At 46.7% G+C, this 117,597-nt stretch overlaps 12 protein-coding genes, 1 long non-coding RNA gene and 3 pseudogenes across 14 annotated transcripts in view; 7 read left to right on the top strand and 9 right to left on the bottom strand.

The window, feature by feature from the left end:
- The window catches only part of LOC101764802 (cyclin-C1-1), a 5,079-nt gene extending 4,455 nt beyond the window's left edge, over nucleotides 1-624 (bottom strand). Inside the window, exons 1-2 of one of the 2 annotated variants that reach the window (XM_004957216.4) lie at nucleotides 472-624; nucleotides 251-360 (exon numbers count right to left, since the gene is read on the bottom strand). In XM_004957216.4, the coding sequence (XP_004957273.1) occupies nucleotides 251-360; nucleotides 472-503 (142 nt within the window). In that variant the 5' untranslated portion in view covers nucleotides 504-624. The remainder of the gene's footprint in view (nucleotides 1-250; nucleotides 361-471) is intronic. The other variant, XM_004957217.4, reaches the window with a different exon arrangement.
- Nucleotides 625-18,179: 17,555 nt separating this feature from the next.
- LOC101764402 (UDP-glucuronate 4-epimerase 6) lies at nucleotides 18,180-20,092 on the top strand. The gene has a single exon (XM_004957215.2). It carries the CDS (start codon nucleotides 18,295-18,297, stop codon nucleotides 19,759-19,761), a length of 1,467 nt encoding a protein of 488 aa, XP_004957272.1. The 5' UTR covers nucleotides 18,180-18,294; the 3' UTR covers nucleotides 19,762-20,092.
- A 14,984-nt stretch (nucleotides 20,093-35,076) lies between these two features.
- Nucleotides 35,077-37,915, bottom strand: LOC101763989 (chloroplast envelope quinone oxidoreductase homolog). Its single transcript, XM_004957214.2, has 4 exons — nucleotides 37,755-37,915; nucleotides 37,477-37,618; nucleotides 36,182-36,270; nucleotides 35,077-35,970 (listed from the first exon to the last, which is right to left on the bottom strand). The coding sequence occupies exons 1-4, from the start codon at nucleotides 37,824-37,826 to the stop codon at nucleotides 35,254-35,256; spliced, it is 1,020 nt and encodes a 339-aa protein (XP_004957271.1). The 5' UTR covers nucleotides 37,827-37,915; the 3' UTR covers nucleotides 35,077-35,253.
- A 9,744-nt stretch (nucleotides 37,916-47,659) lies between these two features.
- Nucleotides 47,660-48,924, top strand: LOC101783595 (annotated as a pseudogene).
- A 615-nt stretch (nucleotides 48,925-49,539) lies between these two features.
- LOC101763588 (quinone-oxidoreductase QR1, chloroplastic) lies at nucleotides 49,540-51,213 on the bottom strand. The gene is made up of 4 exons (XM_004957213.2): nucleotides 50,944-51,213; nucleotides 50,687-50,828; nucleotides 50,470-50,558; nucleotides 49,540-50,351 (listed from the first exon to the last, which is right to left on the bottom strand). The coding sequence occupies exons 1-4, from the start codon at nucleotides 51,013-51,015 to the stop codon at nucleotides 49,635-49,637; spliced, it is 1,020 nt and encodes a 339-aa protein (XP_004957270.1). The 5' UTR covers nucleotides 51,016-51,213; the 3' UTR covers nucleotides 49,540-49,634.
- A 1,940-nt stretch (nucleotides 51,214-53,153) lies between these two features.
- LOC101783188 lies at nucleotides 53,154-55,030 on the top strand (annotated as a pseudogene).
- Nucleotides 55,031-62,218: 7,188 nt separating this feature from the next.
- Nucleotides 62,219-66,306, top strand: LOC101761958 (probable glucan endo-1,3-beta-glucosidase A6). Its single transcript, XM_004957210.4, has 3 exons — nucleotides 62,219-62,395; nucleotides 62,522-63,856; nucleotides 66,033-66,306. The coding sequence occupies exons 1-3, from the start codon at nucleotides 62,320-62,322 to the stop codon at nucleotides 66,071-66,073; spliced, it is 1,452 nt and encodes a 483-aa protein (XP_004957267.1). The 5' UTR covers nucleotides 62,219-62,319; the 3' UTR covers nucleotides 66,074-66,306.
- Nucleotides 65,444-66,026, bottom strand: LOC106804182. Its single transcript, XR_001393130.2, has 2 exons — nucleotides 65,908-66,026; nucleotides 65,444-65,806 (listed from the first exon to the last, which is right to left on the bottom strand). It is a non-coding gene; the product is annotated as an uncharacterized LOC106804182 (long non-coding RNA).
- A 6-nt stretch (nucleotides 66,307-66,312) lies between the features above and the next one.
- On the bottom strand, nucleotides 66,313-70,931 carry LOC101762774. The gene is made up of 14 exons (XM_022824332.1): nucleotides 70,829-70,931; nucleotides 69,804-69,935; nucleotides 69,685-69,722; nucleotides 69,456-69,589; nucleotides 69,203-69,327; nucleotides 69,075-69,099; nucleotides 68,442-68,471; nucleotides 68,232-68,331; nucleotides 68,021-68,149; nucleotides 67,822-67,943; nucleotides 67,482-67,748; nucleotides 66,994-67,130; nucleotides 66,807-66,884; nucleotides 66,313-66,721 (listed from the first exon to the last, which is right to left on the bottom strand). The coding sequence occupies exons 3-14, from the start codon at nucleotides 69,707-69,709 to the stop codon at nucleotides 66,448-66,450; spliced, it is 1,446 nt and encodes a 481-aa protein (XP_022680067.1). The 5' UTR covers nucleotides 69,710-69,722; nucleotides 69,804-69,935; nucleotides 70,829-70,931; the 3' UTR covers nucleotides 66,313-66,447.
- Nucleotides 70,932-74,897: 3,966 nt separating this feature from the next.
- Nucleotides 74,898-81,060, top strand: LOC101763182. The gene is made up of 4 exons (XM_004957212.3): nucleotides 74,898-75,326; nucleotides 75,429-75,548; nucleotides 77,772-79,193; nucleotides 79,690-81,060. The coding sequence occupies exons 1-4, from the start codon at nucleotides 75,044-75,046 to the stop codon at nucleotides 80,739-80,741; spliced, it is 2,877 nt and encodes a 958-aa protein (XP_004957269.1). The 5' UTR covers nucleotides 74,898-75,043; the 3' UTR covers nucleotides 80,742-81,060.
- Nucleotides 81,061-85,219: 4,159 nt separating this feature from the next.
- On the top strand, nucleotides 85,220-88,053 carry LOC101761292 (peptidyl-prolyl cis-trans isomerase FKBP15-1). Its single transcript, XM_004957208.4, has 6 exons — nucleotides 85,220-85,434; nucleotides 85,530-85,579; nucleotides 86,460-86,522; nucleotides 87,180-87,270; nucleotides 87,366-87,470; nucleotides 87,716-88,053. Exons 1-6 carry the CDS (start codon nucleotides 85,374-85,376, stop codon nucleotides 87,796-87,798), a joined length of 453 nt encoding a protein of 150 aa, XP_004957265.1. The 5' UTR covers nucleotides 85,220-85,373; the 3' UTR covers nucleotides 87,799-88,053.
- A 5,025-nt stretch (nucleotides 88,054-93,078) lies between these two features.
- LOC101760887 (transcription factor BHLH089) lies at nucleotides 93,079-95,286 on the top strand. Its single transcript, XM_004957207.4, has 8 exons — nucleotides 93,079-93,497; nucleotides 93,606-93,836; nucleotides 93,948-94,013; nucleotides 94,108-94,176; nucleotides 94,266-94,340; nucleotides 94,425-94,619; nucleotides 94,714-94,807; nucleotides 94,899-95,286. Exons 1-8 carry the CDS (start codon nucleotides 93,207-93,209, stop codon nucleotides 94,934-94,936), a joined length of 1,059 nt encoding a protein of 352 aa, XP_004957264.1. The 5' UTR covers nucleotides 93,079-93,206; the 3' UTR covers nucleotides 94,937-95,286.
- A 4,144-nt stretch (nucleotides 95,287-99,430) lies between these two features.
- LOC101760069 (60S ribosomal protein L32-1) lies at nucleotides 99,431-101,405 on the bottom strand. The gene is made up of 4 exons (XM_004957205.3): nucleotides 101,252-101,405; nucleotides 101,031-101,120; nucleotides 100,138-100,319; nucleotides 99,431-99,786 (listed from the first exon to the last, which is right to left on the bottom strand). The coding sequence occupies exons 2-4, from the start codon at nucleotides 101,118-101,120 to the stop codon at nucleotides 99,657-99,659; spliced, it is 402 nt and encodes a 133-aa protein (XP_004957262.1). The 5' UTR covers nucleotides 101,252-101,405; the 3' UTR covers nucleotides 99,431-99,656.
- Nucleotides 101,406-101,798: 393 nt separating this feature from the next.
- On the bottom strand, nucleotides 101,799-103,715 carry LOC101760472 (60S ribosomal protein L32-1). The gene is made up of 4 exons (XM_004957206.4): nucleotides 103,558-103,715; nucleotides 103,337-103,426; nucleotides 102,261-102,442; nucleotides 101,799-102,138 (listed from the first exon to the last, which is right to left on the bottom strand). The coding sequence occupies exons 2-4, from the start codon at nucleotides 103,424-103,426 to the stop codon at nucleotides 102,009-102,011; spliced, it is 402 nt and encodes a 133-aa protein (XP_004957263.1). The 5' UTR covers nucleotides 103,558-103,715; the 3' UTR covers nucleotides 101,799-102,008.
- A 654-nt stretch (nucleotides 103,716-104,369) lies between these two features.
- On the bottom strand, nucleotides 104,370-105,470 carry LOC101759664 (auxin-induced in root cultures protein 12). The gene has a single exon (XM_004957204.2). The coding sequence runs from the start codon at nucleotides 105,400-105,402 to the stop codon at nucleotides 104,614-104,616; it is 789 nt and encodes a 262-aa protein (XP_004957261.1). The 5' UTR covers nucleotides 105,403-105,470; the 3' UTR covers nucleotides 104,370-104,613.
- Nucleotides 105,471-107,884: 2,414 nt separating this feature from the next.
- On the bottom strand, nucleotides 107,885-108,544 carry LOC101782780 (annotated as a pseudogene).
- Nucleotides 108,545-117,597: the final 9,053 nt, after the last annotated feature.

The raw sequence follows: 117,597 nt of genomic DNA, 5'->3' as shown, positions 1-117,597 counted from the left end.
AAAAAAAAAAAAAAAAAAACCCGTCACCACTGCTCCACTGCAACCTGTCTCTGGCTCTGCTCTTTCGTCTTCTATGCCCGCGAGCTACATCGAAACCATGGTGGTTGTAACATGGGAAAATTGATAAACCGGTCATCAGGTGCCACTCACATCATCAAACTGGGTGTCTATCGTTCGCATGCTTGTATATCTGCGTCACTTATTTTGCTTCTGGGATAAATTATATGGGTCGGCGGGAGGGGGAGCTCACGGAAGGACATGTGGATCTTGACGAGGCGGAACTCCTCCGGCGTGATGCCCCGCTCCCGGTCCGCCGCCGGCACCAGGTCCGCATCCTCCGGGTTGTCCAGCAGCTGCTTGCTGCACACCATGGCAAACAACACCCGCCCCAAATCAGCCGCCCAGGTCCGCCGCGGAGACCGAATCGAGAGGTGCGAACGGGGAAAGGGCTGGGGACGGGAGGCGGCTTACCAGTGCGACGACGCCCAGAAGTTGGCGGCCATCCTGGGGACAGCGATCCCGGCGAGCCTACGGACTCTCGCGTCTCGCCGGCCGAATGAGCTGCGGGAAAATGCGGGAGGGGGGGTGACTCGGCGTCTGTCTCAGCCGGATTGAGTGAGGAGGTTTGCGGAAGCAAAAATTAGTTGGGTCAGGCTGGCCCAGCATTATGGGCCGTCTCGAGGCTTCCGAGGCCCGGACTCCTCTATTCGGCCTGCTAAAGTAAACGTCAACTCCCCAACTTTTTCACAGGAATGTGTGTCCTCAGGTTTCGCAGGCAGGGAACTGGGAAGTAGACTTGGATAGTTGCACGGTCAGGACTTGACCGGTGTCACAGCTTATCAGTTAGTCGTATCATACGAGTAGTACATACCTGACAGCCGACACTATTGAGTATCGACCACCCTGCACTGATGCACATGCACACACGAGCCTGTACCCCAGGCAGGTACAAGGACGGCGTCGGTTTGTACGTCGTTCTTGGCTGCAAATAATTCAGCCCGACGACGACCCGGTATCGCGCGAGAGCGCGACCAGAATTTTAAGAGACGGGGATCGATCGATCACGCGACGCATTCACAGGATCACAGTCACAGCTGCGGCTTTGACGTCTCAACCACCGTGCCGTTCCATTCCATGCATGGCTCCACTCCGCGCAGCAGCGCCTCCGCATGCTAACGTGACCCCGCCCTGGACTGGAGGATCGCGCCTTATCCAGTGCGGTCCAGCGCTCCGAGATGATCTGAATCGACCGAGGTGACAGCGACCGGCGGCGTTCGAAAGATCCATCCAAGGAGGCCGGGCCGCCACTTGCGTCCGCGATCATTGTGGATCCGTCTCGCTCGTCAGATCGAAATTGTGGACGGCGCTGTGCGCTGTGAGCCTGTGGCTGCTGCATGGATCGGGCACCGTCCAGCGCTGCTAAATCCAAGATGCTGTTTCGATCGGTTTTCACTTTGGCTCGATTCAGCCGTGTGGATCACTCGGTTTTCACCCCTCTGCTGTCTTGGGAGTGCATGCCGATTTTACTGGATTTTTTGCAGGGTTTAAATACAGTGATATTTTCACACAAAAAGTTAAGGAATCCGGCAGGGCAGTGATTGGATTGGAAGAGACAGGTACGGTTTTGCCGCGCCTGGATTTGATTTGACTTGCGTTGACTGGGCCTTGCAGCCATAAAGCGACAAAGGAGCACCTGAACCTGAAGATTGCACCGAGAGCGATCACCAATTCAGCGCGTGACAAAAGTCTGAGAACTCCTCAGTTATGTTTGGAAACATGTCCGCGAGGGTTACAATTTTTTTACTTAAATATAGTCGGTAGGTGCACCCTAACAAAAATGTTCTGAGAATTCGAGTGCACGTACACTGTAAGCCGTCTCTTTGGCCCAAGCCAATACGGCGTACGTGTACGTATGGCACGCCATCGCGCCGTGTCGTACGCGCGCCTTTCTTTCTCGTGATACATGGCGCGCCAGTAGGGGGGCATAAATTCTGGGTGCGATAGACCAATCATGGCCGCGTTTTGAAAAGGATCTCCGCCGGATCGGATCATACATTGGTTGAGACGGGATATGGTATTCCTTGGACCACCAGCTGCTGCATTTAACGCTTGCGAAAATGGCGTCCAGCCGCTTACAAAAACGCCGCGTGTTTCGTTTAGCGATAAGCATGAGGTTTGGACCTACATTTGACTCTTTTGATGTACTGTCACTTCCATTTCTAGACAGTTCTTTTGATGTACTGTCACTCTTTTGATGTACTGTCACTTCCATTTAGCAAATATTAGTTATTTGCTAAATGGACAAAAGTTTTTTATTTGTTGGAAAATATTGGTTGGGCCTTTCTTTTGTTTCTCCCTTAGAGATTGTCCAAGTTAAACTAAAAGAATCCTCTGCAACTTAAAAAATAATTAAGAAAACAATGACATTCCGTCATTTGAGAAAATACCCTCGGAAATGTCGAATATGTCATAGCGTGTGGGGGTGAGATGTAAAACATAAACCCATACACGCCAGTGAGAAAATCAAATCCCGTGTCTTTCTGTACATACATCGATGCGCTAGGACACAATGCACGCACCATGTTTTGGCACTCCATGCCTGCTCTGTCTTAACTGAGGCACGCGCGGTGACTCTGGTCCGGGCATTTGAGACATGAGCGTCTATCCAACTACTACATGACAAGGTATGTATCCGTGTATGTGTTCGTATACGACTATACGTTATCTGTGACCGTGACACGTCCCAGCATCTTTTCGGTTGGGCGCATCATGATGATGTGTTTATATACGTTTGTTCTGATGAACAAGCAGCAGCAGCAGCTGAGTACGATACAGAGCACCGAAAACGATAGACAAACGCACGCATACGAATGGAACCGTCGTTCCGGGCAATGCTGTTTGTAGCTTTTGGGTCACGGGGCTAGGCTACTCTCGGTGTGCTACCAAATGGTCATGGTCTCCTGCTAGCTGAAGCTCCAGCAGCAAACGACCGGCCATATGCTCATCGCTTCTATTCTTTTGTCACGAAGTGTCATCATGGCGCGGGGCAATGAAACATGCAAATATGGGAGATATTAAGTTGGGGAATTTATCTTGATGTGATGGACGTGGCACAAGGATGAGACAGAAGGAAATGGCTCCTCCTACTGGGGCAGAAGCATATGGATTTAGGGCGTGCTTGTTCCCAGCCGTGGCTTGTGGCACCGATTTCCACCACCATAACCGCCACAGCTTGTGGTGTGATCGGGGATCAAACAGATTCTTACTCACGTGATATCACTGTATTACACCCTTCCCGCTACCGTCTTCGGTTTTCACTAGAACTCCTCTATCATGAAACATAAGTCATTTTAGAAATTTCAAAACCAATTAGCAGAGCTGTCAAAAGACGAACAATGAACCCCTAAGGCTAGTCTAAGTGGGGTTTCATCAAGAGTTTCATGACCATTAAATAACATACCACATCAGCAATTTTGATGACGTGGCAAGATCATTATGAGGAGAGAGGAGATGGAGTTTCATCATATGTGATAGGAGTTTCATCACCATAAAATCCAGCAGGCACAGTTACCAAGTTCTTAGCTATGATAACTGTACAATATAACTGGTCATCATATGTGATAGGAGTTTCATCACCATGAAATCCAGCAGGCACAGTTACCAAGTTCTTAGCTATGATAACTGTACAATGAAACTGGCCTGAGTTACAGCGTAGGGAGTTTTGTTTTGTTTGGATGTTTTGATGGCAGTTGCAAGTAATAGGGAATCTACTTTAATCAATCCACCAATCAGCCACTCTTATGCCGTTAACTTTGAGAATTAATGAAGTTATTATATTTGAGGATAAATTTTGAATGTATAATACCTTGTATTCTGGAAAGGAAGGAGTAGACATCTTGTTATTAGAAAAAAAAGTCTACATATCTAGGCATAAAGATCTCGACCCCATGAATTATAAAATTAGATATTGAACACCTAAGGTTTATCTGATTTTACAAATGTTGGGAATGTATCTAGTTCTGTAGTTTAGGAAAATCAGCTGTTAGCTGTAGTACTACATACAGTATTGCAACTGTACACGCGCACCTGTGCCGTACGGCCACCGTACGCGTCAAATGGACAGTCATTGGTGGAAAATCGAGCTTTAGTCTCGATTGGTAAGCCTTGTAACTCTCGAAAAAACAATTGGGACTAACTATGCAGGACTAAAGGTCCCCCTCTTTAACTATTCGGAACTAAAGGTCCTCCTCTTTAGTTCCAGGTCATTCTTTTAGTCCCGGTTGGTAATACCAATAGGAACTAAAGACTTTTTTCTTGTTACCCTGAATTTTTTTCCATATTAATGCTAATTGTTGCTTCACACACACATATATATACATACATATACGTATACATTTTTAACGTACACTAATAACATGCATACGCTCGTATTGTATACATATTGTATATATATTTCATGATAGTATATGCATAATATTAATTATAACTACTATATAACAATTCTTAGTATATTATACACATCAAACTAATATTTATACAATTACTATATATACAATAATTTATCCTCTTCATTTTTAGGATCTTCCCGTTGTGGTGTTGCTCCATTCGGCTACTGAATGTCTATCGTAATAAAATTCTCCTTTGGGATTTATCATCTCGTCCACCAGAAATCCTAGGAGAGCTTCTTGGATTGCCAAAAGCCTCTCCTTCTCTAAGAGTTCTTCTCTAACCTGCAACATCTGTAATTCGGAAATATATGAATGTTACACGAACAATTAAATATAAGGAGCTAGAAAATAATTAATTATTAATAGATTTATTTTACGTATAGTTATATTGTCCGATATCACCTGTCCTGCACAAAATGGTACATGTCTCACAGACGTAGTATCCACATAAATTATTGCCTTATTCCTGTTTCAAGCACTTTAGTGGGAAAAAATAAGTTATGAAGTATTCATGTTATAGAATGTACAAAATGCGCAAACTTCATACGTACAAGGAACGTTGTACTGAATGTAAGTTTTTCTTTGAATTCATCACGGTGAGTCTTACGGAATCGTTTCCATGCGCTACGAATTAAAATAATGAATGATACGGTGTTAGGTGAAAAATTAGGAAATAAACTTTTGCATAGAGATAAAGGTCCAGAATTATTACAAGTTTAGCAACTCGATCTTTGGTTTCCTCAATGAATCAAATACAATAACATTGCTTTTATCAATCATAATTACAAGGAGAATCTAGTGAAAACTGCGTACATAAATATTCATATTAAAACTAACTAATATTAATTAGGTAAGGAAAAGGAAAACAAAAATAGACGCTACCCACACCTACTTAAAGTTATATGGCAGTAGTATGTATTGCTTGTAATTTTGTTGCTCCAAGAATTTATATATTGCATCCAATGTAGACTTTGGTTGATCCCGTATCTGATCTTGGTTAACAAGCGATTGATCCATGAAGCCAATGTTGAAGTAGGATTCTCGGCGACACCTCTGAATTAGCATCCTACATAAAATGAAAGACAAAGTTAGTAGGGTGACACACACACACAAAATAATGATCTGAGCTAAAATTTACATCTAATAAACACACACTTACAGAACCCAGGCGGTGATGAGAGACATCAAGGGCATCTTGATGGTGCACTTCATATATATCCTTGAAGTCCAACCACAGGAGTTTCTCACCTTCATCGAAAAAATCAATCTGTTTAACACGAAAAGTGAACATAACCCTTTCCTTGGCCGACTGCTCCATGTACCACTGATGGAATTCATAAATCTTCGTTGAGAGATTCCGTACCAATTCAGGCCTGACTAGAGGCTTGCCTAACTCAAAGGGCTATTTAGATACAGTCTTTTCTGGAGGTGGCGGTTCAGCTTGCCCTGGAACTTCAGCGAGTGACAGACATGTGTCTTCCATAAACTTAATGACCTGGATTTGTTGTTCTAAAAGCAAAGTTGCTATAGCTAGAGCGTCTTTATCTGCTTGCTGATCTTACTGCCCGAACTGGGGGACAGTATTACTGGACGACGACTCTCCTTGTTTTTCTTCTGATAAGACTTAACTAATAAACAATCGTAGTTCGATAGTAACGTCTTCTTGACTTCTTTTTTAATGCCAATAAAAAACTTTAATTTCACTGGATCTACTGGCTTAGGCTCCATCTCCTTTGCTTTTCTTTCTATAGCTTTTTTTTTTCCAAACCACTCCCTTACATATGCTTGCGATGCCTCCCCCAACTTCTCAGGAGTCATATCACCTGCTAGCTTCTTAATTAGTTCAGACTTCTTTGTTTTGTTGCTCGATGGTCGTGACTTCTTGAGAGATGCTGCAGGTTCCTTGCTCGCACCAGACTTTAGTCTCGATACTGTAGACGGTGATCAGGGTGGGGTGTTTTGGTTGTCGTCGCTCGCACCACCAGGATTCGATGGTGCTAGAGATGGTGATCGAGCAGGATGCGACGATCCTGGTGGTGATGATGGTCCTGGAGATGGATGTGCTAGAGATAACGGTCTTGAGTTCTGAGGAGATGGTGGCTACGGGGGATCTATGGGAAGCAATGATGCCTCTTTGCCGGGGATGATGATGTATCGTTTGCGTCATAGAATGATACTGTGAAGTGCATGTCCTAGTGTCCTTTCCTATCACCTCCTGAGAGGTCAAGCTCTAGGCCATTATATTGACTATCACAAAGCTGCTCTAGGCCAACACTGGAGTAGTCAGGTGGAATCTCCATACCATGGCTTGTCTACCCTGCCAAGATTGGTAAAGCACTTTTGTACACCACTTGTACATATAGGAAAAATAAAAAAGTTATTAAACTCCCAAGGCGTGGATCAATTGAGATAATTGTATAAATTATATATATGTATACCTTAATAGTGAGGTTGCCAAATGGTCTGTACAGCTCATATGAGGTGCGTTGAGTGATGTCATCAATAGGGTACCGTTGGTTGTCCCACACAACCACGGGTAATCTTGGCATGTTCTCATTGGGGACCCCTGTGGAAGCACAGCTGCTTCGGCGTTGAGAAGGGCTGACGACGACGTTGGGATCCGGCAGTGTTCTAGATTGTGCCATCTCGGTAACTGCCAGGGCCACTCGCCGATTAATTTCTTCATGTATTCTTACGTCTTGTTCATGCATCTTAGCTTCTAACATGTGCCGCTAGCTCTCCTCTTGCTATTCCTTTCTTCTCTTCTGGCTTCTATACGTGTCGATGTCCCTACGGAAAGCAAACTTCCACGAAAGGACCCCGAAGCCTCGGCAACGTCCTGGGTGTTTGGGATTCCCGAGCACAAAAGTCAGCTCATCGTTCTCTCTATCAGGCTTGAACTTTCCCACTTTAGAATCTTCAATTTTTTTGATAAGCCTGAGGGCCTTCGACGTATTGTTTAGTTGAAAATAATTGTCCCAACCTCAGGGCTAAGGTTGCCTCCATGAGCGTAATACCAATTCTTCGATCGATCGGGCCAGTCAATAGTCGCTGGTACGATACCTCGATCGATTAGGTCTTATTCCATTTTTCTCCATTTGGGAATTGTACTCATGTAACCACCTTGCCCTAGGCGATAATGGTACTCCTTCTGGGCATTGCCTAAGTTGACACAAACCTTGTTCGCACTACCTTCACTCCTCTTGTATTCCAAAAATGAGTTCCAGTGATCTATTAACTTTGGCCAGTCATTAAAATCTGGATTTCAGCGCTTCTTGATATAGTTGGCATCCAGATTCTTCTTGAAAGTTTGAAATTGGGTTGCCATCTTCTTTAGCGTCCAGTCTTTCACAACTTTTTCATCGACGTTGTTAGGAAGTGTGAAGTGTTTCTTGACATCTTCCCACAACATATCTTTCTATGTCTGCGGGAGCACGTATGGATCATCTTTTTGACCCTTCCATTCTCGAATGCTGATGGGCACGTTGTCCCTTACAATAGCCCCACAGTGACTCACGAACTTTCTAGCAACTTTTTCGGTAGCAATTGGTTGCCCTCTTCTGCCACTTCGGTGATGTGAAGTCTCCCTCCATTATCTTTGTACGACCTCACGGCTTTTTTCGGTTCATCAATTCAAAGGGCTAAAAGTTCAAGATTCATTAATTAGTATATAGTAATAATGAATATGAAGTTATAGATGGGGTAAAACAATGAAAATGATATATACCTCGTCGGAACCTTCCATCACGGCAATATCTTGTTCTGCATTGGCATTTATGCCGTGCTCGGGCTCATCATTGCCATCACCGGACATGTTGAGGGACATGTCCGCCTGGCTACCCTCATCCTCGGTGTAGGTTATTGGAACGTTTGAGCCACTACCGCCAGCAATAATCTGCTCCATTATATACCTTGCGCCCCCTTCGTCTTCCATCTCAACTAATAATGATATTAGTTATACACACATGTAATCATAGATACATTAAATTAAAAATTGTATATACATGAAATCGTAGAACAACCATGAAATAAATGAAACTTATCCTAACTGCTTGCACATTAAAACAACTCTTGACTAGTAGGAAAAAAATGACAATCTATTAAATAAACATATGATTGAAAATATACACTTATACAATTTATTACATGAAACTTACATGAAATAATTTACATGAAAGAAATAGACATGAAACCATACATTATACTAATTTTCTATAACTTGCTATGCATTTAAACTAATTTCCTAAAGCATTTCCACTAATATACTAAATTGTACTAATTTCTACTAAATTATACTAATTTATACTACTTTCTACTAAATTATACTAATTTATACTACTTTCTAATAATTTCCTAAGCATTTATACTAATTTCTAGTGAGGAAATAATTTAATCTAATAATTTCCTAAGCATTTATACTAATTCCCTAATTTAATCTACTAATTTCCTAAGCATTTCTACTAATTTCCTAATTTAATCTACTAACTTCCTAAGCATTTATACTAATTTCTGCTAATTTTGTAATAAAAAAATCAGGCTTGCATCAACAAGCCGGGCGCTTGCGTCATCGCCCTCTGCGCCGCGCCGTACATACTAGACGGCGACGCAGAGGGCCAGGAACGAGGCAGACGGTGGGGCGAGGAGCTGAGTTTCGGTGGACAGCGGCGCAGGGGACCCGGAGTCGGGGAGGTGGTCAAGCGTCGATGGACGGCGGCGCAAGGGACCCGACGTCGAGGAGGGGGCCGGGCGACGATGGTGGACGGCGGCGGCCGGTAGGGGCCGCGGCGCTGCTGTAGTGGCACTGGCATCTGGGTGTTTGCCGCGCAGCGACGTGCGGCGGCGGAGAAGCCAGCGAGCCGGGGGAGGAAGAGAATGCCAGGCCAGGAGGACGCCGCACCGTGGAGCCGGGTGTGGAGGCGAAGGGGCGGCCGGTGGAGGAGGAGAACGGGTCGTTGAGGCGTCGATGGAGGTGCCACGAAGGAGCTGCCGGGAGGCAGCGTGACGGCCGGGGGGATGTCGACGACACTCGGTGAGGCGGCGGCGGGGCTAGCCAGGCGAGTGGGGGGCGCGATGCGGCCGGGGAGGAGAACGTGCGGCGCGGGGAATGACGGTGCTGAACATCGATGGGAAGGCACAACGACGGGGAGAGCGGCGGACGCGGCTACTGAGGCAGAGCACGAGAGGCAGCCGATCAGGGGAGTGAAGTGAGGAGAAAGAAGGGGGCGGAGAAGAGGTAGTTATACCCCCTAGTCCCGGGTGAACTTTGCAACTGGGACTAAAGGTTAGTCCCAGGTGGTATTACCACTAGGGATTAGGGGACTTTAGTCTCGGTTGGTAATAACAACCGGGACTAAAGGGTGCTTTAAGCGCGGGAGATGAAAAAGCACCCTTTAGTCCCGGTTGGTATTATCAACCGGGACTAAAGGCTCCTACTTTTCATTTCGCACTAGTCTTGTAGTTTTAATATGTTTTGAGTTGTTTCGTGCTGGTGTTGTTAAGTAAAAATAAAAAAATTACATATTTTGAACATGCAAAAATATGTATATTTAAAATAAGTTTGAATCAGTCAAGTTTCTAAAATAATTATTTAAATGCATCAATTGATCAGCAAACTCTTCAATTAAATAATTTCAACGCGCAAAAATGCAATTGTGTATGTGGTTAAGTTAACATTGTTTATATTGATTGAGAAAAGATTCACCGTAGAGCAATACAATATCATTAAAAGGTTCTGATGGCCATAGAGCATTACATAAAGGTGCACCATATTTAGTGCATTACAATGTAACGTTAAAAAACTTCTTCTTAACGAAAGTTCCTTGTTGTTGATCGCGGCGTAAGTATGGAACCTCTTCTTTGGCTAGCATGATGTTTGGGTCAACTTTGACAGCGAATGGAGTCATACCATCAAACTTATCATAATCATCTGACTGGTCTATTTTATCCTCAACTCCCACAATTTTTCTTTTACCTATAAGAACTATGTGGCGCTTTGGCTCCCATGGTTTTTCTTTAACTTCTGAATTTTTACTGGGCTTGCTAGACATGTCCTTCACATAGAAAACGTGATGCACATCATTGGCAAGGACGAATGGTTCATTATTATATCCAGTCTTGGTCAGGTCCACTATTGTCATTCCATACTGATCTTTCGTTACGCCACCTCCAATTAGCTTCACCCATTGGCAACAAAACAGGGGGATATTTAGCGGTCCGTATTCGAGTTCCTAGATCTCCTCTATGAAACCATAATAAGAGGTCTTGCTCCTGTTGCTGTCTATGGCATATATACGGACACCACTAATTTGGTTGGTGCTTTTTTGATCTTGGGCTCTCGTGTAAAATGTATAGCCATTTATCTCGTAACCTTGGAATTTCACGATTGTGGTAGAAGTTCCCCTGGCTAACCAAGCGAGTTGTTCGTGAATTGTGGAGTTACCCATAAGGTGTTGATGCAACCAAGAGAGAAAAGTATCCATGTGATGACGTATAATCCAAGCATCGAATTTCGTCGGGTCTTGGAAAAATAGAATCTGCTTATGTTCCTCGATATACGGAGCCACAAAGGATGATTATTGGAGAACCGTGAAGTGTGCTTTATGGAACAAAATCACTATCATTGTTCAAACTTGATTTCCTTCCAAGGGTGCCCATTCCCCGTAGCCTCCCCTCGTGCCGTGATATTGGAACCCCAATCGGATTAATTGAGTCAATATAATCAACACAAAACTCAATGACCTCCTCTGTTCCACATCCCTTGGCAATGTTTCTTTTTGGACGAGCACGATTAAGAACATCATTTTTTTGACTGACATGAACATCTCAAAAAGCCGCATATTGGTAGGAATACTAGACCGAGAATAGTAATCTCTTTGACTAGGTGAACCAGGAGGTGCGTCATAATATTGAAGAAAGATGGTGGAAATACCAACTCAAACCTGACAAGGCATTGTACCATATCGTTCTGTAGCTTTAGTAGCTTGGTTGGATCGATTGCCTTCTGCGAAATCGCATTGGGAAATGCGCATAGCTTTATGAGCGCCAATCATACATTCTCTGGTAGAATACCCCTCAGTGCATCCGAAAGCAATTGGATCATGAACATGTGGCAGTCATGGACCTTTAGATTTGTGAACTTTTTTCTTTCATATTTATTATTCCCTTTATATTCGAGGAGCACCCAGACGAAACCTTGATACTATTCATGCAATCAAACATGTTGTCCTTCTCTTTCTTGCTGAAAGTGTAACTGGCAGGACGTAAGTAGTGTTGTCCTTTATCTCTCTTTTCTGGATGTAGGTCACACTTTCCATTACGGTATGCAGGTTTTTTATGATGGTCTAGCACCCCTTTGAAATGCATCCCTTTCTTTATTAATGGGTGGTTAGCAGGAAGAAATCGACATTGGCACATATACATGACCTTCCTACAGTGTTTCAAATATATATTGTGTGTATCGTCTAAACAGTGGGTGCAGATCCGATATCCCTTGTTTGTCTGTCCTGAAAGGTTACTCAGCGAAGGCCAATCATTGATGGTTATGAACAACAATGCTCGTAGGTCAAAACTTTCTCGTTTATCCCCATCCCACACACGTACACCTTCTTCCTTCCAAAGAAGTAAAATTTCATCAACCAACGATCTTAGGTACACATCAATGTCGTTGCCGGGTTGTTTTGGGCCTTGGATAAGCACCGACATCATAATGAACTTTCGCTTCATGCACAACCAAGGAGGAAGGTTGAACATACATAGGGTCACAGACCAAGTACTATGACCACTACTCAACTCACCGAATGAATTGAATCCATCAGTACTAAAACCAAACCTTATATTCCCTGCATCACTTTCAAAGTCCGGTAATGCTCTATCAATTGATCTCCATTGGGCCCCATCTGCGGGATGTCTCAGCATCTGATCTTACTTACGTTCTTCTTTGTGCCTTCACATCAACTTAGCATTCGCCTTGTTTCTGAACAAACGTTTCAAACGTGGTATTATAGGGAAATACCACATCACCTTCACGGAAAGTCTCTTCTTGGGAGGTTGCCCCTCAACATCATCGGGATCATCTCGCCTGATCTTATACTGTAGCGCTCCGCACACAGGGCAAGCATCCAATTTCTCGTATTCATCACCACAATAGAGGATACAGTCATTAGGGGTATGCGTGTATCTTCTGAACCTCTAATCCCAGAAGGCAAACAATCTGTTTAGCTTCATATGTTGTGGACAACAATTCACTATTCTTGGGAACCATGGTCTTTACAATTTTCAATATCCCCTGAAATACCTTATCGGGCACACCATTTTTTTTCTTACATTGCAACATTTCCAATGTGGTACCCAGTTTTTTATGCCCCTACTTGCAATCTGGGTACAACAATTTTTTGTGATCATCTATCATGCACTGCAACTTTTCTGATTCCTTTTCAGTTTCACAGTCTTTCTATGCATCGCGTAGCACCTGACCAAGATCATCAATGGGGTCGGCTTCTGCAAACTCTTTTTCATCAGTCTTGTCCATTGTAGTGTCTGCAAAAGTTTGGCCTGCAGCCTAGTCTAGAATGTTGTTATCATCATCCTCTTCTTCACTGTCTTCCATTATAACCCATCTTTCGCTGTGTTTGGTCCAAACCAAATAGATAGGCATGAAACCGTATCTAACCAAGTGGCTGTGAAGAGTCCCCAAGAAGAGTAGTCCTTCTTGTTACTGCATTTGGAAGCATGGACAACATATGAATCTCTTCGCTGGCTTGTTGGCTTTGGCCACTTCGAGAAAATAATGCAAGCTATCAACAAACTCCTTGGTCCATCTATTTGCGTTATACATCCATTGCCGGTCCATCTGCACCATATTACATGACAAATGGATATAGATCTTCGTATTAGATAAAGAACTTGATCGATATTGATAATTTACACCAATCAACCTTCATAAAAATAAAAATAATTTACATAAAAATTACACCAATCAACATTTATATCATTCACTAGGTCGATAAAAAGAAAAATGCGAATTCTAGAACAAGACAATAAAGATTATAGACGCTCCATAGTGGACTTCACGTAGTCAATAATCCTAAAATAATGGAACAACATAGCAGAATGTTCACCTCCAAGCCATCTCTGCACATGACTCAATCTTCTACGAAGTCTATGGAGAGTCACCTCCGCTCCTCCAGTACCTGAAAATAATGGTACAATAGAAGATCTTCAAGTCCACATACTCGGGCTGAATATCATAAAAGAATGTTGAAATAATTGTCAAAACATCTTTTGGATCATGTGCAACATTTTCATAATAGAAGTATGGTGGCACACAATAACCTGTCGAGGCAAAAGATTTGTTCACTAAGCATGGCCCATTTTGGCAAGTCAAAACCAACCAAAAGCCAGTGGGTCAAGGTCAGTGAACAGATCTCTGTCTGAACAGGCTATCGGGCCACCATACTTCTATTATGAAAATGTGGCTCCAAAAAAGCATTTGGAAAATTATTTCAAGATCCTTTTATGATATTTAGCCCAAGTTTTTGGACTCGAAGTTCTTTTGTTCTACCATTATTTTTGGATTCTTGACTCTGTGAAGTCCACTATGGAGCATCTGTAGTCTTTAGTGTATCTTTGTGGTCTTATTCCACAATTGTAGCATTAAGTTGACCAGTGTAACTTTCATGTCACTCTAATTTAACATGCAAACTATCCAAAAAAATTATAGCAATGACCAAATTCTATTTCTTACACCTACAATTTATTTACCTTAATTTTATTGCAATGATTGAATATTAAAAACACATTTACTCTATTTTTCCCATACCTAATATTGATTAAGATATTTATCTAATACAAATCATATATAACAAGCAAGCTATATCCATCAAATTCTAGCCAAAAACATGTATAAATAAAAAAATCCTTTCCATTCTATCTCATTCTAAAAAGCTCATTTTTCTCCATCTCTAAAGCATAAAACAAAGCATAATAATAATAAATGAAAGGAGGATGAAGTAGCTAACATTTACAACACTTCGGATGAGTGAAATCCCCACGAACCCTAAGCTTGCTTGCTCGCCATGGAAAAGAAGTCCAAAGCTCTCGATCTGAGTGGCTCGGGCTCGGGAAGCTAGAAATTGACTTTTATAGGCGAGGTGTTTAGTCCTGGTTATTAACACCAATCAGGACTAAAGTGTCACTAATCAGGACGGGAGATTTAGTCCCGGTTGATAATTCCAACCAGAACTAAACGTCTCACTAAATTTCCTCGTTCCACTAACCATTACAACCGGTATTTAAGGGAGCTCTTTAATCCCGGTGGCTAATATAAAAACGATCCCTTTAGTCCAAGTCCGAAAATGACTAGAAACGCTGGAGTGAAGGTTTGTACCGGTGAGTGCAGCGTCGTCGATCCCAACCGACCGAGCGCAGGGGGCCAGCAGCCGCGGAATCGAAGCGCTGCTCCTCCCGCCCAACGCCAGGCGACTGAGAAGGGCGGCGTTGCTGTCAGGGGCTCAGGGCGACCTGTGCGCCACGCTGTCATGTTCCTGGAGCTGCCCGCTGGCCAATGGCATTGGCAAGCGGCGCCCTGCATGCATGTTCCGCGTCGGCTTGGCTGGGCGTCGCTCTCGGCCACCGACACCCCCGCGGGCCGCGCACACACACCCAGCCATGCGGCGATCGGGATGCAGTGCAGCCCGGCTGGCTTGTTCCTATGCGGAAAATGAGACGACGACCGTACAGTCCGTCTCAGTCTCGCTGTAAGCACCGCGGGGCCAGTCGACCAGAGGCCCGCTTGTCGCCGGCAGGTAGGGCCCATCATCAGCGGTCCTTCGGAGTAGTCCATGCTGGACTTGAATTGCTGATGATCGACCCATGTGTTGGGATTGGGACTACGCACACTCTTCTTTTGCATCATCCTTTTACATTTCCTCCTTGGAGCTTCTGATCGATATATCGATCGGTCTTCGTTCACGTGAGCTCTCCTTCTTCCATGTTGCAACCTGCAATGCAACGCAGTGGCACCGTCGGCGATGAGTTATGCCGTGCCCGTGCGTGTGCTCTGCGTGATGATGCGGGCAGCGAACCGCTCGCGCCATGCGGCCATGCCCATGCTAGCTAGCTAAGACAAGTTGCGAGCGCCTCACGTGGTGGCGCCGTGCGGTTTCGCGCGGTGCAATCACGTCTACGCCGGCCGCCCGGCGACGAGGGCACGGGGGCAGGCTCGCCCGCCCAGGGCCCGCGGTAGAGTTATTGGGTGATCCGGGGATTGGGTTGACTGCTGCTTCTGGCCTGCAGTGCAGGCCAGGGCCCGGATAAGTCGTGCGTGCTGCACAATTACAGCCCTCTGGGCTCTGCCCGCCGGCCGGCGGTACTCGGCTTCTGTATTGCAGCAGGAGCAGTGTACGTGCACGTGTTTCTTTCTCTCGAACTAACGTAGCGTGTACAAGCCGCCGTATACCTCTTTTGCAACAAAGAAAACAATGCCGTACATGTCCATGGTGGCCGTACAACGCCACCGCCGCCGCTACCGTCGGGGAGCAGAGCACGCTGTACGTACACGGCGGTCAGTCAAACGGGGAGAACCAACCGAAGCACAAGCGCCGGCTCCGTCCCGTCCGGCCCGGCCGCCCCCGCAAACGTGCCACCAGGCCGCACGTCCACGGTCTGACGACACGGGCCGCGCGCGGGACCAAGGAAGCAAAGGCACCGAGCCGGCCGCCTAGCCGTTTGCTGCGCCAGTGCCGACGAATCCCACAGCGCCCTGGTGCCCATCTCTTTTCACGGAGATCGTCGACCACGGCTTCCCCGGTTTCACTCAAAAAGAGATCCCGGGTCGGACACGTGAATACGTGATGAGTGCAGGCCGGCGAGAGAGGAAATCCATCCGACCTTCTTTCAGCTGTGATGACATCACCATTTTGTGTCTCCGTTTTCAGCCGGACCGTTGCGATTCCCCGGCGGTACAAAGAAAAAAAAAATGGAAGCAGATGTTGCGAGCGCGGCGCGGGGGAAACAAGCTACGCATCAATGCGCCTCCATGCGTGTGCCCATATAGCGTGCCGGCGACCGGGAGCACGTCACGTGCTTCATGACAACGATCTTCCATCCATGCACGCGCGTCTTGATCACTTCTATTCTAGATCAAGAGCGCCGGGAAGAGCGCGGGGTTAAGCATACTCCTACCATCGATCAGGTGACATTGACGCGAATGCCCGTTGAACATTATTACAGCGCCACTCGTTAATTCTGTTCTACAGTTTTGGGATGCACCCGATTCGGCTCAGTTGGAGCTATACAACAAGTCTCCCGGGTACAAATGGCACGTGCCAATGAACTAAGCTGTTTCTGCGAATTTTCTGTCCCCCAAACGAGTCCATCATTGTTGGTCTTTGTACTTCCTACTCGCTGTCCAACACACTGTCTGTGGGGCAACGTGGTTGACACTGCACCAGTCAATGGCAGTTCGCAGGCACTAATTTCACAAACATTTCGCACAGTGTAGCACTGGGCGCTGGCGCCTTATTAGTGTGGATGGAGGGACGAGATGGGACAGTCCCAGTTTTGCATGTGTTTGGTTGGAGAGACGGTGGGATAAGGACGACATCAAAATAGAATATTCTTCGAAAAAATGGGATGGATCCGTCCCTAGAAAATGGCCAAACCGACATGTCCCAATTCGACGGCGCAAATGCCGTGATGCGAGCGCTTCAGGCGCGAGCGCACGTCAGGGCGGTGGGGAGGGTGGAGCCTGGCGGCATAGGGAGGCACGAGCGCACGTCGGGGTGGCGGGAGCGGTAGAGCCCGACGGCGTAGGGAGGAGAGACGGGCAGGGCGAAGCCTGGCGACGCAAGGGATGCGGCGACGGCGGCAGGAGCATGGCCACGGTGGCGCGCAGCACAGGCAAGCGGGGGCGAGCGTGACGCAGGCGATGCTGGGCAAGGACAGGCGCGGCGTAGGCGGTGCAACAAGGCGTAAGGGCTTGGGCGCTCGCCGGCTGCGCAGAACACTAGGGTGGCGTGCACACCAAGGGAGGGGCTAGCAGCGGCCATGGCCGAGGTCAGCCCGGGGCGCGCGGGCCACAGCGGGATGAGGAAGGGGATGAGGCTCTAAGGCTGACAGTGGGTCCCGCGACTAACGGAATAGAAACACCGTTTATTTCATCTGTCCTCATCCTTCCAACCAAACAACGAAACTGGAACGCCCTCATCCCTCCAACCAAATACCGAATAGGATCATCTCATCCCTTACAAAATAGGATGATCCTATCCCACTCCACTTATCCCTCCATCCAAACACACCCGAAGTCCCCGAATCCATTGGCCAAGCCATTGCCATTGACTCGTCGACAGCAGGTCCGCGCACGCATTTCACTGCCACAGTGCGGCCTGGCCTGCCAAGTGAGAACCGCCATGGCCGAGCTCCAGGAGCCGGAGACTGGAGGGTAAGCTACCCATGCTCGAATAGCCGGATGCGATCCTACCAAAAACACTAGCGCTTTTCAGTTCAGCTCCCTCCTCGTTTACCAGATCGCAGCAGATTAGGCAGGGAGGTGAGAATCCCAAATCCAAAACCGCACCCACCCAATCGAGCCAGACCCGACTCGGGGTCACCCCGAGTGGCGCCCAACCGAAACCAAAAACCAACCGCCGCGTGGGGCCCCACCTCCCCCCCTTCTCCCCATTTCACTCCCCCCTTTTTATATCCCCCGCTTTGCTCTCACTCCCTCCTCAGCTAGCCCGCTTGCTCCGAGCCTAGCTGTCCGTCCATCCGTGTCTGTCTAGCTACCCGTCGAGCTCACTCCCTCGGGGACCCCGGACGCGAAGAGGAGGAGGAGCAGAGGACAGACGCAATGCCGTCGTCGGGGATCACCGCGGTGGACGCGGCGGCCAAGGGGATGAAGCTGGAGCGCTACGCGAGCGGCGGCGCGCTGATGCTTCGGCGGGCCACCAGCGCCAAGATCGTGTCGGCGTCCTCGCACCTGCTCTTCCGCGCCACCGTGCTCGCTACGCTCGCGCTCGTCTTCCTCTTCACGCTGCACTACCCGTCCCTCCTCTTCCGCTCCTTCCACCTCTCCGCCGGCGGCGGCGGCCCAGGTGGCGCCCACTCTGCCTCGCACCGCAGCCTCCTCATGTCGTCCTCTTCGACGTCGGCGTCGTACGGGGGCGCCGCGTGGGAGAAGGAGATGCGGCAGAGCGCCAGGCCGAGCCGCGACGGCGGGATCTCCGTGCTGGTCACCGGCGCCGCCGGGTTCGTGGGCACGCACTGCTCGCTCGCGCTCAAGGCCCGCGGCGACGGCGTCGTCGGCCTCGACAACTTCAACTCTTACTACGACCCGTCGCTGAAGCGCGCCCGGCAGGCGCTCCTGGCTAGCCGGGGCGTCGCGGTGGTCGACGCTGACATCAACGACGGCCTGCTGCTGGAGAAGCTCTTCGACGTGGCGGCGTTCACGCACGTGCTGCACCTGGCGGCGCAGGCCGGCGTGCGTTACGCCATGGAGGCGCCGCAGACCTACGTGGCGTCCAACGTGGCCGGGCTCGTCAGCGTCTTCGAGGTGGCGGCCAAGCACGCCGACCCGCAGCCGGCGATCGTCTGGGCCTCCTCGTCGTCGGTGTACGGGCTCAACACCGACGCGCCCTTCTCCGAGGACCACCGCACCGACCGCCCGGCGTCGCTGTACGCGGCCACCAAGAAGGCCGGCGAGGCCATCGCGCACACCTACAACCACATCTACGGCCTCTCCATCACCGGCCTCCGCTTCTTCACCGTCTACGGGCCGTGGGGCCGCCCCGACATGGCCTACTTCTTCTTCGCCCGCAGCATCGTCGCCGGCGAGCCCATCACGCTCTTCCGCGCCGCCGATGGCTCCGACGCGCGCCGCGACTTCACCTACATCGACGACGTCGTCAAGGGCTGCCTCGGCGCTCTCGACACCGCCGGCAAGAGCACCGGCTCCAAGTCCGGCAAGAAGAGCGGGCCCGCGCCGCTCCGCGTCTACAATCTCGGCAACACCTCCCCCGTGCCCGTCACCCGGATGGTCGCCATCCTCGAGAAGCTCCTGGGTAAGAAGGCCAACAAGCGCATCGTCACCATGCCCAGCAACGGCGACGTGCCCTTCACCCACGCCAACGTCAGCCACGCCGCCCACGACTTCGGCTACCGCCCCACCACCTCCCTCGAGGCCGGCCTCCGGCACTTCGTCGACTGGTTCGTGCAGTACTACAAGCTCGACATCAAGATCGCCAAGGGCGCACGCAGCGCCGCCGACAAGCCCGCCAAGAAGAAGAAGGCCGCGGCGGCCATGTCGGCGGCGTCGTGATCGATCATTCAATCAAGCACAGCACACAGAGACAGAGCACCACCACAACAACACCAAGTCACCAAGTGTGTATTCTCTAGCTAGTTCTTGGAGGCTTTTTGTCTGTAACCATGTATTGTTGAAGCCCTTGCTACTTGCTCTTCTTCTTCTAATCCTCCTTATGCTGATAGAGATTAGTAGGAATAATGATGCAAACAACTGTTGCATGCATATTCGTAGATAGAAGATTGGGAGGGGGTATAGATGATGATAAAATCAAACAGAGGAGCCAGGACAGATGAAAGATGAAGTCACTGGCTCCCTATCAATCAACTTGTTCTCTTGCACAATATCACTTGTTTTGTTCTCGCTCATCATCCCGTGATCCGAAAGCCAAAGGCAAAAACCACACCACACAGCCTCGACACTTTCAGCTCTACTTTGTACGCTGCATTTCTGGGTTCCGAATCCTTCCCATCCAAAGCCAATATCCAAACAAACTTGCACACATTCGGGCCCTGCCGCTACATTTCGGTCTGGTTCTCCAACAGGGGACCTTTGCTACTTGTGTGCAGCGTGCCGTGTGTTCTTGTGGTTGTGCTTCGTGGAGCACTTGCGCTGGGTCTGGGTGAAGTAATGAAGCTGGTTGGTGTAGGGTTCAGAGCATGGTCCAATCCGCTGCTCCTTTTAGCATCTTTAATGGGCGGCGAGAGCCCATTGGTACAAGCTGCTGTGCCGGCCGTTTCAGAAGGGGGAGAGCCTTCTGGCTGCTGCCAATTCAGGCTCAGGCCAGGGCCACCCATCCCCACTGTTGCGAGGTTTTGCGTTTGGACACTTTTATTTCAGCGGCGAGGTCGAAGTGTCTGCCAGTTGCGATGCTAGTATTTTAAGCGCCAATGGAATGTCGGCACGATGCCACGAGAGGCTACTGTCGCAGCGTTGCATGTTACCATACTTAAGATCTGCAGAGCACAAGATTCAGTTTCTCTTTATATCTTGCATCAGAGTTGCTGAAACACTGAAATGCCAATCATTTTCTTCCCTGTTTTTCCCTGATGGTGAGTGGAAATGGAAATCATGCATGATGGTGGAGGGTTGATGGGGACACTGCAAAAGTATGCAATTGTGCATTTCTGCAGTGGCGTTCTGCAAAAGAGATAGTGAAGTGATGAGAAGCGGAACCTTGGATCCCTTCTAAGCCCAATTTATTCCCCAGAAGGCAACGTATCTGTCTGTCCATCCTGGCACCCGTTCTGGTCCATCCATCATCATGCATCCAGGTCGGTTCTTGTCCACGCCCGCCTTCAGACCGCTGCATTTCTGCTCTTCCTTGCATAGGCCATCAGATTCCAGCAAATCGGTATTGTATTTACCCTTGTGCTACAAGTTCCCAAAGGAGAAACAAACACATCACCTTCGTATATGTACCCTGCGAAAATTGCTTCTACTGCAGGCAAAAATCTGGCCTTGTCGATATGCGTCTCCATGAATCCTGAATCCTGATTGAGCTGCAACTCAGCTATAACGTCATCCAAGACTGGTGTTTGTTCGCTAAATTGGGCGATCAATTCTGACTAGCATTTTCAGTGCACATTTTTTCTTTTGGAGAGAAAAAACGGGGGCATTTTCTGTGCACATCATCTAACAAAACAAAAATGGACCAATTTATACCATCGAAAAATAAATTCGTTGTCGGCATCTAGATGGTTCTTGCAATCTGATGCCAGGGCCCACTCTGGAGCCCCAAACAACACATTGAATCGAACGGGGGCTAGTAGGACCAGAGAGAATCTGATAAATTATGCAGAAGCCAACAGATATGCCTTAGGAACTAGAGAAGCCGCGTACTTGAAATGCCGTGTGGTGATGACCGAGGTCTGCCTGCACGGCAGCCTGAAGATCTTGTTCAGCATAACAAAATCTTTTCATGGGCAGAAAGGAACTTCGGATCTGAGGCTTGGGGTCTTGGAAATGGTGTGCTGCGTTGTGCAACGTACATGGGTCAAGATCCTGGCTCCCTTTCTTGCTGCATACTTCAGGTTCAGGTCACTACATTAGTTGGGGTTGCTAAAGACAGTTAAGCTCTGACATTTCACAACTACTAGTTTAATCATATGGTTAGGAAAGCATATTTACTTGAGATGTCGTATAATGCCTTGAAGCAAGTGCTGCAGGTATAGTATTAGTGCTAGAGAGAAGTTTGGTCCCCAGCAACCTCTGACAGTCTGACTTGGCCTTGGAATGGCATTAGACCAGAAACTTTGACTTAACCTTGACACGGTCTGCAACTGCAAGTGCTTCACCACTTGCCCAAAAGCGAGTTTAGCCCTCTCAATGCTGCATAATGCCTAGTAGTGTATACTGATCCAACTACATAGGCATTGGTCACTGTAAACATGCCTGTTCCTATCATTCTGGCTCGCCTCCATTACGCGTTACTCGGCCCGGCGTCGTGGGGGTCTCGGGGAAGCCGGCGTGTCTACACATCCAGCAGCAGGACTTCAGTTTGGATTACAAAGCGAGAAGGTTGCTGACTGCCAGACCCACTAACCAAGTCTGTTGGCAAATTAAGTGCCTTCCGCGTAAGTGTCAGCGATAACATGAGGGTACAACTCCACGCACTTGCTTATCCGTAGCGTTGCTAATTTGTCCCCAATCCACATATTGCAGGCCGCCTCCTTGCATAGGCAGAATTGAACTGCATGTGTAACTGGTTTTTTATCTGCAAAAATTGTCAAACTAAGGAGACCCACCATTTGGACCATGGCTTGAATGTCAATGCTTAGATTTATAATGGCATGGCAGTGGTTGGAAGGATTTGGTGCTTACTTTCTGGACATTGTCTAAACACCTGACCTGATATCCTTTTCCTTTTCTATTGGCCCTCATTGGTTTTGCGCCGATTATCCCTTGTGACTCAAGTTTTGCGTCACCAGGCAAATAGGTCAAACTCTCCCTTTCCATGGTTTCATAGAAGGGAATTCCCTTTTTTTTAATAAAAATAAACTGATACGATCAAAGGCATGATGATTGACCAAGTCAAAATTATGAATGATTTGAGATTTCCGGTTAAAATACAAGGTAAATTCCACAAATCTACCACGTTCTTGTCGTAATTGTCATAAAACCCGCAAATCTTCTTCTGCTCTTTTCTAGATCTATAAATAGTTTGTACCTTGTTTTACCAAATTTTGTCTCCAAGCAATTTTTATGAACCACCAGGATCCACGTGCCAGTGATGGAGGGACCAAGCAGAACCTTTGGTCCCTCTGTTAACATGTGGGCATAAGTGATAAGAAACCGTTGGAGAAAAAAAAGAGATAGTTTTGTGAGAATGGACTATGGAGCCCGAACTATTGGTAACTATGTGAAATGGGCAAAAAGAAGTGGGTTTGTGACAATTAGAACAAGAATACGGTGGTTTTTGAAATTTAGTTAAGAAAAATATTCCCAATATGTTTGTTGAATGGTGATGCTTCCGTACATCCTCGTCCTTTTGTTACAGAGGCAATTGGTTAAAGAACAATTTCCAGTTGGTATCTGAACCTGTCTGCTAGTCATGGAACAGAGGCATTGTATCCATGAGTCCATGACCATGGCCGGCTCCTCTCTGTTTTCTCCTCAGACACCTGCGTCCCTTCGTTTTGCCAAGCGCGAACTGAAAACTGATGCGGAGGCGTGCTTCTGAGCCGAGCTGGCATGCGAACTGCGGCCAGGCCGCTGAGGCGCCGAGCGACGGCCTCCGGCGCGCGCGCGCGGCTCGCCATCACCGTCATCCCGTCCGGGACTGTAGCGGTGGTGACTGCGGACTGCCGAGCGAGACCATACCGACGGCCGACTGCGGAGCAGGTGGGTGGCCGAGAGTCTTGTCCCGTGCTTCCCGGAGGCGCGACGCGGTTCACCGGCGATTCACCGCCGCCGCCGTCGCGCGGTCCGTGAGGGTGTTTTTTGCGACACAAAATAAAATCCACGAGGGTTTTTTTTTCCATACTCGAGTGTTTTGGAAGGACCCGTTTTTTTTGTCTGGGCAGTCGAGTGTTTTTTTTACCCAACACTTCATTTTTGGATCCTTTGATTTAAATTCATTGGCTATAATTAAAATCTGCATATTTCTAACAGAAATAATAAGAGTCTTGAACTAGCAAATTACCATCATTATTACGGATCAAAAGATAAGCAAAATGGAACAAACTGATCCTACATATCATAATCCAGCCAAAATAGAACCAAACTGTTCTTTGAGATCAAAAGGCAAGCAAAATGGAACCAAACAGATCCATCGAGATACTAGCAACTGTTAGTTGTTTGTTGTTAAATTTTTGAGGGCACAAACAGAGTTTGAAAAAAAACAAAAAGGGAAAATGCATGAAAGACTCATTGAAATTACATTTCAGTATTAGATGTAATTAGACTGCAATCATCATGTAACATAAAAAAAGATACTCTATTATCCTTTGATTTGGATCCATTGCCTTTAATGAAAAGCTACTATAATCTACATATGATTTTATATGCACAAAATCTTGCAGATTGACTATCAAAACAATACTAGCATAATTTCTAACAAGCATCAATACTAAAATAATTTTTAACAAAACATGAAAAGTTTAGAACTGTAACAAGCACGAAGAGTCTAAAACTATAACAACATCAGTTCTACAGATCATAAGCCAAGCAAAACGAAACAAACTGATCCTACAGATCAGAAAGCAAGGCAAGGTAGAAAGCAAGGCAAGGTAGACAAAAATGCTCTTACATAGCAGAATTCAAGCAAAATAGAACCAATAATACTAATTCTTAGGTTAATAGTCTTTCATATACCTCTAGAACACACAGATAATTAAGTTAGCATCAACACAGTAAAAAAGGGATGGTACCTCAAATCCACCTCAAAACCCTTGGATGCTGATTAACATCATCATAGAAAGATATCTTCCTCACACCGTTGACAACATTGAAGAAGATCTTCTCCTGACCAACAATGACATAATGAGCACGCAGATATTGAGCAGTCTTAGAGTCAAGGCACAAGATAAATCCATAGTTGCGCGCAAGGTCAACATCAATTCCAAACAATGGAACATAAGGCGATCCAACCATCTTCTCCAAAGAACGGACAGTAGTCATGAATCGATTGTTGTTCTCATCCTAAAATCCTAATTACCTTCTTCGATACCAAGATAGGTACAGTTGTCACGACTAATGAGAACATTGCCTTTAACAAAAGACTTTTCACCAAGTTTACGGCTCTAAGAATAAAAATAAAATAAATTATAAGAACATAACATAATGACACCTAGTGGTATTAGAATGAAACAAGAAAGATTCATATACTTCTAAGAAGGCAAACTATACATTGAACGAAGTAGTTAGATACTTTACAAAAGTGACCATATGCACAGATGAATTTATGGTAGTTAAATACAAATTCCACATGGACAGATAGAAACATATGAAACAAATTATTTAGATATTTTACTATAGTTCTCAGATAAACATATTAATTTTGGTGGCTAGTGGAAACCCCCAGATAACAAAAAGATGGAGAAAAATGATCCAGATATTAAACATAATAGAATCCATATTATACTCATATATTGTACTATAGTTCTCAGATAAACAGATTAATTTTGGTGGTCAGTGGAAACCCCCAGATAACAAAAAAAAGAAACAAATGATCCTGTAAATAAGAAAAATAGATTCCAGTTTTACGCAGATATTTTACTATAGTTCTCAGATAAACGGATAAATTTTCGTGGTCAGTGGAAACCCCCAGATACCAAAAAAATGAAACAAATGATTCATATTTTAAACAAAAAGTAGATTCCAGATTTACTCGGATGTTTTACTAAAGTTCTTATATGAATATATAATATAACAAATTAACCAGATGATTTAGATAATTTTCTATGGTTCCCAGATTTACGATTAAGTTTGGGCATGAGTGAAAACCCCCGGATAAACAAATAATATAAAAAATTAAACAAACTGTAACAAATACCAGGTTAAAGGTATTTTAATCAATAAATCATTTACTTTACATTCAACAAATCAATATAATAAAAATGTGATTACACTGTAATATTAAAACCAACAAATTTATAATACATTAGTCATATGATATGGAAAGCTAACGAAATGATAATACAATATACTCTTAGTTTAATCCAGTAATAAATAAAATACACAGTTGTTATACTTTGGAACTAAAAATATAGAAAAAGAACATGTCCAGATTATATGTAGAACAAAAGAAGAAAAGTTGGAATTGTAGAACATAATTTCAGAAAGGGAGGAAAAGGTCCTGAAAGGATTCCTTAATATAAACTGGCATAAAGAATTGAAAAGCAAGTTAAGAAAAAGGAATATATATTAGTTGACATGCGAATAGATTAAAGAAACACTATTTTACTGAATGACTTTTCAAAAGAAAAGTAAAAAAAACTACAAAAAAGAACTAGGAAGTGAAAGAAATATAACAGATAGAAATAAACTAGAAACCAGAATCACAAGGCTTCTGCTATGAGAAAAGCAACTTGAGTCCTTGATGCACAAAAAGAAACTTGGTTACTTAGAGGAGATCGATCAGGAAAAAGAAAGAAACAAAAGAGAACAAAGCAGAGAGGAGAACATCAGGGAAAAGAAAGAAACAGAAGAGGACAAAGCGGAAACTTGGTTTGTTCGTGAGAGCAGAATGAACTGGGTAGATGTGAGCATGGGTAGATGTGAGCAGTGAGGAGGGTGGGAATAAATAGACATTAAGAGTAGTGCGTTGCACGAAAGTGGAAGGTGGAGAGTGGTTGCAGTAATTAGATGGAAGTGTGCGCAAATCGAGGGGCCATGCAATTGTTCAAATGCCACATTAGATGTGTTGCATATAACAGAGAGGGAATAAAACCTGCAGTTTGTAAGGAAATAGGCTAAAAGGGAAAACTCCCAACAAAGCTTAAGAAAAAGTCAACGGATGAGTAGTAGTTGGATTGACGAAAATAACAGCTGATTGGGCTCATGAAATTAAAACATAAGAAGCCCATTAACTAACTAAAAAAGCCTCAGATTGCAAAGTCTAACAAATGATAGGGAAAGAAAGACCTTCTTCTTGAACAAGTCTTGAGCTGATCCAGCATAAAGACGTAGATAAAAAAGAATGGGAGCTCTGAGGGAGCACGACTCCTGCTCCAGAAAAGATCCACAAAAGAAGAATACCACGATGAAGATCCAAGGAGATACAGGGGCAGATGGGGGAAAATGTCTCTGTCGACAAAGACCTAAGGCAAATAACACCATCTCAGGTAAGAGTACCGCACCTTTTATTCCCATTGCTTTTGTTCCATCAAAACACCATAGATCTTGAAAGATAACAAATTTGGAATCAACCCACTGATCTGCTGTGTGCATAAATATTATTTTCTGTAAAACAAGAACTTATTAGAACAAGCTAAAATATCTGGAATAGCTGATCAAAGCCTGCTCAGCAAAATAACTATTTTGGATTAAATGAGGTCAGAATACTAGATCAATTTTAAATTGATTGACTAATTAATTTGGCAACACAACAGGCATGTGCCTCACTTAAATTAACAAAGATGCTAATTAAAACCAGATTCTTTGCAGTTTAGCATTCTGAAAAACAACACTGAAAATAACACTGCTACTACATATCTTGCAAAAAGCTTGAAAGCATACATAATGACATCTCAATTGCATTGCACATGACGTTGAATCATTCAAAAAGAAAAAGAAAATAGAAGCAGCACACACAAAGCTTAACAGAGCATCAGATCTTTGGATAGTTAAACAGTTTGCTAACAAAATTTGATAAGATGTTTTTTTTCAGGATAATTGTAACCAGAGTAGCAGGGTTGATGTTTCAATGATGAAGCAACCATAAGTCAGTCGGGGAGAATTTAACATGATAAACAGTCAAGACATGTTTTTGATAGGAGGATATACATGTTTGCTAGTGGAACAGGTATGGAATTCACAAGAAGAACAACAAAATATTTGTTACCAGGTAAAAATTGGCAAAATACATTTGAATTAGTTAAAATTTACATCAATTTTGTATGAAAAATACACTAGCAAATGTGATGTATTTATAGTACTATTGCTATGTATACTAAACCAAACAACATTCTGATCTTAATTTTGCAGAGTGCACCAGGACCATGCACATCATTAGTTCTAGGAGATTTTAGAACAAAGGTAAGGGAAAAATGTAAGGTATCATATGTCCTAATTGTGGTAATATTAATAGATTCTTGTTATCATTTCAGAATATGGACCTAGATATAACAAACTCAAGTTTTGACTGAGCACTTGAAACTGGATATGCTACTGGAGAACAAATGAATGACATTATACCAAATGTAAGTGAAACTCAAGTGCTGCTAATTCAAAAATGATTTTTAAAGAAAAGATGAGTTTATACTTACTATATTATCATCGATATCTCTAGATTAGTGAAACAACACCTGAAAACGTAGATGACATGATCATGAGAAATGAAGCTATAGAAGATGATGTTGAGGTAAAAATAACATTACACTAAACATGAAGCTATACTTGAGAACAAATATGAAATGTAAATTTTACTTATCTTATATGAACTTTCAGAAACCAGATAATGCAATGGTAATAAGGATTGATTCTAGAGAGGATGATTGTAACTGGAGGTTTGATTTATTCAGAAACATGGAACTACAAGAGGTTAGAAGAAATTGTTAAAATAGAACAATTCAAAACTGAGTTTAATAATCCACATATTAATAGAACCAAAATAAAAATAAGCTAATATAAGCTGAAATATTTAAAAGAAAACGTTATAAGCTTGAGTTAAAACAGACACAAGCAAAAAGTGAGAATTTACAAAGCTAAAAGCAGGAAACATCACTAACCTTGTGATTTTCAGTCAATGAGGGTGCACGTTTTAGCTTCTTTATAAGCTTGAACTGATTGGGAAGATTGAATTCAGTTAAACTAAATTAAAGGGAAGAATAAATTCAGTGATCATGAAAATGAAGGAAGTGTAAAACCATACGTCTTTCATCATGAGGTCAAAGAGTGCTTGGTTAATTCCTTCTGCGCTATCAGATCTAGATGAGGACTTTGTTTTCAACAAGGGATATATAGCATGCAAGCAAAAGAAAAGGAGAATAACACATTAGAAATCAAGAAAATTAAAAAAATATTTAGAAAGTCCTAAATAGATCAAGTTTGTGATGAAAATGAGAATTGAGACATACATTAGACTGAATGTCATCATCAGAAGCTGGGAAGCGAATGCCAGAATCAATATCAAAATTAGGGTCTTCAGATTCACCAATAGATATGTTGACTTGGTCAGAAAAGCGTTTCCAACCCATCTGAAAATAAATGAAGTCAATTTTTATTAAATAAAAAATTTTACTGTTAAGCACATCATATATATGAAATAGTTAAACTATACATATGGTTCCATCAACAAACAAGCAAAGCAATATATCATCAGAGAGCTTGATGCAGAGACTACCACCAGCATGTCTTTCCATCACATTTACCGCTATGCTAAAGATAAAAGTTGATTTTGTTAAAAGGAATGGAAGGTAATATATCAAACACCTAAAATTACATGTCAGGCTAGCGTGATTTATATTTCAGTGGCTAATGTAAATTAAAGTGATGTGACCATGTAGGCGATGCATAGGCATAATTAAACAAATATACTGTTTCATCTAGATATATACAGATAATTTCTAACATCCAGTCACCTCACAAAAATTATTACTACTACAAAAGCAATAGTACATCATAGCATCCACGCACCTCACTTGAGAAAAATACAGAGATCACTCTACCAAGCTGATTAACCCAACAACTCTGGAGTTCAGGATTCAGAAAACTACCAAGATAACACCGTATACCACTGTGTATCTTGCAAGTGAGTCTCAAGTACTCAACCGGCCAGATCGCCCAAACAGCAAACTAAAGCAGAACAAACAACTGACTAAATCAACATATCAATTAGATGATATAGATTTCTTTTCCTATACAATGCAAATCTACAAATTAACTTGGGGGTGAGTGGGAACCCCCAAATATAAATAGATCAATCAGATAATTTAGAATTTTTTCTAGGGAATACAGATCTACAGATTGCTCTAATCAATTCAAGAATTCCATGCCATAGCTCTAAGTATAAAGACCACATACTAAACAAGGTAAAATGTATACTACAAGTTAATGAAACTTTTGACAGAAGCATCCACTTGTTTGAACTACAAAATTCTATCCTAATAATGTTCAAAATATGAAAAATACTATGCTATATAGTTCCAGTCAATTCATAGGCATGGATTCTAATCATCCAAACAAATTATCATACCCAACCCACTTAAGCAATAATTTCAACCAAATACGCAACTAAACAAGGGTAGAAGCAGGAATAAAAAAGATAGGAGCCGCCTGTCGAATCAGAAACTAGAGGATGAAATTGAACATTAAGAACAAGGGACGAAAATTCCCTCAATTGGGGTTCAAATCGGCCGCGAAAAGGATAGATCAATTCGATTAGGCGCACAACCAGAAAATAGAATTCATGTGCTAGGGTGGAATCGCAATAAAAATGGATGAATCGAGCATACAAATTAGAAGCTAGAAGATGAAGTGACCAGTAAGAACATTTGGGGAGGGGAGGGGGAATCCTCGATGGGGTTCTAATCGTGCACGAAATGATGATTATAATCAACTAGCCAAACAATCAGCAAACGGGGGATCATCTACTAGGTGCGGGATCGCAAAAACAACAGGTGAATCGAGCATAAAAAATCGGAAGCTAGAAGATGAACAGAAAATTTAGAACATGGGGAGAAACTCATCGTTGGGGATCTAATCGTGTGCGAAAACCTGATTCAAATCAACTAGGCAACAAGAATAATACGGGGATCATATTGTTCATATGGTTGCATTAAATAAATAAATAAATTAAATCATCTGAAAATAAATAAAGTAAAATTCATTAAATGAAAAATTACTATTAAGCACATCATATATAATATAGATATGGTTGCATTAATAGAACAAGCAAAACAATACCAACTTAATGAATTGAAGAATTCCATGCCACAGCAAATATATCGAACACAACAATACTGTTACTAACTATAAAAAACCACATACTAAACAAGGTAAAATGTATAATGCAACTTAATGGAAGTTATGACAGAAGCATCCACCTATTTAAACTACTAAATTCTATCACTGATAAAGTTCAAAATATGAAAAATACTATGCTATATAGTTCCAGTCAATTCATAGGCTTGGATTCTAATCATCTAAAAATATTATCATATCCAACCCACTTAAACAATAATTTCAATCAAATACCCAACTAAACAAGGGCATAAGCAGGAATCATAAGATACGAGCTGCCTTATCAAATAAGAACCTAGATGATGAATTGAACATCATGAACAGAGGAAGAAATTCCATCAATGAGGGTTCCAATCAGCCGTGGAAAAGGATAGATCAATTCGATTAACCACACAGACAGCATACATGATTCAAATACTTGGGCGGGATAGAAAAAAACAAATGTCATGGCATGAATCGAGCATACGAATCACAAGCTAGACCATGAAGTGAACAGGAAGAACATGGGGGAATCCTCAATGGGGTTCTAATCGTGCTCGAAAACATGATTCAAATCAACTAGCCAAACAAACAACATGCGGGGGATCGAATACTAAGCGCGGGATCAAAAAATAACAAGTCAATCGAGCATAACGAATCGGAGGAAACTAGAAGATGAACTGCACAGTTACACCATGGGGGAAATCTCATCACTGGGGATCTAATCGTGCTAGAAAAACTGATTAAAATCAACTAGGGAACAAGCATCATACGGGGGGTCGTCTACTAGAGTCGAATCGCAAAAACAATGAATAAATCAATAAATCCAGACGAATCGCCAAACCCTAGAACGCAAGCGCACCTAGGAGAAGCCGAAGAGAACAGAGCACCCGCCGCTCAAAGAGAAATGGGCACAACAGAAAGCCAAAGCGGTAGCTGTCACACCCGGTTTTAAAGGCAAAACCAGATGCATGACTTACATGTGCGCCAGGATCAAGTTACACACATGCAACGACTTCAGTAAATACCATAGATAGTGCAATAACGTAAAGAGAATATTATATTTATTACATGACCGATAGTCTTTAATACGAAAAACAAAAAGAATCTTTATAGCAGCGAAACTCCAACGAAGATGATGACTCCACAGGCAGTTGACTGGGGGAACATGTACACCTAGAACTCCTCGAAGTCTTGAAGAACCTCCTCAAAGTTGACTTGTTCTAACTAGCAATTTTTGCAAGGGTGAGTACACTTATGGTTGGTACTCCGCAAGCATGAGGAATGTGTAGTGTAAGGCCATTTAAGGATAGACTATGGTTTAATAGCAATTTAACATTTTAATTGGTTGGATAAATTTTATTAGCAATTACTAAGTATAAGTTTATACCACCCACATTAAGCATGATCATAAATAAAGGTAACGGCAATAAATAACAACAATTTAATTTGACTTCCGATAAATTAATCATGTGAGGGTCCAGACCGCTCTTGACCGTGAGCACGATTGATCGATCAGTTTTACACTCTGCAGAGGTTGCACATCTTTACCCACAAGTTGCATAATAGTTCAAAAGAACTTTAGACCTAACCATACTGTGCGCGCCAGGCACAATACCACACTTCCTAGGTGTGATTGCATAGAGACGCTACGAGGCCTTTACAAAGATTCCCTAATAAGAAGTAGCCCGCTAAAGTTTCTGGATCAGTAGCAAAGTATAAACCTATCTCAAGACTGCGAAGCTACCATAGAGCAGATCAGTCCGAGGGCCGAGTTATACCGCATCTGCCGCCACCTCTCTTGCCCTTCGGTAAGACCACTTCAAACTAGAGTCTCTAATTAATTAGCCAAGACCAGAGCCATATAATTCTTATGCTTGTACTATTTTCCTGGGTGGTCGCTCCATGTTCCAATTAAGCATGGTGATCTTGTATTAACAAAAAGTATAGCATAAATAAAATAAGTTAAGCATTGGTTCATTAATACCACCATAACCAAGTTGAGCAACTAAGCAAGAACTACCCAACATTAAAATAACCCAGGTTGATCAAGGTATAGGGATAAAACTAGGCACACCTTAAATAGGACTCGTCATGTTTATGAATTTAACGTGCATAGCATATGTGTATTGAACATGAAAGTAAAGGTTGCATAGAATCAAATTGTGATCAAGGGCACGACTTGCCTTCCTGGACTTGCTCCAGCTGCTCGAAGTCTTCAAATCCTTGAGCTTCGAATTCCTTAAATTGTGGTTCTTCTATACGCATCACACGAGCACATACAAGCAAACAAAGGAATAAAATAATAAAACAGTACTCCAAACAGTAGCAACAGACCAAAAGAAGATCATAAAACTAATATATGCATCAACACGAACTCATAGACGCAAGAATCGCTTAAATCGGATCTAAAACGTGAAAGATATGAACTAAACGAGATGTAGAGGCCTATCTGAGAGAAAACTAAACTTCCAGGGGCTAAGCTGCGAGAAACCGAGGGCTAAAACATAAATACGCATATAAACCGAAGGTTTAATGCATAAAAGAGCAGGTCTGGGACGGTGGGCACTATTTTGTAAAAGCACAGGGGCTAAAACAGAAGAAAAAGGACCTAGATGCAATTACTTTTGAACTGCGTGGACCTAGGTGAAAAAACTATAAAACTTAGGGGCTCTTTAGCAAAACTCAGGGGCTCTCTAGTATTGACCTGGGTCAGATCTGATCCGGACCATCGGATCGAGATCGAGCGTTGCGGTCATCTGGAACAAAAAACTGGCGGCGTGCGGTGGCGACGTCGGCGGACTCGCCGGAACTCACTCGAAATCGAGCGTTCGTGTGCGAGTTGCGGCGCGTGACTTCGACCAGCTTGTTCGCGCGAAGGAAGACACAGGAGAGCATGGGAACTCCACGGACGGCCTCCTCACCTCCTCGCGGTGCTCCGGGCGGTGTTGTCGACGACGGGGAGGCGACGGCAGAGGGGGTCGACGGCGGCGGGCGGGCGCGGTGCTCGGGCTCGGGCGTCGGCAATGCTGGAGCTCAAGGCGGCGGCTAGGGTTTGGTAAGGCTGGGGGGGCTGTCGGCGGCCTTTTATAGCCTAGGGGCTAGCCTTAGCGTGCGGGCTGAAGGCCGAGGCGGGTGCGCGCGCGGGGGGTGGGGGGGTCACGAGCTCGGACTCGAGTCCGACTCGAGCGCGGCGCGGAGACGGCGAGAGGAAGGGGATGATGAGCAGGCCCGAGTGTTAGCGGAAGAAGTGGAAAAGTGGCGCGGGGCAGGCTGGCGCAGAGCGGTGGGCCGCGGAGAAGGCATGGGGATGGGCTGACCTGCTGGGCTGCTGCTGCTGGCGACTTGGTCGAAAGAAGAAGCAGGCCGAAAGGAAGAAAAGAAAAGGAGGGAAAAAGAAAGAGCTTTCCTATTGTTTGAAAAGATTCAATCAAATGAATTCAAACACAAATTTGAATTCAAACAACCAAAAACAATGCACCAGCACGAATGCAACGATGAACTCCTATAATTCATTAATTTATTTAAAAAAGGTTTAAATGCCCAAGAAAATTTAAATACAACCTTATAATCCTTTTAGACACATGCAATTAAATTCTAGCAAATTTTATTAATTGCAAAATTTGAAAATTAGGCCGCTATAAACGCGCGCGACTCCCAAAAATCAAAACACGGTCTATGACACAACGGGTCCACCTGTCATCTACAAAATAAACAAACAAATCAACACCGGCAGACAGGGTAGAGCGGAGAGCGCAGACAGCCGCAGATGGCAGATCGAACGGGCAAAAAAATCAAGCGCTGAGATGCGTCAAAACGCTCGAGCGCCGTATGGATTGTTCGTTTCCGAAATATTCCCTCCCCGTACTCTTCCCTATCGTTAATCCGGGCCGCCCACGTGCCAATGAACGGTCACGGAAGACCCAGGCCGGACGGTATTTCATTCACCGTCCTCTCTGGACGGTACTTCATTCACCGTCCTCCCCCTGATTTCGCACGGCGTCTGCCGCCGCCGCCGTCGGGGGCGGACGACAGGCGTGGAGAAGGAATCCATTTGCTCGAAGGCGACCGGACGCCGGGGCATGTCGCCGAGCTATTCCACCCCGAGCTGCGGTTGCTGCTGCAGTGAGCATGTCCTGAATGGGGAAGAAGACGGCGTTAGCAGGCAGCAGGCTGCCTGCATGAATCATCGGAAGTTCTTTGTCAGCAGCAGAAGCTATGGAGGGATGCAAGCAGCATAGAAACATGGTTAATCCTGAATCTGATTTCAGACTGCACAACGCAACTTATTCTTTCTTACTGCCACACAAGAAATCCAATAGGACCCATAGCTTTACATACACTGCACGACACAATGCTGAATGTTCTCAACCATGTCATCGTGCACGCGCGCCGGCCGGCTCATCACTCTTCGTCTCCCATCTCCACGACGATCTTGCCGGTGGCGTGCCCTTCGATGCTCTTCGCCCACGCCTCCCGCGCCCTGCTCAGGGGGTACCTGGAGTCGATCACCGTCTTGAGCTTCCCCTGCCTCGTCATGTCCGCCAGCCACTCCATCTCCTCCTTCTTGGGTATCAGGATCATCGGCACCAGCCTCTGCTTGGCGAGCGTCACCTTCTGCAGGAACGACCTGGCGGTGGCGGCGATCCCCGGCGTCACGTCGGCGACCGTGGCACTGTCGGCCAGGACCGGCGCGAACGCCGACCACGGGGTGCCCGTCGCGCAGTGCGCCACCGCGTCGTACTTCACGCCGGAGGGGCTCTGCAGCCTGGCGCCCTCGGGGGTCTTGTAGTCCAGCACCTCGTCGGCGCCAAGGCCCCTGACGAAGCCCAGGTTGCGCGCGCCGCAGGTGGCCGTGACGTGGAGCCCCGCCAGTTTGGCCAGCTGCACGGCGTAGTGGCCGACGCCGCCGGAGGCCGCGGTGACCAGGACGTTCTTGGGGGCGTTGTTGTTGCCGCCGCCGGAGCCGTCGAAGCTGGTGACCCGCAAGGCCTTCAGCTGCTGGAGCGCGGTCGACGCGGCCGTCGGCAGAGAGGCGCCTTCGGCCGCGGACACCTCAGGCGGCCGTGCCACCGTAAGCGACGCCGGCGCCACCGCGTACTCCGCAAGCCCGCCGCCAGTCTTCCACGGTGGTGAATGATCCATGAACGTGTTAGTCAGGCAATGCACTTACTAGCTAGACAGAATTGGCAGAACAAATTCACTGCTTCTTACTGCCAGAGCCCAGAGATGACAAGTTCTTTTTTTTTTTCCAAACGTGACTGAGCACGTTTTTTTATTAAGAGGAGAGGCGACAGAGTTTGTCACCGCTCGATTGGAATAGAAATGTTACCGGGAAGCTGATGGAGATGACCTTGTCGCCTGTTTTGAAGTTGGTCACACCGGTGCCCAGCTCGACGACTTCACCGGAAATGTCTCCAACTGTTTTGTCATGGCAACAAGACCAAATTCTTGGAGGTCAATATGGGTCGTCAATTCGTATGTACAAAATATTTGAAGTCCTGAAGCTGCTGTACTCAACATGTTCTAGTGCTATTTCTAGATACCAATATAAAGACTTTTGTTTCCCCAAGTGTGCCAAAGATTAGTTTATTTGATTCTCTCTTTTATATATCATAAGGAAAAGTTGAATTAAATCAGTATTGATGTTACTTTGTTCTTCATGCCTTTTCCTTTCTTTGTTTTATGCAAAGATTGCTTTTAAGGTTTACGTTCGCTCGAGTGGGAATTCTAGATTTGTCAACTCCTGTGGGTTTAAAGCCGTATGACAGTGAGAAATGTAGGCAAATTCCGAGATAACCACGAATAGAATAGCAAAATAAAGTGACTGCCAAGAAAAAACAACAACAGTGAGATCATCTGGGTGGCTAAATTGTCCTTTAGTAGCATTGAGGGCATGACCTCCATTATTGCTATTTGTGCTTGAGGAACACCATGCAAACTTTTAAACCACTCCCAGCCACATGCTTATTCGATTCCCTGTTCATATCCTCAACCAGTGGTCACCTGATGCATGCGAGAAGTGGGATGAAAAGGAAAAGGAAAGCATACGACTACGGGATGAGAAGTGGGTTACTAGTTGGAAAGGAGGGCAAGGCCCATCTGATTTAACAAACTGCCCTCTCATGATTTATGCTCATGCCCAACCTTCACCACTCCAAATAATATCACGTTTTCTTTTCGAAATTGGCACCGTCACCAACTAGTATTGCTGAACCAGATTGCATGTTTTATGAATCTTGAGCGATAGTAGTGCTGTTACAACAGAGCACTAAATTGATCTAGACTGTACCAAATGCTTTAGGATATCAGCATCTACAACAATTTGGCTTCATGATCTCTCCAGTTTTCTTTCACAAAGAATGGAAGCGTTTCTCTTAAGATTGTACCAACTTCTTAACAAGTACTAGTTTGTTTTCATTTTTATCTACAGATGATAGTAACAATTTCAGCAGGAAGAATGCTCAGAGTTTCATCATAGCAGGATCAAAATAGTAAATGTGCTGAAACAAAAAAAAGGCGATTTCCTTGCGCAATTGTTCGTGTAATCAGCACTGAACATGCGGTGGGTACTGATGCAGTCTGAGGTTATATATCTATATGTTCTGTTCAGACATGCAACGTTACCTGGTATGAAGGGGAATTTCCTGGGAAGGAAGGGCCGGACCATGCCCTTCTGAATTTTCCAGTCGATGGGGTTGATGCTGGCCGCCTCCAGCTTGAGCAGCACCTCCCCCTTCTTCGGCGACGGGACAGGCACCTCCACATGCTGAAATCGGAAGCTCATCAGAATCAGAGAATCAATGGAAGCTCATCAGAAGAGTACACAGAAATTTCAATCCTGCGCGAGGATGCAGGTTCTTGGACATGCTTGAGAGCAGAAGTGTGGTTAGTGCTTAGCGTACCTTGAGGCCTTCTGCCCCTCCGCCATACTTGTCGTACTGAAAGGCTCTCATCGTCTTCTTCGGAGCAGCCATGGCTCTGGTGCTCTCTGAGCTGAGAGAGAGAGGTGTCTGACACACTGATACTGGTATGGTTGGTCAGGCCTCTGGTGTTGTGGACAGAAATGAGCCGGTTGTTTGTACTTGTACCTGAAATATCACTATATCAGCTCTTGCAAGGTTGTTAGCTCCAGACAAGAAAGCGTCGCTGTAAAGGTGACACGGCTAACATCACGTTTTCGGCACAATGGATCATTTTTTCAACTTAAAGCAAATAGTGAAAAAAAAAAAGTCCCCATAGTTTCACACTTGCCTGAACTCTTGTCGTGACAGAAAAAATTGAGCATATAGACCTTGCATGAGCATCATGTGCCCAAATATACTATTTCACGCCGTATTTGGACACTTATTTTAAGTTCCCACGTTTTCCCAATTGAACGCCCAATGATCAAAGTGAGGGTGGAGCTTTCCCTTTCCCTGATGATCCGGCTCTGGAAACAATCTGCTGCGCCGATCCGGTCCTTGCTCAAGAATCAAGATAGACCGCCCAGTCCACGTGCACCTTGCTCTGTGCACGACTGCGGGTCGCCAACCCGATCATGTCCCGTCCCAGTCAGGTCTGACCAAGAGAACCGAGTCGGCTGTGGAGCTTTGTTTCTTTTAAACTCAAAGGGAAACATGATCCATTAGTCCACAGTTCCTGATTTTAATAATTAAGTAACAACATAGTTATTAGGATTAATATTTTATCGAGCATGTACATTGTAAGTTTTATAGGTACCAAGAATACAAACCTAATTAGGTAAGATGCAAGTCACGGTATTTGATTTAGTGTCCAAATCACGGTATTCATGATTATCCTATGGTAACCAAATCGTGACATTTAAGTCATGGTATTCAAGTGACGGGATCCAAACGATAGTAAAAAAATTTAGAACGCCCAAGTGACGGTATTCAAATTGTAGTATTCAAATTAAAAAAACATCCACAACCCTGGACGATCCAACAGTGCATCAGAACAAACGTCGGAGCAACCATCAGAGAAATTAGCACAACATAAGAAATCTCCTTGAATTGCAGAAGCATCAGATGATCTAACGGGGTGATTTTTGTGAGCATTGGAGCTTTGGACTTGGTGAACAAGTGAACCCTGGGCTGCCAGATGATCCGAAGCCTATGATCAAGTGACCATCGGACTAAGGGCATTTACCTTGTCCAGAGACAATGTCGGCTGAGTTCAGAAGTTTTGTTCAGCATCGGATACGTTGACGGTCGTTAAGTACCAAATATGACTGTCAATATGCTTAAGAATAAAGGAGGATTAGCATTTCTTCCACACATACTTAGTTAAGAATAATGTAGTTCCATTTGTCCTTGGAGAATATTTGGTTGCAAGTGAAAAAGCACAAAAGTGAGGAGAAAGCACACTCTAAGGAGCAAGAAACACAACTCCAACCAATGGGAGGCTGCCACGTGTGCAACCCATGGATTGAAGGGCTCACAAACTACCACAACCGCCTCAATCCAACGGATAACGCACACAACCACCATTGGGACCCATCAGGCAGTCAATCGGAGAAAGGCGGTTGCGAGGCGGGCCCACAAGGGGGTCGGCCGAACCAGGGGTTCAGCCGAACCGCCCCTAGCTCCTCTCATCCCCAGCTGATGCGTGGCGACGGTTGACGGAACCCCTACGTCGGTTATGGGATATTCCCCAAAAATTCCCTAGCAGAACCGCCTCCAAGCTCCTATAAATAGAGTAGCATCCCCTCCATTCCAATGCACACCAAGAAGAATCACTCTCTCCATCATTAGTCTCTAAGCTAGTGGAGTTAGGCTAGAGTAGCCCTACTTAGGTTACTTGTCCTCTTGGAGCTGAAGGTATGGCACGTGTATCTTTATTTCCTTGTCTGACTTTATGCTTATCAATAAAATCATCTTCTTATTATAGTGTTGTGCTTGACTCATAAGTCTCGACACGTCGTCTTTGATGAGTCTGTATTTCCGTTTGCTTCTGTGACCTCTACACTTTCACCTACGGCGTTCGACTACCTGGACGATTCTACTGACTCGGTGCCGACTTCTGCTAGTCTATCACCGTTTTCTTCATGCGCATGTTCCTTCTCGTCAGGCGCATCATCGGCCCCTGGCGCCGCCGCGCTGGCCCCTGCCGCTCCCTGGGTGCCTCTTGCACGGGCCCATGCGCCCGTCTGATTGCGCCTGGCGCTCGTGGACCGTCGACGCGTTGGGGGACGCTGGACGCCACCCCGACCGCCTCGATCCCGACCGCGCCTGGCGCCCCGACCCCGACCGCGCCTGGCGCCTGTGGACCGTCGACGCGTTGGGGGACGCTGGACGCCGTCCCGACCGCTCCTGGCGCCCCATGGACCATCGACGCGTTGGGGGGAGCTGGACGCCGCCCCGACCCCAACAGCGCCTAACGCCCCGACCCCGACCGCCCCTGACGTCCGTGGGCCGTCGAGTGCTCCAGCGCCTACTCCCGTCAACCTGCCCACCCCTCTGCCCAAGGGTGTTGTCCCGTGCCCTCCAGTGGTAAATCAGCACCCTATGTAGACTCGGTCCAAGCTCGGTTATCGCTTCCCGACTCTACTTCACATCGCCGCGTTGTCGCCGGTGCCCACCTCCTTTTGGAGCGCTCTTGCTGATCCTCATTGGCGGTCAGCTATGCAGGAGGAGCACGATGCTTTGCTTCGGAATCACACCTGGGATTTGGTGACTCGTCCTCCCAGAGCTAACGTTGTCATAGGTAAATGGCTGTTCAAACACAAATTCCATGCCGATGGTTCACTAGAAAGGTACAAGGCATGTTGGGTACTTCAGGGTTTCACACAGCATCCTGGCATCGACTACGACGAAACTTTCAGCCCGTTTGTTAAGCGAGCCACAGTTCGCATCGTCCTATCTCTGGCTCTCTCCCGACAATGGCCAATTCATCAGTTGGATGTCAAGAATGCTTTGCTGCATGGGACTTTGTTTGAAATTGTGTATTGCACTCAGCCCTCTGGTTTTGAGGATCCAGCTGGTCCGGGTTTTGTTTGCAAGCTCAACAAGTCCCTATATGGCCTGAAACAGGCTCGCGTCCTTGGAACAGTCGGTTCACTTCCTATTTGCTGTCACTTGGGTTTCATGAGGCCAAGTCAGATGCTTCGCTATTCATCTATCGCCAGGGCACAAACACTGATCATTTGCTTTTATATGTTGATGATATTATCCTCACTACCTCTACTCCCGATCTTCTTCAGCGCACTATTGCAGCTTTGCAGCGGGAGTTTTCTATGTCAGATCTGGGTAATCTTCATCACTTTCTCGGTATTCATGTTCAGCGCACCGCCAGCAGTATGTTTCTGTCTCAACATCTGTACACCCTGGACATTCTGAAGCGTGCCAATATGTTTGATTGTAAGACTTGCGCCACCCCTGTTGACACCTGCGCCAAGCTATCAGCTAATGCCAGATCTCCTGTCCAGGACGCCACTGCCTATCGCTGTCTCGCTGGTGCACTGCAGTACCTGACTTTCACCCGATCGGATATCACTTATGCCGTTCAGCAGATCTATTTGCATATGCACGATCCTCGGGAGCGCCACTTGGTTGCTCTCAAGTGCATCCTGCGCTATCTTCGTGGCACTGCTACTCTGGGTCTCCATATTCGGCCGACCTCCTCCTCCTCCTCCAAGCTTGTGGTCTACTCCGACGTTGATTGGGCAGGTTGTCTAGACACTCGTCGATCCACCTCCGACTACGCGGTCTTTTTCAGCAACAATCTGGTCTCTTAGCCCTCCAAACGCCAGCACACTATTTCTCGCTCCAGTGCTGAGGTCGAGTATCGTGTTGTCGCCAACTCCGTTGCTAAGGCTACCTAGCCCCGTCAACTCTTGCTCGAGTTGGGCGCCCCACCGACCAGAGCGACATTGGTCTACTGCGACAACATAAGCTCAGTGTACATGGCATCCAATCCGGTCCATCACCAGTGCACCAAGCATGTGGACATTGACCTGCACTTCATTTGGGAGCGCGTGTCTCTTGGTGATGTCTGCGTCCTTCATGTACCAACGTCCTCATAGTTCATCGACATCTTCACCAAAGGATTGCCGTCTTCAGTATTCACTGAGTTTAGATCCAGTCTAAACGTTCATTGTGTTGACGTTCCGACTGTGTGTGGGAGGGGTGTTAGATTGTATTTATCTGTATGTATACTAGTGGGCCTACGGGCCCTGTTACGTGTATGAGCAAGCAGGCAGCCCGCCTGTGGGCGCCGCCGGCCTTGGCGAGTCAAGGGTGGCAGCTAGGGTTCATAACCATAGCTGCCCCTACGCCTAGTCCCCCATGCCTATATATGGTTGTAGCTTGTGCTCCTGTATAATCAAATATACCTGGGGATCCAACATGCGTCGATTGGCATGGTCGAGAGCGGGTTACGTGCTCAAAACGTGCCGAGAGTCGAACCGCATACCGCTGACATGTATGACTTGTGCTGGCTGTCCAAGGTAGGGTCAAGCAACTCAGGGGTCTGGTACCCCTGTGGAATTGGGTGCGCCATACCTATAACACAAGTAATGAAAAAATAAAAACTTGAAGACGTAATAAAAATGAAATACACAGCATATGAGTTATTACAAATAAAAGCGTCCATGATAAATAATACATTACAGAACATTTCGACTACAACAACAAATAAATAGTACATTACATTACATTACATTAAGGCCACAACTTAAGTTACGATAACACAACTAAAGATAAACATTACATTGCATTACAAATTATTAGATGCAGCTTGGGTGCTCGCACTTCCATACGTCGTTGTTGGGCAGTTCTTGTAGGTGTGACCGGCTTCGTGGCACTTCGAGAAGAGTCGGACATCAGGACCTGCTTCAGATTGATCCATGTTGTTACGGATACGTCTGTTCCCCCTTCTCCCGACCCCTTGGAACATTTCTGAATCAGGGTCAGGAATGTAGCAGGCGCCATTCCAAAGATTGTTGACAAGGTCTCCTAGTAAACGATATCCATAAATCTCGTTCCTCCAAGTTTGCCATATGATTTCTTTTAGAAAATATTGCGGCACTAACCGATGTGGTTGAAGCCCCCCCCCCTCGCCTCAATGCATGCAGCAATGACATGGGTGCAAGGCCTGTGAAGCAACCTTGGCTTGTGGCAAGAGCAAACACAACCTTCATTGCTAATGATGCACTCATGTGTGTGTCTCTCACGCCTCCCGCCCATTCGAACTTTGTCCCAACAAAAAACTTCAAACTGGCGTTCCACGGCTCCCACTTCTTTCGCACGATGCAAATGAGCTTTCTTAATCGCACTCTCCATGTACTCTCTCATCTTGTACCCATAGATCCTGTGGTTGTCGCACATTGAGTTATCAGCCAACTGGTACCTTTCCTTGAAATACTTCATGGTGCGGTATAGGTAAAATTCCACAATACCAACAAGGGGCAGGTCCCGAACACCGCGCAGGACCCAATTGTAAACCTCAGCTAGGTTTGTCATCATTATACCCCCACCGTACACCTCTTCATCAAAGAGTAATGACTACTTTTCTTTCGGTTCATTCTCAATCCACTGTGAGAAGCTCTTGATGGATCTTCCCTGTCTGCGCCTAACATTTGGACCGTTGAGCCCGACGTCCTCCAGAGACACAGGGTGGTCGGCCTCACTATTGATCGACCTCTTCGCTAGTTCCTCGCACTGCTTCTTTGTGAGGTCCCCAAGTTTCTTCCACAGCAGGTTGAACTTCTTCTCCTGATTCTAGCTGCACAGGCACTTGAACAATTTCATAAGGGTTTTGTTCTTGAATTGGCTATCAAAGTTTGCACTCATATACCTAATGCACCACCTACTCTTCAAGTCCGGCCATATCGGCACCCTAAAACGCTCCTGACTTTCATTCTGTAGGTCTTCGATTGCTTGCATAATGCCTTTGTGCCGATCATGAATGAGATAAACCCCCTCGACATCCATCACAATCATGTTGTTCACCCTCTCTAGGAACCAATACCAGCTATCTCCAAACTTCTTCTCCACAAATGCGATCGTAAGCGGCAACACCTGATTGTTGCCATCGGACCCAACAGTTGTCAATATTCATCCCTTGTATCTTCTAGTTAGAAATGTGCCATCAATGCAAATGACTGGTCGATATAGCTGAAAAGCCTGAATGCAAGGACCCAACACGAGGAATGAACGCTGCAGGACCTGTTTCCCTAGAAAAATTGAACACATGGATAGATTTTCAAGTCGTAGAAGCTTCCAGGATTTCCTTGGCAAATGGTGTGCAACAGGGCAGGGAGGTTGTCATAGGAGGATTCGAACGTACCCCACTTCATCTCCAGCGCCTTCTACTTCGCCCAGTAAGCTTTGCAATAGCCGATCTTGTACTTGAACTTCTCCTCTATGGCACAAACAATGGACTTGGGCTCGAAGCTAGAATTCTGCACTATCTGAGGATACATGTATTGAGCAACAAAATCAGCAGTGAGGTTCCGGTGTGTTCCTTCCAATTCAGCCAGCAAGTATTGGTGCTCAACCACTCTAGTCATCTCCCAGTAATCCTTCCATTTCTCCTTGTATGCATGCACCCTGAATGGGCAATCATTACACACACAACGGACATCATACACCTTCGGGCTACTCTTTTCCACCCTAAACTAACGCTGCAAAGACAAAGTGAACCATCTCTTAATAGCCACCTTCACTTCATCCCCACTTTGGTACAAAGTCCCCACGCATACCTCTTTCTCCTTGTACTCCCAAGGAACATTTTCCCCAGTATTCACCTGTAGGGCGGAATGGTCATAATTTAACCAATTTCGCGGTAAAGGATAACCATCTTCCTCATCAAAGGAGTCACCATCCACGGCACCATTGGCCTCCTCTCCTTCCATCTCCAGCTGCTCTACTAACTCAAGAAATTCTTCCCCCTCATCATCCTCCCCATTTGGTGCGCAGGATGCAACATCATTCTCTGCATCTCCCCCTTCTTGTTCATCGCCCTTAAGTTCTTCGTTTCCACCCTCAGTACTCTGCACATCTTCTTCCGCTTCAACTTCATCACCTCCTACTTTTTCTTCAATATGACTGCTAGATCCACCCTTCATGAACAGTTGAACATACCATATGATCGGTAAACCTTTTCTCGTGCAACCATTTATGTAAGTCCGGTAACTCGAAGTTCCTTTAATTGGAAGCAACTCCCAAAAATTTATGCCGGGCCGTCTTAAGACTACAACCCTCACAGACACATCCACTTGATCTCTATCAACACCAAGGTCCCTACAAAGCCACCTGCAAATGCCCCCCAAGTTCTTTCTCTTGCTCTTGGAACACTCTTTGTGAAACAGGAAAATCCACTCAAATCTATCTTTTCTGGACCATATCTAACCTCCCCTGGCCCATAGAACACTTGAAAATAGAAACTATCCGACATGCCTGTCAACATACATGAAACGGGCAGTCCAAATTAATCTCAGCAATATATATATATATCAGTTAACTACAATAACGACTTCAATTCAATAAACAAACAACTATGTAACACTAAACCAAGCTTATTAACTACATTTATCATAGGCTTGTACTGAACTAATATAGATGACAAATAAATCTCAGATCCACTAGATATTTCTAAATCTCAGATCCACTAAGATTTCTTAAATTTATTGTGATCTAAAATAAAGCTATTATACTACTGTTGGCGCTAAAAATCAGCCGATTGAATCTCAGCATCAGACACACGATCCGGGAGAATCTACTTAACTCCTGTTCGGGTAATCGCCCTGGTGCGGTTCGCGCGGCGTGCCAGCCAATCTGACCTGTTGATTGGCAAGGAAGGAAACGTGTCAAATCTCAGTGGCTGCGATCGGCTAAGATTCCGATCTCGAGGAAGCTTTTCAGCGAATCAGCCGATTTACTATAACAAGGTAATCGGCTATGGGACAGCCGACAACTAGGTAACGTTTGTAAAAAAACTGCCAGAATAAACTAGACAACGCTATAGAAACAACACTTGAAACAGATCTAATTGGCTATACGGAAGTAATGGATAAGCGACAAAGATAAATAAGCCGAAAGCTCCAATTCCAAGCTGGATAACTAGTGATAAAACTAGAACAACAGGTAAAACCTAGAATTCTAGTAAATATTGATAACTGGTGAATAAATCTAAATGAAACAACAGCGATGCGCCTGAAGTTAAAGTTTAGATATTACTCAATAAACAGAACTTACAGAATCGGCCGGAGATCGTGTCGATGCAGCCCTGCCAACCTGTACGAAATCGTGAAAGAAGAAAAGTATTGGCGAAGTCGCTGACTTGAAAGTAAAGTACGAGAAAATAGTAGATTGTTGTATTGATTTGATGATGATTTTACAGATCTCTAAAGACGGCTATTTATAGCCTGTTACAACCAACTTCTTAACCGACTAGAATTCTATCTCTAATTTTAAACCAAAACGAATATTTACAAGTACAACTCGTATCGGAGTTGGTCGTTGCGCTCCTGTGGGCCAATCTTCTCTTCGCAATTCACTTTAAGCCCATATTGGCCCAATTGCCCTAGCCTCTTAATCGGCCGATTTCTACCAACTCCATCCGTCAAAACACTGTAGCGCCAATCGACCAATCTTCAACTGTAGCACCAATCGGCCGATTCCCAGTCGTGACCTTTTCGACTCACCACATCGGCTAATCCTTTCCCTTCTTGACGCCGATTCCATACGTGTCAAAATCTGGTGTCAACAACTACCTAAGGTAAATCTACTATACCACCTAAGCTAATTCTACTATACCACCGAAGTTGAATCTATTTTACTGTCTAAGCTAAATCTATTGTGCTAACTAAGCTACATTTTGCTACATCTAAATTCAGCTAAATGTTTCTAAGTCTCAGATTCACTAGCTATTTCGAAATCTCAGATCAACTAATATTTCTAAATCTAGATCTAGTCACTACACTACACTATCTAAACTACAAGATTAATAAAATTTACCTGGGAACGACGGAAAAATTTTCTTCCCCCCTTCTTCCCCCTCCTCCTCCTCTCCTCTCCTTCTTTTTTTTCTTCCCTTCTTTCCTTTCCTCTCTTTCTCTGGTGCTCCCTATCTTTCTCTGGCGCTGGCGCTCTCGCTGGTGCGGGGGAGGGGAGGGGTGCGGGCGCGCCTTATATGGTGGGCGAGCCCCGTCGTTTGAACCGGCGGTAAGGGCCTTGCCGCCGTTTGAACTGGCGGTAAGGGCCTTATCGCCAGTTCAAACGGCGGAGCTTCCTCAGGTGGCGCGCAGAGTTTATCCGCTGGGTGACCGTTGAGGTGTCAGACCCTTACCGCCATTTCAACTGACGGTAAGCCCATTTTTGCAATTTTTTGATTCGACTATATATTTCTGCAAAATCAAAAAAATAAAAAAAATCCGCTTTAGCCTTAGTTCTTCCCTTTTCGACCCATTTCACTATATGGGCCTAGTCCAGTGTAGTGGTCAGGCCCATGTTATTCCTGGGCTGTTATCTTGTGGAAAGCACTAAGTCGGCGCCAACAAGGACTAGGGTCTTGTTTAGTTGCCCAACTTTAGGGTGCCAAAATTACTGTAGCAACACTATAGCGTTTCGTTTGTATTTGTGAATTATTGTCCAAACATTAACTAATTAGGCTCAAAAGATTCATCTCGCAAAGTACAACAAAACTTAATTTTTAATTTTGTCTACATTTAGTACTCCATGTATGTACCGCAAGTTTGATGTGATGGGAAATCTTCTTTTTGCATAGTGCTAAAGTTGGGATTTGGGGGTGAACTGCCGAGTTATTAGTCGTCGAGGAGCGAATCGGACGTCCGATTTCCACCGAGATGCCGACGCCGACGACAGGCAGTAAGAGGGGAAGGAAGGGCCAGGACGGCGCGGCGGCGGCGAGAGCTCGAGCTCGGCTTACTCGCGTTCGCCGGGCCACCTAGCGAGGCAGCCTGGTGGTGGAGCATGGAGTCGAGGAGCCCACCCACTCCATCCTCGAGGTCGCCGCCGGCGCCGTCCCCCGCCCCCTGCTCTACGCCAGGCGCGGCATGTCCTTCGCCGCGGTGGGGACGCGGCGCGGGCCCCGGATCGTGGGCCTCGCCCTGGATAGGACCCCCATCTACGACCCCAAAACCTCGACGGAGCTCGCAGGGCCCCGCCTCGTCGACTCCATGGTGCGCCCCATCCTGATCCCGCACGGCAGCAAGCTGTACGCGCTCTCCCGCAGCCCCTCCGTCTTTGCCCGGGTTGGACTTCATGCCATGGTTCTTCGTCTTTGATCTGGATCATCGATACTACCCTGGTGGGCCCAGGTGGCGGGCCCTGCCGCCGCCGCCGCCCGTCTTCCCGTGCCGCCTCAATCCGCTTGAGTACCGCGACCCACCGGAGATCCGCGTCGCGTCCTACGCCGTGGTCGGCTCCCACATCCTGCTCTCCGTGCAGCAAGACAAAGGTACCTGTGCTTTCGATGTGGACTCCAAGAAGTGGGAGATGGTGGGCGACAAGAACCTCCGTTCATCGGCCAGGCCGTGCCCCTCGGCGGCCACCGCTTCGTTGGCTACTTGGCTGCTCCAAAGCAAGGGACGGCGCTGCTGCAGTATACCACATAGAGGTTTTCCCGCCAGGAACCAAGTCGACGGGGAGGACGGAGCTGTCCATCATCGAGTTGCCGGTGAAGTCGGAGGGCATTGTTCCGGGGCAGCTCTTGCGCGCCATGGGGGTGGGTAGGTTCTCTTCTTTCGACATTCGGTCCGTTGATCCCGGTCCGGAGGCCAAGCTGGACAAAGCACGCATTGTTCACCGCAGCTACACTCTGGTAGAGGGGGATGATGCTTCTACCAATTCGGTTGTTGTAGTGAAGGAGCAGAGGCAGATTTGCAAACTACGTGATCCATCCTGTCATTTGGCTTTTCCTTTGCCGGTGGTTGCTGCTTTAACCATGTAAGCAACCGACCCAGCTGTTATCTTGTTTGGTTGCATCAGCTCATTTTAGAACCTCTAATTGTGTTACACACTTATATTGTGGCAAACTAATGTGTCTATTATTATGAACCATAAGAAAGTAACGATCAGCCACAGTAATATGTTGGCATGTTGATCATTTATTCAAACCAATGAACAGACATTCACGTACGTCAAGCTCTGACAAGAGAACTTCGGGAAGCCGCTTTCAACAATTGAGATTTTCATTGGCCAACAAGTGCCATATCCAGTTTTATATTTCAATTTAGTTTCAGCTTAAGAATTTTGAGGATAGGATTGGAAAATTATAGAGAGTATAAGCATGATTGACATTGCTGTTTATGCTAGTGCGTTAGAAGCTGAAGTCATCCACTGAGAATATTTGTCGATTCAAGCAAAATGTTTGAATTATGTCCGTAAAATAGCACTTTTAAAAAGCTTCCGCGATGCTTAACAAATTAAACTGTCTAAGCGTATCATGTTTCTGCTTCTAAATTGTGCGAATTGTTACACAATTTAGTCAATTGAGCTATAACTCTCTTTCTAGTAGAATTTTTATGACTGGGCTGCTCATGTATTATTTGTCCAAAGCAAAGTCTGAGGTCTCTGCCTGGTTCTGTGAATTTACTTTGAACGTGTGACTGTGCAAACAAAATTCTCTTATGTTTGGAATTAACGCTTGTGAAATTTACTTTGCCTGATTTTTATGAATGGCTGGATGCTAATCAGACCCTTTACCCATGCTGAGCTGTTTAAGTAGTGTAAGGCTGTGATAACTGATAATTTATTTGGTGCCTCTAGGCCATTTCTGAACCACACAAGCTCTACTATTTGTTACATACTGCACCGTTCTCACTCCTCGCCTCCCATTTCCACGACGACCTTGCCGGTGGCGTGCCCGCTCATGCTCCTGGCCCAGCCCTCCTGCGCCCTGCTCAACGGATACCTGGAGTCGATCACCGCCGTGAGCCTCCCCTCCTTCACCATGCCCACCAGCAGCTCCATCTCATCCTTTCTGGGCGTCACCAACAGCGGCACCAGCCTCTTCTTCGAGAAGGTCACCATCTGGAGGATCGCGGTGGCGCCGGCCGCGAACCCGGGCGTGATGTCCACGACCGTGCCCGCGTCGGCGAGCACCCGCCGGAACGCGGACCACGGCACCCCCGCCGCCGCCGCGCAGTGCACCACCGCGTCGTACTTCCTCCCGGAGGGGCTCCGCAGCCCGGCGCCCTCGGGGGTCCCGTAGTCCAGCGCCTCGTCGGCGCCCAGCTGGTCCACGACGAGGCCGAGGTTGCGCGCGCCGCACGTGGCCGTGACGCGGTGCCCGCCCAGCCTGGCCAGCTGCACGGCGAAGTGGCCGACGCCGCCGGACGCCGCGGTGACCAGCACGTTCTTGCGGCCGGCCGCGGTGCCGTCAGGGTCCAGGCTGACCCCGGCTCTCTGCAGGGAGCGGAGCGCGGTGACCGCGGCGATCGGGAGGCAGGCGCCTTGGGCCGCGGACACCTCCGGCGGTCTTGGCACCGTCAGGGAGGCCGACGCCACGGCGTACTCGGCGAGCCCGCCGCCGTTCTGACATTGCCGTTGATCGTGCATTAGTAATTACAACTTAACCAGCAGCTCAATCAATTGGAATACAAAAATGATCTAGTCTTGTAAGCAAATTGCTGCAAGGATCTCGCAGTCCTACCGGGAAGTTGATGGCTATGACCTTGTCCCCCGGTTTGAAGTCGCTGACCCCAGCGCCCACCTCCACGACTTCTCCGGCTAGATCGAAACCTGTTCCATTCCAGCACGCGTCAGCGATCAGGTTTACAGCAACTCTGCAACCCTCCCGTGTACTCGAACACGCCCCGTCAAACTACCGGCGAAACGGCCATCTGCTGATTACGCATCGTGTTAATTACCTGAGATGAAGGGGAACTTCCTGGGCATGACGGGCCGGGCGACGCCCTTCTGGAACTTCCAGTCGACTTGGTTGATGCTGGTGGCCTCCATCCTGATGAGCACCTCGCCCTTGTTCGGCGACGGGATCGGCACCTCCGCGTGCTGAAAACTCAGCAGAACACGTGCATCATCGATCAATGGATCGGGCTATCGGAGACACCAGCTGAACCATGCGTCCACGTCAGGTTGAGTTCAGAAAAGCGGTAGTAGCACGTACCTTGAGGCCCTGTGCTCCGCCGCCGTATCTGTCGTACTGCACGGCGCGCATCGTGCCAGACCGCGCAGCCATGGCCGGTGGCGTTAGCTTGCAGGGCGCCGCCGCGAGGGGGAGGTGAGGAGGGGAAGGTGGATGGCACCGGGCTGCAGAACGGTGAGTCTGTCTGCCTTGAGAGAGCCGGTCTGAGCTCTGGTGTGATGCGTTGAGCGGCGGCGCTGACACGAAGTGGGGAGTCACCGTGCGCGCGCCTGCTGTTTATATAAGTTGCCGCGGCCAGCAGCCTGCAGCCACCCTGTCTGACCGGCGCGGCGGGGGGACGTGGCCCGACTCCGCGCCGCACGGGCGGTACGCTGCCGGCTCCCGGCACCCTGGTTGGTGGTGGTAGTGGAAACGCGCGCGGGGCTCGGTCCGCTGGGCTTGTGGCCACGGAAGGCCTCACGGGCCACGGCTAGCTGCTGCCGCCGCCGCCTTGCGGCAGGAGGCAGAGACAAGTCCCAAGTCCACCCGCCGAGGGTGCGCTACTCCGCTGTCGCCCCCTCCACGCATGTGGTCTTTGCCTCGTCATGGTGAGTTGAACGGCCAACGGGAACGGAAGTTTCCGTCCAACCTGTTAACCAGACTACGCTGACCCTTCCCATTGGCCATTACTAGCAAAATGAGTTTATTTTGTACTCCCTCTATCCCAAATTACTATTCGTTTTGGTTTTATAGGTGTATAGCATTTGTAACATATCTAGATATACCGTATATTTATATGCATAGCAAAAGCTATGTATCTAGAAAAGCTAAAACGAATATTAATTTAGGACAGATGGAGTATTACCGTTGTTTGTTTGAACGTCAAGTATTCTTGATTGGAAGTAGTATATAATTTTTTTCTATTGAAAAGGACCAATAGAAATGTTTCAAGCGCAACAAGTTAAACTGGGTCGCATGTTAAACGTTCTTCAATAAAAAAATCAATATTTTTTTGGAAACACATTTTTTTAAATGTAAATACAATGTTTTTAACAACCTTTCAAGACACTTAGCCAAAGGGTTCTACAAAAGGAATTCTAATTTACACAAGAAACATTTTCTGAGAGAATCTAGATCTGAAATATTTCTATGAGAATCTAGATCCTACCAAATGCACCCTAAGATCTGACGGCTGAAAAAAAGATGGGCGACGTGGCGCAATAAGAACTTGAGAACAATCCAGGACCTGGCCAAGATTTGTATATTAAAGATATGATATTGTTCTTGTCCACTTTATTTTTGGGTTAACCTTGGATTATGCTGTTCGTTATGTCAATCATGCAGGAGGTTTAGCTTCCTTTTATCTATAGTTTTAGACCACTCCCTTCTGTTCAAAACGGACCTGCTTTAGCCTCTTCTACTATCTTTAAAATACACATGTTCTCAGACGACTTTCTAGCTACCTTTAATATTTTTCCCCTCTAATCTTACCCCTCCTTAATTTCGTCGTTAACTAACTTACTACTTTCACATGTAGTATCAATCAATATGCAAACTTCAGAAACGATTTGATGAGGGTAAAATGGTCATTTCCCCCTACCTACCAAGTTCTTTGTGGTCAACTTCAAAACGGCAAACTATTTTGGACCAGACAGTTCATGATACATGTTCGAATAGTTATTTTATTTGAACTATAAGCAAGGAGTTGTGCCCTTTTCATATGAGAAGAAAGAAATTGATGCAAGCAGCACCTACAAAGGGTGTGCAAAAACTAGGGGCTACAAGGAAGAAAGAACTCTAGTTCAATTTTATGTCTTGAAGAGTGGTGGTCGATGGAACTATATACATGCTGTCCTAAAATGCAGTGTGAATTATCCTACGCTCTTGCCGCGTTTACGAAAAACGTTGTAACTCGACAAATATAGCTTTGGTCGGTTGAGTCGGGTAGGCAATCAAGATTTAGAGATTCCGTAACTTGAAATTATCTGCGTGTGGGGAAAGATTTTGCTAACAGTTATGGTCGGCTGATACTGAAGGAAAGATTTTGCTAGTAGTTGCTGTAGACTGGAGAAGTTAACGCTAGCTGCCTATGCACATGCTCCGGCCAGTTCTATGCGTTGCCGTGACCGTGAGCGCCTATATATACGTGACCCGACCGAAGCAAATCCACTTCAGAGAAACCTGAAGCAATCACTATAGCTCTGCACCCTGTAGCGTCTCAAATCCACAAGTCCCCCGCTTCAGAAGCTGCGATGGCGAACCAGCACGACGACGTGGTGGTGGCCGCGGATGGCAGCGGCAACTACACCACCGTGACCGCCGCCGCACCGGCCAACAGCGACAAAGAGGCACGTGATCCACATCAAGCGGGGTGTGTACAAGGAGTTCGTCGTCTTGGGGCAGGAGAAGCGCAACGTCGTCCTCGTCGGCGACGGCATGGACGCCACGGTGATCTCGGGCAGCCGGTGCTGCGCAGGGTGGCTTCATCACACCAGACACTACGGTTCTGAGTGAGTATAGTGCCTTCCGAGTTCATTATCCATGCATCCTTGTTCTGTGCAAGAAAAGGTTATCATCCCTAACCAAACACTAAAATGTTAATGACAAATTTGCATGATAAGTCATGGAATTCGTCTAATCTTTTCTGGTTTTCCTCTTTTTTTTCCCTGTCCATTTCCGGATGTAGTCTTCGTAGCAGACGCACGCAAATCCCCTGTTATTTTAGGCAAAAAAAAAGGATTGAAGCACCTTGATTTTGATAATAGAAAGAAGTTGAGTTAACATCAACTAGCTAGATTCTAGAAATCTGGAAAGAAAATTATCAACGAAAGATTAACCGTAGAACTCAAATGATGGAAGTTTAGCTAAATTTCAATTGAATTAGATAAATTATTAATCTTACTGTGAATAATCCGCACTCGGCCATCTTTTCAACCTTGCTGCATGTTCTCTCTCTCTGTTTTTTTTTTTTTTTTTTGAGAGAGAGAGGGGTGGGGGAGACCAGAGAAAATGCTGCATGTTCTAGTTTACTGCAGTTTCAGTTCGGCCCAGATTCCTTTTCATTTTGCTTTGCTCTTTGCTGCATGTTCAAGTTTACATGGGCCGTTGTCCTAAAAAAAGTTTACATGGGCCGTGACCCTCCTTTTCGTGGGCTCTAGAAGGGCGACCCACCTGCCCTGGCCCAGGGGCTGGTATTTCTACCAGAAATTCTGAACTAAGATCGGCCAAGTATATGCAACTAGCCAACAGAATTCCTTCCAATTTCCCCTGCACGCGCAGGCGTTCAAGGCAAGGGATTCATCGCCCGCGACCTCTGCATCGAGAACACAGCCGGCCCAAGGAAAGAGAAGGGGCAAGCGGTGGCTCTCCTGTCACGGTCGGATCAATCCGTGCTGTACCGCTGCGCACTGCGCGGCTACCAGGACACGCTGTGGTGCGCACGTTCCTCGAAGCAGCTGTCCCGCGAGTGCACGATCACGGGCACCGTCGACTTCATCTTCGGCGAGGCCGCAGCCGTCTTCCAGGGCTGCACCCTCCTCGCGCGCCTGCCGATCCTGGGGCAGGAGAACACCATCACGGCGCAGGGGCGTGGCAGCTAGCGCCGACGACGCCGGCGGCTTCTGCTTCCAGTTCTGCACCGTGGCGGCCGACGAGGATCTCGCCGCTCACGCCGCCAAGGGTACCGTGCAGACCTACCTCGGCCGCCCGTGGAAGCCGTTCTCGCGCGTGGTCTTCATGCAGAGCACCATCTCCGACGTGCTGGACCCCAAGGGCTGGCTGCCGTGGGAGCGCCCCAGGTCCCCCCTGACACCCTCTACTACGCCGAGTACAAGAACGGGGGACCCGGTGCCGCGGTGAGTGGCCGGGTGAACTGGCGCGGCGTCCACGCCAACCTTGACGCGTCAACGGCAAGGTCCTTCACCGTGGAGAAGCTCATCAACGGCAACGATTGGCTGCCGAGTACTGGGGTGGAGTACAAGCCGGGGCTCTGACCGCGATTGGGCGTACGCGTATCAGTTCATCAATCATCAGTCATTAGCTGTATATACTCCAAAGGTGTGTCTGGCTTGTATATAACTTTAGCTTTCCCCAAGGAATTTACTGTGTGTTTGCCCAAAGTTCTTCTTGCTGTTCTGATAATAAGATAATATAAGCTGGTGTTGGTCTACTGGTTTCGTCAGACGTCAGGCAATTTACTCTTTGAGTGCGAAATGGCAGGTACTGTTCCTTTTTATTTAAGGAGGAGGAAGAAAAACATACAATTTTGGTTCGGTTCAACTGCTGATCCAAAGAGCAAAACAAAGAAACCGAAACAAACTATCATCTGAACCTGTGGATTTCTGCAATATACTCCCTCCGTCCCAAATTACTATTCATTTTAGCTTTTCTAGATATATAATGTTTGTTGTGCACCTAGATATAATAATATTAATTTGGGTGCACAGCAAAAGTTATATATCTAGAAAAGCCAAAATGAATAGTAATTTGGGACGGAAAGAGTAATAGACAATCTGCCTCTAATCTGAACCTTTTGCACAATGCAATTTCAGTCAGTCTGCCTCAAATCAGAACCTGGTGCATTTCTTCGATTTAGGCCAATCTACCTCACATCTGAACCTTGCATCTCTGCAATTTCAGTCAGACTGCCTCAAATCTGAACATGGTGCATTTCTGCCTCAAAGGTTCACATGCAATGCAAGCACTAGAGGGCAATGATCTGAGATGCTAATTTCAGATCTGGCAATGACGCAATTTCAGCTTGCACCTGGGCATTCCATCACCATCTAACGCTCTACTGTACTTATAAGTTTTAACATGACCCCAGCCTCTAACCTTGTTGAAGCCTCTCCATAGTTTAGGAAAGACAATTGAGAGCCTTAGCGTGAATTGTGGCACAAATTGATTGGCCCCAAAATGAGTGCTAGTAGATGTAGATGCAGCGAAAATTGGTCAGCACTAGCTGGATGCCACCACACCATGCGGAAAGGAAACGGATGTTCATCATACTAACCAGTGAGTAAGATCACTTGAGTATTCTGTCAACATTTCATACGAAGCAAAATTGAGCAGATAACCAATAGTTCCAAACACACAGCTATCAACAAAGCAGACACACAATCCAGGTTTTCAACTAATTCATAATCCCAGCAAAAGTCTAAGTGTATGCAACCGACCTCAAAAGCAAATGGCAATAACGCTCAATCCTCAAACGACATAAAGTCGCAATATTAGTTGTGGTATTGAATAAATATCCGGTGAAGAACTTATCTCATGGAATAATATATGCTTAATCGGGAACACCAAACTCGGCAAAACAACACTCTTGCAAGAGCAACTTGCACGTGTGTCATCACGCACAATAAACTGCCAATTGAAGAAGAAATTAAATTCCATGGCATGGTCAATAACTGCTCCATTCAAACACGGTTGAGATGCAGGTATAAATGCGCAATTAACGGAGTATAAACCTCTACAATATACCCCTGCAATAGTGAAGCCATGAGTGGACGTCTCCGCCTTGAACAACAAGCGTACTGAAATCCAGTACAAAACATTGTAGTATCTATGCAGTAACTTTCTACTAGACCCCTCTGGACGATCAAAGACAGCAATAAACGTACTACTCCCGCAATACAGAACATTGTAGTATCTAGTCAAATAAACCTCCTCTTTTGCACTTGGAATTCCCCACCTCAAACTCAATTCAGAGCAAAACCTTCACTTTCAATTAACCAACTCCATACGAGTAATAGAAACCACTAGGCTGACATGAACGATGTTAAAATATCCATAAGGATTAACTCAAAGTGATCCAATTATAATCCTAATATCTCCTCAAAAATCAATGTGCCTTAGGAGCGGAAATCATATATCCCAAAAAATATTTCACCAAAATAATGCTCTCCCAGAACAAATGAAGCATCAAAATACGATCTCTCCAAAATGACACAATGGCATGATAATGGTCCACTAAATAGCACCAATAATACTTGAGACAAAAACAAAGTTGTTTCCAGCTATGACAAGGTGAAAGTGATATATGAACCAGAGAAAAATAAGTTCCTGGCTATACAGGCTTCCACAATAAGTGTAGCATATTTCCTACTACAATTTTGAAGCATAACTATGAGAGAAAGTCATAGTTGAGAAAAAAAGAACATAAGCAAAGATACTAAATGTTAAAGAGATCAATCAGAAGTAACATGCTTTAATAGAGGAACTATCTTTTGAATAACTGTACATGTTCTTATTCCCACTTTTCAGATGAGATAGAACAACTGCTGCTTTCCTATCAGCGGTATTTGCCAAATGCATAGCAGCTGGAGGAGGTGAAAGAAGACCAGAAAATTGACCAGAATAGTCATATATGTTTAGAGCTCTTATAGGTCTGATGAAATAATACAATGGAAGTGCACCTATTTTCCCAAATATCTCCACAATGTCTCTTTGCTATCTCTATTAGTATATTGGGTGCTTTTTTTTGGTTTGGGACAGAGAAAAGTACTTGAGAGGCTTCTGACGGCTGGTTATTTGCATGCTGTATATATCCTTTTATTTAGCCTTACTAAATGATGCGAGAAGGCATTTTCTTTTGCTTGCAATTAAAATTGTTGTAACGCTATTCTCCTCTCATCAGGGACCTCCCTTGGGGCTGTGCTTGGCTATCACCAGCATTCATCCTCACCTGAGCTGCAGAACTTTCCATCTATCAATGCATCACAAATGTGGTTTGCATCAGCAAGGTAGTCTGGTGTGCCACTGCCCAGCAGCCCAGGTGACATGTGAAGGATGACGACATGTTTGGTTTCACCAACTAGGGCATACGTAATAGAAGTTTCGAAGTCAATGATCAATCCATATATCACTCTTTAGGATGCCTTCCAATTTTCCCTGACTTTTTATGCCAACCATATATGATATGCTATTTTAAGCACAACCTTACTTTGTTAAGAGTTTATTTTCTTGTGAATCACTTAATTATCCCTGGAGTGATAATTATAACTCACATTGGACAAGCAGAATCAAGCACTAATGGAAACATAAGGACCAAACAATGTCCCATGAGATGGATATACTTCAGGTGAGCATCAAATAGGTTTTATTGAGTTACAGTTAATATTTATATAAACTAATACCATTAGCACTTTCAATGGGTATAAAAAGGAACAATCAAACATAAGTTGTATGAACGTTGCCTAAATTAGTTCAGTTTTGTTTTTTATTAAAAAAATAAAATTGTCGGTCTTAGGGTGTAGAACAGAAAAGGGTGTTCACTGCCAAATTGACATCAATTGACTGTTCTGAAAATGTGTTCTATTGTTGCTCAAATTTCTAAATTCATTGATGAATCCTGACAGTATGCCGAGGAACCCTACCAAAACGTCGATGTCAAATTGGGGTTACCTTGGAGGTATGTTTATTGCATTCAAAGTTCAATATTCAGTACTACATTTGTACCGCATCAGTTACTATAAAGATTTCCTCTATGTTTTTCCTTAAACCAGAGAGGTGCGTATATGTTCCATTTTAACAATTTGGGCTGTAACATATGTCACAGTATTTGATTTATTCATTTTGAGACATGGCTAAGCATTACCTTGACCTACATAGCACTGACCACTTGAGCTGCATATGAAGCTTAAAAGAAGTAGGAAATGGGATTCAAGCTTCGTAAATTTTTTTAGCGTTCTTTGTTCAAGTAGTGTGGAGTCTACCATTTTCCTGTACTCCAAGATAGAATATTGGACTTAAAATGCACCACTATTCAATTAGTGTTCACTTGAACCCATCAAATCTTGATCACCTAAGCAAAAACTGTAATGTGGTTTCAATTTGGGCGATGGACAGCACAAAAGTTGTCATTAAATTGGGTGTCAGCTCCAGTTTGGGCAGCTTCAACTGTGCCTGTAACAGTAAAACTGCGAGTACATGGGGACCCATTCATCTTGATTTGAAGTAGGGAACCCTGGAACAGGGGATGTCGACATCTGAACCCATGACTTCAGTCCAGTCACCACAAACATGTGTTTTTACTATGAATTAAGTTAGGATGTGCAGGACTCTTCAGTTTCATCAGCAGTAAACCATCCATGGTCTGACATTGCCCTTTCAAGAAGCTTCAAAGAAAAAAGAATGAGAAGGCTACATGACAAAGTTGGGATTCTAATCATTTCTCCTGTCTCCAAAGGCTCAAAATAGTAGCGAAATAAGGATCCCTAGAAATTTTGGATAACTGACAAGGAGTGAAGGTATTAGAGAATTGAAAGTTTACTCAAATGAATGCTAGAGTTTCAACCATATTTACATAGTATCTAGCTGTTTTGTTATTCCTAAATCTAATTAAAAGAAAGAGAAAAAATCGGTCAGGGTTTCCTATAGCTATAAGATTGTTGATTTACTATCACCTGTTCATTGTATTTTGTCACTAACCTCACTCAGTTTTGCCCGTTGCTATTCAGATTCTCAGATATTTGTTCAGTTCACGCCAAAAATCAAAGTTGCAAGCACGAGGTTCTCTGATTATCATTTTAGAAATGCATTGGCAGGTAAACTCCTCACTTTCTGTTCCCCCCATTTTTAAATAAAATTAAAGCAGAAACAAAGCAGGTGCAGTACTCCTGCTTAAATCTCATTTTGTAATTTAAGCACCAAATATGTTGCTCAGTTTGCAGTAAGCTCAGCTCTTTTTTTCATTGACAAATTGCTGCTGTTCGTGATTATGGGCTTCATATCTATCCAATTTATTCACATCCATACTCATTTTAGGTAGATTCAAGGAATGTGTTTGTTTGAGAATTTTTCCTTTTTGGATATAGGATGCTGCACGAAGATATATATTACAAAATTAGATTTAAGCAGGAAGTTGCTTGTCTCCCTGGTGGTTCATTATTGTTAATTTGTTTCTATATTTGAATAAAATATGTTAATACTACAGTCTACAGTAAAGAGTTAAATGTCACCTTAGCAGAGAGGCTAGCGCGATGAATGGAGAATGGAGACAGTGAAGGGGGGCTGCAGTACAGAAATAAGTCTAGACCATCACCCAGATCATGCATTTTGCATATTGTCGAGGTGAGCGCATTGCATGTCCCTACCATTGATCTCTGATGCTCAGTGCCATCAGTCCATCACATGCATGCACACAGCCTGTTCAGACTGCATGCCTGAATGAATCATGCTTGGTGGCCTCAAATTACCAGTTCCATTACTTATTAGCATGTTATTATTGGAACCTGAACTTTTTGACACATTTGGCTGGTCACATTTGAATTACAAATCAGTGTATATTTCTAGACACGGTGGTTCCTAAAACTTAAGAATCTAACAACGCACTGCTGTTACAAGTTACTATAACTTGAGAGTTGAGATAAGAGTAGAAAAAAAGAGCAGGGTTTAGATTAGGTTCCAAGATATATATTTCATTGATGCAGCTTCTAATAAAAGATATGTGGCCTTCATCAGTTTATCTTCTTTAAACACCATCCCTTTTAGTTTTTCATTTTGCTACAAATGTTCTACCAAAACAGGTTAGCAATTATGGTTCTAATCTCTTCTTTCCAATACGTATATTGATGGTTTCACCTGACAATATTTGATCATGTTTGATAGATTTCTGAGACCATGTTTATATCACCGAATTGTTATATTTATAACACCTACTTATTTTCCTATACAGATTGCTAAATTGATAATTGTGGTACATAATTAACAAGGATCAGTGAGAACAGTGAAGGAAATAGAAGCAAGAGATTGTTTCTGTCTTCATGTCTTGCCACCGGCTTATCGTGGTACCGAACATACCCCGTGAGGACAGTTCTACACCGTTCCTACATCTGTATTATCAATAATTTATACATCAATCTTAGCACCAGATATGTATGCTGACAAAATAAGGGCATACAAAGAAGTGCATGAACCTTGGTGCGCTTCCAGTTGAGAACCTACTCTTTACATGATACTCCACCAGTTTTCAAGCATACTGACAAAATGCTTCAGGGTGGTAGTATAAAAAAAAAACTTCACAGCCAAGCAGAGTAGGTACGTACACCGAGCCACCACCGACGGCCATCGCCCTGTTTTCTCCGTTAAAAGGACAGCAAGGCCGTGGGGGCTGAGGAGTCAGCAGCCAAGTCAATCGCATATTCGCATAGAGCCCCGCGTCACCGCGAATACAAACAGGGCCTTTGTTTGCTAGCCTGCCAGGCGACCGGGGGAATTTGGCTTCTTCCTGACACGAATTTCCGCGAAGCTTTGTGCGCTAGCCTGCCAGGCGACCGGGGCAATTTGGGCCATGTTTACTTCACTTCAAAATCCCAACTTTAGCACTATATAAAAAGAAGATTTCTCATCACATCAAACTTGCGGTACATGCATGGAGTATTGAATGTAGACGAAATAAAAAAACTAATTGCACAGTTTTGTTGTACTTTGCGAGACGAATCTTTTGAGCCTAATTAGTCAATATTTAGATAATAATTCACAAATACAAACGAAACGCTATAGTATTGCTACAGTAATTTTGATTGGCCAAAGTTGGGCAACTAAACAAGGGCTTGGCTTCTTCCTTACACGAATTTTGAAGAACAAGCTTCTGTCACGGTCAGTCGGTTGGTCACGTACCAGATTGACTTCTTGCCAGTCGACTTGCAAAATCATCATCCTGGAAGAGACGCGCGCAGGTTCCGTGGCAATTTACCCGTGCTTTTGGGCACACCAACGAAGGGAAAAAAGTGCCCCTCATTTTTCACAACGGTCGGTGAACGTAGCATGTGCGGTATTTTTCAAAAGAATGTAGCAGCATGTGAAGCACATCGGCCTTTCACCTCAGTACCTCACTGATCAACGATCACAGTTAACAAACCCCCCAACACCTGGAAAAAAACATGACGAAGAGCAAAAAGGGATGGTTGCGATTTGGCAACTTCACCCAAAGCTAGCTTCCTCCGTCCCCGAGCACGAGCAGAGAGCATCCAATGCGCAAGACGAGAGCAGCAAGGGGAAGCGAGGAATGGGCACTGACAGAACCCAGTGCTGTAACCTGCAATGCACGCTCGTCTCTTGCAAGTTGCAACGTTACAGTACAGCACGTCCAATTGCTTTCCTGGTGATTTTCACCGCGTCTTTCTCCAAAGCATGTTTGTTTTACCACAGCTTTTATACGTTACTAATCTTTTGCAATCTATCTACAACTAATAAGAAACGAAAGCACAGCTGCTGGCCAGTGCATGCTGAAAGCTACCATACCGTTGCCAACCTTTATTTTTTTAAAAAAAGAGAGCCTAGTTTAACACAAACCGCTCTCCTACAAGAGGACGCAACACAGCAACGGTCGGACCCGAGCTCCGAGAAGGCGCTAACCCCCAGGCCAGGCAGTCTCCAACGGAGCAGAGGCTACAGGGGGCCGTGGCAGCATCATCCATGGCCGCCGCACCGCCGCTCCGGGTCCGGGCTCTCCCCCTCCTCCTGCTGCTCTGCGCCGCCTTCTCCTTCCACGGTAAGCGCGCGCGAGTCACCCTCCTCTGTCCTCCGCCGCGTCGTCTTGACGGCGGAAGGCTGGAGCTACGGCGAACCGAGCTGAGCTGAAAGCTCGTGTTTTTCTTGTTTTTGTTTCTCCTTGCAGCGGCGCACGGGGTGAGCGGCGGCGGCGGCCACGGGCTCGGCGTCAACTACGGCCGGGTGGCGGACGACATCCCCTCGCCGCGGCGGTCCGTGGAGCTGCTCCGCGCGGCGGGGGCCGGGTCCGTCAAGATCTACGACGCCAACCCGGGCGTACTCCGCGCGCTGGCGGGCACGCGCTGGCCCGTCTCCATCATGGTGCCGAACCAGATCATCCCGGACATCGCCGCCTCGGCCGCCGCCGCGGACCGCTGGGTCGCCGAGAACCTGGTCCCCTACTACCCGGCGACGCGGGTCAAGTTCCTCCTCGTGGGGAACGAGATCCTCTCCGACTACTCCATCGCCAACTCCACCTGGCTGCGCCTGGTCCCGGCGATGGAGAACATCCACCTGAGCCTACGCAAGCGGGGCATCAGCAGCGTCAAGATCGGCACCACGCTCGCCATGGACGCGCTCGCCGACGGCGACTTCCCGCGCCCGCCGTCCGCCGCGGCCTTCCGCCCCGACATCGCCGCGTCCGTCGTGCGCCCGCTGCTGCACTTCCTGAACGGGACCAACTCCTACTACTTCGTCGACGCCTACCCCTACTTCGTCTGGGCGGGCCACAACCTCACCGTCCCGCTCGACTACGCGCTCTTCCAGGGCGGACACACCCGCTACGTCGACCCGGTCACCGGGCTGACATACACCAACCTGCTCGACGAAATGCTTGACGCGGTGACCATTGCGATGGCGAAGCTCGGGTACGGCCGCGTCAAGCTTGCCGTCGCGGAGACCGGGTGGCCCAACGGCTGCGACTACGACCAGATTGGCGGCAACGTCCACAACGCCGCCATCTACAACAGGAACCTCGCGGCACGGATGGCCAAGAACCCGGGCACGCCGCTGCGGCCGGGAGCCAAGATGCCGGTGTTCGTGTTCTCACTCTACAACGAGGACCTCAAGGGCGGGCCGGGCACCGAGCGGCATTGGGGCCTGTACTACGCCAACGGCACGGCAGTCTACCCGATCGACCTCACCGGCCGGCGGCCGCTGTGGTCCTACCCGCCGCTGCCAGCGCTGGAGAACAATACCCCGTACAAGGGGCCGATTTGGTGCGTGCTCTCAGCCGCCGCCAGCAAGAAGCTGAACGAGACAGCGGTGGGGAACGCGCTGGCGTACGCGTGCGGGCAGGGAAACGGGACCTGCGCCGCCATCCAGCCCGGGGAGAAATGCTACCTGCCGAACACGACGGTGGCTCACGCCAGCTACGCGTTCAACTCGTACTGGCAGCAGTTCAGGAAGACTGGAGCAACGTGCTACTTCAACAACCTTGCCGAGCAGACTATCAAAAATCCAAGTAAGTGTTCACACATACCCTACATTCTGAACTTGCTAGTCCATTTAGTACTTGTTTTGGATGATGATTAATTCTTGATTGGTCATGCAGTTTCAATCTGTAATTCAATTAACTAGGCTGACCTAAAAAGTAAAAAAAAAGGTACATTTCACCAAATATGGGTAGAGGAGTGATGAATATTGTGAAAGCATCTCGCCCTTTTGGAAACAGTACAGTACCAGGTCAACTCTATGATTATTAGAGTCATCAGATCAGATAGTCTTGGTCTCCCCAGGGATTATATCGGGGGATATCCAAATGATCAACTCTGGAGCCATTGGCATCTGTCAACTAGGAGATGCGAAAATTATTAAGAACTGCTTTTTTATGTGTGATTTGTGGTCCATCCAGTGAAGTAAACTTGTTTAGATCAATCTAAAATAGTTCTTGTGGAGATCTTTGATGGTGCTTACCGATCCCAACAAGTAGCAGCATGGAAGGTTCCAAGCGATTCTATTAATATTAGTATAGTAGGATTATAACGGGAAATGTATAGTCATTAAGATGTGCTTTCCATCTGTCAAGTGAGTTGACTCCCACCACTTTGGGATTTGAGGAATCGAATCATAACAAAACATATATCAATTTTCATAACATGTGGATGATGAGGTCATGCATCAAATAGTAGCAATGTGGTTGACTAAATAGTTGCACCAAAATTGAAATGGGATGAAAAGTATGTGAAAACAGTTTTCATTGTAGGATTTTGAACACCAGGTTCCCTATGTGAGAACTACTCAGCTATTTAATTAGGAGTATGTGGTACCTGAAATCTGTTTAACATAATAGGAAGGCTCAGTGGACCAAATTATGAAGTTTGAAAAATGCTGATTGTTGTCTGAAGTAAAACTGAAGGTGATGTCGCGGTTAGCCTACCCTGAAATGAATAAGATATAATTTTAATATACAATAGAAGGCTTCTTTCATCTACATAGAGATTCCTGCAATGGCACTGACTACGTTTTGATCAGTCTGTGGCTGGGCTCGCTGCCAAAAGATGCCCCGAAATGATCAGGTTGCAGGCTTGCACTTGTTTTGACTAGTCCATTGTGGCCCATTTATGACTGGACCAAAGCCCAGCTGCACAGGTCACATGATCTTGGATTGCTGCGGGGGTGTTTAGGAGACAGGGGCTAGCTCCTGTCACATCAGATGTTGGATACTAATTAGGAGTATTAAACATAGACTAATTACAAAATTAATTGTACAACCCCTAGGCTAAATCGCGGGACGAATCTATTAAGCCTAATTAGTCCATGATTTGACAATGTGGTGCTACAGTAACCATTTGTTAATGATGGATTAATTAGGCTTAATAGATTCGTCTCGCGATTTAGCCTAGGAGTTCTGCTATTAGTTTTGTAATTAGCTCATATTTAGTCCTCCTAATTAGCATCCGAACATCCGATGTGACAGGGCTAAATTTAACCCTATCTCCCAAACACCCCTGTAGTAAGGCCAGTAGCTGCAAGACTGCAAGTGCAGCCTGCAACATCCTATATGAGTTTCTTTGCTATCAGGTAATTGATGCGTTTGAACAGTTGGTAGTAGGACCAATGCAGAGAGACAACTTCTGCATGTCTGTTAGCTTCTGCAGGTTCAGTATATTGTCTTAAAAAAACTTCTTAGGAACAATATGCTTGCTTTGAAAAATAAAAAGGAAAAAAAATCTTGCAGTGGAGCAGTGTTTATACTGATTGCGCTCGCTAGCTGTGCATAGTCATTTATTACGCCGAAATTGTTGCTGAGACTCTTGCATTTGCAGCAGCATTCTCTGCATAGACACATTTGCTTGTTTGCTTGTGCATTTCTTCTTCAGTTTTTTGGTTCCTCCCCTAGCTTGGTTTCTTGATTTGGTAAAAGGGTTCGGGCCGATCGAATTGTTTCTGACATTGCTTCTTGGAGAAAATGCTGCAATCACATGTAGTATCACTGTATCAGTTATGCCGGCGCGCTTACATCACCATCCCTGAATAGTACATATTGACAAGATGATAGTACCAGAAGCTTACCTTAATTACATTCCTTTATATTTTTCTCCTGCTTGCTCAAGCATCCGTCTATCTTTTGACATGTAGCTTCAGTTGTTAACACGCGTCGCTGATGACTGCTTTTTCCCTCTCTGTTTTTTTTTCAGGCCATGGCTCCTGCAAGTTCCGCAGCTCGTTAGACTCCTAACTGGCTCTGCCTGGGCGAACGGAGGGGGAGAAAGCACATTCATGCGATTCTTGATTTTGTGTAAACCCGGCTAGACGACTAGCGTACTTGAGAGCTAATATAGGGCGGGGACGTGCTTTTGGCACCGTAGATGTCGTCCTCACTTCTCACTCAGACTTTGGCTGTAACAGTGGAGACTTGCTCTGTTGCTCGTGCTCACACTTGGAATTCAGAAATGGAAGGTCGCTTGCCAATTGCCATATGCGTGCGTGGTGTGTTGTCGTCGCTGTAGCCTAGGCCTAGTTGATTTGAGTTTCAGTACGCGTGAATGCATGGGTGGGCTAGAGCGTTTCAGACGGGGGACGGCCAGAAAGTCCGAAAAACACTCGCCCCGCTCACGAGAAGACACCAAACAATTCCAGGATTAAAATGCTGCACATATCACAAGACTTGGGCAAGCCACAGATTACTTCTGCCATCTCAAACCAGCAATGATATGGGGATTGTGAGACCAATCTAGGGCATGAGTGCGTCTGCATGAGCTTGACTTTCCGTCCCCTAGTGTAACCGTATTTCAGCTGGCCAGATTCAGGGTCAAAACTCAACTCATCATCATCGTCAGATTCAACCTCTTCAGGATGGCACCAGCGTGGCATGGGCACAGGAAACCTGCAGTTCAGTTCGGTGAAATAAATTTATATATCGAAAACTTAACCCCAGCTTAATATACAGCGACATGGATCAGAATAGCAACCTGTTAAACTTATTTTTGTCATCCATAGGCATTTTCCAGAAACGTGCACCAGAGGCATTGCCAACATCACCAGGTTCACTGTCAGACATGCCAGTAAAAAAAGAATATGCTTCACTCAGCCTGCTTCAGCAAGCTTCTTAAAAATGTTCCAAAAGAGAACATATGTGATATATATGCAAATGGATACCTTGTTGTCTCAAACGATGCTAGAATTTTGCAAATGTCTTCCCATAACAGGAAAGGAGTTCTTCCTATTCTCGTGTCATACAAGTTCATGCCAATAACATCCCCATCAAGATTAACAAGAGGGCCTCCAATCCCAGCCTAGCAAGTTGACATGAACAAGTTGTGATTTCTGTTCCAAATAGGTATTGCTAGCCAACTCAATCCAATGCAACTATATGCTACTTCCTTTGTTTAGAAATACAAGGCGTCTATCCAATTTCAAGCTTTGACCATTGATTAATCCAATATTATCTAAGTTTTATCAAATGATATCGTTGGATTCATATTCCAAAGTACTTTCTCAAGAATATGTTTTAACTGCAAGCAAAATAATGTCAGGGAAATTTGCGGTTAAAGCTCTCTTTTGGACAGTCAAATTACGCCTGATAGAAAAAAAAACAAAGGGAGTATTTACTATCACAAAAAAAGGCAATAAAAATATAGGATTACCTTAGTGATTTTACACGTGGAACGTGAGAGGAACTCACGGTCAAGTGTGCCTGTCCAGGAAACCAGATTCCCACTAGTAGCCATTAACGCGTCTGATTTGAAGCAACGCCCTACAGCCGCTACTTCAAAACTTGACTCCCAATCAAGCAGAGTATTTGATGAACGAAGAGCACAGTAATCCTTGACACTAACTAGAGCAACGTTGTAATGTAGATTGCAATGCCGTAACTTCCCTTCTTTGCATTGGTTGTTAAGCAACACTTCAATCTGCAAATAATACAGTGGTGAGACTCAAACAGCACCTTAAAAGAACAGCAGTCACAGAACAATGAACACCAACCCTCAAGTTTTCATCAATCTTGTTCTCATCACCAGAATTTCTAACCAAGCTCGCTGATGTCAAAATTATCGTACATCCATTCCATTCAATAAAAAAACTTGTGCATGCAAAAAAAACCTTTTTTCTTCTGCATGCCATGATTCTGGTTACCAGCTAGTTGTAATCAAAACAAAGATGAAATAGTAAATGTATGTAAAATCACCATTGAATGAAGCCAGTGCGACAACATTGCGATTTATGTTAGCTCTTTTGCTGAATTTTTTCCAGACACCTTTACCACGTATGTCACCAAAAGTGTCTTCAAAAGAATTAACCAAGATCATGCCAGCTGGAGAAATACATTGTAGAATAGTTGTTAGTAACCCATGAGAGCTGTAAGAGGTCAGCAAATTTTAGAAGCACTGACTCACATCCAAACATGGTTGATGGTAACTTAGGGTAACCCATGGAGTCTAGATCTAACTGTTCCTGGTTGAGAAAATCTCCATGTACTGGTGCAACAAGGTCAAGTGATCAGCAGTTAAGCACTGACATAGTGACAATCAGCATATAACATTAGTTATATCATGATAACAGCATGAACAACAATTATAATTAAAAGTCAGAGTGCATGAACATACCTGTAGTATACATATGTTAACTGATAAGATCTAACAGTATAAGAGTACAAGTGAAAGGGCTAGAATAATTGATGTACAAATGTAAATGGTAAACTTGCACAGCTTCTAAATAGGTACCATTATGAACTGCAATAGTTTGCATGATACCACAATATTAGGCAGTTTTGAGGAGTGCCTGTGTGCTCACCTTCTGGATGGCTGTTAGATACTTAGATTTCTCACCTATGGGTCTTCCTCCAAGCCTGCAAAACATAAAAATGACTACCCAAGAGTAAAATGGATCAAACCAGTGCATTAATACGCCAAATGGTGCCAAAAACTACATGGGTAGAATCATAGGCAGGGAACAAGATAGAGAAATGAGGAGAAGTCGTGTGGAAAATGTTTCACGAAAACATGATCATAATGCACATAACAATAAGACTAACATACAGTTTTCAACATTAGAACAAGAAATATGACTAACCTAGTACAGGACAACTGTGAATTTGTGATACATGCCAAAGGTCGGCAAATATTTTTGATTGGTAAACATTAAGAACTGCGCAGCGCAGATGCCAAATAGGCTAAGGAATAGCAGCTAAGATCTAGATTATTGCCTACATATGTTATCTAGCACTCAAAAATGCTTACCTTATAAGCTCTTTTAGGAGAAGAGCTAAGGTAGAATAGAGTAGGTGAACTCATCAAGGGCATGCATTGATTAGACATATCTGTGAACCTTTAATTTTTTTGACCGTGCAAGACCAGTCTCCTTTTGCTAGGATGTCAAGTAATGCTTGAGAATTATGCCCCGTGGTAGGAAAACGGCTATGCTCGTAGTCAAAAAAAGGTTCACGCCAACCATATTCCCATCAAAAGGAAGAAGTGGCCCGCCTTCCCAAGGCTAATAATACAATTGAACAAAATGAAATTGTATAGAATGAGAATTAAATATAAATAAAAAATTATTTTTATTGCCTCCGTGCATAACATAAATAGAACGAAATGCTCGAATCGTCATGCAAGTGTTACCTCTGAGATTTTACAATCAAGATCTTCATTATCCTCACATACCCTTGAATCACCATTCAATTCCACACTCTTAGCCATTGTTTCGCCAGAGACGCCACGCGCTACAGCTAATACCTCACCATGTCGCAGACTTTCTGGTGCACATTGGAAAGGTCCAACCTAAATATCAAGGAAGTTATAGACATTGACAACAGCAAAGTTATCATCCAAATCACATTTAGCCACAAACCCCTTATACACTTTAGTGCCTTCATGGCGCACTCGAATCTACAAAATGACAAGGCAAGAAATGAGCACACAATGATCAGAAGTAAACAAATTTAGTAAAGGATGACTGTCAACACCAACCTTTTAAGTCATCATGGTGTTTGGTTGTAGCATCAAGAGCTCTAACCAAACCTGCAGTAGTAAAAAACCTTCTAAAGCGGCGCCCCTAGTGTTCTGTAGCTATGCATGAGCATGAAAATAAGATTTCATCTCCTACAGAAGATTGCAAATTAATTCATTTATAACTGGTGTCATTTCGATATATATTTGTTAGAAAACTGAGAAGACTAAGCATATATAATCACCGTCCAACAAAGCAATAGAGGCGACACTTTTAGAGCAGAATTTTCATTTAGAAATAAAACAAAGGGGCAAAATGTGGGGTCATAAGCGTTGAAGCAGCAATATAAAGCTATTACCTATCAACTAATCAGGAACGCTATCCGCCACTGTTCCTTTTTGTGAGCTCTTTTCTATTCTCTCAGTCCAAAATTACTATTTGTTTTGACTTTTTTTTATATACATAGCTTTTGCTACGTATCAAGACATAATATATATCTTGATGCATAGCAAGAGCTATGTATCTAGAAAAGATAAAACGAATAGTAATTTGGGACGGAGAGAGTATCAACTATAGCTCTTGCTAATTTTAAAAAAGGAACATTATGGAACTAATCTGAACCTGCACAATATTCCATGTTGGTTAGAAACATTGTATACTTGAAGAATACGTTAGTGATATTTTTTAGAATTTCATGTGCCACTGTTACTCTGGGAGCGTGGTTAGAAATCAGACTAGATTTTTTAACCGGGTTTCTAAAGAAACATTGTATACTTGAAGACCAATATTTTCTACTCCGTAGAATTATAACACCAAAATTGTACCACCCAATCAAGCAATCTCGTTGAAAGAAGTCGACCCCGTTGGGGTAAAGTTCAAATTAGATGGACGCATGTAATTGGCTGGATGTACCAAGAAAAAATACCACTGCAATAGTGTTGTACCACAAGAGGTGGAGCACCGCGATAATTTTTAAGCCATATCTAGGTTTAAGGTGCCTGAAGTCACATAAGAGGGAGGGAGGGCATGAGGGTGATGCACGTACCTGGTGTCCGACCTGCAACTTTTGAGCTTCCAGATGTTGCTGACTTTTTGGTTCTGAAAAGTCAACACTAGGTTTTAGAAGATGTGTTTAACTTTCTAAACTCAAAAGCTAATAAAAGCTCGGAAATCTTAGCTTTTCAGTTTCCTATATAAATTCAACTTTTTTGAGCTTCTAGCTTTTTCGGAAGTTGCATGGAAAGTTTGCTATTTATTTAAGTTTCTAACTTTTTCACGTTAAGAAGCTGTCAGGAAGTTCAAATAAACGGAGATTTTCAGAAAGGTGCACGGTAGGGTAGGATTGGCCGGCCGACGCTGGCCAAGAGGGGAAGGTTGAGAGAGAAGAGGAGGGAGCGGGGGCCGGAGGTTGCGAGAGACGAGAGTTTGGAAACCTCCCACGAGGCCATCCCGGCCTTCTTTTCCCCGGGCAGCAGATGACTAATCCATTGTGGCCCATTTATGATTGGACGAAAGCCCAACTGCACATTTCACATGACCTTGGACTGTTGTGGTGAGGTCACTAGCTGCAACTGCAAGCCTGCAAGTGCAACCTGCAACTTCCTATACCAGTTTCTTTCCTATCTGGTAACTGGTGCATCTGAACAGTTAGTAGTAGGACGAATGTGTCAACTTCTGCGTCTCTGTTAGCTAGGTTCAGTGTAATTGAGTACAGCGTCTTTCTTAAAAAGAAATCTTCTGGGAACGATAATATGCTTTCTTTGAAAAGAAAAAAGAAATACTTCAGTCGAGCAGTGTTTATACTTTATACTGATGGCGACGTGCTTTCTAGCTGTGCATACCTGTAATAGCCATTTATTAAACTGAAATTGTTGAGACTCTTGTAGTCTTGTATTTGCATCAGCAATCTCTGCATAGTCAGCATTAAGCGAGAGGTCTGTGCAACGTTTCCTGTCAGATGCAAGACACATCCTCGCATACCTTGCTTGCTTGCCTGGTCATCTCTTCTTCAGTTGTTTGGTCCCTCAACTAGCTTTGTTGCTTGATTTGGTAAAAGAAGGTTTCGGCCGATGTTGCTTTGGTCTCCAAAGCAAATTCTTTCTGTCATTGCTTCTTGGAGAGAATGCTGCAATCGCATATAGTATCTGTGTTGTGCTCATGCCAGTGCGCTTACACCACTACCTCTCAAGTGTACGATATTGACAAGATAATGATTGTACCTGAAGGTTGCCTTAATTACATTCCCTTTTTCTTTCTGCTTCCTCAAGTAACTGTCTTATCTTTTTGACACGATGATGATAGCATTAGTTGTTAATTAACACGGCTCGCTGATGACTTTATTTTTTTCTTTAAATTTTCAGTGGGGAACGTGCCTTTGAAACCGTATATGTTCTCTGTCGTTCTCGCTCAGACTTTTGCTGTAACAGTGGAGCCTTGCTCGGCTGCTCGATGCTCGTGCACACTTCAGAGCTCAGAATCAGAAATTATTGGATGGGAGGTGGGAATTCGCTTGCCAATTTCCATGCGTGTGTTGTTGCTGTAGCTTGGTTAAAATCTGATCATTTTCAGTTTTCGCATGACTGCATGAGTGAGCTAGAGCGTTTCAGAGGGCCCGAAACATCCGTGAAAAGAGCCCCGAACTTGTCGTTCCTGCTTGGTCGCCGCCGCGGTTGTCTGCTACTCTGCTGAGGAGGACAAGAGGAGGTATCGGCTAATCGGCCCCAGCAGTCTCACTCCCTCACGACAAGACGCCTCGCCGTCGCCGGGAGGCAATGGCACATTGGCGCGTACTAGTACTACCTCCTACTATGTCCCTACCATTATCCCTGGCAACACCGGGTGATGGGCAGAGGAAACAAATAAACGCCCGTGCGCACGGTCTCCGTCCATGCGCCGCTCGGCCGCAGGGGCTGCCGCACAAGCAGCCAAAGCACAGCACAAATCCGTCGCCGCCCAAAGACTTGTCCCGCCGGACGGCGCCGTCGTCTCGCTCGCACGACGCACGCACGTCCGCGTGCAGGTACAGAGCCCCGTGCCCCCGTGCTGGTTATTACGGGTTACCTGACTACTGCTCGTCGCTCTCGGATAAATGCTCGTAGTCGTAGCTCGTAGCCCGTGGAGTCGAGCCGGAGCAACAAGCCAACAAGTAGCCAACAGCTACTGTTCGTTGCACGGTGAGGGAGTGATATCTAGCGGTAAACAACGAACGGCGGCGACGGCCGGGGGTCGGAGAAAGCTCTTTTTTGCGGAAAGGCGGGGGTGTGGGGGTGGCTTTGCTTGGCGTGGGCGCTACGGAGGGTCGATCGTCGATAAGATTCCCCTCCGGCTCCGGCCAAGTGGTCGGCATCATGGCCCCGATCGATCGAGCACGGTTACCCACTTCACGTTCTCCTCTTCACCATCACCACCACCACCACCTAGTACCATTACCATTAATAACCTGCCCATATATCATATCATCTCCAACGTCTATCACACGGAGGCGGCGATGAGCCGACGACTGACGAGTGCGTGATCGGTTTATTTCATTTCCCGTTCCGCGCAGCTAGCCAAGTAACCACCCCCACTTCCAACTGCTTTGCCAATTGCCATCTTTAACCACCTCGATCGCTCGCTTATCCCCGCCGAGAAATCACTTCCAATCCAAGTAAATCGATCGACCGCACGTCAGCCGCCAGCAGCAGCTAGACGCCAATGCTAACACTTAGTGCGACGATTAGTGTGGTGCCATGCCCGGTGGCGAGCTCCTTTCGGCACTTTCGCAGGATGTCACATCTGCCGTGTTGTTACAAGTATCTTCTTCTTCTTCTTCCATGGCAGTGAAAGTATGCATGTATAGCTGAAAGTGCAGAACTTTCCATCTCTTGTGGTTCTTTTTTTCCACACACATGGTGGGCACACTGATTGCGCTCCAGAGAAACGAGAAACCATGCCTGGCGACCCCATTTCCCGATCTGATCTGAATGATGGTCGAATCAGGCGGCAATCGGCGCTTTTCCAGCAAGAACAGCCGTGCAGACAACGAGGAGATGGAGATCAATCACGAAGCAGCAATCACCACCCGCCTAGAGAACTCCAGCACTCACCCGGTGGCAGAGAACACATAGTACACTGATACACGAGCCAGTTTTCATTCTGAAAAGATGCGGGGGATTGGAAAAGAAACTCGAGCGCCCTGCACCGCCGCCTCATGATGGTTCCAGTTATCTTCGACTGTTCACCAGCGGGGTCAGGCCGGGAGATCATGGCAACGGCAAGCAGATGGTGGCCTGGCCTTGGCTGGGCCCAGCCAGTACCAGCATGTAAACCGTCATTCGTCAAACGACGCGTTAAAAGTCTGGCTGACTGTTTGTTCAGACGTTTTCATCTCAGACGGAGTAGGACGCAGTTAACCGTTTTCAGCGGAGTGTCCCTGAGTATGCCTATAGCCCTGTACGGCTGCAACTGCACACATTCAGTGAAAAACAGCAAACTCGTTTTGGTCCCGGTCTGGGCGCTCGGATTTGATGTTTCAAACGGTGGTAAATACAGCTTCAGGTAAACTGGAAGGAAAACCACGGTAAATGTGAATTGGCCACAGTAGATCTCCGTAGGTTACAGCCGAATGAATTTGACAAGCGCAGGCAGGATGAAGTTTTCGGCCGGAACAGGACGAAGCGGAACGGAAGCGTTCGGCCAGGGGACGAAAAGGAACAGTTCCAGTGGGACCTCCTCAGACTTGTCACTGTCACGTGCCAACCATTCCCACGGAGGCTACGGAGCACGGGCTCTCGGCCTTATCACAGGCACACCTCGACCGTCCATCGCGCACCCAACGGCCAGATCCAGCGCCACGCCAACCGGCCCGGAACTATGCCTCTTACAGGTGGGCCACGCTCCCCTCCAACAAACCTTTCCCCCCTCCGCGGCTCACCAGTGCCCTACTAGAAAAACCGATCAAATTTTCCTTCCCTCCCCCACGGCCCGCCGCGCACATGGCCCGCATTGATGGCGACACTCGGGCGCCCCACCCCTCACCGACGTTCGGGCCCCACCATCTTTCGGCCCCACGCGTCATCCTCCCGCGCACGTGGCTAGTTAAAGCCAAAGCCCCCTCCTCCCCCCACGCCGCAACCCGCACCTGGCTCTCAAACCCAAACCCCCGCCGTTGTTGTCCCCGTCCAAAACGGAGTAGCGGCAGCCCTTTCCATCGCCGTCCCCTCCCATCCATCATCGCCGCCGCGGCTTGGCTGCTATTTCCGGAGTGGAGTGGCACGCGGGCATGGAGGCCGACGAGAGCCGGCGGGGGAAGGACCCGGCGGCGCTGAACGGGGGCCACCTCTGCCACGTCTGCGGGTACCAGTACCCCAACCCTCACCCCAGCGCCAAGCTCCGCCGCTCCCACCGCAAGCACTGCAAGGCGCCGCTGCCGCCGCCGGCGGCGGAGGCCGGAGAAGCGGTTGCGGAGGTCGTTGAGGAAGCCGTCGCGGGGGTGGCCGTTGCCATGGGCGAGCGGAAAGAGGGCGGCGCCGCGGCGCGCAATGCGGCGGAGAGGACGCCGCTCGGTACGTGCGGAGGCTTTGGTCGCTTGGTTTTGTTTGGATTCGATGGTTCCCGCTGTTTCGGTTCGTTGATTCTGATGGCGGTTTCTGCGCGTGCGGCTGTAGGTGGGGGAGGAGGAGGACAGCGAGAGGGGATTGGTGCGCGGGAGGCGAATGGAGGAGGCGCTGCGGTGCGTGGATTTGCGGGAGGAGTTGACCGTTCGGTGGAGGACAAGGTGACTGCAGGTAATCGCTGATTTTTCTCTGCTCGTCCAACGTCCAATCTTATTTCCGGGTGAAAATTCAGCTTTGCTGTTACTCTCTTGACTTGCGTCCTGCGTTCTGGATGTTAGATATCGAAGTCGGAGTTTGGTTAACATGATTTTACGCGAACTAATCTGCTTAGGCGTCTTGTGCTTTTTGTTTTTTTGCCCGTACTGCATTTTTGCTAGAGATTGAAAAGGCAAAAGGTTTGGTTGCCTTTTGCCCTGTCCCCGGTTTGAAGAGGGGTGCAAAACTCACATGGGCGTAGTGAGATGGTACCCCCGTGGGGGCCTGGAATAAAAGTCTGCGTGGTTCTCGGTTAGCATTAAAGCTGAAAGCGTGGGTACTTTCTCGTTTCCCTTGGAGTTGGGGAGATACTTTTGTGATAACGATGTAGAACAGTTGGAGTGCCTTGTATTTGTAGCTTCTGAACTGTACGTAGATAATTTATTTCTACTAATGTGTCAGTAGTAAATTCAGACTTCAGACACTGAGATCCATGTGTGATTCCACCAATTCTTACCTTTAGTTGTATATCCCTCCGGGTCTTGTGGCAAGTTGCCTGCTTGATACTGGTCAGGAGTAAGAATTTGTTGCTTGTCTTTGTCAACCTGTACATACATTGGATTCGTTCTCTAGTCAGCCAGAATGAACTTGCTGGTTTCTTGGTGAACCGTCTTCCTAAAAATCCGACCTATCCATCGTTATTCGCATAGGTTGGTAGGATTTCTTTGAGCTTGTCGTTTAACACTTGTTTTCTTAGGTCTGCTATCTTGTCGTGGTCCTCCACCACATGTTCTAGTCACATGGGCATTCTATTTTATTTGCAAAATAGAAAGAGATTTACTCCTCGTCAATCGACTGGAATCTTACTTCTCCATCGGTCACCCAAAACTATACTAGAAATTGAATGGGGATAAGAATTTGATGTTATTGTTTGGGGGTTTGGGGGCTTACCGTTGTGCCCTGCTGTAGAGGGAGCTGCGGGGTGGCTCGTCGGCCGGCGGTAGAGGCGGGAGAGACGGTGGCGGAGCGGAGGTGGCGAGGGCACCACCGGAGCCGGGTGGTGGGGATCCTGGTGGGCAGCGGAAGCGGCAGGGGCGTCCGGCCCCAACAGGTTAGCATCGGGTGGCGGAGGTGGCGGATGCCTGCGGGTGGTGGTGGGAACGGGGGCGTTTTGCGCCTGGCATCACGCTTCGCTCGTCGGGTGCGAGGATGACGATGGTCGTGTGCAGTTCGGGGGAGCAGGTGGGGCTGAAGATAATGTTGAAAGGAAGGAAGATCCGGACCATTGGATAATTAATCAACGGCTGTAAAATGTGACTGATGGATAATCTATATCTCAACCGACTGACGACTGACGTGGAGACAGACCCAAATAGAAAACGGTTAATACTTTCGTTGTGTCTGCATGTATCTCATCCTAATTTTTTAATATTTTTTTAGCATATATTGTTGTCTTGTCATCTACTTGAACAGATCCCGTTGCTTGGGGTGTTGACATGTTTTGTCATAATTTTATTTCCTAATGTTATGACTTACAGCCATGTTGTCTGCGCTTTGTCGGTTAATTGTAAAGTTGCTCCATTGCTAAGTCTTTAAAGTTCAGAATATAGTACTGCTGCAATTCAAATTTAGCAGCAGGCTACTATCTGTGTTGCTTTTGGGTTTAGTCCTGTGTATTACAACTTCATTCTTTGGCAGGCTTTTGCAATGGCTACTTGAGACTATTATATTAAGTAATGGCATGATATGCGCTTGTTGAAGGGTATCAGTCCTGTACCAACTGTTAGCCTGTTGCTCACTTGTACGATTTGTTGGTCCTCACCTATTTTACTGTATGGACCGGTTCTCGTGTCTCTCGTTGTTCAGTGTCGTTATGATTTTCACGGTTGCACTTGTTACAACTTTACTGTTATAACCTTTCATGTGAACTTATCTAGTGATTCGCTTAATTCATTTTTCTTGCCTCAGAATCCCTCTGGTCTTTTATACTCGTTCCTTGCATATCTTCAGATTCCTCTTAATATTCGCTAAAGTTTCCGGTGAAGCTATAGCTGTAAAGTTATTAATTTGCCAACATTTAACTTGTTTCTGGATATTCCTATGTGCCACCAGCATTTGTTTCAAATAATATGAATCATTTTACCTTTTCATTCAAAATCACAGAGTGTGTGTTGATTTATTTATCTATTGTTTTGATAGAACATGCTTCTCCTGGTACTGGAACTCAAACTGAACTAAGTGAAAACAACTGCCTGATTAATTACAGCAACAATGAAAGTGCTGCTGCTGAAGATACTGGAACTCAAACTATCACCAGTGGATTAAGTCAAAATGGCCTTCTCAATCGCAGCAGCAAATCTATTGAAAATGTAAATGAAGGCAATGGAACTGAATCACAGATTGCTTGCACTAATGGAAGCCAAACTAAAGTGGAACGTCCAGCTGAGCGAGAAGACAGTTTTGATGACTACCAGGATGCATCTCCGTTTCTTCATCAACCAGATTCTGAAGATGGTGCAGCACCAGGTTCTGTATTTTCTACAGAAATCAATAATTTGAATACTGTTTCATCAGAATCAAGTGTAGCTGCAAATGAAATTTCTGTTGAAACAAATGGATTATGCAAAGCTCAATTTCCTGGAGAACCAAATATGAGAGATTTATCTTCTGACTCCAATGTTGGATATAATTTGGAGGATGGAGCTCTTAGATTGGCTGAACCTCACGTGAAGCTTGGGAGTCCATATGAACACTCTGTGAATGTTGACAACACTTATACTGATATGGTTAACAGTAAACCTGATAAAACTGGTCATAGTGAGATGATTGGTCATTTGAATGCTTCATCCCTTCAGGAAGCCCATCCACTTATTTTGGAACCAGAATCAGAGTCTACAAACTCACGAAAGGTGGAAGATTTTATGGAAGATGGATTGCATGTTTCGCATACCATGTCTGAAGCATCACCAATACCAGATACTGTTCAGTTGGAAACAATAACCAATCCTAGCACTAACACCATGCCAATTGGAAGCGACCTGAAGGTCGTATGCACTGATAATGCTCCCATAGATTGCTCCACAGAGCTCCCCACACAGAACTCGACTGTTGAGGACATATCAGATGATCATGAGCCTGTTGAGAATTCTTGCAAGAAAAGTTTAGAATGCCCCACAGCTAGTTTTCAGTACGATCTTCCTGTTACTAATGTGGATGATATTCCTACCACTAATGTGAATGATCTGGAATTCACCTTTGAGGAGAGGCCACTACCAAATATCATTGAAGAAAATCCTTCCATAGAGAAGACTAATGGATTCACTAAAGAGGATGTCCACAACAAACAGATTGACCCTGAGATTTGTGCTGAAGATCAACTTTCTCTGACTCAGAAACATGCCACTTTACTAAAGGATCAAGCATCTTCTGTCAAGAATCCATTTAATCTAGATGATGACAGGAATGATGATTTGTTTGAACTTCCCACTGACAGCTGCTACTTGGAGGTACCAAATTCTGTTGAATTGAGACCACAAGTTGACTCTACATCCCTGATGGTGGATCAACCAACAGTCTCTAACCTAACTAGGATGGCTGAAGCACAACAATGCCGTAACTCAAGTAAGAATTTCTGACACTTTAATTGTACAGTGTTTGATATAAGTTTGCACTTGTGAACTATGTTCTATACTCCATATTTATTTTACTTTCTGTGAGTTCAAAATCTTATCATGTAGTGAATGCATTCAACATTAACTTTGCATTGGCCAAATTTTTTTTGTTTGCATTCTGTTCCTATTTAATTGATGGGTTTTTGTAAAGCATCAGCCAATGCTAAGCTGGAGATGAATGTTTAAGCTTTTATTTTTCTAATCTGGTTGATTGGGTACTGCAGTATGGAGTAGCGTAATTAATCCACTGCCTTGCAAGTTGACCATGCAACTCAAAAATTCAATGTACTCTGAGCTTTGTATCATAATCTTGTTTTTAGCATTTGCACATGCTAAAATATTCGAGTCTTGAGGCACACTGTTACTATATATATTTTTTTAAAGTCAAACCTTTAGCTTTGAATTACACAAGGTTGTATGCTGAAAGTTGTTTAATATTTCTGCAGATGAATGCATATTATCCACGTCAAGTGCTGTAGAAAATGGTGAAGTAATCGGTCCGGAAGACATGCCTATCAGCACAAGTTCTGAACTTGTGAGCAAGACTTGCTCAACTGACCATAGCCTGCAGGAAGATGGACATAAAAATGGTGTCATCTTTGTGCCATCTCAGACAACCTCCATGGAGTTCAGTACAGTATCTATGCAGGTTATCAGTGCAGTCAGTGCAGAAGTTGAAGAAAATATGCAAGCCAAAGATGCTAGTGCAAAGGAGATGATTGCAGTACGAAGCATAGATGGTATGGAACAGGCTACTAGCACCACTGCAAAGAATGGATATGCTGCTAATGTTGAAGAAAAGAAGCCGACTGAAGGCAGTGCTGCAGAGATGAATGAGGTACAACACTCGGATCATGCTGATGAAGAGAAGCAGGCTGGCGGTACAGAGTTGAGTTCAGTGCAGAGCATGGGAAATCTTGAAGAAAATAAGCAGACTGATGACACAGATGCAAAGGAGATGAATGCACGGTTCAATGGGGATGATGTTGAAGACAAAATGCAGAAGACCGATGGCACCAGTGCAGAGAAGATGAATGCAGGAGGCACAGATGATTCTGAAGTAAAGATGCTTGCCCAAGGCACAACTGCAAAGGAGGTGACTGCTGAACAAAGCACAGATACTGTTGAAGAGAAGCAGCAGCTGCAGCAGCAGCCAAATGGCATAGTTGGTCAAGAGGGGAACAGCACCAAGCAGAACGAAGAGATTGCCGCCCCAGGCGCCCGGCTGAACTCTGGAAGAGTCCACGTCCCTCTGAAGGTCCTCCTGGCCGAGGCAAGCGCGGAGAACCAAGTGAAGAAGCCCAGCACCAAGGAGCGGGTGCTGTCGTTCCGGCGCCGGGTGTCCAAGGATGGCAACTCGTCGGGGTCTCCTAAATCGGGCTCCGACGACCACCACTGGAGCTCCCCTGTCAAATTGCCACGCAAGGATGTTGACAAGAGTTCCAAAGGAAGGAAGCAGCCGTGGATGCCGTTCATCTGCTGCCACTCCGTGCGCTGATGCCGCCTGCTTTCCTGTGGAACGGCGTGCGGTTCGCGACTTTGAGTTATATGCCTTTGTCGACAACTCTACATGTGCCACTGTAACTAACGCTATCCATCCTTGTGTAGATAGTCTGCAACCAAAATATGGGTTTGATACACTGTCGTAGTGTCAGATATTTTGAATCGGTGCGATTTTGATGTATCGCCACCTGACTTTACAGGTCGCCTAGCCATTGGCTCATGAATCTGTCTTGATGTTCAGATTCAGACAGTGTTTGTGCGGACTGAACAACCCTCGAATCTAGTACCGGGTTGGGCTAGCCTGTTGGAAATTTTGCGCCAACGAGCGATGCAAGGTGAAACAACTGAACATCTGCGTTCTTAATTTTTCGTGCAACTGTACCTAAAAAAAATCGTGCAACTGAATCTAGTACCGGATTGAGCGCATAACGGCCTTTCGCTGGAAGGAAATTGGTGCCAAGCAGCGTGGCGCTCACCGACTGACGCCATTGCCACCATCGAATGCTGGTGTTGGTGTGTTGTTTCCCTCATGTGTCGTCGCCTCGCTGGAGTTGGCTGTAGGCAGGAGAGAAATCGGAGGAGTCCTTGGCGCGGCTTGGGCTCCGCGCCTTGCCAGCTTGCACTTGCACACATCCAGGGATGGAGACAGAATCAACCAGAAGGGGTGCTGAACCTCTTGTAATGAATCTAACTTCATAGTTTACATGTGAACTTTGAAGTTAAAACGCTAATTTTACTTGAGAAATACATGGGCTCAGGGGTGCTGCAGCACCCCCCGCAGATCGCCAGATCCGCCCCTGCACACACCGGCGGCAGTCGGCGTTGGGGGCGCCGGCAGGTCCGGCGCAGCCGCGCAGGCTGGTGCTGAACAGTAGGTACAGCCAGCATTTTGCAGTTGGATATTCCTGAGGAAAAAGCATTCGGTCCATAAATATGATAAGCCCTTGACGTACTTATGTTACGTGGCAAAAGATATCATCAATGTGACTTGGTGATATATGAGATAAGAGGAAACCTTAGGGGGCGTTTGGCAGCCCGGTCTGCCTTAGCCAGGCTCGAGCCAGCCCAACCAACCCGCGGGGTGCAGAGATTACATTTGGCAAATTTGTATCCGGTGGATCTGGCTTATTTGAGATTATGTTTGTTAGCCTTTGCAAATTGGTGGGCTTACCTTGATCCTGTCTACGGTGGACTTACCACCACTCGCCTGCAAGAGCTCGCCGCGCTCGCTGCCCCACCGCCCCCGCCGGCCGCTCGCGTCCCCTCTGCTCGCTCACGCCACCGACCGCGCCGCTTGCTCGCGCAATGCGCCGCGACCACCGCGCCGCTCGCCGCCCTGCTGGCCGCTCGCTCACCCGCCACCCGCTGGCGCTAAGCAGGTTGTCAATCCATGTGAAAACTAAGCCTCACATTTCCACGATCCATCCATATCTTGATTCTAATTTCTTAAGCAATAGACAATAAGTTACAGATTGCCTATTTGGATAGAATTCTATTGATTGTATGGATGATTCTATCGTAAAACTAGAACTAGCAAGCCAGCCATGAAATTTCTTAAGTGTTTTGGTGTATGAATCAGTGCAAGCTTGGCTCATAGTCCGGTCTGGATGCTCAAGCAGGAACAACTCAACCAGGAAATCTATGGCGTAAGTGCTCGTACTTTGATGGGTATGAAGAATACTTGTTTTCTGCCGGCCGCTCGTTGCACTCCCCGCGTCCGCAGTGCCGCTCGTGGCCCGCCGGCCGGCCGCCACTCGCGCGTTACACTGCCGATTGAAGCCAAATCAAAGTAGCACATGTGATACAGGCTCGATCTGGGACGAAGAACACTCGGCGTCATCAAAGGTGTGGGAGTGGTGGGCGCGGCAATGCAAGAAGCTGACGGAGTCGTGTTCATGGCTGCCGCGAGCGCGAGAGAGCCCCATCAATGAGGAGGAGGACAAGGATGCCCAACCCAAACGTGCCCGTAGCGACAAAGCTTCTGTGCGACCCATTCGCCGCCGCCGTCCCCGGCTGCCGCTCTGCCTCCACCGTCGAGGCCTTCATCTTCCCCATGGAACCATTAGCACTGCCGCTTCTACTGGATCTAGGGGCGGGTGTTTGACGGCAGTTAGCGTGTGCACGGATCATCGTAGCTTTTCCTTTAGAGTATTCCATCCAAGGTTTATCAATTCATGGATCGACAGTGAACTAACTAGGGTTCTCTACCTAGCTAAACGGATCTAATCTTATTATGAAGCATGAATTACATATAAAGGTAAATCTAATTGTGAAATAATTATTATAGATATGGTAAACAGATCACATCCATATATAAAGGTAAATCTAATTGTGAAATAAGTATTATAGATATGGTAAACAGATCACATCCATATGTACAAGGTAACACAACCAAAGGTGCCTACTATCTTTTTGTTGTAATTCCAGCCAAAATGGTAACCAATTTATGTAGTATCTTGATAAAGAGTCATCTCTAAAAAAAGACGGCTCGCAAGCCACCTACTTCCTTATGGTCACCAATGCGAGGTGCGTGTTAACGCCTTCAGTTTCCCAAAAATTTATCTCAAATGACTCCCACAATACTCGCCTTCAATCTTATCAACATTACGCAATCGTTCGGCCTTTTACCTTCCACATGTTGTCACCGTGCAAAGGTAATCACACCGATTTTCTATGCACTACTAAGATGTATCCGCAAGACATAGACTAACCACCATGATTGCATCTATTCCTACTAAGAACATATACTGGTTAAACATACGAGAATAAGCATGCATTATAGTAGATTAAAATAAGCACAAGATTAGATTGATGTCACTATCTCGTGTACATAAGCTTGAAGATCACAAGGCTCGGCTCCAGAACTCCACCATGGCTTCGCCGTGCAAGGACGACCATGGCAGCTAGGGTCTATCTTAAGCCATCTCCTAAACAACCTCGAAGACTTGCAGCGGCCCCCAACTCCCTCTGGTGCGTGTCCCTCTATTCGTCGACTTCTGGTGGATTTCTCCTGGGGCTCGGTGAATTTTCGGGGTATTTATAGTCTAGAGAGCGTGTGACAAAAATTGGAAGGCGAGGGGTGAAGGAAAACACTGGAAGAGTCCAGGCTGATCGGCTTGGGCCTTCCTTTTGCCCTCTCACGTCATGCTTCATTTCCAAGTCTTCTTAGATGCTCAGGAGTCTTATTTTCACTTGCATGTGGGCCTATCACGTCGGTAGCTTCGGGATGAGATTGATCTTCAATAACTTTCCAAATCTCCGCTTGATCCTCTTTGATTCCTCTTTAATCCCGAAGTGATCCATATCATATCTTCACAAACTTAGCCCTTAAGTAATTTTGGAGGAGTGCTTGCAAAAATGAGCGTCGGAGGAGGTCAGAAGACCCCTAGTCGATCGGCTTGGGCTCTTTCTGAGGCTGCTGGCCTTCATCTTTGACAGGTTCGTTGCTCGTTCGAAGCTTTATCCAAAACTATAATTTTAGGTCCAATTTCCTGAAAAATAGAATGTCCTCCAAAATACAATGCATATGCAAAAACGAGATTATTTCAGATGCCAAGTGACGGATTAGTATAAGAATATGTATGAAAACACCACTTAAATGACACTAAAAGTGTGTCAATAACGAGCGTCAACAGCGGAGCGTCACGTGAAAGCTCTCCCCGCCGGGCGGCGACCGTGGTATAGGTGGGCGAGCGGCGTGCTCTCAGCTTGGGGTGCTGGTTTGGAGGCTGTGCGCAGGTTGAAGACTACGCCACCACCGTCAGGGCTTGTCGTCACCACCGCCATGCACAGGTGGAGTAGGAAAAGGAAGCACCAGAAGTCACTGTAATCACTTCGATTGGGCCGCACGCGCCTTCATCGCGTGGAATGACCAATTTTTGCGTTCCACGTGATGCAGGCTGAGAGGTCACCACCGCCATGCACGTGACGGACCCCGTCCAGCCTACCAATCATGGCTACTTGCACTATCTGGACCTGGCCCAAAGGTGATGCAGGCTGCCAAACACGCCCTTATTGTATGATGTGGGTGCAAAACAACAAAAATGGATACGTTTCATGTGCAAATTTTGCGAAGCGCGTAAAAACTTCAAGTGCATTATGCTGACGATGGTTTTTTTTCCGCTCTTTTCCAAACATAGGATGTTTTGTTCATATTCCAAAGGTCTACAAGATTAGTGGATAAACTTACACTAGTGGAACATATAGTGGTGAAACATTTGATCAAATATATGAATGCATTTCTATACATATGAATCGTGCAAGTAATGGATTCATGTTTTCCGACATTTCTAGTGCTGGCCTGCGGTTGATTCGCTGTGCTTGGTCGTAAAATCTAGTTTCTGAGCTCCCTAACTTTGCAATTACAGGCTTACAGTTCTACAAAGAACACTGTTTTTTATTGTGCCACCAAGCGAGGCTTATGGCCGCCGCGTTATCATGGGTCATGTCTAAACTGAACAAACTTCCAATAAACCCAAGCGAACCCAAACGGCCGAACAGACACTCACTCCTGCGATCCTGCGACTTGCGGTACTGCCGCACTGAGCCCCTGATATAACGCACAGCACCCATCTGGCCGTCTGCTCCCCGAGATCGGCGAATTCCTCTCTCCCCCCTCGCACAAGCCATGGCGAAGCCGCAGCTCCTTCTCTGCCTTCTAGTCGCCGCCGCCGCGCTGCTACTCGTCGGTGAGTAGACCCCCGCCCCGGCCTCGAATTTGCGGGGGACGCGCCCCCACGCAGCGACCTCTGACCCGATCCGATCTGACTCTTGTGTCTCGCAGCCGTGGCCAAGAAATCCGGGGACGTGACGGAGCTCCAGATCGGCGTCAAGGTACCCGCTCTTATTTTCCCGACTAGGACTATTTTGCGGATGCCCGCTGCGTGCATGAATTGTGATGTTTCGTTTCTCGCCCTTCTTGTCAGATTGTCGGAGTAGTTAGGTAGTATGGATATGTTGTTTTTATCAGATTGGAGATCCAACTTAGGGGGACTAGGTTTGATCCCTGGCTTAGTGTTTGGAACAGATTGACAATTGTGGAAACGAGTTCTCATGGGAGGGATGTCCTGAGATATTATTGGCAAAAGCAAGCTGTGCAGGGGAATTGAGTCATTGTGGTGGGATTGACTGGGCCATTGAGCAGAAGATACCATGGTTTGGTCGGTGTAAATATCATGTGTTTTTCTGAGGATGCATAAACATTGTGATTTGGAGAAACACAGAGAGTTCTCTAAGGGAACTTGAAATTTTGTTGTTTTTACAGAGCAACAAGTTACGGTACTATTCTGGTTCATCATTCAACAAATCGATTTACTAATGCATAGTTCAAGTTTCCTTTTGTTTTGCATTTTGGTAATCTATTCGATGGAAATCATAAACTGAGTTGGAACTTAACCAACTGGATTTCGCAACAAATCAACATGAACTGTTTTAAAAACTCCTTTTCAATTTTGTAGCAGCCAACGTATCAAGTTTTCATACAACTGATTACTCCAAATTGTTATGCTGTGAGAAATCACTTCTGCCTTTCCCTCTCAGAAACAGAATATCTTGTTGGACATGCAGAAGTGGATTTATCAGTTCTTATTAAAACCATAAACCATGTTGTAAAGAATAGCCATGGAGTGTAAATAATAGCATAGGCTACCTTCATTGCACCTGTTAATTTCCTCATATTCTTATATTTGTGTTATGCCTGTATTAAAAATTGCAGTTCAAGCCAGAGACCTGCAGCATTCAAGCTCACAAAGGTGACAGGGTTAAAGTTCACTACCGTGTAAGTCTAGTGTTCTATCTTCTCATCTGTTTGCTTTTGTTACAACTTACAATAGACCATCAATGACAGTTGTCCTACATATCACTAGCTTAATGCTTTCATTGAATAATTGTGGCACCTATATTCCCACCCTGCATTAAGCTGCATGTGTTAACCTTCCTCGCTCCTTTTGTGCTGGTAACTCTCGGATTTTTGTGATTTGGCTCACTGTTGCAGTGGTTAAGTTAGGTGACTACCTGACTAGTTCAGCCTCGCAGTGCCTTCCTTAATTTTTGCCTTTCACTGTTGCAAACTTGATGTATTCCCATTATCTGTTAATGGAAACGGGGTAGAGCCTCATCTTGAAAAAAAAAACTGTCTTAACCTTTAGCATCTGCCACCAGGCCACCAGTATTCTTTTTCCCAGTTCCAGCTTATAATTATTTGCTTTTTTGTTTGGGTAGAGAAAATAGGGCGTACACAATAGAGCATTATAATCTATTTAAGAATGGCATTACCATTTATTTATTATAACCTTTAAGCCGAACTGTTTACTCAACCGACCCATTTTGCTTAAAGAAGTTTTAAGGCAGTACTGGACAGCACTTATTGCGTACAACAATTATCTTAATTACCTCTTGAGTCATGCTCACTTGTTTTGTATCATTGTTCTACCAGGGAAAACTTACTGATGGGACAGTTTTTGATTCTAGCTATGAAAGGGGTGACCCAATTGAATTTGAGTTGGGCTCTGGTCAAGTGATCAAAGGTAATTAAATTGGCACTGGACCAATTGTTTACTGTCTGTTTGGCTTGTGCTCTAGTTCTAATGTCCTACGTCTGAATTCCTGTACTACTCTGTAGGATGGGATCAGGGTCTCCTGGGAATGTGCGTTGGTGAGAAGCGGAAGCTGAAGATCCCTTCAAAGCTTGGCTATGGGCCTCAAGGATCACCGCCAACTATTCCTGGTATGCTACTTTCTGCTTGTCTTTTGAGTCCACAGCTGCCTTAGAATCATATTAGTAACTTCTAAGAGGAATTCTGAATGGTGATTAGCACATTGTTCAGCATGGTGACTGGATGTGTCTGTTAACATCCCCATTACATTATCAACACAATCATCTGAATGGATACCTTCAATTTTCTTGCATTGTAGTCAGGCCCAGGTTTACTGCAGATGTGTGATCTGAGCTATTTATCTATCTCCACGCAGGTGGAGCAACTCTCATATTTGACACGGAGCTTGTTGCTGTCAACGGGGAGCCAGCCAGCAAATCTGATGACAGTGAGCTTTAGATAGCCAGGAGAGTAGGATCGGCTTCCAGAACAAGTGATTATCAAATCGAATAGATGAATGCATAAACCATTTTACCCAGAGCTCGGCAAAATGTAATGCATACCGAGATCCCTTAGACAGACGAAACATTTGTTCCCTGTGACTTAATTTCGCTTGCTATCCCATAAGAACAATCTAGTCGTCCTGGAGCAAACTCCTTATCTGTTATGACCTGTTTGGAAAATCGAAAAGGATCCTCTTTTTCTTTACAATCATCTGGGTTTATGTTTCAGGCTTCATTTTGATCGAAAGATTCAGACGTGAACTATTACGAACGATTCATTACAATTTGAACGAATTGATATAGAAATCCATTTTCCACTGCTCGAGAAGTGGAGATTTTTTGCGATCCATGCCAAGGTCAAAGCAGAGCTTAATATAATCGAAGTTAATCATTAAAAAACCATACTTTGAACAAACAGGACATACTGTGCTGATATCGCACACAATGTGTCCACAGAGAGGCGCAAGGAGATCGTGGTTTCTGAACTGCCGTCACCTCTACTCCGATCCTGGACAAATGTCTGTGTGTTTACTAGCATGTAGAATGAGCCTATGCTACTTGCTATGATGAACTAGAATTGGTGCTCAAATGCTGAACCCAGTAGTCTTTCAATTATGTAGCTGTCTGATCCTCGTATTACAAGGTCCATGATATGATGCTGAATATGCTGGGAGTTGTGGTGGACTGGTGGTGCCTTCACGCTTTGCGGCCAAGAAAATACGGATCATTTTCAACAGAGAAAAGTGTTGTATCGTATAAAACGCTAGACTAGGCCATGGAGTAGTCTGCAAAGAACAGTAACCTCCCCTCGAATCACGTGTTGGCGAAGTTGCACTCTGCTTCAGCAGCAGCCCAAACCCGTGAATTGCTTGCAGGCTTTAGCTTAACCTCGATCTCGCCAACACCTTGACGTACTAGCGTGAGTGCAATAACCGAAGAGGTCAATATTTGCAAGCTTCTAGCGTCAGTTGCCAACTCCTTGCTTGTCAGAGACGGCTGCATGATTTCAGAGAGGGACATGACTGGTGACTGTTCCATGCAGTACATAGAACTGTTTGCAATTGGAAATGTGAGGTAGTCATCTCGCGTGAGCTCCACCAAACCGAACAGACCTCAGTGCTGTTAGCTCAGATCCAACAACCACCGAGCCAACGACAATGGTAAAGCTCAATCTGACCAGATATGAAAGGAAAAACAGAAGGACGCGGCCTAGTCTTCTTGTTTAGTTGCCCAAAATTTGAAGATGCAAAATCACTGTTGTAGCACTGTAGCACACTGTAGCGTTTCGTTTGTATTTGTGAATTATTGTCCAAATATTGACTAATTAGGCTCAAAAGATTCATCTCGCAAAGTACAACAAAACTGTGTAATTAGTTTTTGATTTTGTCTACATTTAGTACTCCATACATGTACCGCAAGTTTGATGTGATGGAGAATCTTTTTTGCATAGTGTCAAAGTTGGAAGTTTGGGAACTAAACAGGGCCTAGATGTTCAAAACAATCTTCGTACAAATTAAAGAAAAGTCACCAATGATTGCTGGTCGGGTAATAGCCTAGTACCAGTTTACCGTGCAGCTGATGCAACACTGAGAGCAATTTGTGAAGCTTTTACAAAGATTTCGATTAAACAAGTACATGATTTGATCTTGTACGAAAAAGATCCCACAAAAGGACACCTAACCGGCTAGGTTAACTCAGGGTACTATATTCCTGTTTCCCTATTCCCTAGCTGAGCGACCTGTTCTTTGGTAGCAGCAGGTTCACGGTGCAAAAAGCCAGCACCTGTGCGGCTGTGATGTGCCATCCAGTAACGATAAACTATTTCCCCGGCGAGCAATCATAGAGCATCAGCCTGTCACTAATTGTTTGTTATAGCAGTTGTGTCAAGATACGGTGCATGTGGTTGTTGCATCGCAGCGTAACCGAGGTTCGTATCTGGGTAGAGTAAGGTGGATGCAAATTTTATCTCATAATGAAATGCGAGAGAGGGATGCAATTAAGCGGACATGCTGCCACAAAACCCTCTTCCCCTTGCAGGTTGCAACAGAACAAGGTTAGCCGCATCTCCGTTAGCCCACTCTTCTCCCCTGTCCGTTCACTTGGACGCCCGAGGTCTCTTCACGGCATGGATCGGAGGGTGAGAGTGAGAGGGAGTCACCTACAGAGGAGTATGGGGAGCCATTCCGGTCCGGAGAATTCCATGCTTTGCAAACATATACAAGTATAACATATATATGCACCCGGTGGCCCTAGGCCATACAAATCACGCGAAACCCGAATAAACAAGGCTTATTGACGATCGCGGCCTCATTTGTTTTTCTTGTGTTCATGGCTTGTGCGTACGCACACACCGCACGCATCCGCCCAAGTCCCAAGGTGGCAATCGCCAACTCCGGCTTCGCCTTCTTGTTATTCAACTCATGTATTCCCCTGCTGCTCTCGGTCAGATTTGGATAGAACTGGTACCCACTTTGGGGCACTAGAGTTCAATTAAAGTTCTTGCATATGATGCCTCCAAATCCAAATTTTACAAAATGACAAATGCACCGCGGACTTGGCTATACGCACTTGTGGCTAAGCGCAGAGGCCGGTGGACGCTTCATCCTCCAACCTTTCTCTGAAGAAAATGCACCGGTTGCTGCGGACACCTATAAGGGTGCGCTAACCTTATCCGAAACAGATTTTTATGGGGTGTTGAGCAGGAGTTTCCCGGTTGCTGCGGTAGGCTGCTCTCGCATCAGAATTCAGAAGCAGAAAAGGGATGGATCTGGCCACGCCTCGCCTAATTGCTTCGCTCAGTTTAGCAGGCCGGGTGCAAAAGCGCTACGGAATCCAGCTGCCTAAAATCAATATGCCTTTACTTCCCTGCTCCAAATAGCAAGCGCCCTTTAATCTGTTTGCCCCCCGCGCCTTTATTGGCTCTGTTCTGCGGGAGGTGAGGCGATCGGGCATCAGCTCCACGGGCACCATCGATCGATCGTGCGTGTGCCGATGGCTTCCAAGGCTCCTGCTCGCAGAAGGAGCACGTGGCCGCGGCGTCTAAAACCGTGTTGATATTCATTATTATGAAATATATTTTTATAACATACTTAATCGGTGTTATTGTAAACTTGATCAATCTTAAGATTTAGAATAAACCTAGGAGGATACTCTTTGTAGGACGGGGATGGAGGGAGTAAGTTCGTATTTCTGATTGGAGGGGCTAGCAAGGTTAATAGCTCCGTCAGCGTCATGGATCCGGATTATCGGGTCGGGAGAGAGTTCCATAAACGGGGAAGAGCACAATTGCAATCATAAGATAAGATAAGGTTCCCTTTATTTGCCTTCAAATAATACAGTATTTTTTTCAGAACTCGTACAGCATGTGCGCATCAATCAATATATTGCGAGCAAGAGAACAGGCACACCGACTAAAATTTCTAAACTTTGATCATAATCTATCATAACAATACACATTTTATTATATTTGGAATATCAGATTTTCATACAAACTTTAGTCAAAACGACACCATAGCATACTAGTCTACTAGATATCCTAAGCGACTTGCTTCATATTTTTAGATCAAATGCACTCGTATTAAGCTTGACTAGCTTGAGGTCACAAACTACACCCTAGAGAGTGGCAATTCTTTAAAATTCTTTCACGGTCCGGGTGCAGGCTGTCAACACGCTGGAGGGCACAGGGGCACAAACGTCTTCTCCACGGCCAGAAATCCCGGAGCGCTGCCCCCCAATGGTGGGCGAGCAGAAGCCGTTATTTCCTCGGGGTGCCTGCCCCGTTCCGTTCCGTTTTGACCGCCCCTACGCGGATTCAGTGCTGTCGCTTCTCGAATGCGCGCCGTAATCTATTAGGAATCACATATTCAAAGGCTAAAATGAACTGCAGCCTAAAATCATATCCATCGCTCTCCCGCACGTTGCACCCCTCCACGCGCCACGCTGCTCTCCCGCGGACTCACGCGCTGCGGCGTCCTCTGCGCCTCCAAGGAGAGGGCGTGTGCCACTCTCTACACCTCGTCGCCGTTAGAGAGGAGGTTCCCGTCAGGTTGTCGTGGAGGAGAGGAATGCGGTCACCGACAGGACGTCATTGTCAGGTGCACCTAAGCATGTGCACAAGACAACTAATTCACTTCACATCTGTATCAATCTGAGATCCCGTGACTATGAAAGGTTAATTTGCTCAATTTCATGGTAGGAAAATCATATGCTCTAGTTGATTTTTGGGTCATATTTATGGAACTGTCAGTGTTGTGGAAGACAATAGCAGAATTTGAGAAGGGAACACCTCAGGTTGATTTAAGATTCAGAAATCCAGATGATGCTTGGAAGTTTTAGGTTGCATACGGGGTTGTAGAGGCTTTGATGTGAGGAAAAGGTATGCAAATATAAGTAGCTATGATGCAAGGTAACTTCATATAGATTTGTTTGTTTCAATGAGGGTCATCGAAGAAAAGGGAAAACAAATAATGTGACCAAGTATTTTAAGTTGAAACAAGAACAGCTTGGTAAACGTAGTAAGCCAACTAAATCTGAACCAAAGATATGTTCTTCTATGTGTTGTTGCCATTCATAGCTAATTAGTGATACTTTTGTTAGCAGAAACGAAAGCAAGATGATGGTGTACAACCTCCAAAGGAAGTGGAGAATGATGGCAGCAACAAAGGAGCAATCATGGACATTGAAGAGTACAATGTTATTGGCAATTTCACCCAACTCGTGACAGCTCCAATTTATGATGATGCTAGTATGTGCAAGTTGGTTAGGTAGTATTTTGGACTAGATAGGACTTACTATAGTATTTTATGGAGTAACTATAGCATTTTGTGACCTTGTAACTATAATATCAATTTGAGAGACTCAAAGTGCCATGTATTGGTGTTGTACTATAAATGTCACTTTTAGTGATTCAAAATGCAAGCTTTGTTTTATGTCATAATTTTCTCATACAATGTCACTATTGTTTGCTATTTTGTGTGCTAAGTAAATGAGTCAGATTGTCAAAGTGTCTTAAAAATGCTAAAGGTAGGAGGCGTACCTCCGGCGACCGCAGCCGCAGTAGAACCCGGCGGTAACCCACCGCCGCAAGCATCCCACCGCGCCGCGCGACGCGACGGACGTGGCGTCCCAGCCCAGCCCAACCGCAGCGGCAGCAGCCAGCCAGCCAGCAACCACCGCTCTATTAAATCCATCCCCGCACCTACCGGTTCCAAGGCCCTCAGCCTCTGCTTCGCTTTCCCCCAAATCCGCCGCGGACTCGAGAGCGAGGAGAAGAGACGACCCGGGACTACCTCGCGCCACCCCCGCTTTGCTTCCTGCGCAATTCTTGGCGGCGTGCCGCGCCTTTCTTCCTTTTCTTTCTTTCCAATGGACAGCGACTACGTTGCCAGCCTGCTCATGGGCCACTCCGCCGCCCCGGGGCTCGACTTCACCGCCGCGCTGGACGGCGGGTTCCTCGACGCGCTCTGCGGCGGCGGCGGCGGCGCTGGCCTGTTCGGGCTGCCCGGGGTCGCGGCGGGGGCCGGCGGCGGCGGGTCCCCGGAGGGGTCCTCGGTGTCGGACCCGGCGTGGGCGCGCGCCAGGGACGGCGGCAATGCCAGGAAGCGGAAGACGCCGCCAGCCGGTGCCACCAGCGGGAAGGAGGCCTGCTTGGGCAAGGTGCGGGAAACGACCAGCGCTGAGTGGATTCTTCTGCCACGGACTTGTTTGGTTTTAGCTTTCTAGTTTGTCGGATGCGTTGGTCTCATTCTGAATTTTGGTTTGCAGGCTGGGGAGGCCAAGGGGCCGGACGGGAAGAAGTGCAGGGTGGGCGCCGGCGGGAGCCCGGTGAAGCCGAAGGTGGAGGAGGCGACGGCGAGCGACGGCTCGGTCGAAGACAAAGGTCAGAAAAAGGGCAAGGGGAAGAGCTCCAAGCCGCCGGTCGAGCCGCCCAAGGACTACGTCCATGTCCGGGCGCGGCGAGGGCAGGCGACCGACAGCCACAGCCTCGCAGAGAGGGTAAGACACTGCAGTTCCACTTGGTTCCTACCGTCTGAGTGGGATTGCAAAGGGGAATTCTTGTGTTTGGGCCGAATTCACAATAGCTCACTGTTCTTGGTGTCTTGATAGGTTAGAAGAGAGAAGATTAGCCAGAGGATGAAATTTCTTCAGGACCTCGTGCCAGGATGCAACAAGGTATGATCATAGGTTTCTAGGACAGTAAACTGTTCCCCACCAGTGTCAGTTGGTACCCATAATTGGGCTAATCTGAGGGAATTCCCTATTTTAGGTGGTTGGCAAGGCACTGATGCTTGATGAGATCATAAACTATGTGCAATCACTTCAGCAGCAAGTTGAGGTGAGGATGCCACTCACATAGTTATATTTGATTGCGGCACGCAGTTGGAGCTCGAAATTCTAATCCTTTTTCGCTGCTTACAATTTCAGTTCCTGTCCATGAAACTCGCTACTGTTAATCCGCAACTTGACTTCAGCAACCTGTCTACACTCCTGCACAAAGACGTGAGCCTCTAAATTATCTCATTTCTGATGCTCCGGATCTATGAAACAATCTGGCCTAACATGTTATTTCCTCGGTTAATTCAGATGTACCAATCATGTGGCCCTTCCGTGAATTCGGTCTTTCCATTGGAAAGTGCTGGTGCAGCTTTTCCATTTTGCGAGCAAGCAGATCTTTTCCAGTCCTTTGGCTCGGGTGCTATGGAGGATCAGTGCTCTCTAAGTCTGTTAGACACGGCTCTACCCCACACAACGAACCAAACGTTTGCTTTTCAAAAGCAGGTGATTGTTGCCTGAGGAATCAGCAATCTACATGACTACTGGCAATTAATATGAATCTTATCATAATACTGTTGTCCCTGATTTTATTTTCCAGCAAAGGGACTTCTGGGAGGATGGCCTACCGAACACTTTGCCTATCGTGAGTGAGCAAAGCCAGGAGAATGGGGTTTCAGCACCGGATTTTGATGGTATGCAAATTGTGCATAAATGATTGGTGATCAATTGAATTGCATACTTTGGCGATAATCCTTTGACTAATAACTGGATATGCTGATGCAGGTCAGTTACAAGCTGATCAGACAAAGATTGAGTTCTAGTCCCTGGTGATCCCCAAGGCTGATGTTTTTGTATATAGGGAGTATCAAGACCTGTGGCAAATGAAGCTCTCCTAAGCTGACCGTCATTATAGTTTAGGCCTGTGAACTGATTCATTCCATGGTATGCTGGATGTACGGCAACTTGATTCTTCTCATAGGGATCATATGATCTCGCAAGATTAAAGTAGATTATGTAATAGATATGGTGCAAATATTACATGCGCCATCTTCTAAAGCCTCTACTAATATGTAAGAACTCTGGCTGGTATTAGAAGAATACCTTGTACTGTCGCGTTTTATTTAAGATGAAAAATCAACCTATGAGATGTTTCTCCTCGGCATTTTACAAAGTTTATTATGCTCCATACCTCCATCATCTTGTTGCTGCAACTTGCAACCGAGTTTGCTATATGTGTATCCAGAGTTCTTCATTGTGAAACTGCTCTTCTAACTCATCAGACTGATCCAATCCGTTCAACTTATGAGGCGTATATCCTGTAAGCCTGCAGCTGTTAAAAAGGAAAACAAGAAACCGATAGTACAAAAGTTGTTGGAAGGACCAGACCAAGTTGACGTTTTTTACCTGGCCGACGCATTTCCCTCTCAAACAGCTCGCGATCGCAGCTCGTCGTCTACTAGGGTAAAAATCGCGAGTGGCTCCTGCCTGTTGCCAACCCGTCGTTTACGAAGGAACAAGCGGGCGTCGTTGTCCCCCAATTTCGGTAGGTTAGCCATCGCTTTTTTTTTTCTCGGCTCCTGCTGGATCTCATTTCGTGGTATTCGGCTGTGCTCCCAAGTCCCATCCATCCACGCCGCAACCGAATCCTGCCCGCTTTTGACAAAGCGCCGCTGCTCCGTCGTCCATCTTGGTTCAGGCGCACAGCAGAAATTTTAGCAACACTCACTGCTCTGCACAGCTCATACCAGAAGAGGCAATTCAGGAAGCTTCACAATCAGTCACTCAGGCCTGCGAAACAAACCACCGCGTGCGTTTCTAGATGCAGAGGCTAAGATATTTCTATGTCATTACCCAGAGGGAAAAAATCCTTCAAAATGAGGAACATAAATGTGCTTGTTTTTTTTTAATGAAACAGGAGGCGCAAACAACTACTGACCATATATGATTGTATATTTGTTAAATGAAAACTTTAAAGGCTTAAAATTAGAGAAAGAAAGTCATATCTCAGTAAACCTGTCTAGCACTCTAGCCACTCCCCACTCAGTCATTTGCGGCACAAATAATGAATAATCATTGCAAACCCGTGCATGAAGGTTTCTTTACAAACTTGCAAAGTTAGTGCCCTTGACTTGAATATATAGTTGTCTGAAGTAAAAATCCAATTTCTCTAGCTCATCAAGATGATGATATCTATAAAGAAGGAACCTGCAGGTTTAATTCGAAGGTCCCTAAAATTTGGAGAGGTTCCATAATAATCTGACTGTGGAGGTGAAGCAAGTTCCAACAGTCACTAGCAACATTACAAGGCGCTTGATGAATAGTAGTAGTAGCCATTGCTCCTAATATGAAATATAACTCCACTGATCATTTCCTTCCACCACTGGGATATTGCTGACAATGGCTCCTAAGCTCTGAAACCGAACGCAAGTAAAGCCTGAGCTGATAGTGGCAGATGGAAGAGCCCGCGGAGATGATTTTGGAGAACAAAACACATGTCATTTGGTTAGTGAAGACCTCTGAAGTAATACCGAGATCAAACACGAAGCATTTCTCCAGTATAGTAATGCAAATGCCACACCAAAGTCTTGTACTGTCGGCATCAGGATCCGGGGGCCGCCGCTGCCTCCCTATTCTCGTGCCAGATTTCTCTACGGGGTATCTTAAGAAACACGACGTATTCTCCGCAAGTAGGTTCCGTGTAGCGCTCGGCCCCGGTTCTTGCTCCCTGGCGAATAGCCGTCTCCGAGCGTACAGAGATCGCGCAGGCTTTGTCCTCTCCTCTCCCACACCACCAGAGAGCCAGTGGACGACGACAGACTGCCTCTGCCTGTGGAAAGAGAACTGACGGCTGAAAAGGAGTACAGCTCACGAGAAGATCGTATACGTGAAACGGATTAGTACTGGCGAACAGTGTTTCGAAGACTTTGGAAAAGCAGGTGATGCCCCTTTCTTGCAAGAATGACTTGCCTTGATGCTTCGGCGCGCCACGTATCGTACTTGGACGCTACCTGTAAATTGAATAGGAAAACAACGACAACTTGCAGCAGTTAAGTAAACTGAATTTTTGCATAAGCATTTCGTCAAAAAAAAAGGAGAAAAGTTGCGTTAAACATAGTTTACTAAAGGTTTGTTGTTTATCCGGCCAAATTTCTTCTTCAAAGGACACTGAATTTTAGTCCAATGTATACACCACTGAAGTGGTGTTCTCGTTGTTTCTGTAATTGGCATTATCTAAATTTCTAAAAAAAAATGTATAATCATGTATACTGCTGAAGATATCGTGTGGTCACATAATCAGCCCAACAGTGGAGTATACCCTATCGTATGAAAACAAAATTATTGTGCAAACAGAGTAAACTGATACTTGCATAACTGCAATCTTGTTTCAAATTGGGTCAGTTTTGTTCCTCCAATAAAATGAAGCTCACTAAATTAGTACTACAACGCACTATATACTGAAGTCGAGTTCTTGTCGTTTCTGTAATTTGACATCATTTCCAAATATCTAGAAATGTGAAATTAGTAGTACTACTATTGTAGCTATCGTGGTCACATGATTAGTCCAAATTAAACTTGGGCACTGTTGGAGCTCTTGTCGTTTCTCTAATCGACGTTGTCATCCCTGTTCCCCAGGCCTGGATACAGCAAGGCTTACACCATTTGCCATCTACCTGTCTGCATCCCGCCCTATTCGGCGACCTCGACCTGCCCAGCTGTCGTAGGGTTTGCAGCGCACGCTGCGTAACTGTTCGTGCCGGTAATGCTGCTCTCCTTCGCCCTCCGTCGCATTCGGGTGGTCACGGTAGTGACAGCGCCGTCCCCGCAGTAACCGGCGGCACGGCCTCGCGGGGGGGCGAGAGGCAGGCAGGCTGCCATGGGCGTCGCCGTCGGCGGCCGATCCGGTCATGATGCCAACGGCGCGTTCCCCGCGGCTCGTTGCTAATTGGCGCCATGTTGCCGTGCGTGAGGCGGAGAGGCCGCCCGTCATCGTCCACCAGTCACGGCAAACTAACCGGCAACGGTGTGATCGGAGCTCTCGGTTTTTCTCTGTCCCTCCGTCGTCGCCGCTCTTCCGGATCCGGTCGCGATCATCTCGTCTGGTCACCCATGCGTCTTGCCGCTGCAGATGGTGGCGTCCCGTCCCCACGTTCCATGGACGAGAGTTGGAGCTAGCGATCGATCGGCTCCCGGCTGGCGTGCGACGCCAATAGGATCGAAATGATCCATGCAAGGCGGCGGACTGTAGCGGGTTGATGGGCGGCCAGGCCACGAACCGGACCGGACCAACGGGTGGCCCTCGTCCCGATCCGATCGATCCTGTTGAATCCCCGGTTCATCATGACATGATGGCGCCCGCGACACGAGTGAATGCGTGATGGGGATCACCATTTTATTTGTTGCGCCGTCGTCGATCGTATGGTCCTCGCCAACGGTAGGAGAGAACGGAACGGACGAACAGATCGATGGGACGAGGGGACGGAGAAGAAGAGGACTCCCTCAGGCCGACCGAGCTGATGATAAGAGGATAAGAGCCCCGCAATGATGGCAAATCGAATGATTGTTGGCGACGGGCTCGCCAGATTGGCCGGCCGTCCCGATCGGCCCGATCGCCGGGTCTCCGTGACAGGAACTCGCCGCCCCGGCAAGGATGCGGCCCGCGGCGGAGGCGATTGGGGACGGGCGGGCGATTGACCGCGGCGCAGCGCCGCCAGGACCGGCCCGGGCTTATCTTATCCGCGCGAAGCTAACGTCTGGCTCGGTCGTCGCTTCCTCGCGTGGTCCCGCGGCCCTGTGGCTGTCGGCTGCCCGCGGCCGGTTACTCTCGGGCGGCAGATACTCACTGCGACGCCATCGCCGAGCCGTGCGCGTACGCGGCGGCGGCCGGCGAGGTGACCGCGTACTACGATTCGACGGACGGTCGTACTACGGGCAGTACGGCGGCCGGCACAGGGCGCACCACGGACGGCGAGACGCGACGCGAACCACCGCACGTCGCACGGGCCCGCGTTAGTAGGATGCTTGGAAACGGGCCTTGCCCGCGCTACGATCTGAGCCGTATCTGGGCCTTAGATGAGATCCGCCGTTAGGCCCGTCAAATGAATACCTGGACTGACTCCTCACAGCGCGGCATTTGCCTGGCACAAGTAGCTCGACCGATTTTTTTTTTTGAAACGTAATAGCTCGACAGATTCTTTGACAATATTTGCATAACATCTCCGATAAAAAATAACATTTGCATAACATCTCCGATCAAAAAACATTTGCATCTGATAAAGAAAATGATTGCAGCACAGCTCGATCAAAGGCTCATCATGGACGCTCACGAACAAAATTTATACTCACAAACCTGAAGAATGAGAAAGTCATTTGCCACACTTCATGGATGTCCAGTCAAAACTAGATGTGATTTGCCATCACAAGTTCACTCATAGCAAATATTACGTCCACGGAACAAGTCTAACACAAGCATAAAAATGGTGGAAAAGTATCTCCAATCTCAGTACTGTTCTACGAACAATGCAACTGCAGCTACTGAACATTTCACTCATCCTCCTGGCTGCGGATCCTGGCCAGCCTGTTGGTGACCACAATGTCCAGCTGCGCAGCGCGCTCAACAATCTCCTTACGCTTGCGGGTGGAGACGTTGTGTGCAATCTCAGCGCAGTAGGTCCTGTTTTGCAGGGAGAAAAGGATGTAAGCAAAGAGAGCATTTGAAAGATCAAACAGAAATAAAGCATATGAACAGAAGATTTGAGGAGTAATATTCATGGGTCACATAAAGTCGGAGACATATATATTAGGGTAACTGGAATAGCATTCTCACTGGCACATTGCTATTATGACGGGAACTGTGCCATATCTGCTAGACTACCCACCCTACCCTACTAGGAGGGAACACTGCCATTCTGTTCCGGAGGTAAGCTATGTTGTAGCTTAGCTTTCTGGTATGATTATGAAGTAAAATTGCAGGATGTGTGGCACCATCAAAGAGCTTTCAATAGGTAAACAGAAAAAAGATTACCTGTTGTGCATCATAAGCAGCTCCAGCTCAGAGACATTGTGAACAACAAACTTCTTGAACTTGTTGGGGAGGTAGTGCCTGGTCTTCTTGTCCGAGCCGTATCCGATGTTGGGCATCAAGGTGCATCCCTTGAACTTCCGCCTGACGCGGGAGTCAATACCCTTGGGCCTGCGCCAGCTTGGCTACAGAAAACAGTATGGGAAAAATTAGCTCTTTCAACTAAACCAAAAGCAATGGCTATGCTAGGTGACGCAAATGTAGAGACTCAATGAACCGGAAATTTGTACATCTTTTTTACAGGATATCTTACCCATGCTTGGCGCTAGAGCCGTTACTGCTCAGAAAAATGAAAATAAAACTAGCAGGTTTCAGGCACAGTATAGCATATTTTGGGTTCACCAAGTGGTAAACGTTGTCTGAAGTAATGGGCATTTGCTACACTGGTACAGTATAGTTTTAAGTTATGCTAAGGTACAGAAACATGGCATTACATCAGTGTAAGCTAATAAACTTACACAAACAAAGGGACCTGGTCTCTGTTAACAACTTCTAAATTGCATTAACCAAAGGAGGGCTCCTAAAATGAGGAAAGCTTCCATGGTAATACACTGCTTCAAAAACCAAGTTTACAATTTAGATTGCTAGTGAAAGATTGTAACTGTAACGCAAGCTAACGAACTGGTAGTCTGGTACTAGCAACTTCCATACAAAAATCTGGCCAAGCAATTCAAATTAGAATATACACTTCTAAACAACGTGAACAACATGACCACTCTTCCAGTGGTGAACCTAAAGCAAGCTAGTTAGAAGGCGGCCAGTGGATTAACGAAGGGTGCAGCAGATGCTCGGTGATCAAGCGCTTCGCGCAACAAGGGAATGGGCGCAGCGTGTACCTTGAGGCACTTGTAGCGGTCGAGGTGGGGCCTCTTGAAGTGCTTGACCCGCTTCTTCACGATCTTCTGCGTCAGCAGCGGCACCGCCATCTGCAGGAGCACGAGGTCACACGGGCAAATAGACACCAGCTGGGTAACTGCAGCCACGAATCCGGCACGAGAGCGAAGGATTCGAGAGCGCCGTGGTCGGTGCCACGACGAGACGAGGTTGGAGGAGGTACCTTTGCGAACCCTGCGGAGATGCGACGGTGCGAGCGAGAGCGGCGGCGGGCGGCGGGTGTGAGAGGAGAGGAGAGGGTCTTATTGCTCCGAGAGAACCCTAGGTGTGGTGGGCTCGGACCTTCTGGGCCGCTTCCACCCTAGGCGGCCCTTCCTTCGCGTGATCCGCGACTGATTCTAAGGTGGGCCGTAAGATATTGCGATCCTCCGTTGAGTGAGGAGGGGATTGCAGGCCGTCGTCGGCTCGCCATCGGCTTTTGTTGTGTTGCTCTGTCGTGGGCTTCTCCGGTCCACGTACAGCAACATAGGCGTCGGTTCTAATATTTCAGCAGCAAAGCTCAGTCTCAGATCAAGTAGCATACCGGTTCATATTCTACTTGCTAAAACACAAACATATGTCCAGAATCAACTAGATTTCTCAGACACCGATTTTCAGTTTGCACGATGCAAGATGCAGTAGGAACCTGAGCATCATTGGCAGCAAGAACAAAATTTAGCAGACGCAAAAACAGGCTGCGGTCCCTGGCAGCTGGACGCCAACAGAATAAATAGACATGAACAATCCAACAATAATTGATATCAAAACTGCTGTATTCATATGGTAGGTGATAATCATAACATTGCCACAGTTAAGTCGCCACTGATAGCAAGTGGGTTCACGATACTCAAAACACGAAGCAAACAGAAAGGATAACTGATTCATGATGCACAGAAAGTCTCCTACAGCCGAGCCACTCCAAAACTACTACCCGAAACAGTTTACTCATCCTCCTGACTGCGAAGACGGGCAAGCTTGTTGGTGACGACAATGTCAAGCTGAGCAGCCCGCTCCACAATCTCCTTGCGCTTCTTTGTGGACACGTTGTGTGCGATTTCAGCACAGTATGTCCTGTTCGTGTAGCAAAACAAATATTAGCAAATAATTGATGATCGTGATAAAAAGGGTGCACTGAAACTGGGAAACTGCTGTACTCTCGACACGTTTGCTGAAGACTGAAAAAAATTGCATACCTGTTGTGCATCATAAGCAGCTCTAGCTCAGAGACATTGTGCACCACAAACTTCTTGAACTTGTTGGGCAGGTAGTGCCTGGTCTTCTTGTCAGAGCCATATCCAATGTTGGGCATCAAGGTGCATCCCTTGAACTTCCGCCTGACACGGGAGTCGATACCCTTGGGCCTGCGCCAGCTTGGCTACAGAAAACAGTATTGGCAAGATTAGCACTTTCATCAACAGCAATGGCTATGCTAGATGACTCAAATATAGAGATCTAATGAACCAGAAATCTGCGCGCATCATTTTTACTGGATATCTACTTATGCTTGGTGCTAGAGGTCATATACAAGACTCAATCCACAGCCCAAAAACTTTTTTTGGCAGGTGTCCACAGTATATCACATTTTTAAATCACCAAGTGGCGAACGTGGCCTGAAGTCATCAGCATTTGCTACACTGGTACAGTATAGTTTTTAAGTTATCCTAATCTACAGAAACATGGCACTACATCAGTGCAGGCACCAGGGCAGCCCTCTTCATGAAGCACATAGATAGCGTGGAGAGCATTTCTGTACTTTTAAAAGTCTATTTTCCTCCCCCCAGTAACCATAATCAGCTTTCACAAACAAGAGGGATTTGGTCTCTTCTAACGATTTCTAGGTTCCATGGTTGCATTAACCAAAGGAGGCTTCCTAAAATGAGGAGAACTTGTATTTTCCTCCCTGGTAACCACAATCAGCTTTCACGAAACAAAAATTTCTACATTACATGATTGCATTAACAAAAGGAGGATTCCTAAAATGAAGACAGCTTCTACGACAACACACTGCTTAAAAAATGTTACTTTTCAGGTTGCTAGCGAAAGGTTGTAAATCTAACACGAGCTAACGAACTGCTCCTAGCAACTTCCATACTAAAATCGCGCCAAGCAATTCAAACTAGTTGATGCACGTCTAAATAACGTCAACTACAAGACCACTCTTCCGGTAGCGAAACCTTTAAGCAAGATAGCTAGCTAGCAGGCCGCCAAATGAATCAACGCAGAAGGCAGCAGTGAACGCGCGCAAGATGAGAATGGGCGCAGCATGTACCTTGAGGCACTTGTAGCGATCGAGGTGGGGCCTCTTGAACTGCTTGACCCGCTTCTTCACGATCTTCTGCGTCAGCAGCGGCACCGCCATCTGCAGGAGCACGAGGTCACACGGGCAATTAGACACCAGCTGGGTAACTGCAGCCACGAATCCGGCACGAGAGCGAAGGATTCGAGAGCGCCGTGGTCGGTGCCACGACGAGACGAGGTTGGAGGAGGTACCTTTGCGAACCCTGCGGAGATGCGACGGTGCGAGCGAGAGCGGCGGCGGCGGCGGCGGGTGTGAGAGGAAAGGAGAGATAGATGCTCTTATGGCGCCGAGAGAACCCTAGCTGTGTGGTGGGCTTCGCGGTGATCCGCGACTGTTGTAAGTTGGGCCGCAGGACAATAACCACAGTTCGGTTGAGGGGCCGTCATCTGCTTGTAGATAATATCCGTGGGCCGGAATAGCGTCGCAGGAGGAGAGGGAGGGAAGAACCAATCAGATCGTGGGCAGGTGGTTTTGCCTCCCACAGCGTGCCAGGCACAGATCTTGAAGCGGCCACTTGGAGTATACACTACAGTTAAGCCACTGTTTAGTACTAGCCACGAACTCAAGAACTGCGCCGCAATCATAGGGATCTGACCTGACACCCGGGCACCGGTCACGTGCGTTGCATACTTGTTTTACCAGCGAACGAACGGTGTACTGTGTAGCCAGTAGCCACACAATGCCTCACCCGGACGGAATCGGTAATGGAAAGGCTAAATTACTGCTTTTATAAGCTGCGACGTCTCGGATCAACCGAGATGGTCCAGATTCACCTCGATCGCGTAGCATCAATGGAAAGTCAACCGTTGACCAGTGCATCATCCAGTAAGCTGCCGCCTCTCAATCAAATCACTGGCTCATTAGATCATCAATCAATCAATGGTATCGACGACCAGTTGACTACACTTACTTTTTGCAGCAAAAGTAACGGGCTGGGCATCACAGTTGGCACACTCAAGATTCAAGAACACAGCATTCTTTTTTTTTCTTTCCGGATTAAAAATGAAGAAAAAGAATCCTTTCTAATTCATCTGGGCAGGAGCTCTTGGAGAGTTGGAGTCATTCAACGATAACAATCCAATACAGTGAACATGAACGCCTGCGTGTTAAAAAAGATAACAGGAAAAAAAGAAAAGCCATCGCCTAGCAACAATTAATTTGAACTCTCGCGCGGCTAGCTAAGGATGATCGAAACCTCAACGCACTGCTCGCTCTAACACGATACTGTGTTAACTCCACGAGATCGGTCATACGATCGCCATGAAACCCGCCGCCAACGCCAGAAGCATGAGCACCGGAGCAGACGCGGCGGCCGTCGCCGCCGACGGCTTCCCACCGGACGGGGAGGCTGCCCCGCTGCCGCCCTTCGCTGGCGACGAGACACCGGCGGCGGCGGCCGGCGCTGGCGCTGGCGCGAGCGCGGCGCCGGAGAGCGCGAGCCTGCCCTTGGACTGGAGGTTGTCCTTGTCGAAGGCGTGCTTGGTCGGCGCGCCGCCGGTGACCGCGGATCCCACCTGCCAGATGTGGTTCACCACCTCGGTCCCGGGTGCCAGCTGCAGCTTCCCGTAGAGCCGCACCTCCCCGGCGCTCTCGTCGGCGGCGAGTTCCGCGGTCTTGAACGAGATGGCCGTCGAGTTGGCCCCGAACGGCTTGTACCCCGTGATGTTGTAGGTGTTGACGGCGTACGGCCCCGCCGGGGAGGGCCGGAGCGCCACCAGCGCCTGCGCGCCCTTCATGCCCTCGCCCGTCGGGTTGATCGCCCACGACACCCACCCGGCGCCGCCCGCGCCCGCCGGCTTCGCCACGAACGCCACGGACAGGGACCCGGTCTTGGCGTCGTGGGTCCAGTGCAGCCTGGCGCCCAGGTACGGGAGCGCCGCGCAATGCGCGTAGCTCCGGCCCGCCGGGAACTTGTCGCCGTCGCAGCCGCCCGCCGCCGCGGCGGCGGCGCGCGTTGCCGTGGGCGAGGCCATGGTTGCGAGGAGGACGGCAAGGACGGCCATGGCGCGCCGATGATGCTGCGTCGCGGAGGCCATCTGCTTCTTGGACGGCAGCGTGAAAGCGTGAGTGGTGAGGGTCTAGGAGAAGATTATCTGGAGCCGGCCGTGATGGGTGGTGGAGGAAGAGCGTGTGCGCTAGGGTTTATATATAGCTGCGATCGAGGTGAGAGGACCCTAGCTCGAGATGGTTAGGGCGCGCGGCGCCATGGCCATGTGAGGGTGCAAGCGCACAGTGCAGTGTATGTGGCTGCTTAATCGGGACGACCATTTCAAATTAACAAGTTGATCGGCTCGCATGTGGTCTCAACGTCCACAACGAACTGGCGATTTTACTCATTTTAGATTTTTATCAGGTCATTCAAAGAACACGCCTTGCAGCGTCAAGAATATCTCTCTTCTCCGGTTCTCCCCATCGTCGACCGATGCAGCAAATGTCACGTGGTGGAACGTGAGGTCCAATCATGCCGGGAGAGTGGAAGAATGGCAGGACACCTGACGGAAATATTAGGGAGCCAAGCTTCTCCGAAACACGTTCGTGCACCCCACGCGCACAGGATTCGACTAGCATCGTCAGGCGTAGGAGTTAGAAGAGCGGTAGGGCTTCGGGCCTGTCGATGGAGGAGTTGACCCCTAAACCACGGCGAGCCCTGCAAGGTCGCCGGCAGGCACTGCACCGTCGTTCATGGCTTACGCAGGGCGTGACGGTTAGGTGACGCGACGCGCGCAACGAAATAGCGCGCGAGTGTTGTGGGCCGTGCTTGATCCGGGTTTTTGTGGGCTTTGTTGTTGGACTGAAGATTCAAGGCCCAGCCCAACGTTACGCTTGATCCGGGTTCTATTATTGGCGCCTTGGCGGCAACCGGTTGCACACCAGAGCAAACGCTCTCGGGTTTGTTTTGAACTCCTCTCCTTAACAAAATACTTGCTTAGCCAAGTTCTCGCAACAAAGAGAATTCTAGGTGCATTATTTACTTCAAACAAATTATCAGTAATACTAAGACACAGAATTATGCCAATTCAAAGTTTAAGTCTGGGATGAGAATATAAAAGACTTGAAGTGGAGAAATATGTTTGTTGGAATCTCCGAGAGAATTGTTCAGTTGCAAGTGGGCAGGAGATGCAAAAATGGGCTGGACGTCGCTATAATGTCTTCGTAATTGATTATTACAGTAGTACGTGCGTAGAGTCTGCTGAGGGCAAATTTTGGCCACTAACATCAAATATTTTTTCCATGACGGAATTCAGCAGACACGAATCATCACCAAAATAGCTTCCTTGACGATTAAGACGCCGCATTATTGTTTGACTTCCTGCAACGGTTATTAGTCACAGCGTCACAGAAGGTTGACTTTCTATGACGGACTATTTGGGGGTAATTAAGGTGGTCTTTACGGGCTTGTCATGTTACCTTTACCCTTATTGCGCCTGATTATGAATAAGATGCCGTCACACCAAGTATCCGGATCGATGATGGGTTGCTGTCTAAAAAAAAGGATGGAGAAGCATGATATGCTTCTTGCAAAAGGCCGTGATGCCAAAATATGGAGTGGATCGTTCGTGGAATAGGTACGGCATTCCTTGAACGAGTAAGACGACATGATTGATGATTCTAAGTTGGTTTCATGGGGTCCACCTGTTAGTGGGTCTCGTGAATAGTTAAGCGTGGGAGGCATGAATAGTACCGGACCCCTAGTAGAATTGTGCTAAAAAACTTACTAATTGTATTGTGCCTCGATGATCAATACAGTCATAACTATATTCTAATTATATTGTGCACGTATATGGGGGCTAGATAGGCCACCATAGATACAGATCTAGGTAGATATAGATATAGATAGATATATAAAGATATATAGATATAGATAGATAGATACTCCCTCCGTTCCAAAATGTAGGTTGTTTTGGTTTTTCTAGATACATAGTTTTTACTATGCATCTATATATAGAGTTATGTCTAGATACGTAACAAAATCTATGTACCTAGAAAAGTCAAAACGACTTACATTATGAAATGGAGGGAGTATGATATAAAGTTATATAGATGGTGTAGATATAGCGAAAGCCAAAATCCACATGGGATAAACAAGGAAATTAAAGTACATAGAAACAAAACTCACCCAGCAACGAAAATCAAGCAGGTGATTGAGGAGGAATCCCATCATGCCCACAATGGCAAAGAATGTAGCGACTCCTACCCGGCCAGCTCAAGGACGGCGACAGAAATAAACAAGAACGACAATGGGCTCGAACGACACCATGACCGCTGATGAAGACATCAGCAATGTCTATTTCGAAAAAAAAAAGACATCAGCAATGCACACACACTTGCACGTTGTCACCATTGCCACTCGTCGTCCCGACTGTCACAAGAACTGCCACACCAACTTCGAGGGCTCATGCAATTGCCAAGAAGCCCGCGAACCCCAGAAGCATAAGCACAGGAGCAGACACGTAGGTGCTCGCCGCCTCCCCCGTCGGCTTTGCACCAGACGGCGGGGCAGCCCCTCCGCTGCTGTTCTTAGCCGCCGAGCGCCGGCTCCAGCGCCGGCCCGAGCACGCTGCCGGAGAGCACGAGCCTGCCCTTGGCGTTCAGGTTCTCCTGGCCCAGCGCGTGCTTGGCCGGCGCGCCGTCGGTCACGGTGGACCCCACGTTCCAGATGTGGTTCACCACCTCCATTCCCTGGTGCAGCCGCAGCTTGCCGTAGAGCCGCACCTTCCCGCCGCTCTCGTCGGCGGCGAGGTCGGTGGCCTCGTACGCGATGGGCGTGGAGTCCCCGCCGAGCGCGGCGCCGGTGAGGTTGTAGGTGTGTTGACGACGTACGTCGGCGGCTTGCCGCGCTTGAAGGCGACGAGCGCCTGCGCGCCCTTCATGCCGTCGCCCGTGGGGTTGAGCGCCCACGACACCCACCCGGTGCCGTTGGCGCCCGGCGCCGGCGGGGCCACGAACGCCAGGGACAGCAGCGCGGTCTTGGCGTCGTAGGTCCAGTGCAGCGTGGTGCCGAGCTTCCCCAGGGCGGCGCAGTGGGCGTAGCTCCTGTTCGCGGGGAGCTTGTCGTCAGTGTAGCTGCCGGCGGCCGTCATCGCGGCGCGCGTTGTTGTTGCCAGCGACGAGATCAAGAGGAGGACGGAGGCCAGGAGGAGGGTGGCGCCGCGGTGCTGCGTCATCTCTCACGCGGTGTGAGTGAGGCCAGGGAGAGCGCGTGATGGAGGCTTAGCTCTAGATGTTTGGTTCTCGGAAACCGGGGAGTGCGAGGAGAGGTGTGGGTTTATATAGCGAGTTGGGGATGGCCAAATGTGAGGCTGCAAATGCAATGTATGATGATTTGGCTGCATAATGCGAGATTTTTATGACCGTTTTGGAAGTTGACTTTGTAATCTAAACGTTCATAATTGACGAGTTGGTTTACTATATATGAGAATCATACGTCCATGCACAGGCTTAACGGCAAGAATTTTGCTTCTCTTTGGTTGCATCATCGTTTGGCACATTTCATTTTTATTAGCGCTATCTTAGATCACAATTTTAAGTCGTTCAAGGATATTTTGACATGATTTATAAAGTGGCACTTCTACTCTAAATAAAAAGGATTATATGTCATGAATGATATGACCAATAATCTATCTAATTCTTCATTTCTCGATGGTTAAAATTGAATTTTTTTTCAAAAATCAAGAAACGACTTAATTATATTTACGACTCGGGAAATAAAGCAGGCCCAAAAGATTAAATTTAAGTTAGCAGCATGCGGAAATGTTTTTGAAAAAAGAATAAGCACGCGGAAGTGGTAACTTGAGAACGTACGGTCATACACATAATGCGTCTTGAATTGCTTTGTTGATTATGAGTGTCAACGTGTGTTGCGAAAGCACAAGTTTATCCCATACTTGTATGCTGTAGCATGCATATATGGTGATGTTGGGCGCGGTTTGAACTTGGAGTGGCATTGACTAAAAAATTCCAATTTTGCAGGCCTTCTCACCTGGAGTGCATGGATAACCTTTACATGTGTCGTCGTCGACTCGTCGTCAAGTAAAACAAGAATTCTATAATCGTGAATCCTCGTTCCTCAAAGTAACTATTTGATATAATGTACCCCAAATCGATAAGGACTTGAACCAGAGAGCTTTGACTCTATATTAATCTACTCTCTTCAGTCACAAAAGGGCGTGGCGTGCCACCAATATATTCCTTGGCCATAAATTACTAGTAGTATAATATGCATGAAAATTATATAGAAGTTGTCATATATCATAAAGTACATTTCAGAAAATTCAATCAAAATATTAAAAAATCATTAACGTTTGTTTGGGAAGAGAATACAGACGGCAGAATTATTACCTGGAAATGCTAAACTAGATAAATCCAACCCTTTTTTTTGGATGCTATACATTCAAGGATGGTGATGCAAGATCAATATATTCCATGAATACATAATGTTTGTTTGGGACCCATGCGAGTTGACCTACGAAGAGTGCGCGATCCACAAGCAGACCCGCGGTGAGCCGTGCACGGTGAGGGGGACCTCAGAGTTCAAACTCCCCGACACTTACTATTTACTAATTTGTTACGATGGAGAGGATATTTCAGTCGCTCGGGGATGACATGCACTGTCCACTTGTCCTAACATCTTTGCGCAATTACTTAGGGTATGTACAAAATCAATAAATGCGCCATCTATAAGATGGCATGTAGCGAAAGGGTCTCTAGCTTAGTGGTTAGAGTACCTCAGTAGCACCCAGTAGGGTCAAGTTTGACTCCTCATGGGAGCGAATTAAACAGGTCTGGAATAAAAAATATAAAAAAATAGGTATGAGTTTTTCTTGCTGACTTCGGCCAAAAAATTGATGCCATGTAAGCACCGGAACTCTAGAAAGGAACTTCGTGAGGGTAGTCCTTTTGTTTTTCTAGAGTGTTGATGCTTGTTATTAACATCTTTTTAGTGTCATCTATGTGGTATTATTGAACTAATTCTTACACTAACCCACCACTTGGCACCTGAAATAACCCCATATTCGCATGTGTTGTATTTGGAACTATATTGCAAAATGGCAGGAAATACAACGTAAACATGCGACTTTTGTACGGGCTTGATTTGAACCTGAACTTGGGACAACGCAAAGAGTCTACACGAGAAAGACGAGAACCAGCGAAGCCTTACAGGGTAGGCTGATCGGCCCAGGACCCATAGGCCGATCGGCTTGGCCCAATTCATCATCCAAATGTGTCCACATTCAATGAACCATCATTCCAGATGACTTAGAGGTGAAGTATGTGGTGATTTAGCAAGTCAATTTTGTGGTCAAGCTAAGGGAAACTCAAGATTGGAATATCAGAAGGCTCGCAGAAGCAGCAGATCTTGCACAAGTCATATCTCCCTCATCCGTACTTTGATTAGAGCGAATTGGTATCTAAATTGCAAGGCTCGACAAGATCTACAACTTTCATATATAAATTTTTAGCATTTGAGGATGGCAAGGTGGCGAAATAGCCTAGGCCGATTGGCCTAGGCCCGCTAGGCCAATCGGCCTGGCCCGTTTCTAGCCCCGATCAATGTGCGCTTCACCCCCACAACACCATGGACTATAAATATGTAAAATCTCCATCGACATGTGGATCCATCCATCAGAACTCGACGAAACCTAGGGCATTCATCAGAGAGAGCTGACGGCCATCGCAAGTCTTCGGAGTTGTTTAGGAGATATAGCTTAGGCCAAACCCTAGCCGCCATGGCCTCCCTGCGTTGTTGTGCCATGATGGAGTTCAAGAGCTAGTTGTGATCATCGATGGTATGTACTCGGAGGTGATGATCTAATACATCTATTATATGAGCAATGTTCTTCTTGTCATCCGATCTGTTAGACGACTCAATGCCTCCTTTTATGCTTTCTTTCTATCATGAATATGATTGTTCCCTAGTCTAATGCATGGTTAGACTTCATAACATGCTTTATGTAATCATGGTGATTAGATCTAGATGTCGACCCTTCATGATATCTAAACACGTCAACCTATGTTCGTGCCCGTAAACTGCCTACGCCAATAGGGGGAATCATGACGGGGTCTGCTTCCATGTAGGGTGGGGGTTTTCGGGAGGTTGACCAGAGGTATTAGTTTAAAGATTGCTTTGGATGAGATGCATGATGTGTTTGCTCGTTGGCTAGAACTACAATTAGAAGATGATAGGCTCTTGCTATCCTTGGTCGCTGGACACCTGTGCCAGAAAGATGTTTTCTTGCCGTCTCCAATTGTAATCGTGGTGGCCACGGCAAATAGTTTGTGGACGGCTTGTGAGCATGGGATATCACCTCCCTCCCAAAGTGGACCCTCATTCATCCATTCCTACCAAAGCCAGCGAAGACATAATGCTCGGGCGAACTTGCCGAGGTGTAGAACTCCTAGTCTGCCCCCTTTCCTAGGCCTTGTCGACCGCACCCAATTCACTTTGCATTTCTGCTTGTGATATGTTTGGTTCCTACCCATAGGAACTATTTCCTCTTAGCGTCAATGAGCTTCATGATTTCTTTAGATGCCTTTAGGGCCGTCAGTATATAAATGGGTTGTGAGGTCAGTACGGACTTCATAAGTGTGAGTCTTTCGGCTGCTGTCATGTTCCTTCCACTCCAACTGGTAAGTTTGCCAATAGCCTTGTCCACTAGAGGTTGGAAGTTGACAGTCTTTAGGCATTTTTGTAGACAACGGAAGGCCAAGATACTTGATGGGAAAGGTTCCTTGCTTTGCAGGTAGATTTTGTAGTACTTCGCTCAGTTGTACTCCTTCACAGCAAATAGGGATGGCAGGTGACTTGTGGATGTTTGTTTTTAGCCCCGTTACTTCTCCAAACATGTCCAAAATGTTGACCATCACATCCATTTCCTCTTTCCTTGGTGCGATGAACATCGCCGCATCATCGGCATACATCAATATACAGCATAACGGTGCCCGATCATGTATTCTGTTAAGTATTCCCATCTTAGTTGCTAATTCTAATAGCCTTTGCAGTGGATCAATGGCTATGACAAAGAGTAGCGGGGATAATGGATTGCCTTACTGTAAGCCCCTGCCATGCTTTATGGGCTGGTTTGGGACTCCATTTAGGAGAGCGCGGGCGGAGGATGTGGATAGTATCGCCGCGATCTAGTCGCGCCAACATGTCAGGAAACCTAGCGTTGTAGGAGCGATAGTAGGTAACCCCACCTAACAGAGTCAAAGGCTTTTGCAATATCCAGCTTGAGGAAGACGGCATGCACTTTGTTTCTATGATATCGTCTAGCCGTGTTGCACACCATCATGAAGTTGTCATGAATACTCCGCTTCTTGATGAATGCACTTTGGCATTTGGAGACAACTGAGTTCATGTGCAGTTGTAGCCTAATTGCCAATGCTTTAGTGATGATTTTGATGAAGGAATGGATGAGGCTTATGGGCCTGAAGTCCTATATGCTGTCTGCTCCCTCTTTCTTCGGTAATAGGATAATATTAGCTGTGTTGATTAGAAACAACCCCGTGTAACCATCTAGCCCTGGTGCTCTATCACTCAGCATGTTATGGATGGCTTGTTTGATTTCCGCTTCAGAGAAAGTTGAGTCTAGCGAGGATAGATCATGCTGGTTCAACCCCAGGAGATTCCAATTAAAGTCCGCACGACGATGTTGAGGTTGCTGCATTGTCGCTTTAAAAAATTTTTGGATTTCAGTTGATCTTTCCTCATGTGTGCATGCCCATCCATTCCCTTTTCTTGGCTTCTGGATGTGATTTTTTTGGCGCCTAGAGTTGACCCGTCGGTGAAAAAATCGTGTATTGGCGTCTCCTAGCTTGAGGTTTGTTATTCTGCTCGCCTAGTTCTTACACGGCCGTTCAACAACAGTGAGTCCCATGGCCCTTAATTTGAGCCGGCTACGCAAAAGGTGCTTGGCCTCTTTGAGTGGTCGGTGTTCTTGCACGATGTCCAACTGTAGTATAACTTCTAGGGCCATATGCGTTTGCATCTTCGCATCCGGTATGAGACGACTACTCCACTCCCTTAATGCAATAGCTGTGTGATGGAGCTTGTGGTATAGTTTGTGAAAAGGCTCAATGTGTGGTGATTGCATGTTCCATGCCCAGGTTATTGTGTCCTTGAATCCAGGGAGCATTATCCAAAAGTTTTCAAACTTGAAGGATTTTGGGCGTCTTGGTCCACCTTGGTTAGAGAGCAAGAAAGGGCAATGGTCGGATAATGAAGTTGAAAGTGCGTGCAGGATTTGATTACTAAAGGCATGCTCCCATTCCTCATTGGCGAAGACCCTATCGAGCGTAGCAAGGGTAGGGTTGCGTCTTTCATTGCTCCAAGTGAATATTTTATTTTGGAGGTAGATCTCACGTAGGTCACAGTCATCTAAAGCCTTCTTGAACAAGTTCAAACATCAGGTTCAACTTGTTGTTGTTTTTGTCACTCACTTTGTATATGAGATTGAAGTCGCCTAGGACTAGCCATTGAGCACTGGCTTGAGGCTTTTGTGTTCGCAGTTCTGATAGGAAATCCGCTTTCCTGTTGGATCCAGTTGGGCCATAAACGATTCAGAGTGTGAAGTCATTCGTCATTTCTTACGTTATTACCCTTGCTGTTATATGGTACTCTCCTACGACATGGTTACTATTCCACAGTAGGAGAATGCCGCCTCTCGTGCCACTGAGGCTCCCCGCTGGTTTGTAGGTGAACTGTCAAGCCTATGCCCTCCTAGATACGCAGCCGTAAATTGATCTATCTTGCTTAGCTTCGTTTCTTGTAGACACGCAATGTGGCATAGTGTGGCAGAAATTGTCTCACGACCGTGTCTCTCCTCTCTGGTTTAGCCCTCTCACATTCTAGCATAGAATCTCAAGATTCATTTGTGGCCTGGTGAGTCTCTAGCAACGCAGAACAGGCAAGGCGGTTCAGGAGTTGTATTTGATGTTGCCGCAAAAGGGAAACACATGGACAAATCAATAACAGTAGCGCAGGCAGCCCAGGCGCAGCAACAACAAAAACGCAGTCTAGAAGTGACAAAGCATCGATGCAAACGTAGGTGAGTGACCATCTAAGAGTTCTAGCTTTAGGATTACAACCCAATTGAAAAAAGTCACTAAACAACTGGAAATTACAGTGGGTTCTTGCACTACTAGGTAGCTGAGACATTGCAGATAACATAAAGGATTGGGGGACTCTGGATGAAGCGTTGAGCACAAATTAGTTGGTCACCTGGAGGGGTTCAGCCTGGATAGCTGATAGCTGCTGCCTGGAGAGCTTCTGCCTCATGGGGACCTCTTTCCTGGAGGGCTTCTGTATGAATGTCTGTGATGGCTTCGCCTACCACCGCGGCCATGGCTTCATCAAACTCCTCAGCAACTGGGTCATCAAAGTTGAACGCGACGGTCAGCACCGTGATCACGTCTTGGGGTAGGGATTCCTGAAACATGGCCAAAAACTCCTGCAGTGTAGCCTCGTTGGGTTGCATTTCATCAGTTAAAAGACCAAGCTTTTGACACAGATTTTGCTGCGCCCGTTGAATCACGGGGATAGGTTTGCGGGTGGCTAGCCTCGCATTACGGCGTACCATGGACATGTCGAAGATGCGTCATGGGTGGCGGCTTTTGGTCCTCTCCTCTTGTAGCTGCTGGTTCTGCTCTGCCCTGTGTTCCTCCATTGGGGGCTCTCAGAGGATTTGCTCTGGAGCATTGAAGAAAGCCTTGATGATGTTGTTGCCACTGGGACTGTTGTGCTCGAGACTTCCTTGGCTCGCGGTAGGCTGGGTGTTGATGCCGTTGATAAGTCCCTCTACGTTGTCGGTGTCGGAGGCATTGGTGAGGTTGGTCAGCATCTGTGTAGCATCAAGATAGTCAGAGCAAGCGTGGTGAAGCGGTGAGTTATGGCCATTGGCCAAAAATGGTGAGTCCGGCAAGGAATCTGGTTCCTGGGCATGCAGTTCTGCTTGCACCTGAAGGTTCTGCAAGGCGGTGTCCACCTCTTGAACAGTATGCGTCATTGGCCTGCTTGTTGCTAGCATCCTGTATGTCCTCCAAAATGCGTGCGAACACATCAGCCACCTTGATCATCAGCATGTCATTGTTGGCTTCCTTGTGTCCACGCTCCTCGGACTAGGCTTCAACTCCCTCATGGAGTAGGATGATCTTGTTTGCTAGGACCACCGCTTTGCTGCTATAGTTGTAGAAGAGGGTGCTCAGTTGAGGTGGTTCCTATCCTCCACCCCCTCCTGCCTACACAAAAAGTTTCTGGCAGCCTCCTTCATCATGGAGGCGCGGTTAGAGAACAGAAACTGTAGCTCAATGGCTCTCTTGTCGCGTAGGGGGCCAAAGCACAAGGGCTACGGAGGCGTGGTGTTGATGGCCGTGGCGGCGCCATCCGTGTTGACGAACTCCTAGTGCCGGCGCCCCCCGTGTCTGCTTCCACCACCCATGTCCTGCTACTGGGTGAGCGCTCCCACTCATGGTAGGACTCCGCGCCCGTGTGCTTGCACGTGCCGTGGCCGCGGTGAGCGTGGTCACCGCGCCCGTGGTGATCGCGGTCATCATCGTCATCTTTCTTCCGGCGCCAGACGTTCCACTTGGCGTTGTGGTCATTGTTGTAGCTTCTCTGGTGGCGGTCACGCTCCTCTCTGTCTTCGTACCGTTCCTCATCCCCCGCTGCACTGCTCCGGCCAAGCCGTGATTGGTCCGGGCGCGTGGGCGAGCGCGGCCTTGCTTTGCGTACCGCCGCTTTGCATGGCGGCATCTCCCCGTCGACGCAGCCAAGGTGCCAGGGAGGATGCCGGCGGATTGCGGGCGTGCACGACGTCCTGTCGTCAAGGTTGACCAACGAGAGGGTGTAGTCTTGAATCTCCTCGAGGTGGATGATGATGCAGTGCTTGACGCTGTGGTGCCAGTGATCGGGCGGTGCCTTGGACACCATCACGGACTCCAGCCTAGCGTCCCGTGCTTGGCCGGTGAACGTGAGCCAAACACACTTGGGGATGGAGCTTGGGTTCGCCGTCCATGCCCACAGGTTGATGGTCTTCATTTCTTCCGGCTAGTCAAGGTTGGTGTCGATGGCTTCGAGCGCGCAGGTGCTGCCAATGATCCGCTCCGCGATGTCAGCCCTCCAGGTGTGCATTGGCACACTGTCGAGGCAGAGCCTGACCCAAAAGAGGAGCGCGACGCCCTCTACATCGTGAAGGCTCCGCCATTTGGTGAAGAAGACCTCAACGCCGGCACCTGTTGCCTTGCCCTTTTGGAGTGCTTCTGTGCAATGGTTGCTGTGCTTGAATTTGATGAGAAAAGCTTCAGGGAGATGGCATGAAACAGTCACCTCTCCGTGGCGCAGCTTGAACTCTTCTTTGACCGCCCTCTCGACATCCCGCGGGTCGATTGGCTCCCGACTACGCATAGCCCAGGTGACCACTGCCATGGTGTCCCACTCCCTCAGGTCGGCGTTGATGTCTCCGATGGACTGGACCATGCAGTCCACTCGTCCAGTCCACCTGCTCCAACCTGGTTGCGGGGTCGCCGAGTCTCGACATGGTCATCGAGGATGTGGGCGTCGGAGGTAGAGGCGGATCTTGGCTGTTGCGACGCTCTATGTGTTGACATTTCCACCGGCGCATGGCCGGCGGGTTGGTCTTGTTGTGGTTCTTGTTGGTGCAGCTCTTTGTGCGGTGGCCGGAGCTGTGGCAGAGGAAGCAGCGGACAGGGTCTCGGTAAGATGCGGCGCGGTGGTCGGAGGTCAAACAGTTGAAGCAGCGCCCGTTGATTCTGGCCCGAAAAGCACGCAGGCTTAGGGAGCTTTGGTGTTGTGGCCGGTCGTTGTGGGTGCCGTGAATGCTGGTCACGTCGAGTTGCAGCTGGCTGGCGAGTAGGAGTTGAATGTCGCTCCCTCCTCCACCAGTACGGCTGCCTAACAGGCACCCATCCATCTTGAGGAGTGAATGAGGCGGCCTTGCACCACGTGCCGGTCACCTCAGGCATGGCTTCACAGGCGGTGGGACAGCGGGTGGGTGGAGGAGAGGTGTCGCGGTGGGAGGAGTTACTGCTTCGGATGGGCGCAGTAAAGGTGGCCTGCAAATTTTGAGCTTGCCGTGTCGAAGCCTCCGCGTGAATCCCCTGACGACTTGGGTGAAAGTACGGCGGAGCGGAAGGGAGCGGCCCTGCTGCGGTTCCGGCGTGTCTTGCACCATGGATCTTACCTGGAAGTCGTCACTGACCTTGGATCGGTGGGAGGG

Source organism: Setaria italica, chromosome II, assembly GCF_000263155.2.
Source record: "Setaria italica strain Yugu1 chromosome II, Setaria_italica_v2.0, whole genome shotgun sequence".
Lineage (NCBI taxonomy): Eukaryota > Viridiplantae > Streptophyta > Magnoliopsida > Poales > Poaceae > Setaria > Setaria italica.
The sequence above is the reverse complement of the archived record's forward strand: the minus strand, read 5'-3'. Positions and strand labels throughout refer to the sequence as shown.

Bases quoted from the DNA above. Each gene is read 5' to 3' on its own strand.
- LOC101763989 (XM_004957214.2), bottom strand. From the start codon at position 37,826: ATGGCTGCTCCGAAGAAGACGATGAGAGCCTTTCAGTACGACAAGTAT. The intron at 37,619-37,754 runs GTACGCTAAGCA...TTCCGATTTCAG, and splicing joins GAGGGGCAGAAGGCCTCAAG to CATGTGGAGGTGCCTGTCCC. The intron at 35,971-36,181 runs GTAACATTTCTA...CCACCGTGGAAG, and splicing joins TCATCTCCATCAGCTTCCCG to ACTGGCGGCGGGCTTGCGGA.
- LOC101761292 (XM_004957208.4), top strand. From the start codon at position 85,374: ATGGCGAAGCCGCAGCTCCTTCTCTGCCTTCTAGTCGCCGCCGCCGCG. The intron at 85,580-86,459 runs GTACCCGCTCTT...TAAAAATTGCAG, and splicing joins AGCTCCAGATCGGCGTCAAG to TTCAAGCCAGAGACCTGCAG. The intron at 87,471-87,715 runs GTATGCTACTTT...ATCTCCACGCAG, and splicing joins ATCACCGCCAACTATTCCTG to GTGGAGCAACTCTCATATTT.
- LOC101760069 (XM_004957205.3), bottom strand. From the start codon at position 101,120: ATGGCGGTGCCGCTGCTGACGCAGAAGATCGTGAAGAAGCGGGTCAAG. The intron at 100,320-101,030 runs GTACACGCTGCG...TGTTTTCTGTAG, and splicing joins ACCGCTACAAGTGCCTCAAG to CCAAGCTGGCGCAGGCCCAA. The intron at 99,787-100,137 runs GTAATCTTTTTT...CCTGCAAAACAG, and splicing joins CTGCTTATGATGCACAACAG to GACCTACTGCGCTGAGATTG.
- LOC101760472 (XM_004957206.4), bottom strand. From the start codon at position 103,426: ATGGCGGTGCCGCTGCTGACGCAGAAGATCGTGAAGAAGCGGGTCAAG. The intron at 102,443-103,336 runs GTACATGCTGCG...TGTTTTCTGTAG, and splicing joins ATCGCTACAAGTGCCTCAAG to CCAAGCTGGCGCAGGCCCAA. The intron at 102,139-102,260 runs GTATGCAATTTT...CTACACGAACAG, and splicing joins CTGCTTATGATGCACAACAG to GACATACTGTGCTGAAATCG.
- LOC101760887 (XM_004957207.4), top strand. From the start codon at position 93,207: ATGGACAGCGACTACGTTGCCAGCCTGCTCATGGGCCACTCCGCCGCC. The intron at 94,341-94,424 runs GTGAGCCTCTAA...CGGTTAATTCAG, and splicing joins CTACACTCCTGCACAAAGAC to ATGTACCAATCATGTGGCCC. The intron at 94,808-94,898 runs GTATGCAAATTG...ATGCTGATGCAG, and splicing joins TTCAGCACCGGATTTTGATG to GTCAGTTACAAGCTGATCAG.
- LOC101763182 (XM_004957212.3), top strand. From the start codon at position 75,044: ATGGAGGCCGACGAGAGCCGGCGGGGGAAGGACCCGGCGGCGCTGAAC. The intron at 75,327-75,428 runs GTACGTGCGGAG...GTGCGGCTGTAG, and splicing joins GGCGGAGAGGACGCCGCTCG to GTGGGGGAGGAGGAGGACAG. The intron at 75,549-77,771 runs GTAATCGCTGAT...TTGTTTTGATAG, and splicing joins GGAGGACAAGGTGACTGCAG to AACATGCTTCTCCTGGTACT.
- LOC101759664 (XM_004957204.2), bottom strand. From the start codon at position 105,402: ATGGCCTCCGCGACGCAGCATCATCGGCGCGCCATGGCCGTCCTTGCC.
- LOC101764402 (XM_004957215.2), top strand. From the start codon at position 18,295: ATGCCGTCGTCGGGGATCACCGCGGTGGACGCGGCGGCCAAGGGGATG.
- LOC101763588 (XM_004957213.2), bottom strand. From the start codon at position 51,015: ATGGCTGCGCGGTCTGGCACGATGCGCGCCGTGCAGTACGACAGATAC. The intron at 50,829-50,943 runs GTACGTGCTACT...CTGAGTTTTCAG, and splicing joins GCGGAGCACAGGGCCTCAAG to CACGCGGAGGTGCCGATCCC. The intron at 50,352-50,469 runs GTAGGACTGCGA...CGGCAATGTCAG, and splicing joins TCATAGCCATCAACTTCCCG to AACGGCGGCGGGCTCGCCGA.
- LOC101762774 (XM_022824332.1), bottom strand. From the start codon at position 69,709: ATGAAGGCACTAAAGTGTATAAGGG. The intron at 67,749-67,821 runs GTTGGTGTTCAT...TATTATTTGCAG, and splicing joins AGATTGATGAAAACTTGAGG to ATTGAAGTGTTGCTTAACAA. The intron at 66,885-66,993 runs GTATCCATTTGC...CATGTCTGACAG, and splicing joins GCATCGTTTGAGACAACAAG to TGAACCTGGTGATGTTGGCA.
- LOC101761958 (XM_004957210.4), top strand. From the start codon at position 62,320: ATGGCCGCCGCACCGCCGCTCCGGGTCCGGGCTCTCCCCCTCCTCCTG. The intron at 62,396-62,521 runs GTAAGCGCGCGC...TTCTCCTTGCAG, and splicing joins CGCCGCCTTCTCCTTCCACG to CGGCGCACGGGGTGAGCGGC. The intron at 63,857-66,032 runs GTAAGTGTTCAC...TTTTTTTTTCAG, and splicing joins GCAGACTATCAAAAATCCAA to GCCATGGCTCCTGCAAGTTC.